Source organism: Hemicordylus capensis, chromosome 2 (genome assembly GCF_027244095.1).
Source record: "Hemicordylus capensis ecotype Gifberg chromosome 2, rHemCap1.1.pri, whole genome shotgun sequence".
NCBI classification, from domain to species: domain Eukaryota; kingdom Metazoa; phylum Chordata; class Lepidosauria; order Squamata; family Cordylidae; genus Hemicordylus; species Hemicordylus capensis.
In genome coordinates, this window is record NC_069658.1 from 355,846,824 (window position 1) to 355,991,002 (window position 144,179).

At 44.1% G+C, this 144,179-nt stretch overlaps 1 protein-coding gene and 1 long non-coding RNA gene across 5 annotated transcripts; one reads left to right on the forward strand and one right to left on the reverse strand.

Moving 5' to 3' along the window:
- Positions 1-33,762: 33,762 nt before the first annotated feature.
- Positions 33,763-119,635, reverse strand: FGF1 (fibroblast growth factor 1). 4 transcript variants are annotated; one of them, XM_053287945.1, is made up of 5 exons: positions 119,524-119,635; positions 108,035-108,422; positions 46,779-46,980; positions 36,603-36,706; positions 33,763-36,008 (listed from the first exon to the last, which is right to left on the reverse strand). In XM_053287945.1, exons 3-5 carry the CDS (start codon positions 46,945-46,947, stop codon positions 35,817-35,819), a joined length of 465 nt encoding a protein of 154 aa, XP_053143920.1. In that variant the 5' UTR covers positions 46,948-46,980; positions 108,035-108,422; positions 119,524-119,635; the 3' UTR covers positions 33,763-35,816. The 4 variants fall into 4 exon arrangements, with proteins under 4 accessions (XP_053143920.1, XP_053143916.1, XP_053143917.1 ...); XM_053287941.1 differs by having other exon boundaries at positions 33,763-36,011; XM_053287942.1 differs by lacking the exon at positions 119,524-119,635 and having other exon boundaries at positions 33,763-36,011; positions 108,035-108,427.
- Positions 70,590-88,530, forward strand: LOC128341614 (uncharacterized). The gene is made up of 3 exons (XR_008314493.1): positions 70,590-70,696; positions 70,795-70,888; positions 87,809-88,530. It is a non-coding gene; the product is annotated as an uncharacterized LOC128341614 (long non-coding RNA).
- Positions 119,636-144,179: the final 24,544 nt, after the last annotated feature.

Below are 144,179 nucleotides of genomic sequence, written 5' to 3' on the forward strand. Positions count from 1 at the left end.
TCTGTCCACTCCACCCAGTACACTTTAAAGAGGTACCTGTGAAATGGTTTCTGTGTACATGTAAACATGTAATTGGTGAGCATGATAGGTACGTGCTTGCAAATGTATGTCATATACAGGAACACACTCTAGGAAGCTGGCAATGGATGCAGAGTCTCAGTGTGTCTAAGTCTGCAGCTGCATTGTGTGGGCAGGGGAGGCATAGATGCAGCTGCAACAAGGAAGAGCTAAGGGGAACAGGTCCCACTCTCCACCTTTGGGCAGAAACTTGGAAGGTGCTGATGCTGCATTGCAATCTATAGCCTTTTCAGATGTCATGACATGTGGAGCAGAGCAATGGCACTTGGGCCCCATTGTCACAAGAATCTCATGACACTGCTCTGTCCTGATCACACCAGAAGTGTAGATGTCTGGGGTGGCAGTGCATTGGTGGCAAGGCGCAGCTAAGTGTCAGCCTGCTGCTTTGCCCTTTCACAGATGCACAGATCAGGAAAGGAGGGACCAGAGCACAGGAGAGACCAGGAGGCAGCCCAGGGGCATAGCTCTCATTGAATGAGGGGGACAAGTGACCCTCTCTGGTCCCCTGAGGGAGGAGGCCCACTGGCTGGGTGACAGCTTGCTCTCCACTCTTCCCCTCCAATCCTCCTCAACTCATGGGCATGCTTTGGCTCTTGATTAGAGGACCCAACTCAACTTCAAAAATGACGAGACCTCTCCAGGAGGTACATATGTAGGTGATATATATATATATATATATATATATATATATATATATATATCTATCTATCTCTGAGCTAGGGGCATGTGTGTGTGTGTGTGTGAGAGAGAGAGAGAGAGAGAGAGAGAGCATCTCTCTGTGTGTGTGTGGGGGTACTGTGTGACATTTGCATAGGAGTGAGAGAAAGGGAGTACTGAGAATGTTTTGATTTTAACCATGTCCTTACATCACTACTGCAGCAGACATGAGGGGCACGGGGGAAAGGTTTGTGTATGGAGTGTGTGTGTTGGGGCAGGGCCTATCCTCAAATTTGTCCAAGGCTCTACTCCAACCTTGCTATTCCCCTGAGCCAGCTACTACCAGCAAAGCTTCTCCCTGAATGTAGAATCAACTGGTGGGCAAGCTGCCCACTTCTGCATATGGCAGCCATCTCCTGTGGCACAAAATACCACATGGAAAAATGGTACTTGCAAACAACAACAACAACCGCCAAGTACTTCCGGTAAGACCCAATCTACCTACTTTCCTTTCATTATAATCTTAATTGATAATTACCATACTCACAAGTTAGCCCACTCCAGCCTTAAACATTCACACATCCGCCATCCTGAATTGGGGTGGATGATATAATCAAAAACTATGCCATTGACTCTATGTATTCCTACACTAGTAGCAAATTTTGTTCAAATCAGTAAGGCTGTTTACAAGTTAGCCCACTTGTACCTCAAACTTTTACATATCCGCCATCTTGAATTTATTTATTTATTTATTTATTTTTACATTTATATACCGCCTTTCGTTAAAAGACAACCCCAAGGCGGTTTACAAAAGTTAAAACATACAATAAAAAGGCAATTAAAACATCAAGCAAAAAAGCAGTGGCAAACATCAAGCAAAAATTGCGGTGGATGACATCATTACAAACTATGCCCTTGAGCCATCCCTATGTGTCACTCACTACACCTGTCACAAATTTGAGTTAAACTGCCTAGAGACTAGTGGGCACTGGTGGTATACAAATATGCCAATGATGATGATGATGATGTTGATGATGATGATGAAAAAGACCAAAATAATCCCAGTGGTAATTGGCACCCTAGGTGCAATTCCAAAAGACCTTGAAGAGCACCTCAGCACCATAGGGGCCACAGAAATCACCATCAGCCAATTATAAAAAGCAGCTTTACTGGGAACAGCCTATATTCTGTGACGATATCTATAATAACAACAACAAGATTGATAACAAAATTCAGCCATCCCAGGTCCTTGGGAGGGACTCGATATCTGGATAAAACAAACCAGTCAATAACACCTGTCTAAACAAGAAATAATTAATGATGATGATGTGCTATTACAAGTCTAGTCCAACTAGAAGAGGTTATTTAAAAAGAATGTACCGAATTTGGAAAGAGAAGCATCCAGATACAGAAATAACAGAACAAAGGCTAGCAGATCAGAAAAGATTCATAATAAGAAATAAAGTATTCACAGAAGTTGAGCTGGAAGAACTGCAAAGAGCAACACAGGCTTAAGATATGGAAGAAGAATTACCACCAACTGACGAAGTTGCTCAGGCGCAGGTGGAGAAGGTGTTGGAAACAGAGGATGCCATTGTTGCTGAACTGTTTAAAAATCAAAACCAGGCAACCTCCCTTTTGCCTTCACCTCAAAAACCCAAATGCCGTTTAACAGAAAAGCAACAAGAACCAAAGCAAAAAATAACTGAGCACATGAACCAAACAACCACTAGGGTTAGACTTCCAGCTCTAAAAACAGTTGCCAAAAAACAACTTGCTCAGTCATTAAAAGACATCAATGCTGCACTTGCAGAAATAACAACCAATAATTTGCAAGAAACAAACCAACTAATGTATAGTGCAGCAACAATAACAACACAAGAGCTCAGATATAAGATCAGAGGACCTGTCAAAAAAGAAAGTAGTACATCACCTAAATGGAAGATTAGATTAGAAAATAAAATCTCCAGGCTTAGATCAGATGTGAGTAAATTGAAAGATATGAAAGACAAGAAGCTGAAGAATGAAAACACCAAACAGTATCTGATCCAAAAATACTACCTAGATTCAAGGAAAACTAGAGAAGTCCTGGAAATAATAAAGCAGCAAATAACAGCAGTGTCAAAGAAGATTAGCAGATATGAAGCCAGAACTACACAACACAGGCAGAATCTCCAATTCCAGTCGAATCAGAGACATTTCTACCAAAGCATAGAAGGAGAAACTGCAAGAAACCTAGAAACAGCAAATAAAGAAGAAACAGTGAAATTCTGGGGGAAATTATGGGACAATCCAATAGATTATAATAAAAAAGCAGGCTGGATGAAAGAGGTCAAAAAATGTAACCAGCAAATGCAAGATCTAATAATAACACCAGAATTAATAAGTGAAAGAGCAAAGAAAATTAAAAATTGGACTGCACCAGACAACGACAAACTGCATGGCTTTTGGCTCAAACACCAAACAAGCCTTCATAAACAACTATCAAAACAGTTCAATCGCATTTTGCAAGGAGGTGATATTGAACAATGGCTAACAACTGGTAAAACTCATAAACAACTATCAAAACAGTTCAATCACATTTTGCAAGGAGGTGATATTGAACAATGGCTAACAACTGGGAAAACTCATCTCATAATGAAAGACTCAGCAAAAGGTGCAATTCCAAGTAATTATAGACCGATAACCTGCCTGCCAACCATGTTCAAATTATTAACTGGAATAATAGCAAATGAAGTAATGCAACACTTATTAACTAACAAACAGCTTCCAGTTGAACAGAAAGGAAATTCCCCGAACACCAGAGGCACAAAAAACCAGCTGCTGATTGACAAAATGATTTTAGAAAATTTCAAGAGAAGAAAAACAAATCTAAGAGTTGCATTGATTGACTACGAGAAGGCCTTCGACTCATTGCTTCACACATGGATACTAAAATGTTTAGAAACAACTGGTGTCAGCAAAAACATTCAGATATTTATTTTAAAAAGCAGTGAGCATGTGGAGTACACAGTTAACAATCAATGGCGAGACACTTGGACAGGTTAGCATTAGAAGAGGCATTTTCCAAGGGGACTAAATATCCCCTCTGTTGTTTGTAATCACCATGACTCCACTTTCACAAATACTAAACAAAACAGGCCTCGGATACCAAACATCTAAAACCAAGTAAAATCAACCATCTGCTGTACATGGACGATCTGAAGCTGTATGGAAAGTCCCAGTCAGAAATCGAATCACTGCTAAACACTGTCCGTATATTCAGTAGCGATATAGCAATGGAGTTTGGACTAGACAAGTGTGCTGCATTAATAATGAACAGAGGGAAAATAAGAAAAACAGAAGGAATAGAACTGCCCAATGGAAGCAAGATCAAGAACCTGGAAGAGAAAGAACATTACAAATACTTGGGCATTCTCCAGTGAATACATCAGGAGAGTTAGAAAAATCCTCAAGTCCAAACTCAATGGCGGGAACACCATACAAGCCATAAACACCTGGGCTATACCTGTTATCAGATACACTGCAGGAATAATAGACTGGACCCAGGCAGAGCTAGAGACGCTGGATCGTAAGACCAGGAAAATCATGACCATCAATCATGCTCTGCACCCCCGCAGTGATGTCGATAGGCTATACCTCCCTCGCAGCTCAGGTGGAAGAGGAATGCTGCAAGTCCATCAAACAGTAGAGGAGGAGAAAAGAAAGAACAAGTCAAGAACCGAGCAGAAAAATGGAAAAATAAGCCCCTGCATGGTCAATATTTGCACAATATAAGTGGAAAATCAGACATCACCAAGACCCGGCAATGGCTTATTCGAATGGCAACTTGAAGAAAGAAACAGGGGGTTTAATACTGGCTGCACAAGAACAGGCACGAAGAACAAATGCAACAAGAGTAAAAGTCAAAAAATCAACAACAAACAGCAAGTGCCGCCTTTGTAAAGAAGCAGATGAAACAGTGGACCACCTAATCAGCAGTTGTAAAAAGATCGCACAGACTGACTACAAACAAAGGCATGACAAGGTAGCAGGGATGATACACTGGAACATCTGCCAAAAATACAAGCTACCTGTAGCCAAAAATTGGTGGGACCATAAAATTGAAAAAATTAAAAAATATTATGGGACTTCCGATTACAAACAGACAAACATCTGCCACACAATACACCAGGTATAACTGTAGTCGAGAAGAAAGAAAAACAAGTCAAAATAATCGACATAGCAATATCAGGGGATAGCAGAATAGAAGAAAAAGAAATAGAAAAAATCACAAAATACAAAGATCTACAAATTGAAATTGAAAGGTTGTGGCAGAAAAAGACCAAAATAATCCCAGTGGTAACTGGCGCCCTGGGTGCAGTCCCAAAAGACTTTGAAGAGCACCTCAACACCATAGGGGCCACAGAAATCACCATCAGCCAGTTACAAAAAGCAGCTTTACTGGGAACAGCCTATATTTTGCGACGATATCTATAATAACCAACAGTATTGATGATAAAATTCAGCCATCCCAGGTCCTTGGGAAGGACTCGATATCTGGATAAAACAAACCAGTCAATAACACCTGTCTGACTGTGTAAACAAGAAATAATAAATAAATAAATAAATAAATAAATAAATAAATAAATAAATAAATAAATAAATAAATAAGTTGGACAGTCCACAAGTTAGCCCACTTGCACCTCAAACATTTACACATCTACCATTTACACATCTTCGCATTGCAAAGTTATTTGAGCGGTGGAAACACATGCACACACGGACACACAGACACAAACAAGGGGTGAGAGAGAGAGAGAGAGAGAGAATGAGAATGCTGGGTGATCTCATGACCTTATTTTCCTTCAGGAATGTAAGCTAAAAATATAGGTTGAAAAGCCCTGATGCAGAGTGACCATGCATGGGGCTGGGGGAGGGGGTACCACTGATCCCTGATCTATGCATGTTCAAATGATCTTGTGACTGTTCCTATATGGATACAATTTGTATGTGTATAGGGTCTGTTAATAAAGGTGAATGGGTGTGATCTAGATTCCTTCCCTCCACCCTACCAGGACTATTCAATCTACACACCACGTAGTCTGAAAAGTTCTTACGTTGCAGTGCACTAAGGGATTTGGTGGTGGTGGTGGTGGTAATGAAGTCTTTGATAGTGACCAGTTAAGCATCCAGGAGGAATAGGGCAGTCAGCCAAACCTCTGGCTGCCAATGACTGAGCTCCTCAGATTGTAGAGAGGGGCAGGGTGTGCAGAAGTGCCTAGAACTGTGGGACAGAAGAAGTCAGCAAGGCTACCAAAGTGGGAGGTAAGAAAGCTACGATAGAGGAGAAATTGGTCAGGGAAATAAAGGGAAGAGAAGACAGTCGAAGTAGATATAGTTAGGCGTTGCCGAGGTGAGACAGGAAGTCCACAAATTGTTCTGCAGTAACCACCTTATCTTTGACTGGAGGTGTCTAATAAATGATACATAGTAATATACATGATACATAATAATGTACAAAATATTATCCCAGTGTAGAAAGCGTATGAAATATTAATGGATGTTAACAGGATCTCTATCAGTGTTACCATGCTGCATTATGAAATATACACTGCTAGGAGCACTATATCATCAAACACCACCAGCTTAATTTCCTCCCCAAAAAGCTGATCATATTTGCAGCACAGGAAGCTGTTCAGGAATTCGTGAACAAATCTGGCTGTAAATCTTTCTTTTTGGAGCAAGAGGTACAAGCTGGTGGTGGCCATACAGCTCCAGGCATTTTTGGATGACACTGCTGATCTGGCTCCATTTCACTTTGGCTTCAGGCCTAGGTTTGGCACAGATACTACCTTGCTTGCCTTGATGAATGGCCTACTCCTCGATCTCTCATCAGCTTTTAATGTCATTGCAGTCTCTTTCTGGACTATCTGTCTGGAATGGGAATTGGCGCTTGCTCCATGGCTCCATTCTTATGTAGCAGGTTGGATCCAGAAGGTCATTGCTCTGCACCTTCATATTAGAGCTATAGGGTTCTGCAGCACTCTGCCTTGCCCCCTCTCTATAGGAAGCTGCTACACGAAGTCATCTGTGGATTTAGAAATAGGTATCATTGGTATGCTTATAAGATCCTCTTCAGTTTCTCAGGTGAGGTAGTGGCAGTGCTGGATAGGTATCTGACACTGATAGCAAACAGGATAAAATGTTAAAGGCTCAATCCAGTCAACATGGAGGTTCTGTTGGTAAGTGGTTCATTTGCAGGGGCAGATTCAGTAGGGGGTACCAGGGTGCTCTGGCACCGCCTGTGAATTTGGCATGATCGACCCACACCCTCCCGCAGGCTGTGATCTAGCCACCCACTGAGGCTTTTTTGCTGGCCTGCTGTCAGGCACCAGGCAGCAGACTTTTCCTCCTCCAGAATCCTCCACTCATCACTCCAGTGAAATAGCTGTTAGCTTTGCCTCACTGCCCACCATGCCGTTGTCAGTCCCCTCTGCCAGTGTGCCATGATACACTGCTATGCCAACTGCTACCGAGTCCCAACTCAGGATGGGGGAGCCGGCATGCCTCGTGGCCACTGTCTGAGCAGAGAGAAAGAGACACAGCATGAAACTATGCCCTGAGCACAAGTCACTCACTGGCTTGCTGCAACTTGTGAGTTGGAGCCTAGGAGGTAGGATGGAGCATGGGGATGATTGGGGAGAGTGTGGTGCAGCATGCTGCATTCTAATTCCATCTATTTGGCCAACTTGCAGCATGTTGCACACATGCTTCCCACTGGTCTGAGGCTACCAGTTCCTGAGCTTTCACTGGCTTCTCACTCCTCCACCGCCAGCTACCAAGGTGGGGGAAAGAGTGGCAGCAGCAGTAAGTAGCAGCAGCAGAAGCGAAGGTGCACAGCTCAGGGGCCTCCTCCTCAGTGGTGTGACTCCAAACTCTTCATTCTCCTACTGAACGATGACACATTCTCCATCCTCCTCCTCATCTAGGGTGACTGGCTGTGTGTGTGTGTGGCGGGGGAAGGAATGAAAAGGTAAAGGGATAGGGGATTGGGGCATTTGGGTCATGCATTTATTGGTGGGGAGGCAAGCCAGCCAGACCAAAGGTGGTCCTACACAGCAGAATGAAAATTACAGCCAGTTCTAGGCACGAACCAAGCCACCAGTCAGTAATAATGAACCAGCTCATGGACCAGGAGGTTCAGTTCAAGTTCGATTCGAACTTGAACCAAACAACCCGGAGTGGTTCCATGCACACCCCTAGCTGTGAGACTGTTCATTTGGTGGTAAATTATTGTTTCATTTCTTGCACCAGTTCTTGCACCCTGGGTCTTATATACAATGGCTGTTTAAATTATTTTTGATTCTTAAATTAGCCTGAAACAAATCATCCGGCTTCTGGCATAACCAATTAGGGGTGTACACAAAACCAGGTTGCCCAGTTCGGTTCGAGTCTGACTGAACTAGAACTAGTCCGGGCATGTTTGGTTTTGTGCACCCCCAAGCATCCCCTGGTTTGATTTTTAGGTTTAAAAAAAAGAAGAAAGAAAATTAGAGTAATAAAATTCACCACCACCCACTCTGAGGGCTTCTCCATGGCTGTGGGGTGTGTGTGTCCAGAGTTTCCCCCTTCCCCCCACTGGCCCCCATTTAGCCTCCATTCAGTCACAAATAGTCCAGTCTGGGCTGTTTTCAGCCCATTCCGGGCCTCACCTTGATTTTGAACCATCAAACTGGCCATGTTCTATGTTGAATGGGTCGAATTCAAACCCATTTGCACATCCCTAAAACTAATCAATGTGAAATTAGCCCCTTTTCTGTAAGTGCTCATATATTCCCAATATGTTTTAGTGGTGCTAGCTGCACACGAGTCATGATGATGACAAATGCCCACCCTCAAGAACACTTCACCTTTCTTAAATTATATATTTTGAATTATGTATTTTTAATAGTTGCTTTATTGTTTATTGTTTAATTATTTTCCATCATTTTTCATGATTGTTTTGGTAAAGATTGATCATGACACACCAAATCATGGTTGGTTCTGGTTCACCAAAGTATTTGAGTTGCATAGGCCTGAGCTGGTCACTTCAAGAAAAACTACTTCTGTGGCTTGCATATGCCACATTCACACCACATACTCACTATATATAAAACTCTCTTGATTAAAAAAAATAAATCCAAGATTTGGATTAAATTAAACTGTAGTTTTAAAAGGAACTGAATTCAGCCTATGGCGTGAAGGAGAAAAAGACTGTGTGACGTAGGCAGCGCACGCGTACGGTGGTGACAGGCGCACGCACGCCGCCACGCATGCATGCATGCTGTTATTACGGAGACTAACAAGTGACGACGGGGGCAGGGGCGGCAGCGAGGAACGCTGCCGCCCCAAAAACTTCGCTTTAAACTACAGCGCCGGAGGGGGAAGAGCAGCGGGAGGGGTAAGTTCAACCCCCCCCGCCCTTAAAGGTAGACCCCCCCTCGGTGCCGGACCGCCGGACCGGTCCGGCTCTGAACCGGTTCGGAGGCCTCCAACATGGCCTCCAGACCGGTTCGTGCACACCCCTACATATTAGACCTTCCTGGAACTGATGATGATGACAAGAGTAATGCTGCAAATAACGGAAACTTCTGCGTGCTCCTTCACTTTCGGGTGGTTAGCAGTGAAAAAATTCTGAAGTACCATCTATATAATGTGCCAGGAAATACAACATTTGTCAGCAAAATGACACAAAATCAGAAGCACCTAAGTAATTTTGGAGCCTGAACCTAAAGGCCTTTGGAGCCTATCCACTGCCGGAGGCCCCCCTACTGCAAGTTAAGCATCATCTCTCTACGCACACACACCCCATGACAATTGCAGTATTTTTAACACATGGGTTCTTGCAGGCAGTGGAGGCCCTGGACTTTGGCCCCGAAGTCCAGGGGTAAGAGAGCCACTGCACAAAATGATCTTATTGGATTGTGTGGTGAAGTAATCTTGAAGAAGGCTGTCAGAAGAGTGACCTCTACATATTTTTCGATCCTGGCTGATGAAATGACTGATGTTAGCAAGGTGGAGTAGCTGAGTATTTGTGTAAACTATGTGGACATTAAAGCTGGAAAAGTTTGAGAAGATTTTTGTGTGCTTCATTCAAGTTAAACACCTTATTGGAGAAAGCCTTGCGGATGCGATAATCACATTTTTGGAAGAAAAAGTGTTGTCACTTGAAAACCTCCATGGACAGGGGTATGATGGTGGATCAAATATGGCAGGAGTGCTTAAAGGAGTCCAAGCGGTCATTAAAAAGCAGCAGCTGCTTGCTATTTACATACTGTACATTGTGCCTCTCACTGACTGAATCTTGCAATCTGTAAGGCTTGTTCAATACGAAACGTTCAAAATACTCTGACTGTAATCAAGGATATATTAAACTTTGTCTGAGAATAAAGTCAGAGGATGAAGGCAATGACAGAGCAAATTCTGCATTACTTTCCCGAAGTAAAAGGTCTTTGCCTGAAATAGCTTTGCGAGACCTGTTGGACTGAATGTCATTATCGGGCGTAGCAAGGTTGGAGTGGGCCCAGAGACAAGATTTTAAATGCCCTCCCCCCTCACTGAAGCTCAGCTCATGTAAATTGTGGACGATGCAAGTCATTCATTCAATGTAATAAATAAATAAATAAATAAATTCAATGGTACTAGAGAAAGACATGCTGTTCTGGTAGCTCCAGGTCTTAACACTCACATCAATTTCGGAGGATGAATACAACTGAAGGAAGCCCGGGCTGGTGCATGGCTGGTGGAGTCAGTCATATGACTTGCCTCTGGGGGGGTCCAAGGCAGTTGGCCCCCAGACAACTGTCTCCCTTTGCCCTATTATAGTTACGCCCCTGGTCCTGACTCAATTTTACAATTTGTGGCCATTTTTGAAGCAATGGTTGAATTCTTGGAATATTTTGAAGACACGCCATGGTCAAACTCTCTTCTCAGTTCCATAACAAAGTTCAAGTTCATTCCCTAACAACATTCAAGTTTATTGTCACTCTGAACACCATTTCTGCTGCATTTTCCTTGACAATATTCTTATCAAGGCAGCTTCAGAGTCCAACTATTGACTTGAGTTCCGGAGTTAAAATGGTGGAAAGTCCTGAAGCAACTGTAGAAATCACTATGAACTGAAGATACTTATCACAAAATTTTCCAGAGAGCCATAGAAATGGCCGAGAAATGCAACATTGACATCACAATGCCACATATCCCCAACAGGCAAATTCATTGCGCCAATGCTCCAGCACAAGATCCAGAAACATTATAAATGGAACACATTTTTGCCATCCCTGGACTACCTGTTATTGGAATTATCTTCTCAATTACCAAAAAATTGCATCAAGGATATTGCAAGCATCTTTTCTCTTCCAGTGAACCTATTCTACAAAGAGTTATGCATGGATGAGATCCTCCAAGCATTGGAGAAGTATGAAACTGATTTGCCGGGTACCCTATTAGAACTCAAAGGTGAAATTCTGCTATGTAGAGAACTTTAGAACAAGGCTGATAAGCAGAATGCTCCTTCGACTGCAATCAAAGCTTTTTTTGGATTGTCAAATAGTTTCTACCAAAATTTGAACTGATCTGTTTCAAAATCATTCTCTTCCCTAAAAATGAATAAATCTGTCTTAAGTTCAACAATGTTGGAGGAGTGCAGTAATGACCCAAGTTTGCTTTATATCCACTGTGAGATCATTGTAGAGCTGGAAGAAGTATTAAATGCATTTGCAATGAAGCACAAGAGAAAGTAGCTTTTAAAATCATTGCAATTATGCTTCTACAAATAAAAGAACCTCCTTTATGATAATCTTGTTTTCTACAGTCTTCTTTCTAATGAAAAATTTGCATATAAAATATATTAATTATATGATTTTTATATAAATATGTGTATGAAAATTAATTTTCATATATTGTTATATGTGAAGAAAAAATTATATCTTTTATTTTTTAAATTCCTGAAGCACCCCCTGTAATTTCCGGCTGAATCTGCCCCTGGAATTTTTGCCAGAGAGGTGTGGTTCAACCTGTTCTGTTTGAGGTTATACTACTCATTAAAAACCAGGCAACTTGGGAAGTATTAGATGATTCAGCCCCTGCTTTGATGTCTGTGGCAAAAAGCACCCTTTTCACCAGGTTAGGTTAATGTGCCAGTCTCCTAAATGGAGATAGCCTGTATACTGTTATCTCTGCTCTGATAATATCCAGATGATGAAACTTCTGCAATGCATTTTATGTGGGGCTGCCTTTGAAGACTATTTGGGAAATTTCATTTAGTTCAAAATACAACAGCCAGACTGCTGACAAACATAGACTGATTGGAACATTTTTTGCCAGTCTAACCCCCCCCCCCCCCCGCCACCGCCAAAAAACCCCCAGGTTCACTGTTTTTCTAACAACTCAAAATGCTGGTCTGAAGCTATAAAGTGATATGAGGCTTGGGAGCAGGGTATTCAAGGACTGCTTGCTCCTATACAAACCTGCCCATTAGTTGAGAGCATCTGTAGAGGCCTTTTCCAGGTAACCCCACCTGCAGAGGATAGGTGGCTGGCATCCAGGTATTGAGACTTTCCAGTAATTGAAAGATTTGGTACTGGGTGCTATCAGTACGCTGATGACACCCAAATCTATTTCTCCATGTCAACTTCATCAGGAGAAGGCATACCTTCCTTGAATGCCTGCCAGGAGGCAGTAATGGGATGGATGAGGGATAACAATCTCAGACTGAATCCAGAAAAGACGGAAGTACTTGTTGTGCGGGTCGTTACTCAGGAAATGATATTGATCTGCCTGTTCTAGATGGGGTCACATTTCCTCAGAAGGAACAGGTATGCAGTTTGGGAGTGCTTCTGGATTCACTCCTCTCCCTGGTTTCTCAGGTTGAGGCAGTGGCCAGAAGTGCTTTATATCAGCTTTGGTTGATATGCCAGCTGCGTCCGTTTCTTGAGATTCATGACCTCAAAACAGTAGTACATTTGCTGGTAACCTCCAGACTTGATTACTGCAATGCGCTGTATGTGGTGCTGCCTTTGTATGTAGTCCAGGAACTAAAATTAGTACAGAATGCGGCAGCCAGGTTAATCTCCGGGTCATCCAGGAGAGACCATATTACTCCTATATTACAGGAGTTACACTGGCTGCCAATAGGTTTCCGGGCAAAATACAAAGTTCTGGTTATCCTATATAATAAGATGCCAGGGTGTGCGCCCGTGTCTCTGCGCCCGTGTCTTCCTCGGCCGTTCTGGGCATGCGCGGAGCGCATGCCCAGAACGTCCAAGGAAGATACGGCCGCAGGCACCAGGTGGCCATGTTGGGTCCCGGTCCGGACCTCCATACTTGGAAGCGGCGGCGAAGCAGCAGCAGGAGGTTGCGGCGACTGGGGCCGATGCCGGCCGCAGCGGGGCGACAGGGCCCGATGGCAGCGGCGGCCGCAACGGGACGACGGGGAGGTGATGGCGGTGGTGAGTGGGGCCCATGGAGGCGGCGGCCGCGGTGGGGCGACAGTTGGTCGTTGCGGGGCCGACCCGGCAGCGGATGGGCAGTCCGCAGAGGGCCCCGATACCAGGGGCAGAAGGTGGGAATGGGGGGAGCGGTGGCCGTCTGGCAGCCGGCCGCAACAACGGATAAGTGGCGGCAGCAGCCACGGCAGGCCGCGTGGCGTGGCGGGCCCGCCGCGGCCGGCATCGGACCCAGTCGCCGCCTCCTGCTGCTGCTTCGCCACCGCCGCTTCCAAACTTAACTGTTTGCCGCCCGGGAGGAGGAGCGGTGGGCCGGTAAGAAGAAAATTTAAAAATGCCGGGGGGGGGGGGGAGGGCAGGAGTTATGGAGGAGGAGGAGTGTGGCCCCAAAGCTCTACTAGCGCCCGTTAATTTAACGGGCTTAAAGATACTAGTAACCTATAAAGCCCTCAACAGCTTAGGTCCACGGTATTTAAGAGTGCTTCTTCTTCTGCACGATCCCCATCTTCCACTGTGTTCGTCACGGGAGGCCCATCTGTGGCTACCTTCAAGTCGTTTGGTGGCCACTCAGGGACAGGCCTTCTCAGTTGTCGCTCCGAGACTTTGGAATGTGCCTCCAGCTGACATAAGACTCTCCCCATCTCTGGAGGTTTTTAAAAGATCTTTGAAGACTCATCTTTTTAACCAGGCCTTTTAGCTATTGTAATTTTAAATATTGTAAATTTTTCATTTTAAGCAGCTTTTAATTTATTTTAATATTTTATTTATTTGTATTGTTGTTTTATGATTGTGAACAGCCCTGAGACTTTGGTTTGGGGTGGTATATAAATGTATTAAATAGATAAATAAATAAATAATAAATAAATAATGGCACCCTGCTAACGGAATGCTCATCGCAGGGCTGTGTACACACACACACACACACACACCCTGAGTTTTAGGCACCAGGTGAAAATTTTATTACTTACGTATTTATTTATTTTTTATATACGACGTAAATCTCAGGGCAGTTTACAACTTAAACAAACAGCAGCTAAAACCTAAAAATCACATAAAGCAGGTTAAAATTACCATAAATAAAACTTTAAAACCCTAAAACATCCTAAACTAAAAGCCAGATGAAACAGGTATATCTTCAAAAGTTTTTTAAAAACAACCAGAAATGGGAAGATATTTACCCATGTCTTTAAGAATAGTAACCTCTGATGTTTTATTTTAGATGAATGTTTTTAATTGCTGCCTATTTTGCTATTTTAGTTTTATTTTTGAAACTGGTGTGATCAATTTTGATATGTTTTGTTATGTAATCTACCTTCACAATATTTGAGAGGTAGGATAGAAATGCTTCAAATTTTTAAAAAAATCAGTTGCTCATTAAGAATCTTGAAATTAGAGTATTAAGAGAGAGTCCCTGGAATATCTCTTAGTAATGAGATTTGAGACACACCTGTAGGCCAAACTCACTATTAGATTGATAGAAAAAGCTGAAGATGAATAATTTCTTCTCCCTGGAACTTCATTGATTTTCTTTTTTTAAAAATACACCATGCATCCATGTGATGTAACCCTTTCCTCTGCTTTGATCTGATAAGAGATAACTTTGGCTGCGCCACCTCTTCGTTTTTTATCCAGGGTCATTTTCACATAAAGCAAGGCATATTCTTTATGTGAAAAATGGTGGGGTCGAAACTCGGGAGATGAATTTGATCTGTCTGTTCTGGATGGAGTCACACTTCCCCGGAAGGAACATGTGTGCAGTCTGGGGGTGCTTCTGGATCTGAGCCTCTCCCTGGTGTCCCAGGTTGAGGCGGTGGCCAGAGGTGCCTTTTATCTGCTTCGGCTGATACGTCAGCTGCATCCGTTTCTTGAGATAAACGACCTCAGGACAGTGGTACATCTGCTGGTAACCTCCAGACTGGATTACTGTAATGCGTTCTATGTGGGGCAGCCTTTGTATGTAGACGGGAAACTACAGTTGGTTCAGAATGCGGCAGCCAGGTTGGTCTCTGGGTCATCTCAGAGAGACCATATTGCTCCTGTATTGAAAGAGCTACACTGGCTGCTGATAAGCTTCCAGGCAAAATACAAAGTGCTGGTTATAACCTATAAAGCCCTAAACGGCTTGGGCCCTGGGTGTTTAAGAGAACGTCTTCTTCGTCATGAACCCCACCGTTTATTGAGATCATCAGGAGAGGTCCGTCTGCAGTTGCCACCGGCTCGTCTGGTTGCTACTCGGGGACAGGCCTTCTCCGTTGCTGCCCTGATGCTTTGGAATACGCCCCCTGCTTAAATAAGAGCCTCCCCATCTCTGACAGTTTTTTAAAAAATCTTTAAAGACACATTTGTTCACCCAGGCTTTTAATTAAATACCGTTTTAATAGTTTCAACTTTGTTTTAAAATATTGTTTTAAGGTTTTAAAGTGTTGTAATGTTTTAACTTTCTGCTGTCATTTATTTTAACCAATGTTTTAATTTCTTGTAGTCATTTATCTGTTTTAACTAATGTTTTAACTTTTCTGTTTTTGTTGTAAACCACCCAGAGATGTAAGTTTTGGGCAGTATAAAAATATGTTAAATGAATGAATGAATAAATAGAATAAATAAATGAGGAAATCTGTAAAGGTTATTCAGGCGAGAGCTTGTGGGTTGCTTCTGTGCAGTTCACATACTTCTTTATGGATAACAGAACACTGCCTACTTTGGTGCAAGGAGGATCATGTTTCTGGGAATCTGCTCCATTCCAACATTTCTGGGTTTGTGTTCCAGAATGGAAGTAGTCCTATTTATGGAAGAGTGAGGGCCAATCCATGTGTTATTGCAGTGACATAGTTGCCACTCCCATTTGGCTCTATATCCTACCTCACTCCAGCAACATAAGAAACCATGTAAACAGGGTGAAATCACAGAGGAAGAAGAACCCCATCAGTACCAACCGCCTAGTCTGGTGTCTGACCGCGGCATGGTTCTTTCAGTGGCATCTCACTCCTCTCTTGTGGTTTCTGCATTATACTGGAGTGGTGTGGGATGAAGCCACAGGAAAGCAGCAACCACACCACTCCTGCAATGGAATAATCCCTCCAGAGGAAGCCCAGAAAGAAGTGGAGCAAGCAGTGCCAAGAACCACATGAACAAAATGTCTAGAAATATGGTGACTTCTTTGTATAGGATCCTCTGGCTCCCTCTTCACTGTGCAGGCCCACCCTGGACATATTGTTCCCTTGACTTTGGAAAACTTCTCCAAGGGGAAGGAAGTGACTCTCTTCTGAACAGTCTGAAAACCCATGTCCTAAACTGGTCGGAGGGTTTCCTGTTTCTCAGTCTTTTTGAAGTAGAGGAAGCAATTATATTATCTCGTAAGCAAAAAAACAAAAACCATTTAGCTTTATCTCCTCTAGTGCAACCTGTTAATCTAGCTTCTTGCAATCGGCCAGACTCCTGGAAGATGCTGCAGATGCCACATTGCCAGGTGTGTGACTGTGAGCCTTCCATTCCCAAGGTAAATGTGAATAAAGCATCATCACCCGAAAGAGGGTCATCACAGCTTCCTGCGTTGGCTAATTCCTGCGGAACTTTGAGCTAATCAGTTGCAAGATCACAGGCTGCTTCTCCTCTGTGATAGGAAGGAGCTGTGTCACTCCCATGCCCTTGTCAGACTGACACAGACCCATCAGGCTGCTGTGTTAAGGAGCATCCTGCTTGCATTCCTCTCAGTGTTCTCATTTCAGAGGAAGCAATTCCTCCCCCACCCCCTGCTTAATAGGCCCTTTCCTGCCCCTGATGGCACCCTCAGGCAGCAGCAACTTCCTAAATCACTTTGAATTGATTTCAAGCACTGGCACTGAGGGTCGGCTTCAGACTCCCCCCACCCCCGCCTTCCTCCAGTCCTGCTGAGCAGGAAGGCTTTAATAGGAAAATGTTGTTTGGCTGAAAGTTAGAAGGTCAAATAAATCCAATTCAGAGACAATAAGACCCTTTTCTATGTGAAACAAGCTACTTTTCTCCCCCCCCCCTTATTCCCACCTCCTTACAACGTTTACTTTTCTTTTTGTCACTGGGTGTATGGCAACGAGGGATTTGAGAGAGAGAGAGAGAGAGAGAGAGAGAGAGATTGATTCTTCTCTATTGCTATCTCTAAGCTCTGAGGATGTCTGTGTAGTGGGTGTGGGGGAGTGGGTCCTTCTTCATTGCCATCTTTAGTCCAGTCCTAAGGTGGTATAGTTCTGTGTCTATAGGGCCTCACTTAAGTTAAGAATCCAAGGGGAGAGGCAGTGAGAACATTTAAAAAGTTTCCCCAGATAAAGACATGTAGATATCTTCATCCAACTTACGTTGCCAACTTGCCAGTAATCCATTCCTCTCTTCAGGGGCATAGCTATAATTGAATCGGCCGGGGGGGGGGGGGCACTGTCCCTGGATCCATGAGGTGGAACTGCCTGGGAAACTGCATGCTTTTTGCTCTCCTCTCTTGCCTCCTGACTCAGTGGCAAGCTGCTGGCTCCTGAACAGACATGGAGAGTGTGTGATGTGATTTGCATGCAAGAGGGCATGCTGGGGATATTTTGTTTGTCACCAGGAGCCCTGCCAGACAGCAATTTCTCTTTGAAAGGGCAGGTGTGCATTCAGAGATCATCCAGATTTACGTCAAAGTCCCTGTGAGCTATCAGGAAGCACTCCATACACATTTGGGGTTTTCAATTGTTCATTGGAGCATAGCCCAATTTATGTCCTGGGTAAAAAATTCCACTTTTTGTGTCAGGTTTGGGGGGGTCAAACTTGAAATATCCAATATGCCCTGGAACTCACAGTATTTCATCCCTCATAGTCCTGCGGTAAATCCTGCTGTCTGGCTAAGGCCCATGTCCATATTGTTCTTCTGTATGGAAGCAAAGACATGGATGGGCAAAGGGAGGAAGAGAAGAAGAAGGCAGGAGTCCCAGGGCCCATCTTCATTTCTTGTCCTAGGATCCACTTCAATCTTTCGACACCCCTGCCTTGTGCAACATTATTTCTGCATTAAGATGATGAGATCTTAAGGACATAAGAACAGCCCTGCTGGATCAGGCCCAAGGCCCATCTAGTCCAGCATCCTGTTTTGCACAGTGGTCCACCAGATGGCAGATGCCACTTCTTCATGGGAAGGTGGACCATTTTATGTATCTGCTTGGGGTAGAGATTTAGGTAGGTAGCTTCTGACCTAAGCAGATGATCTTCATTTTGAACTTCCATACTCTTTACATCTCTCTAGTAAATAAAAGGGAGCACACTTATTGTTTGCTAGCACCTAGTGGACAGCATCATCTTTGCAGGAGTTACCCAAACCTGAGCTGAAAGGGCTGTGGCCAAATTGGCTCATATCTTCACATATGGTAGTCTTGTCTGAAACTGCAAAATTTCTGGGAAGATTTTGGCTTACATTAAACGGATTACTGGATATGCCATCCCTCTGGATCCAAAGATGATACTTCTTAATGACTTTGACTGAGAAGCTATCCCCACACTTAGTAGGGAATTAATAGCCAGTTATTGACTGTGGCTAGAGTCCAGATTGCAAAGGGCTAGAAACATATTATTATCCCTGAGATCAGAAAGCAGTATGAACCAATATGGGACATGCTCATTATGGATAGAATTTCATTTCAGCTTGAGCATGGAAAATCCGTGTTATAAAGAACTGTTCTTAGGGGAAATTGTTTTTTCATGCAGTTCACAAAATTCCCCTAAATCATTTTGTAGAAGACCAGCAAGGCTGAACATATTAAACACACTCACCATTTTGGAGCAGGTGACTGAAATAAAGTATACCACGTTTTCTAAAGTGTGTGTGTGTGTGTGTGTGTGTGTGTGTGTGTGTGTGTCTCCTTTTTACCCTTATTAAATTCTTTTGGCACTCATGTATCCTCCTAGTTTTCTCTGGTTATATTAATGTTGTTCTTACTATGTTCTCTAAATAGTAAAACATGAAAATTAAAGACTAATAGTAAATACTAATAGTAAAGACTAATAGTAAAAACTTTAAAAGCCATATAGTTCCAAGACTCCAGATCTCCTTTCAATGAAGATTTGAAAAACACACTCTCTGTCACTAGAGATAGATTCATCCCCTCCCTCCCTCCCTCCCTCCCTGTGTGTGTGTGTGTGTGTGTGTGTGTGTGACATCATATGTTTAGCTAGGGTAGTATTCAATCATAGGCTGGTTGTTATCAATGGGTTTGTAAGCTTGGTCTCTAATCATTGGGTAAGTTGATGTGATGTCACAGAAGCCTGGAAGCAAGTTGGGAAAACATGGATATGAAAGAGGGAAAGCTGAAAGGAGGCAGTAAACCTAAATGTCATGGATATGAGGGGGGGGAATGAGGGAATGGGAGCAGAGGAAGCACTGGGGGAAGTTGCAGGGGGTGGGGCTGAAGAAGAGAATGGAGGATGCTCGTGCTCAAGGGAACAATGGGTGGAAGAGGCAGAAGGAGGTAGAGACTGGACAGAAAGGGCTGATGGGCAGGACATACAGAAAAGTGCTCTGAAGTTACTGCAAACAAAGATTATGAGAGGAAACAAGGGGAATTGGAAGCACCATTAAATATTTTAGGCCACAGGAAATATACAGTGTCTTAAGAGAAAATTAATGCAATATTAAGACCTCTGTCACTTGGATTTTCTGCATGTATCTCCTAGCTTTTTCTGCATGTAGAATATGTTTAATTTTCTTTCCCCTTGATAGTTGTCAGTGAATATTTCCTATTTGTTCTAAAATTCTGTTCATTCTGACTGTAACCTTAAATGCTTAGAAAAGAACATAAAGGATCCTTGCTTCTTGCTTCAGGGAGACAGTAGCCTGGGAATGTAAAGAAGTCAGGTATGATGAAGAGAAATGGAGAACATCATCAGATTGTATTTATATTGTGCTTAACAGAAAATAGAAGCTGTAGAACTGGATGGGAAGCTCCGCATTGCCCATATCTTTGTAAACTGTAGAGGCTGATGACTATAGGAAGCCATAGATAGTCCTTCTCTAATCTCTTTTGGGACTGACCTATGTGTTACGCTTGCCACAGGAAGACTGCTTCAACAGACAGAGAATTCCTAGAACCCATATGTAAATCAGGCAGTAAGAGCCTTTCCTTTCCTGTAACGAGTGAACCGGAAGTGTACCCTGTCCTTACTGACAGACTAGGGATCAGCCACTCAGCACACGGTGGGTGGGACCTAGAGGGCCATGAGGCAGGAAGAGAAGCATGTTTTTGTTCAGAAGGAACTAGGTGGGAGGTGAGGGAAGCACAGGCAAAAAGGCTTAGTGAGGAGCAATGGAATTTTGTCCCCTCATGGTCAAAAGCTAGCCTGGAGATTTCTCTCAAGAAGAAGGAGATGGCTGGAGGCCAGGAGATGTGGCCATTAGGCCTGGCTGCAGGAACATCTCTTTGCAAATCTAGGGAAGCCAAGAGGGAAGGAAACTTGAATCTTCTACCATGGTTCTGGTGAGTTCAAGGCAAAGGAAGCCAGGGCTTTTGGCTTCAGGGAGAGTTTAGACTAGGTAACAGTTTGTTTGTCAGCTGTGGCATTAGAAACGTATCTTTCTTTTGTGTGCATTGTGCATCCCGGATATTGTTCTAAGTTTGTCTGTCAGTAATGCAACTAGGGGTTTGCAGAAGCCTCAGTAAACTCTCAAAGATGCTTTTTGTATTTTCTTACTTTTTATGTTCTTTGCAACTGGGTAACTATGACTTTAAAAGTGTACTGCCCCAATATCATCTGAGGGTGCTTTCTGAAGTATTCTTGCAACTACTGAGTGTTTCTTTTACCTGTAACTAAAAGCTGAGAGAGCCTCAGACTGAAGCAGTCTGTAGTATTTTGAATAAAGTTTTTCTCCTTTTGTTCTTTGTATTTTACCTGCCTCTGAGTGGATTTTTAGCTCAGGAAAAGCGGTTTTACTCTGGTGCAACACACATCTCAATTTGGATTGCTCAGCAACTCTACCAAAGCTTTCTCATCACGTGTAGGCTGCACATGGAAGGTTTTTTTGTACTTTTCCATTAGTAAAAGGAAGGAGAGTCTCCCTGGACATTCGCCCAAATCGGGGGGGGGGGAGGGCAAACTCTAATAATTAGGGTGTGGTGGCAGCGAATCAGCTACTGGGGGTACAGTCTAAGTTTAAAGAAACAGCCTTTGTGGGCAAAAGCAAAGGAGGGAATGGTTCAACATTTTCCTTCCCTTCACGTGGGCTTGCTTTGAGACAAAGGCTGGGTTAAATCCTTTACACTGTACAACTTGGTGAGCTGCTTTGCATGTAATGGCTGACAGACAGAGTAGCTGCCATGTGAGCATTGACTCCAGTAACAAATGTCATCAGTCTTCAGACTACATCTTGCATGGACAAGAATCAGAGCTCTCCTTCTTGATGTGTTATCACTACTATAGATCAGTGGAATAACACTCATCTACCTTTCCTCCTCTCAAAACCTTTCTTTTCTGGTACCTTAAAGCAAATTTTATCTTAATATTCTGGTCTATCTGCAGGAGTTTGCTCTTAAATTGCTTTTAAGGAATTAAACCCTGTCTGTCAGAGAACCTAGCAAAATTTTTTTTTTGACTAGAAGATCCCCACTAACAAAAGCTGGGGAACTTTCCACTTTATATACTTAACTTTCCATACTTTATTGGGGCAAAATGTGCACATCTAGAAATAAGCTAGTTCATATTCTACCAACAAAATATATAGTTTCACACATCATACACAAATAGAGGCCTTTAGAATTGCCAACTTTAAAAACCTCTGTCTTTAAGAGATGAAAGGGAGCCTCCGCCGCTTGGGTACTGACAGTTGCTCTTTCACTGCCTTCTGGCCTCTCCCCAGCTGTAACTGAGCCATGAGAGCTGGTCATTGGCCGGATTCAGACGTAACACGAAACCGGAGGTTGACGAACCTGCAGTTTTAGTTTTAAACTGTAAATCGTACCACAGATGTTCGTAAAACTGCAGCCTCCAACCTCGAGTTCCAGGAGAGGGGATCCCCTCCCTCCTGCTTGGCTGTTGAGACTGATCCCAGCAAGCTCCATGGACAGACTGTGGGCAAAGTGTCAGCACATCAGCAGAGCAGCTGCAATTGGCCACAGTCTTGAAGGAGGTGTGTCAAGTGTGATCATGCATTTGCGGAGCAGTCCACCTGCCCACGGTATGGAAAGGGCATTAAAATCCTTTTAAATGCCATGCCAGTGTTTCTTCAGACAGCAAAGGTACCGCTGCCCCCCCCCAAGAGGCATGCACCCAAATAGTTCTGTTTAAGCACAATCGGGGGGGGGCACTCTTTGAGGCACTATCTCCCTGTTACTCTGGAAAGTCAAGGGAACATGGAGACTTCCTAGGAGGGGATATGTAAATGAGGGAGGGCAAAGGGGGGAGGGGTCTGTCCCACCGTGACCTAAGATGCTGTTGTGAGGGATCACCCTGTCAAATAAATCCATGTGGGCCAAACTACACTCCTGCTCCACTGGCCCCTTGCAGCTGGTGGGCTAGCCCTCTCATGCGAGGTCCAGTCTACTGGGGAGGACCATGTAGCTGTGACCCCTAGGTCTCCCTTCAGACTGCACACCAATGTTCTCTCTAATTTTTTTTCATCTCTGTGTGGAATGAGTTATGTTATGAGAGGCAGTATCAAGGCAGTGTGTGTGCATGTGCATTCGGAATGGGGCCTTCGTGATTCAACCTGAGCGGGATCTAAAATTAACTGAGTGGATATCAAAAAACTTGTGAGCGCATGCACACACGCATGCCTTAGAGGGAACACTGCTGCACACTCACGAGTTGAGATAACCCACCAAAGGGGCCCCCACTTGTGTGTGGGCCCCAACTCACTATGGTAAAAAATGGAACAGGATTGCTGCAACCCATCCCTTCCCTGTGAAGCCTTACACACACCCAAAGGAGATTTTGATGCTCTATGTGTCAGAGCCTGGCCACATGCATTGCCGGGGAAACACTGGGAGTGTGGACAGATCTTTGAAACCCATTTAAAACTCCCAGGCTCAGTCCAGTGTTCAACCGTATGCAGCTCTGCCAGCGCAGGGAATCATGGGAGAGGGGAGCCCTGATTTCTAGTGATCCTGTGAGAGCAGGTGCACATGGGAGAGCAAGGGTGCACATGTCCACACTTTGACAGCTACTTGGCGACAGTTGCCAAGAGAGGGAGAGCAGTCACTGGGGTACCCGTCCCTGTGACTTTCCTGCCTAGAGCAACCCTCTCTATATCTATCGGTCTCAATATAGAGCCCCCATGGCCTGGCACTCTTGTGCGTGTGTGAGAGAGAGAGCAGTCCATGGGAGGAGGGGATGTTTTGCCATCAGGCATCATTAGAGATTTTGCTCAGCAATTTTCTCCCCTCCCCTTTGATGGTCCTTCTTATGGCCTGGCACTCTCTTGAGCCTGGGACGGCATGCTCCTTCTGTTCAGCTGCCACTTCTGAGCACTGCTGGAGCACTGCTGACCCTGGAGACCAGCTCTGCTCACGAGTATGCCTGGGGAGCACAAACCTCCATGGGGACAGGGCTGGGCCCCACTTCCCTGAACCTTTTGTGGGGAGGAAATAGAACTGGGCTGCCTTTTAAACCCAACCCCGGGACCACCACCACCACCCCTGCCCACCAAATTTTCTGCTGCCAGTGCTGTGATGGGGTGCCGTGCTTATGTTGCCATCTGGAGTATTTGTGCTTGCAGACATACATCATTGTTGCTTCCTTCTCGGGGAGCAAAGCACTTAGTGCCCGTCCTGTCATCCCGTCCCTTTTCCCTCCTGCTTGCCAGGAGGGGGGAGCAAGGGACAGAGTGGGAAGTAGAAATGCCCCCCCGGGTGACTGTGCCACCTGCTAGGCTGACAAGCCTGGAATGGGACGTGGCAGAGTCCCTGTTGCTAGGCCACTGCCTTGCTGGGTCAGAGAGAGGAGGGGCAGGACTGGTGCTCAGAGAAGCAGCCAGCATGATGCGCCACAGTCATGGAGCAGGCATGATCCCAGGCATGTCTGCGTCACCTCCTCTATGACTGTGGTTTGAAAATTGGCATGAAACCACTTTTATGGCAGCGTCCGGGTTTGGACATAGCCCTTTGGCAGCCAAACTGAAGGTCTCAACGGCAAACCTCTGTGTAAACCGGAGGTACAAATTGGAATTTGGCGAGGCAAACCACAGGTCGCTTTTGCCACAAAACACAGTTTCACGAATTCGGATGTACTGAAGTTCCATTTTCTGAAGGAAGTCTTCTTCCCTTTTATAGCTTCCCTGACTCTGCTTATTAGCCATGTCGGCATCCTCCTGAACTTGGTGGTACCTTTCCTCTTTCTTGGTATACATTCCAACTGAGCTTCCATTATTGTGGTTTTAAATAAGTGCCATGCTTTCTGGAGTGATTCGATCCTCCTGACATTCCCTTTCAGCTTCCTTTTTACTAGTCCCCTCCTTTTTGAGAAGTTTATTCTTCTGAAGTCCAACACACCTGTGTTCGACCTCCTTGACAATTCTCCACTTGCATATATGCTGAACTGGATTACACTGTGGTCACTGCTACCCAGTGGTTTTGCAACTCTGACATCTCACACCAGGTCTTGGGCACCACTCAGGATTAAGTCCAAGGTCACCATCCCTCTGGTTGGTTCCACAACTAACTATTCCAAGGCTCAGCCATTTAGCATGTCTAGAAATTTGGCCTCTCTTTCATTACCTGAATGTGAATTTACCCAGTCTGTGTGTGAGTAGTTGAAATCACTCATTATTCCTGCCCTGTCAACTCTAGGTCATTCTCAGCATTGTGATCCAGAGAGCAATAGCACGTCCCTTGTAACACATTTCCTTTCAATCCTCTTAATGTTACCCATAATGATTCTGTGGAGGACTCCGGTCCACCTAGGTTTTCTAGCTTATTGGAATCTATCCCTTTTGTGATATACAGTGCTACTGCTCCTACTGAGGGATGTCTCTATCACATCCACACACCTGTCCCTGAGCTTCTCCAGGTCAGCCACCTTGGCTTCGAGGGAACTGATTTGTTCCCTGAGAGCTCCCTCGGGTGCAGAGTCATACATGTAACACTCTGTGCAATGCACTGGGAAGCACCCCCTCCTCACCTGCTGACATTCTATATATAGGGCTTGTTCACTTGAAGTATGTACTGGATGCAGTTGTCAGCCAATTAAAGATTAAAGATTTTAAGCTTGTCCTCCAAGAAAGTTACAAAGGTCAGGTTGTACTCACCTTCTTCATGTGCTGGGGGTCTCCTCAGTGGTTAAGGGGTACCACTTTTGTGCCTTCCCATAGACTTCCATACTAAATCTCCCACTAAACTCCTGCAAAACTCCTTTGTTGTCTGTTTGCAAACTCCTGATAGCAAAGCTCCTCTGGCCTGAGCCTTGTATTCAAGATCAGCAGGCAAACTGACTCTCCCTAGGAATGTGACCCCTCCCACAAGCTGGAATGTTACTCACCTGGAATGAATTCCCCACTCAGGCTTCTCTGAAAAACACACAGACACTTCCAGCCAGGCATAAATCAAACCCTAGGAAATTACCAGCCCTAACAAATTTAGCTTCTCCTTTCCCTTTTGTTTTCTTGGTGATCTATCTACCTACCTACCTGCCTACCTACCTACCTATTTCCTTGCTCAATATCTTCTTTAGGAGAGAAGTACAGGCTTGTTGTCTCCTCTTGCTTCAAGATCACCAGGCAAACTCACAGGATGTATATATGTTCACATCATAGTGAACATTCTAGCTTTCTTATAGTAAAGTTATGAAGATCTATGTATTGGGATTCCACCAATGTAATGATAAAATGCAGAGCTTGCTAATGTTTACTACTTGGGATGGTGTGGGCCCAATTTCCCTAACAATAAAGATATATTCATTGTTCCTAATGCTGTAATGACAGCAACGAAGTAATTTTTAGAGCAAGGCTAACTTATTGTGCCAAATTGCCCAGAGAACTTTGTGAAAAATTCTGTAATGGTGAAAAAGGAAATCCCGGGATGCAACAAGAGCACAGGAATGGTTATTATGACAACTGCCAATACTAGAGGCAATAACACCAATGCAATATGACCTATGGACATTTTTAGTTCCTCAGCATGTTATGCTTATGAGTTGAGGTAATGAGATGTATAAGGTTTGCTAAGGTGAACATAGAACTATTCTGAAGTCTGAGGCATTTGGTTCATTCTAAAGCTGGTTTTGAGGAAAGAAACATGTTAACTGAGTCTAGTTAGCTTCCCATATTCCGGCTGGACCAACATCTGAATATAACGCAGTCTTTCCTCATGTGTAAATCCAACTAGAGATATTTGATCTGTATCAAATCCCAGCCACCCTCCTCTAAAGGGCATGCAAACCTATTTGAAAAAATTTGCATTTAGATTCTGGTCATTCTTCTTTGGCATTCCTTTCCCACAAATTGCTTTTGCAGCTTCATCATTCAGTTGTCCTGGGCTTTAGAGCTGCAATTTATACCTCTTAGCTTTACTTTACAGCACTAAGGGGCCCTCTCTACCCTGAGGCGATGGGAGGATGTGCTAACTTTTCTCTGTGTCAGGGTTATTACGCTCCGAACATCCTTGTTACTGCTGCTGAGCTCAGTTTTGTTCTTAGATGCCTGCAGAATGTGGATTTTCTCTGCTCCAACATCTTTTGCCTCTTCCCCCTACAAGAAAAGGGTAATTTATTTCTCTCTGCTCCACCCCAAAACATAAGAATACAGTATTCTCTCTGCACCTGACTTCATTTTTAAAGATCATTGGTTTTGATAATGTATCCCCCACCCCCATTTTTTAAAAGAAAGGTTTTGTCCTATTTCATCTCTTGATCCAAGTTGGAGAAGGAAGGGTAAATTCCTTACATTGTAAATGGCCACAATCCAACACAGAACTGAGATTCTGAAACCCATTGAATTTCGTGAGCTTAAGCATACTTAACTCAGTGTTGGATTGTGGCCTATAGCTCTAGCTGGCAATGCTGTTTTCTCCTGTTCATCCATCTGGAGCAATTACTGGGGATTATTTCTCAGGCAGAAGTGTTGACATTTTCTCCCAGTTGGGTGTCAAGTATACACGTGAGGTTAGTAATAGCTGGGCTTCAGATGTCTAATGAAAGGAATGCCCTGAGGTTAATGAGGTGCTGGGAAACAGCAGAACTAAATCCGATATTACAGTTTTCCAGCTTTCAGGTTTCGTTAGAAATCCCAGTCACCTGTGCACACAGACATTTCTATTTGCATCCCGTTGGCAGCTCAACCCTTTGGAAGGGAGGGAGCCTTTAATGACTTCTATCACCTCGTTGTGCCACATCCCAGATCTAGTCAGGTGTGCACCACCACTATAAATATCACCTTTCCCCAAAGACAATCTGTGGTTTTCAGAATGGATGCAATTTTTAAAGGAAATTGGAGGTGTCGCAAGTCTTCATTCTTTGCTTTTTTCCTGTTATAATGAAAGAGTTCCCACACTTTTCCTGCATGTGTGTTGGAAGGAACCCAGGGTCTGGCCTTTCCAAAATTTTCCGCCACCATATGCTCACACTTCTTTTAATCCTAGGCTTTCCAGGAGTTATCCACCGTAATTAAAACAGCAGAGTGCCGTGGCACCTTAAAAAAAAACATACCACCATATTGCAGCACAGGCTTTTATAGACTACAGCCCACTGCATCAGATGCATTAAGGGAAATCCTCAGCAGGCAGGTGTGTGTGTAGGGCCTAGTTTTATGACAAGCTTAAAAGCATACAAGATAAGCATGGTGATAATTCATAATAGCAGTAATTGCTGAAAATATCTCTGGTAGTACTAACTTCTAACATAACTTCTAATAGTACTAACATCAGAAGCCAGTAGGAGGACATTTTAGTCTTCCAGTGCACTCTGCTGCAGACCTGAAAGTGGTGATTCTTCAACAGAAAATTTTCAGTGGAAAACTAGAGTGGAAAACAGCAAAATTAAAGTGTGGAATGGTGTTTCTGGTCTGAATTAGTACCAGTCTTTTCTATCGCATTACAGAGTTAATTGACCTAATACTGCTGGAAGGATGGTGCTATCCTCTTAGCAACTACGCAGCACTCTGTCCCTAACATTGGCCAAGTAGATACTGATGGGAATCTCAGAACCAGGGCATGATGGAGATTGCCTGTTGTTTGTCTGTTGTTTTGTTTCCAGCCTTTTACCACTGAACATGGATATTTATTTATTTAATAAATTTGTATACCACCCACTACCAAAGTCTCTAGGCAGCATAAAACAAACCAAGGATTTAACAGTTAAAACATATATGTTCCTATCCTGCTATTTTTATTAATATTATTGTTATTTATTATTTCTTGTTTACACAGTCAGACAGGTGTTATTGACTGGTTTGTTTTCTCCAGACATCAAGTCCTTCCCAAGGACCTGGGATGGCTGAATTTTATCATCAATGTTGTTTCTGTTATTATAGATATCGTCGCAGAATGTAGGCTGTTCCCAGTAAAGATGCTTTTTGTAATTGGCTGATGGTGATTTCTGTGGCCCCTATGGTGTTGAGGTGCTCTTCAAGGTCTTTTGGAACTGCACCTAGGGCACCGGTTACCACTGGGATTATTTTGGTCTTTTTCTGCCACAGCCTTTCAATTTTGATTTGTAGATCTTTGTATTTTGTTATCTTCTCTATTTCTTTTTCTTCTATTCTGCTATCACCTGGTATTGCTATGTCGATTATTTTAACTTGTTTTCTTTCTTCTCAACTACAGTTATATCTGGTGTATTGTGTGGCAGATGTTTGTTTGTAGTCCGAAGTCCCATAATATTTTTACATCTTCATTTTCTACCACTTTTTCAATTTTATGGTCCCACCAATTTTTGGCTACAGGTAGCTTGTATTTTTTGCAGATGTTCCAGTATTATTATTATTATTATTATTATTATTATTATTATTATTATTATTATTATTATTAATATTTTTACACACAGTCTATCATCATCATCATCATCATCATCATCATCATCATTAGATATTTACACCCCACCCCTTCAGTGCACTTCTGCTTGGGCTGGCTTGCAACATTAATAAAACAGATAAAATAAAGGATAAAAAAATCAAGCAGGTTAAAATGTTAAATGACCAGGCTAAAAACACAATTAAAATAACAAGTTTTAAAACTGAAATTAAAAGTTATCAGTAAAAAGCTAAAAAGATAAACTCAAAGAAACCTACAAGATAAAAGCAGAGGATAAGATATTTAAAAGCCTCTCTAAAAAGATAAATCTTCAGTTGTTCCTTAAAGTCAATAAGGGAGGGAGCATGGCAAAGCTCTTCTGGGAGGGTGTTCCAAAGTTGAAGGGCCACAACCAAAAAGGACCTGTCTCTACTGCCTGACAGCTGGATTTCTGTTAGTGGTGAGACCATGAGCAAGGCCTGAGATATCGAGCAGATATCTGGCAGGTTCATATGGGTGAATGTGGTCCAATAGCTGCTCTGGTCCTAAGCCATGTAGCACTTTAAAGGTTAGGACCGGCACCTTGAATCTAGCCCAAAAGCTGACTGTAACCTGTGAAACTGCTGCATGTTGGGTATAACACTCATGAAGTTATTTGCACCCACAAACATCATAGCAGCAGCATTCTGGACCAACTGAAGCTTCCGAGCTGTCTTCAAGGGCAGCCCCACGTAGAGCATATTGCAGTAGTCCAAACTGGACATCACCAAAGCATGAGTGACTGAGGTCAGTTCCAACAATAAAGTATAGATTGTAGCCACTGATGACAGATCTGTCCTCCATGAATTTCTCGTACCCATTTGTCCAAGCTGAATATGTTAATATCTTGAATTTTGGGAGGACTAAAATTTATTGTTCTGGGTCTCCTCCAAGTTGATGATTATACGTATAATCCCAATCCTAGTCCTGAGCCAAAGGAACAAAACAGGCTGATGAGGTTTGAGGAAACCTCAATATCCTAGCATAAACGTGGCTATTATTCTAGTTATTTAGGATTATTATTGGCAAATTGGATTGATTAAATTAATAAATTTGTAGTGCTGGTTTTGGAACAAATGGTTTGAAGGTAACAGAGTGTCTCATATCCATGTTTGTTCTGGAACAAAGTGTGTCTTTGGAAACGCTCAATTCATGACAGGAACATTATTGGTACAAGGAAGTAACATCCATCTGTGGGGAAGTAGAAGAATGTTTCTTGGCTGAGTCAAAAATGAAGAGGTAGAAAAGGAAACAGATTGATATATAACTTCCATATCAAAAGCCTTGATTTAATGTATTCAGTAAGGATAGAATATGTAAGTGAAAGTTAAGTGGCATGCTTTGCTTCTGCTAAATTTTATTTGAAAGCGAAAACACATCGGGAAGGCCAGAAATAAGTACAGCAAGATATAGTTTGCCTCTTTTCACAACTAGCATGCCATACACATGGCTGATTGTAGTCCCTATGCTTATGAGCAGTAAAGATGGTAGACTGACGACTTGTGAAAATAGATTGTACCGAGATCAATGAAGAGATTATTAAAGATGCTTTTCATCTTTGAGCACAAAAGTAGACATCTGATTGTAATGTCCTGAGAAATGAAAGCCCAACAAATCAAAATTGTCCGGGTGCACCAGCAGTAATTGGAAGGCAGATTTGATATCACATTTTGCCATCAGGGCCCAGTGACCATGCTGGCGCACGATGCAGACTGCAGTGTCAAAAGAGGTGCATTTGACGCAACAGAGTTCACAGTCAATGAAATACTGAGCATTCTCTTGGGTGGGACAAATGATGAATCAAGCGATACTCTCTGTGTGCCTTTTTAGGGATAACTCTGAGAAGAGATATCCTAAGCTTGGGCAGATGGACATACAAATGCGTACCCGACACTCTACTGGCTCTAATTTCCTTATTCAACTTCTCCTGCACTACCAGCTCTATTTCTTCTACAGATTTTAAATTACGTGAAAGATGTGACAGCCAGGGCCCCATGTAAGGGATCTGAAAGCTATCTTTAATTCCTTCTAAAAGGTATGTCACACTGGATAGGTCAAGGCATAGTCTCAGAAATTTCTTTAGGGCTTGTCACCACACTGGTGTTGGAGCCCTTCTTAACAGCTCCCTTTCCTCCATTGGCTGCTGACCCTGACTTGGCCTGTAGGGGGAGTGGCAACTTATGAGCAACTCCACTTTTGAAGCAGTTAGCAGCAGGATGGTTGCGTCCACAGTGTGAGCACTCGAGCTTGTAGTTGAAGGGGGGGGGGACGCTTCCCATTTGCATTAAATTCCAGCAAGTCCCTTTGTCCCCATCCCTTGCAGGGGCATCCCATCCCTCCCAGCCTCGGCCCTCCAATATAAGTCCCTGGCTGTGCCTATGTATAGGATATGACCACTATCTGCCCGTTTACCCAAGGCAGCCCTATCTTGGGACATAACTTCCCACCACAGTTCCCATGGAAGGGCACGATCCACTGCACAGCACATCTGGAATTTGTCTTTGTAGGAGATCCAAGAGGAACCCGAGTGCGAGTTGTAAGACCTGTGAATAATGTCCAAAGTATTTTATCAAGGATGTAGCCCTCCAGGGCTGGGCCTGCAACATGACTGCCATGAAGACAGTTTAACCAGAAAGTCAATTGTCACAGTTCTTTTTGGCTTTTTAGGCCACTTAAATTGCCCCACCTCCTTGGACAGAGTAGTAAGAATGCCATCTTTTACTAAAAGCTTGGGCTTGGGACCCCTGGATAAAAGGAAAAACGAATCAAAGTATCTCCCTCTCCAGGTTTTCTCTTTTGTAGCTTGCTGGAGGTGGCATCTCAGGGTAGCAGATACCTCCATGTACAGATTTCACTGGGAAGACCAGCTGCCCCATAAAAAAGGACTGATTTGTGCCATTGTTCCCGAATTTGGACTCAAAACCAGGGTGCGGGTTTGTGGGTCAAGGTCCCAAACCCCACCCACTGCTCCAAGATTCCCTGGGAGGTTACCTGGCAAAGGAGTTGACTGGCTGGCTCCCTGGCTCTCTGGCCCTGAAGCATCTCATAAGCCACTCCTGCAGTGGCTTGCCTGGTTCCATCATGACTGGAAGTGCCTATAGGCTGCCGTGGATCTTCCAGTCTACCTAATGAAGGTGCGAGAGATCCTGCAGGTGATGCCAAGGCTGATTCAGGCATGCAACCAGCCACTCCCACGATGCTCAGGGATCCATTTGGCATCTCCTGCAGAAAGGCCTGCACAAAAGGGGTCCAGTATTGAGAAATCATGGTGGGCATTGCAGCTTCTAGCATCCCAAGCACAGACGTCGGCATCTAAAAGGAAAAATGAGGGAAAGCTGGATCCGGCAGTGCAACACCCCAATCCCCAGTTCCTCTGTAAGTCAGCCTGAATGAACCGCAGAAGATGCCAGGACCGATATGCAGACCCTGTGCTACCGCACAACTCTCATCATCCAGTTTTCATCCAAGAAGAAGGCCCAAGCACCTGAGAATGCCTGATACCAACAGGCATGGAAGGTGACGTGGGAAGGTACGGAGCTGTTCTATTTGTGTACCTCCCTTCCAAAGCACCACGGCGGGCACTGATCTCACCCAGTAGTGCTACAAGCTATCCTGACACAGGTGTCAACAGTGGCTCTCATGACCCACTGCTGGTGAAACCAGCCCATCGTGGGGCCCAACTGCTGCAGACCCACTCCCCTCCAAGGGAGCCCAACTGGATTGTTGTTCAAGCCGCTCCAATCTTACACAGGCATCCAAAAGCAGGGTCTGCAATTGAGGGTCAGGTCTGGGGAAGAGGGGGAGGCCATCAGAGATTTGCACCTCTTGGATGCTATCCTCAAAAGGCCCTTAGCCTAGACTGTGAACCAGCTAATGTACTCCATACTGTTTGGAGCACAGAATGCCTGTGGTGTGTGGTTTGGCCTCCAATACCTCTCCTTCCTTCCTCTCGCAAATTTGCATGAGATGAGAAGATTTCACATCAACGTTTCCCCCCCCCCCCATTGGCCCAGCGCAAATTACACCCTCATGCCACTTACTTCTCTTTAAGGCTGTTGCCCAGATATATCTGGTTTGTACTGAGCTGTTCAGCTGTTCAGCCCCAGTCATACTAGGAATCACATGGCCCATAGGTGGTGAAACAGCTGCTTATGTTAAAGGCTGGCAGGGGGAAACATATCAGACTGGAGCCACAAGCCAAGATGCCATGCTGTTCCTGGCAGTGTGCCACCTGCCTTTATGATGGCTGTATCTCATCACAAAGAGTGTTGGTACCTGTTACATGGCTTGTGAGTTTTGCCTCCTCCAGTCCTTCGGTATGCCTTGAGTTTGCTGAGGCTCAACTAGCCATGATTATATTGATAGGGGCGCCACATCAGTACAGTACAACCAAATTGTGGATCATATCCCAAAGTTCCACTGATTTAAACTTGACTTCAATATGTATACCTTCTCTCTGATTATGCCCATTGTATTTTTTGTATTTATTTTAGTTTCTCTCAGTTTCATTACCGTAATAATCTCAAGTCCTTCTGGGTTTCTTGTTTTTCCTGTTTAATTTTTTGTGGTGTGTAATACAAGACATTGACTGTCTATAGTTTACATTGTTGAACAGTTTATTTATTTATTACATTTCTATACCACCCCATCCAAAGGCTCTGGGCAGTGCACAACAAGTAAAATAAAAAAAATCATTTAAAACCAACAGATTAAAACAATATAAAAACAATTTTAAAACAGTTCAGAGCCATGTAAAACCAATTAAAAATACTTTAAAACAATTAATAAACCTTGGAAGGCCAGGCTAAACAAGTAAGTCTTTAGGGGTCTCTTGAAGGCCAACAATGAGTCCAAACTATGGATATCTGCCAGGAGTGCATTCCATAGGCCAGAAGCAGCTACAGAGAAGCCTGGTTCCAAGTTGCCATCAGACGTGCTGGTGGTAACTGGAGATGGATCCCTCTGGATGACCTCAATGTGTGATGGGGATCATACAAAGAAGGTGCTCTCTAAGGTAACTCAGACCTAAGCCATTTAGGGCTTTAAAGGTAATAACCAGCATCTTGTATTTTGCCCGGGAACATATTGGCAGCCAGTGCAACTGTTTAAGAACAGGCATGATATGGTCTCTCCAGGTTACCTCAGAGACCAGTTTGGCTGCTGTATTTTGAACTAACCAAAGTTTCTGAACTATGCATATAGGCAGCCCCACGTAGAGTGCATTGCAATAGTCAAACCTGGAGGTTGCCAGCTGATGCACCACTGTTTTGAGATCGTTTTCTTCAAGGAACAGACGCAGCTGTTGAATCAACCGAAGTTGATAGAAAGCACTCTTTGCCATAGCCTCCACCTGGGATACCAGAGTGAGGCCTGGATCCAAGCGCACTCTGGATCCAAGCGCACTGCGAACCTGTTCCTTCTGAGGGAGTGTAACCTCTTCCAGCACAGGAAGATCTAACTCATCCCTCAAATTCCTATCCTCCACAATCAGCACCTCCGTCTTGCTTGGATTCAGCTTCAATTTGTTATCCCTCATCCAGCCCTTTACTGCTCGTAGGCAGACATTTAGGGAATGGATGCCATTTCCTGATGATAATGATGATGATGATAAGGAGAAACAGATTTGGTTGTCATCAGCATACTGATAACACCCTGCACTAAATCTCCTGATGACCTACCTCACCGTCTACGTTTCAAGTAGATGTTAAAAAGCATTGGTGACAGAATGGAGCCCTGGGGGACTCCATAAAAGAGCTCCCATTTCAAGAAGCAACCGACACCAAGCTCCACCATCTGGAATCTGCCAAAGAGAAAAGAGCGAGACCACTGCAGAGCAGAGTATCCTTTCTCAAACTCCCTCAGGCGATCCAGAAGGATACCATGGTTGATGTTACCGAACACTGCTGAAAGATCCAAAAGAACCAACAGAGTCACACTCCCTCTGTCAGTTCCCTGGTAAAGGCCATCCATCAGGCCAACCAAGGCAGACTCAACCCCATAGCCTGCTCTAAAGCCAGTTTGACATGGGTCTAGATAATCAGTCTCCTCCCAAACTGCCTGGATCTGGTTATCCACCACTCTCTCAATCACCTTGCCCAATCATGGGAAATTGGAGACTGGCCTAAAACTATGCATTGCTTTTAACAGTTTAAAGTGTATACATCATTGCTTAATAAATAAATACACACTACATGTAACAAGTAATTTCAAGAACCAGAGCAATATTATTTGAAAAAGAAAGGATTAGTTCTCTTGGTCCTACATACACAAAGTTAATTTGTCTTAAATGATAAGGATAGCTTCATTATTGTTAATTATGCTTCCATGTGGTAGACAAGGACTATTAAAAGCCATCAATGTTAGATGAGGGTTTCCAAGTGGGGGGGGGCTTGTTATGTATATGGCTGTGGGAATTGAGTTTGTACCTATCTATGGTTATAGTAACTGATGTGGTTCATTTTGAAGGCAATATTACAGAATACTTGAATTTGCTAAATTAGTATTAGATGCATATGAATCACTTTGGATTTTCATCCCATGTACTTTGTCCCATGTCTTTTTCATGTTCCTCAATGTGAGAGAGTCAAAGGAGAGGGAGGAGAAGGGGTACTTAATTCTAAGGAGCATATTTTACAATGTGTGGGGATTTTGTCTAATCAGGTGACACAGGCAAGGGGAGAAAAAGTATTGCCTTTTGGCCATAATGAGTCCGTGATCCCAGTTTGCTTTTCCCATTCTTCTTTAAGCCAACAAACCAGTTCTTATCTGCATGCATCTTCGATGTGTAGGTATTGTAGTGGTTTTCTTCCATCCTTTCCAGGAATAAACACTCCTCCGTCGGCAACTGCTGGAAAAAAAAAAGTGTGGTGCATTCATAATGGGTATGTGCATGAGATGTTAGCACTGAAGGGCAGAGGTGAGAGACTGTCTTCTCTGTGGAAGAGCCCTGCTATTGTTGACACACATAATGGAGAAGTCCAGATAACTCTTTGCATCACACTTGGCCAAGGTGACCAAATTAGCCCTTGAACTCCGACCAGTTGCTGTCTTTCAGGGTTGTCGCTACCTTTCTCGATCAAGGCTGCCAACATATCTTCCTGATTCTCCAAGTGACTAGACAAACAGTTCATTCACTAACTCTGAGGCTTATTTATCCTAGGATTAAATTTGGCTCAGTGTCCTTAATGGCGTCACCCTCTGTGATTTGGCAGCTGAAAGGAGAGACACTGCTCCTTCCAAATATGAAATCCAATATCTGAAGTATTTTGGAACATTGTTTCAAATGATTTTATTTATTTTTCCAGAAATAAAGCTGGGCAAAGGGTGGCAATCCAGCTGCAAAAATAACAAACCACATATAATTGCAGCTCATGGGCCACGTTACTCTGTGCTACAAGAGTTCTGCAAACCTCAGATTCCACAGAAACCTCATACTTACCGAGCCATATAAGCGTCCATTGGTATCCATAGCCAAGTATTGTCCAGACTCGGTGCTCTTTATATAGACTTCACCCATATTTTCTGCAGTGAGCAGCAACTGGACTGCAATTGGGGGGGAAATAGCAGGGAGTTAAAGAATGTTCTGGAAGCACATGCTGCAGTTCTACTGCTGAAGCTAAGCAGGGTCTGGGCTGGTAAGCCGTCTGGAAAGGAGACTGCTAGAACACTGGGTGTCAGTTGCTCGGAGCCCCTTGGAAGAAAAGGGGAATCATCGTGTAATCAATAAAATAGCAACTAATAACAACCATCACAAAAGCTCCCTTAGGTACCCATGGAAGTTTCCCTCTTGCAAAAAATAACAGCTACTGAAGCCCCGATACAACAGCCTCTCATTTTTATTGTTGAATGTTGTTTTTTATTTGGTTGGATTCTTGTTATTGTATTATTTTAAATGGTTGTATGAAGGCCCTTTGGGGGAAGAAAAATGGATGTTTAGTGTTTTAAATAAAATGTTAGATAGATAGATAGATAGATAGATAGATAGATAGATAGATAGATAGATAGATAGATAGATAGATAGGTGCGGCCAAAAGCAGGGCCTGCAATGAAGTTCTGAGAACGCTGGCAGATTTGCTTGGGCAAATGTGGTCGGAGAGGTACCCCAGCCTCAACTCCTGTAGGGCTTTGAAGGTCAAAACCTAGCTTGGAAGCAAACTAGCAGTCACCACAGCTGATACCTCTCCCAGCAGATGCTTTCATATGTTGAACATCAAGGAGGACTGAACAGAACCCTGTGCCCCGCCCACCTTAGGCAAATGGCCAAGGGATAGACCAGGTGTTCCCCGGCACCACCTTCTGGGTAGGGCCCTTCAAATAGAACCAGAACCACCATTACATGGTGCCCATTTTGATGGTGTCCCAGCTCAGAGAGGCAACCCAGAAAGATACCATGGTTAATCTGCTGCAGCTTGAGGAAACCAAGTCCCAAGTCTCATTCCACAAAATCAGAGAAGGCAGTGCGGAAAGTGGGACTATACCAATATAAATAGCATCAGCAGAAGTCCAATATTATAAACTTAGTGGTTATTTCACTGCAGTAGGCCAATGTCCAGAGGGGTGGTGGCTTCCTGATCCACAGCTCAAACGTTTAACCACTAAGCTTCACCAGTTCCCTTTAAAGGCTATAGAAGGCATTACTTGAAATCTTGTCAAGAAAGAAAACATCGCCTCTAGATAGTCACTAGCCCTTCCCTGCCGAGGTAGTGAACAGGAAGCCAGTTAGTGGTGGGCTTTGTAATGTGGGGAGATGTCTGCCAGAAATTAGAGTGAGACAATGCATCCTTTCATTAGTGCCAACAGGCTGAACTGTTCTTACTGCTGACCTACCTGCAGGGTCTTTGAATAGGTCACTCTGAGAGTGATCTCGGGCGGGTGGGGAGGAAGGAATCTCTGAATTGCCTCCGGCTAACTGATCAGTCCCATGCACTTGTTGCACTGATTGCTGCTATCAGCATCAAACAGCTTTCTGAGATTTGAAGGACATGGCTAAACCCCTTTCTCTCTGATCACATTCACCTGGGCAAAAGGATTAGCTGTGGCAGACTTCACGGATGCTCAAACATTCCAAGGAGATCTACAGAAGGAAACCTATTTCTAGGAGCATCCTGGTCACAATTATGTCTAGCTTTTATTAAAAATATATATCCCCATGGGAATGGGGGCCATGGCTCCGTGGTAGAGCATTTGCTTGCATGCAGAAGGTTCCAGATACATCCCCTGGCAGCATCTCCAGGTAGGGCTGGGAAAGACTCTTGCCTGAAACCATGGAGGAGCTGCTGCCAGTCAGTGCAGACAATATTGAGCTACATTCCTGTGTAAGACACCAATGATTAATCAGTGCGGCCAGCAATAAATAAATCAAGGGTTTGCCAAGAGGCTGCACAGATATGCCCACCCAACCCTCCTTGTGCTAAATCCGAGGATAAAAAGATAGCTTTTCTTGCTTGCCTGTATTCAAAACTAGTTGAAATAGTGCAACAATTGAAACGGTACATTATATCAAGGTTCCGTCTTCCTTTGGAAGGCTCAGAGAGCAAGCATCACTGAGATTTTGTAAGAAGATTGTCAAGGTATTGTTTTAATGCAATGCAGTGCAATGCAATGGATGTATTCACTGATTCATTATTTAAAGCCAGACCATTGATTGAAATGGTTTCATCCACTGGCCTACTAAGCAGGGACGGTCCTTTGAAAAGGCAAGGGGAGGCAGTCGCCCCAGGCAGGGGATCATCCGAGCACCTCTTCAGGACCAATCCGACCCTTGCAAGCCTCTCCTCCCATTCTTTGCAAAGCTTGCAGGCATGAAGCGGCCCATACAGGCAGAGTGGGTGAGGAATAGAGAAGTGACAGGTGTAACTGGATCCCCATCTCCTCTCCTTGCCCCGATTCCTCATTCTGCCTTGCCTCCCCCCAACCCATGTCAACTGCAGGTGCATGGGCTGCTTGTCTGCCTAGTCCCCCAACCCTGCACATCTGGGGTCAACATAACAGCTGGGGAGATGAGGCAGAATGAGGCAGCAGGGCCAGGGAGAGGAAAGTGGGAATAAGCTGTACCTGTGGCTTGCACCTGTGACAGCAAATCCTGCTGCTTCACCTATATGGGCCACTACTGGCATGAGCAGAGAAGAGGAAGTTGATGGCAATTATCCATCCTTCCTGCACTGTTTGCAAAGGGCAGTTTTTAAAGGGGGTTGGACCCTGGCAGAGGGTGGGACAAGACAGGATTTGGCACCTTGCCTCAAGGGCTGCAATGCCTTGGGTCCTTTCCTTAGGCTACTAAGGAACTGCCAGAATAACTGTACTGGAGCAGAGCCTCTCAGATATTGTCATAGTAAGCGTCCCCAAATCAAGGGGAAATAATTTCTTCTAGCCTTCTTAAGTTTAGCAGATCCAAACCAATGAGAAAGTTCAGTTGGCAGTGGTGGTAGGACAAGGAGCAGGCAAACCAAGAAAAAGCGGAGGACCAGGCTGCTTTAAGGTCTTTAAAATCAAGATAAAGGAGTTCAAAAATGGGAGAGGCAAGGTCCTCAGTGACTTCCAGAATAGTCAATAAATCAAGCTGGGAAAGAGTACAGCCCATATATCCACTGGTGTTGTACTGATTTATGGAGCAGTGGTCTTCAATCTTTTCAGATGCAAGACCCACCTGTAATTCCAGCATGTAACATGCAACCCACTTTAATGTTTTAATTAGCCTACTTTCCAGTAGGTTTATGAGATCTCCCGGCATTTCGTTTGTCCATGTGTCCCCCCACCGCCATCAACTTTGCAATGCCTGGATCAATATGAACCAAATCGGGTACAGTTGTAGGGACACATAGGGACACCTCAACGGTGTAGTTTATGATGATATCCTCCACCCCAATGAGTAAACATTTGAGGTGCAAGTGGGCTAACTTGTGAACTGCCTAACCGATTTGAGCCAAATTTTCTACAGCTGTAGGGGCACATGGGAAAACCTCAGTGACATAGTTTGTGATGATATCATCTACTCCAATCCAGATGGCAGACACATGAACATTTGAAGTGCAAGTGGGCTAACATGTGGACTGTCTAACTGATTTGAACCAAATTAAGTACCGTTGTAGTGAGTGACACACAGGGACACCTCAATGGTGTAGTTTGTAATGATGCAATCCACCCCATCCAAGATGGCGGAGACATGAACATTTGAGGTGTGAGATCTAACTTGTGGACCTCGATTTGAACCAAATTTAGTTCAGTTGTAGAGTCAGTGAAAGGAAAGTAGGCCAATTAGTTTTTACTAGAAAAAACTTGTTCTCTCTCTCTCTCTCTCTCTCTCTCTCTCTCTCTCCCCTCCCCCTCCCTTCTCATTCTAGTTCCCTCCATTCTTTTTCTGAAATGTTCTGCCATATTTTCTCTTTCTTAAAGCAAACCATTGGGGGGTAGGGAGTTCCAATGATATGCCTGTGTAGGCTTCTTGGTCTTGATCTATCAGCTGAAGGCTAATGGGATAAAGGTTGGCGTGACATTCTGTCTCTTGGCACCAAAATACATGTGTGTAGACTGGAAATAGACTGAAAGAGCTCAGGAAGAAGTTTGTGCTTCCCATAGTAACAAGTTGTGCCTCACTAAAGAGGCTCAACTTGTGTTTTTGTGGACTGAGGTTCTAGTAAAATTGCATGATATCCTGCTTATCCCTGGGGGGAAACTGTATTGCTCCTGTGTGCATTCTTCAGTATAAATGGGCTCTGCTGAGGGCAACTCTATATCTGCTACTAGTCTGTACAAATGTCACTGCAAAGATGAGCTCAATGGGTTGTGGAAAGTAAGGACACCACCCAGGTTTACTTACGTAGTCAGCACCAAGACTTGTACTCTGTAACGAGGGTTATTCCACTGGCACATATCCGTTTAAGGAGTTTCCTCTGTAAATATTTTTTCATCAGGATGTCCAAGTTTAATAGCTCATTTACGCTAAGCTCATTTCTGGCACAGTGTAGCAAACATACTTCCTTTAGAAAGTAACTCTGGCTACATGCAACATGTTTCCAGAGAAAGTTAGTAGCCTCTAGTGAGAAAGCAATGCATGGTGGGAGATACACACACACACACACACACACACACACACACACACACACACACACACACACACACAGCTAGCTGGTTCTTTCATACCTTGTGGCTGTATCTGCTCTAACTGCTCACTGATGTTGACCTATTAAGGAAAGGAGTCTCTCACAGTTGGACATTGGGAAGGCCTGGAGAACCGTTTTGCTACCACAAGCTGTGGTGATGGCATTTAAAAGGGATTAGAAAAATTCCTGATGTTTCAGTCTATCAACAACTAGTAATGAAAGCTAAATGGAAACTCTGTGTACAAAAAAAGGATGCTCTTAAATGCTAGATGAGGGGTCGACAACTTGAGACTAGCTATTGTTTGTCTCCCATATAAAACCCCTGTCATCTTCAGCCACAATTTATTGGAGGGGACAAGCAATAGGGAAAGGTGTCACTACTTATGTCCTACCTATGAACCCCTCTAGGCAGAGGGTTGGCTGCTCTTGGAAACCAAATGTTGGATTAATTCAGGGCTGTACAACTTTGGCCCTCCAGCTATTATTGGACTGCTACTCAGGAATGCTGGGAGCTGTAGTTCAACCACAGCTTGAGGGCTGCAATGGAGAAACCCTGGGTTTGATAGGCCTTGATTTGACCCAGCAAAGCATTTATCATGGTCTCAAGGCAACTCTCAGGCAGAGGGCAGTGGCCTAAAGACTAATCCAGTCATTAAAATAGGTTTCTGAAGGAATGAAACTTTGACAATTTGGGACAGCTTCAGCAAAAACTGAAGGAGTCTAAGAAATGAAGGACCTGGGAGCTAGACGAATGGCATCCCATTCAGTGTGAAAATGAGCAAGGGAAACTTTCCGCAGCCAACTGTTTCCAGTAACAAAGGCATCCACTGTATCATTGCACTCGTATTCTGAGTTGAGATGCGGATATTTCACTTCTTCCCTTCTTATCCTTTAATTTCAATATGTTAAGTAACAATTACTTCAATTATTATAAGTATGGGTGGTAATGAATCAAACAGTACCAAATATTGCATTTTGGGTGTGAAAAGTTCTTGAAGAGTCCTGATTCTCTCATACATCTTTGTCAAGGTTCTGCAAATGAATATGTGGCTGTGAATTTTGCATTTTTCTCTAATTCACACACCTATTCTGTGGTGTGGCAGCTGCCAGAAGATGCAGCTGCATTTCCAGCTATCTGTGTGAAGCAGCTTCCTTGGGGAGCTTTCACCATGTCAGTGCAATCCCTCTTGCTTGTGGCTTGTATTGTCTTGATGAAAATTGCCAGAACCACATGGAAAACTGCTTCAGAAGAATGGTAGACCATCCAGGACTATCTCCACATCATTAGATGTTCAAGCAGCTAGAGTACCTGCATGCACAATCAGGGCTTCAGGTGGCTCACAAAAGACAGAGGCTGTTCTCATGCACAGCCTAGCCCAGGCTAGAGATGCCCAGCCCGGGTGAGGCTGCGCATGAGAACTGCTGGGATCGGGCCCAATCCCCTGGGGCAGTGCCGTCTAGCCCTGCGATTTTCCTTGCCTCCTAGCTGAGGTTAAGGGAGTGAGCATTCCCTAACCCCCAGCTACTTGTTCGTGTGTGAGCATGGGCTGCTTCCAGTTTGGAAGAGACAGGCGTTCTGGGAATCCTCCAATGCATCACGTGTGTCTCACGGTGCATTGTGGGATTCACGGAGGCCAGGACAACAGGTCCCGGCCTCAGATCAATCCGCCCTGCTCCACGCTACACGGAGCAGGGCTGATCGTGTGGGAGCACAGAGCACGCTCCCACCAAAAAACAACAATGATGATCTTGGCGGGGGGAGGGGAGGCAAGGTTTGGGAGGTCTTCCCCCCACCCTCATGAATGGCCTCACAGTTTGGCTCACTTCAGTCATGGATTTCAATATACAGTACACTCAGGGGAGCCCACAAACCATTAGGCCTATACAAAGGAGAAGAGCTGGTCTTGTGGCAGCAAGCATGACTTGTCCCCTTTGCTAAGCAGGGTCTACCCTGGTTGCATATGAACAGGAGACTTGATGTGAGAGCACTGTAAGATATTCCCCTCAGGGGATGGAGCTGCTTTGGGAAGAGCATCTAGGTTTCAAGTTCCCTCCCTGCTTTCTCCAAGATAGGGCTGAGAGAGATTCCTGCCTGCAACCTTGGAGAAGCCACTGCCAGTCTGTGAAGACAATACTGAGCTAGATAGACCAATGGTCTGACTTGGTATATGGCAGCTTCCTATGTTCCTATGTTCCTAAAGGTTCAGCTTCGAAGGGTCAAAGCTGAATCATGAACACATTGCTCCTGGGCTCCTACAGAGGCAACCACTCCCACGGTTTACCTCCATGTAGAATGGTTCTGTGCAAAGCTGTGGGGAGGGACATTAAAGGCAAGCAGAGCCATGGGAAGCCCCCCAGTGATATCTTGGAAGGCATATGGGAAGGGGCATGGGGAGTGCTAAGGAAACAGAGTCTTTCCCAGCACCTTCGTCATAGAGCTCTTGGAGGGGCGATGTGCACATGGTTCAGCTTTGACCCTTCAGAGCCAAAACTTTGCACAGGCCTGCACACCATTCAGTTAAAACACCAGCAAATCAAACAAGTGAGAACAAGAACAGCAGATTAGGACTAAGAGGCAATTAGGATCAAGAGGCCACAGTTTCTGAAAAACCCACTGGAATGCTACAGTCTTCACTGCTAGTTTGAAAACAAATATTTATCTATACTTAAATAAATGATAGCGATGTGGCCAGACAGACCTCTTTAGGGAGGTCTGAGCACCCTCCACTAAAAAGGCATGCCTTGTGCCCACCTGCTGTACTTGATGCAGCAAGGAGGAGACACAGGGAAGAGCCTCAGGAGTCGAACAGAGTTCTTGAGCAGGCTCATATGGGAGTTGAGTTGGTTGGACAGAGGCATATCATCACTTGCTTTGGAAAGTCTGCTACATTTCAAAAGCAGTTTGCCATGTGATATGGGATGGCTGCTTTTCGAGAAACATCCGTCAAAACCCCACTGGGCAAGCAGAACTAGATTTGCAGTTCTCTAGATCTCCACATATATATTACTACCCCACATACAGACGGGGTACGGGTCTCCTGGTGTGTCTTTGATAGCTAATATTTCTTCTCCTCATTCTGCATCTTGCCTTTTTCTTGCTTGTTCCTTGCAAACTGCAAGCACACTTGTGCCTTCTGCAGAATCGCAGCCTTGTTTGCTTTCCTACCTCCATTGCTTGAACAGGGTTTCAGAAAGGTGGCATGCCAGTTTACTCTAGTTAGAGACTTCCCGTCTGTCCTTTGCTATGTTTATTCAGGATGAGATCATCTTCATTCAGTCCACTCTTGAGTGTGTGCAAGTGTGAGTGTGTAAATGGCATTTATAATTAAAACTTTGCCATAAACTGACTTCAGAAACAAACCAGGAGCAAAGTTGGGTTAGGAGAGGGAAACCGCATATCCCTGTGGCTTTCCTTAAAAAAAGAAGTGCTTTTCTTAGAATTGGGAGAGTGTGTCTGACTCCATCTCTCAGCACACCCTGCAGCAGGGAGTCCAGCTGTATTCCGGTAAATGTTCAGCAGAGCAGTGCACACACAGAACAAGAAAAGGCCCCGACTGTGAAATCAGTGCATTGTGAGTGTGTGTGCCTGCCAGTGCAGAGCCCAACACCATGCGTGTGAGTAAGGTCAAGATCGTCGTAACAGTGAACCGTATTATTTGGTTTCATCTTCCGATATCAGCTTCCATCTCCCTAGCCACTACCCTTGGCAAGAGATTTTTCAAAATATCTCCCAAGTGTTCTGAGACCATCATACATTAGAACTTCCAGACACAGATTTCTTTGAATTCAAGTCCGCCTTTTTTTAATACTCTGGCATGTCTTCATCTGTTTAATGTCTGCATCCTTTTTTGTTTGAATTGGTGGTTCTCAAGGGAGAGTGGTAGAAAAGACAGAGGTCTCTTGTAACATTTGGCTAATGTCTGCTACAGGTTTGCACATACAAAAATGGCACAGAATCAATAGCATCAGCCCCAAACAGGCCATTCCCATTTGACAGGTAACGGAGGGACTGAGGTGCCCCTTTCCCTACAACCCTGCAACTGCCTTCAGAAATGGAAAGGAAGGCACTGCTTCCCGCCTGGTGGCAGCAGCTGGCAACAGCTAGACCATGCAGCACCAGATTTGTTTAAGTAGCCCATCGATAAAATAAGAAAAAAATTTGCAGGCATGGATGTGTGTTTTAAAAAAAGGTGTGTATGGATGTGTAGCACCACAGTGGCATTAATCAGAACAGCAGATTCAGAGGGAAGCACAGAAAGAAGTTGCTTCCCATGACAAGGAAGCATGATGAAACCCATTTTTATCCTTTGCTGAGGTGGACTAGCCAATGATGTGGACTAGCAGATGTAACTCTCTCTGATGTAGACTAGCAGATGTAATTTAACAAAATGCTAGGCTCATCTCCAGCAGCAAACAAGAAGAAGAAGGTAACTATGTTAAAATGGTGTGGTGAAGTCCACGGTGAAAAGGAAATGAGCCTTTGATTTTTCCTGACAGTAGCTTGGACATGACACAAAGATTTGAAAATTACTGCTCTAAGTGATTATGAATGAAGTCTATCAGAATGTCCTATATTGTCATAACAATAAATAATATCAACCAGTCAATACATAATGAATGAAAAGATGTGGATACTTTACAAAGCATAGCCCAAGAAACAAGCATAGTACAATGGTATCCCACAAGCATCAATAGAACAAACTTTTCTTATTCTAAGAGGGAAGGTATTGGCTAGAGGACATTTCCCAACTTTCTCACTTCCTCTCCCCATGCAGAGGAAAATGAGGCTTGGTACGCAGCAGAATTTGTCTGTCCTTTCTTGGCTGGCAAAGCAACTCCTATGGAGTGCCAGTTTCCCAAAGGAAAAAAATTACAGGTGGGAGATTATTATTTTATTATTTTTACTTTTATATCCCACTCTTCCTCCAAAGAGCCCAGAGCGGTGTACTACATACTGGAGTTTCTCTTTCACAACAACCCTGTGAAGTAGGTTAGGCTGAGAGAGAAGTGACTGGCCAGAGTCACCCAACTAGTTTCATGGCTGAATGGGGATTTGAACTCAGGTCTCCCTGGTCCTAGTCCAGCAGCTCTAGTCAAATAAATAAGTGGGTTTGTCCCCCAAACAGCAAAAAATGACAGGTGGGAGATATAAACTAAAAGTAGCTCTTGTCAAATAAATAAGTGGGTTTGTCCCCCAAACAGCGGTCTGGGGAAGCCTGGTGTTCTTTGGAACCCTGTCAGGGTTTCCTCAGTGAGAAGACTAGTAATAGCAAACATTCCTGAATGGAAACTTGTCCTCCACTACTAATCTTTGCCTGCAGTACAGAGCCATCACATGAGAGTACTGAGCATGTTCTAGTCAATACCAAATCCAAACATATCCCAGTGTCCTTTGCAGCACACAGAGCTTCCATAGCAAATGTTCATGGGTTCCCCAGCAGACAAGTCAGTGTGGAAGGTGCTCTGCAAAGACACAAGTTCTGAAAACGATTACTAAAAGGCAAGGAGAAGCTTACTGTGTCTGTCATTTCGGTCCATTGTGCCATCGACTTTGCCATCAGGACAGATCCGCAAGAAGTGGCCTCCATTGCTGCAATAAAGGAGCTTAGGCTTCTTGTAATTTCCCATCGGGAGGTTGAATTTTTCTGTCAGGGCTGCGAGTGATGTAATTTCGCCTTCTGCCATCTCTTGCCCTAGCTGGGTGTCCAGGCTTCAGTACTGAAAGATAAATTCAACAGGCTTGTTGCAATCATAGCAACTTAGTGTTCACTACAATAACTTCATATTCAAAGGAGGGAGAACAGTCTAGAATGAGCTGAATCCTGATTATTCAGGATTATTCGGCACTATCCCTCCGATTTGGTTCTCTCAGCATTTGAAAAAGCTGTTTTGTGAAGATCATGGCTTGCTATTAGTTGTCACTAGAGGGCAAATGTCTCTTCTAAAATGCAATTTCTTTGGGGAAATCTTTTTATTATATCTGCTCATAAAGTATGTTTTAAACATTTATACACCCACAGAGAAATAAGCAAGAGGGATGTTTCCCCCTGACATTTTGACAAGGTATTGCATAGCAACATCTTAGCCTTAAACCATAGCAATCGCAAATCATGGGAATGGTTAAGAAAGGCAGGATACTTTGTGGGTGTGATGTTGGGATTCTTTTTTACTCTCAGAGAGACAGACACACTCTGAATCATTTTAGCAGAACAGCCCTTTCAGACATTTGGAAATGATTTCGTTGATTCCACGAATCTGGAAAAAAAGAAGGTATGCTTTTTGTTTAATGATCTATAGTTCGTGAAATGAGCAGATGATGTACCTCAAGCCAAGGTCTGCTGAAAAAAACACACTGGGCACAAGAAAGTGATGTGACAACACTGTCATCAACAGTGTTCCCTCTAAGGTGTGCTTGTGTGTGCGTGCTCACACATTTTTTGATGTCCGCTTAGTAAATTCTAGATCCCGCTCAGGTTGAACCAGGAAGGCACCATTCTGAATACATGTGTGCACACACTGCCTTGATAGTGCTGCTCAGAACAAAATTCATTCCGCACACAGATGAAAAAAATTAGAGCAAACACTGGTCATCAACTGTGTTTGATACTTGTCACCCAGTTAATGAGAGAACCATTTAAACAGCTGAGTTGGATGCAGTTAGCCAGTGTGATACTCAAGATCATGGTTCAGTCAGTGGACAAACTGTTAGCTTCTTTCTCAGTAGGCCCAGTCCTAATTTTTGTCAGGCCTATGTGTTTAAGTCTTGCATTAAAGACAAATATCCAGATTGCAGGGCATGGCAGATCTCTGATTGCTCTGGTTTTTCTCTGCTCCTTACAGCGTCTCTTTCATTCCCCATAGTCTAATAAAGGTAAAGTGTGCCGTTGAGTTGGTGTCGACTCCTGGTGACCACAGAGCCCTGTGGTTGACTTTGGTAGAATACAGGAGGGGTTTATCATTGCCATCTCCCACACAGTATGAGATGAGGCCTTTCAGCACTTTCCTATATCATGGTGCCCAATATAGGTGTTTCCCATAGTCTGGAAAACATACCAACAGGGATTCTAACTGGCAACCTCTGGCTTGCTAGTCAAGTCATTTCCCCGCTGTGCTGTTAGGTGGCTTCCGTAGTCTAATACTGGGTTTTGAAAAGGCACACAAAGACCCATTAGTTACATTTGCTAAATACATTTGCTTACCTTTTCATCCAAGCTTTTTAATTTAATTGTGGTTTTAAATTGTTTTAAGGTTTTTACTTTTGTGTTTTAACTTGTTCTATTTTGTTGTAAGCCGCCCAGAGACAGAAGTTTGGGGTGGCATACACATTTTATAAACTAACTAACTAACTAAGGAGGTCTAGACCAGGATGCTTCCTTTATGTATTGGATGGTCTAATGATCCAAATGCTTCTCTGGATCATTTTAGCAGAACAAGCCCTATTGGACATTTGGAAATGATTTAGTTAATTCCATGTTACTACAGTTTACTCCTTTAAGATTCTACACTATTTTTAGAACTAATCTTGGCTTGCTAGCAGCCTTTGACTCCACAAGAGAAGTTGAATGAATACTATTTTCCGCCCCCATTGTCCTGCTGTGCTAGACATGAACGCTGTTCTCATACTTTTATGACCATGTCGTTGGTATTCCACACACAGCTCTACTCATGGCCCTGCTATTATACTTTTGGCAAAGGGACACTGGGTTTTACGGGAATGAAAGTGTGTGTGCGCGCGCGCAATTGAGAGAGAGAGAGAGAGAGAGAGAGAGAGAGAGAGAGAGAGAGAGAGAGAGAGGATGTAAACCAAAGACAACATAGAGGCCTTATTTTTCTGGTTAGACGCCTAACTTCTTAATGATTAAAAAACTTGGAGAGGACCATGAAACTTCATCCAAGGTGTTAAGTTAAGAGAAATGTCTCTCCAGCACGCCACAGTGCAGATTGAGTGGTCCAAAAGTGAAACACCCTGGAAGAAAGGGCATTGGTTCTTAAGCACCTTTGCTTGGACTGGGGCAGTAATGGGCAGGCATCTCCAAACAATTGGGGTTGCAGTCTATTTGCTAAACTTCCATTGGTTTTATTTTGACTGGTTTATATCAGTTTTCATTTTGACACCGCTCTGAGGTGTAAAGTAGACTTTCAGCACAATCCTATTTTACTCAGAAATCATTTGCATCGAGCTCAATGGGACTTACTCTCCGGTAGTTATGCACTGAATTGCAACCCTATTGGGATCCAGCACTCTGTGTGCACAGATGAATGTGGACTGTATTGTAATGGCACAGAAGGTCACAGTGGAATATTGGGCCTAGCTTGGCGGTGGGAGGAGACATCAAACAACATTATTAATGTTCTGAGGCTGCAAAATAGTACTGGATGATCCGGAACCTTTTCTTACATCTTTAAGCATTACTGCCAGATGCAGAAATGGAATGGGGAATGATGATGGAATCTGCCTCTGCCAGATTCCTCTCTGGAAATTGAGGTTCCGCTTTACCGGATATGTTTACCAGAGCTGAACTCAAAGTACTGGAATCCATGGTGCTTCCGGAGGTGTATTTCTGGAATTGTACTAGATGTTTTTAAAAAGTAAAATTAAAACTGTTTGTTTCCATGTTTCTTTTATTTTTTTATTTGTATATGGAACTGCAAAATTGTGTTTATTTTTCATATATCTTTAATTTTAGAAACTGTTCCTGTCTTATTTATTTATTTTTCCTGATCTTATTTAATTTACAAGACCTTCATTGGTCTTAATCTCCACACATACACACACACACACACACACAGGAGCACAAATGGTGTGGATTTTTGGAGTTTTAAAAAATTATTACGGTGTGAGCATGTGCATAATCTGTTCCTGACATTTAGAACATGCAATTCCCACCAGAATTCAAGCACAGCAGAATCCAGTGGCTAGCAGAATCTCAGAAGAGTCCAGTGGGAATCTGCTCATTCTTAATCTGAAGAAAAATCCAGAACTATCGACTACAACGATGATGACAGATATTTATATACTGCTTTTCAACCAAAGTTCTCAAAGCAGTTTACATAGAAAAATAAATGATACATAAATAAGATGGTGGTCCCCTGACCCCAAAGGGCTCGCAATCTTTAAAAAAAAAACCATGGCAGATACCAGCAACAGCCACTGGAGGGATGCTGTGCTGGGGTTGGATAGGATATCTGTGTGGAACAGAGTGTCTAGCACAGCAGAATAGGAAATATACAATAGAAGCCTGTGTTTCCCTTGCCTTTCTCCTATACTCCACTGTGCTTGGCACCACAGTGCCTCTTTTGAATATATATTGGTATAGGAAGCTCTCTTATACTGATTTAGACCATGGGCCTGCGTAACTGGTCTATACTGAATAGCACTTACATTTATATAGCACTTACATTTATATACCGCTCTATAGCTGGAAGCTCTCTAAGCGGTTTACAATGATTTAGCATATTGCCCCCCAACATTCTGGGTACTCATTTTACCGACCTCGGAAGGATGGAAGGCTGAGTCAACCTTGAGCCAACCTTGAGCCCCTGGTCAGGATCGAACTTGCAACCTTCTGGTTACAGGGCAGCAGTTTTACCACTGCGCCACCAGGGGCTCTGGCAGCGTCTTTCCAGGCTTTTCAGACAGAGAGCTTGCACAGCTCTACCTGGAGTGGCCAGCCACAGAACCCGGGGCCTTCTGTACGTGAAGCATGTACTCTACCATTGAGCTACAATCTCATGCTGATAAATAAAGCACATACTTGTATTCTGAATTAAATGGGAGACACATTTTTCTTACACCTGAAAAGCTTTGTTTTCCCCTTTGTGCTTCTGCATGAGTCATTGCTGAAGCATGACCCACTCAGTCCTGATGCAGAAATACAGCAAAACTACTACTCATTCCCAATGGAGGCTGACTGTACGGAGATAAAGACGGAGCAGCGAATCACAGAGATGCAGTGGGCAGCCTCCTCTGTGGGCAAGTGCATTGGTCCCACAGGAGAGTCAATTTTTAATTAATTTATTTTTCATAACAGCCTGATAATTATGAACCACCAGTGGGCAGGGCCTTGCTATTTTCAGCCTATTTTCCTTAAGGAAAATAAGCTTATGAGATCACCTGGCATTCTGTGTGTCTGTTTATGTGTGTTCACGTCAGTGTCCCCGATTCAAGATGGCAGATGTGGAAATGTTTGAAGCGCAAGGGGGCGAACTTGTGGACCATCTAACCAATTTAAACCAAATTTTGTACTGTTGTAGTGAGTGACACATAGGGACACCTCAGTGGTGTAGTTTGTGATGATGTCATCCACCCTGATTCAAGATGGTGGACGCATGAATGTTTGACGTTCAAGTGGGCTAACTTGTGAACCACCTTATGTATTTGAAGCAAATTTGGAACAGCTACATGGACATATAGGGACACCTCAATGGCATAGTTCAATGGCCCCATTCAAGATGGCTGATGCATGAACATTTGAAGCATAACTGGGCTAAATGATGAACCACCTAACTGATTTGAACCAAATTTGTTACAGCTGTAGTGACATATAGGGACGACTCAAGGGCATAGTTTATAATGATGTCATCTACCCTGATTCAAGATGGTGGACACATGAACATTTGAGGCACAAGCGGGCTAACTTGTGGACCACCTGTTACCAAAACAGCTTATCTTGGGGCTGCAAACAGCACCCCTCTATGAGATTTAGAGTTGCAGGCTTGCAACCTCCATCTTCGACACCTGAGCTCATGGGATTGTGAATTCTGCACATGCCCATATTTGGCAAACTATGCAATTTGGTCACTTGGCACAAGCAAACATGGGGCAGCATTGCCCAAGTTCGGAATAACAAACGACTGTAGGGAGACCTTCTCATGGCAGCCCATGCAAAAAGTGGGGAAGCGAGCAAGCAGACCTGGGTCAAAGAGACTTTCACAAGAGAAATAGATAGTTCCCTTTGCAATGGGATTAACCCCACTAATCACTCCTACAACTATCCAGATAAACATGGCAAACCCCCAGTTTCCTATCACAATGTTAATGAGCTGGCAAGGACCCAGAGATAGGATTGTTAACAGAAAAGAAAACCTATCTCTTTCCCAGGAAGAGACATCACGGTCTCAGATAAAGCTTTTGAGTTCACCCATTCAGTACCCTACACACAACTCTCAACCAGCCATTCCATCTTTTGTTTCTTAAAGATTGCACCCACTTGATTGGTTCATGCAAACATGAACTTCTTCATTGCATGCGAGTTTCAGCCCCTGCAGTCAAGGCACCTGACTTATGCATTGCCACATGGCATGATTTTGCCTCTTTGTACTCCTGACCTGAGCACATGGTCAGGAGAAGGGACAAACAAAAGGGAGGACAGAACAGCCCTGGACCTATCCTGGAACCAAACGCTATCTCAGTTCCCTTGCTTGCCAGTGCCAACTCTGCACCACTTGCTCTTTCTCTTTCCTGCCTTTCTAATTTGCCCCTGCAAGGAAGTCTACCTGTGCACTCCAACCTGCAAGTGCATCCAATGCACCAAGAGATTGGGACCAGTAATACTAGATGCCTATCCCTTCTAAATTTCCTGGCACCCTTCTCTCTCCTCTTTAAGTTTATATCTTGATCTTTTCTCAAATAAAGCCTTAAGATGATTTAATTGACAATTATGACCTTAAGATAAAATGCCTCTACAGGAGACTCTAGTTAATACTGTTGTTATATTGCCTCCTCACCTGGCCTAATCAATCTTTTTCTTTCCCTGTACCCCGATTATTCCTAAATAAATCTGAATGTACCATATTTCTGTCTCCTCATTTCCAAATCAAAACTTTGCACAAATTGATACTGTAATGAACTGTTTCATATAGTCATGCTGATTCCCTATGTTAGTTCAAAAGCCCGATTGGAGGGTTTAGCCAGCACCCTGGAACAGTTTCATTAACACACCTAACCAATCTGGACTAAATTTGGTGCAGTTGTAGTGAGTGACACAAAGGGAACCTCAATGGCATAGTTTGTGATGATGTCATCCACCCCAATTCAAGATGGCACAAGAGGCCTAACTTGTGAACCACCAAACCACCTGGGCAGGGCCTTGCTTTTTTTTAGTCTACTTTCTTTAAGGAAAGTAAGCTTATGCGATCACCTGGCTCTGTGTGTGTGTGTGTGTGTGTGTGTGTGTCTGCCCATATGTGTGTCCATGTCCGTGTGTGTGTCCCTATCAACTTTGCAATGCCTAGACCAATATGAACCAAATTGGGTTCAGTTGTTGGGACACATAGGGACACCTCAACGCCGTAGTTTGTGATGATGTCATCCACCTTGATTCAGGATGGTGGCTGCATAAACATTTGAAGCACAAGTGGGATAAATTGTGAACTACCTAACTGGTTTGGACCAAATTTAATCCAGTTGTAGAGATAGTGAAAGGAACGTAGGCAGATTAGTTCTTTCCAGAACTTCTTGTTAATGTTTGTAAAGTACCCAGTGTGTCTTATGCACTATATTAACAACAACAGCCAATCACATGTCTGGACTTTTAACTTTAGGCCTTTACTGTTCAGTTATTTAGAAGAAAGACCCATATCTTCACCGTTGTCTCCTTTTTTCTCAGGGCTGACTTTAGCCTGACACTCTTCTTTGCAAAAACAGAACTCTACACACACCCCTGTGGAGATATATAGATACAGATATAGATATATTAATTTTAATTTTAATTTTAAAAATCAAACATTTTAAAGTATTGTATTTTTAAAGGAGGAATACTTTTCTTCACTACAAATAAATGTACATTACACATTAGTCTGTGTCAAAGATGCTCGAACTTTTTTTTCAGCAGCCACTTGAACATTGCTTGGGGTCTTAGAAGACAACTTAAACTGTTTTTGTTCTACAAACCAATGGGCATAATTTATGTAAAATAAAAAATTTTAAAAATCAAGTGCAGGATATTCTCAACTGTTCTGCAACCTTTCCACAGACCATCTGGTTGGAGCTTCCACGTGAGTGGTGGCCCACGGGCCACAGTTTGGGAGCCTCTGATCCATACACATATTCATTATTTTGTACAATAAAGTGGTAGGCGTATTACTCCAGCAAAGAGGCACCAGCACACAAAGGGTGTCTGTCTTCCATGCCTTTCCTCCTTATTGCAACAGGGCACACAGGCCATATCGTCCTCCGCTTCTGTGTGGGGAGGTGGGTCCAAGCCAGGCCCTACTTACATCTCCTCCTCCTTGAGCTATGACTGGCCTCAAACCACACCAGTAGCTACCTCTTGCATGGTACTCATGAGTCTTGCAGAAGTCAATATAATGCTAACATAATTTATGTGAGAGCTAGGATATGCCATGCCTCAAGCAGCTCCAAAGTGTAGCACCCTGTTCATTCACACAGATAATACTGGTCCTGTCTCTGCTTCACTTTCCATGTCTTTTGGACCCTCCAGGTCCTTTCTTTTTTTGAGAAAATTCTACAGGACCTCTTTAAGAACTATTTTTAAATATTATTTACGTTAAATGTCCTGTATTCTCCCGCCACCCAATCAGCTTGTAAAAAATAGTACATTGATCTCTACCTCGCCTGTTAGAATAACCTTTAGGTAATTTACATTTGTACAATCTCTTTGTTTTATGTGGCAGATAATTTACCCAGCCAAATATGGAGCTGCCTCAGACACTCTTCCAGGATATTAACATTTAATACAAGGGGATCATAAAGCCAGATAGACCCTGTGTACTAATCCAAGAGAAAGCATTCTAATGTTGCAGCACGAAATGACATTCGATGGTATGAGACGTGCATTGTCAACGTAGTGAACCAGAAGAATAAGCTGCCAAACAGATCCTCTGGTCTGGACCTGGACCTGCTCTCCCTTGTGAAAGATTGCGTGCTTGAGCACTAGTAGGCAAGAGGGGCTATATGTTGAAAAACTGTGAACAATAAATATGTTAAGAAATGCAGATATTTGTGGACTTCCATATCTCCTGACAGTTGAGGCAGCCTCCTAGGTATGTTTGTATGTGAGATCCCCATCAACATTCATTAGTTTCAGGTGGTTAGGTAAGTTGGTAGGTAGGTAGGTAGGTAGGTAGGTAGAAGACACCTTACAAATGACAAATCAAACTAGAACCTGCTGTGAGAAAGCTGTAACAGGAACTTCTAACAGGTCTTTCTTTGGCTCGTGTGTGTGCGTGCAGTTTTCACAGTATTGTTTTCAACAATACAATAATCAAACATTATAGAAAAAAGAAGGGGAAACCAGCTCTTCCACTGTCTCTTTGTTTGCAGGGGAGCACAGGGGGCAAAGTGCCCTGGAGTTCCACAAGGCTGAGGGCCCCAAACCTATAGGTTCATGTTAGGGTGGGTGCCAGAGGGTTACCTTTCTGTGGCCCTATTTGTTTGGTTTAAAGGGGGAAAACACACACACACACACACACACACACACTCTTTGGACTGAAGCTTTGCCACTGCTAGGGGTTGGGTCTCTTTAACCCTTACAAACTGGCCAATTTCGCCAATGGAAATCACACCTCAGAGGTGCTGAGGTGCAATAGGTAAACAAGACAAGTACCATATGGATCACTGCCCATCCATCCCCTCATAGCTAATAGCAGCTTTGGAGGGCGTGATGTGAGTTCATGAAACAGCACATGAGGGTGGTTCACATGATGATTACTAGGGTAGGAGATGTTGCAAAATGTGAGCTGTCCACATGTTTTTCAGAACAAACAGCAGTGCAAGGTTTAAGACAACTTTACTTGTGAGACAAACACTTAGAGGTCAATATAGAACTTGCTGATTCACAGACAGGAACAGAAAGGAGAATAGAAACTCTTAGCTAGCCCAACCAGTACCGAGAAAGCTACAGTGCTCCCTCTGGCTTCATAGCAGATTACATGCAAACTATACAGAGTAAATTAGGCTGCAGCTGTTGCATATCCCAACACGCCTTCTCAACAGCTGAAGCATTAGTCCACTAAGTTCATTACCCTTGACAGCCTACAATGCCTCTCTCTGACCAAACACATTGTAAGAATGTCCACCATCATGTTCTCAGTTGGACAACACTGCAGGTCTATGAGTCCTTATTCCTGTAAGTCTTTCAGGTTGTGATAATATAGATTCACATCTATATGCTTGGTTCTAGGGTTAACTCTCTCGTTTGTGCAAGTGCAATACACCCTTGATTATCTTCCAAGATTTGTGTGGGTTCTCTTGGACATTGACCCAAGGCCGTCAATAGTTGTGTAGCCAGATTACTTCTTGACTAGCTTGTGCAGCTGTGATGTATTCCACTTCTGTAGAAGAAAGCGCTACTGAAGCTTGTTTTCTGCTCACCCAACTGATGACTCTGCCTCCAAGCAAAAACAGATAACCATTGGTAGACTTTCTATCAGAACTGTCTCCAGCCCAATCTGCATCCACATATCCCGTTAGGTTGCATTAAGAAGTTGTATTACAAAGTCAGGTCTGTCTGCATGTTTGAAACCAGGCGGCTGTTCCATGTAGATTTCCTCTTTAAGCTCACCATGCAAAATGGCTGTTTTTACATCTAGGTGTTTGACATACATTCCTCTGCCAGCTGCAACACCTAGTAATGTCCTAATTGTTGTGTGCTTAACAACTGGGGTGAGCATTTCATCATAATTCTCTCCAAATTTTTGAGTAGCCTTTTGCAATGAGCTGTGGTTTATACTGTGCAATTTTTCCTTCTTCATTATATTGAATCTTGAATGTCCACTTATAGCCTATAGACTTTCTATCTGGTGGTAATGGAGTAAGCATCCAGGTATTATTGCTGTGCAGGGACTTCACTTCCTCTTCTGCTGCCTTATCACATTTGCTGGCTTCCTCTTCTGGCATTTGCTGGATCTCTTCCCAGGATGATGGTTCAGGTACCCTATTGGTACCAGCTATATAAGACAGGCGGAGAGGTAGTTTACTTTTGTTTGTCCTGGATTATCCTAGCTCAACATCTGTTGATAGTGCTTGCCTCTGCACCTCAGCTGGTTGTATATTAACTTCAACCATTTGTTCAGAAAGTTCTTCTGTGTCTTTGGGTGGTAGTTCTCCTGATTCCTGTAAAGTCATGACATCATCAGCAAAGCTTTCCTCAAATGGTATGCTGTTCCTAATAGTCACTTTTTCTATGTTTGGGTCTAGAATTCTGTATCCTTTGGAGCATTTGCTGTAGCCAAGTAGAATTCCTTCTACTGCCCTGTTTTACAGCTTGGTACATTTGTCTTTTGGGATTTACTATGTATGCTTTGCACCCAAATAATTTAATGTGTCCCACACTGGGTTTTTCTCCATACCACAGTTCATATGGGGTTTTCTTCACTGTTGTGGAGACGGATCGGTTTTGCAAATATGTAGCTGTGATTGCTGCTTCTCCCCAGTATTTTTCAGACAGACCTGAATCTGTCAGCATGCATCAAATAATTTCTGTTAGGGTCCTATTTTTGTGTTCTGCCACTCTGTTCTGTTTGGACGTGTACCGGACCATTTTGTGATGCTCCATTCCATGAGCTCTTAAGAAGTCCTCAATTTTCTTTCTTGTGAACTCGCTTCCATTGTTGGTCCAAAGTACAAGTAGCTTGTGCTGAAATCTGTTACTGCCATGATTACATAGCCTTATAGCTTTTCCAACACTTCATCCTTGTGCTTTATGAGATAGGTGACAGTCTGTTTGAGAAGTCATCTATAAAGGTCACTATGTACAGGTGAAACTCGGAAAATTAGAATATCGTGCAAAAGTCCATTAATTTCAGTAATGCAAATTAAAAGGTGAAACTGATATGAGACAGACGCATTACATGCAAAGCGAGATAAGTCAAGCCTTAATTTGTTATAATTGTGATGATCATGGCGTACAGCTCATGAAAACCCCAAATCCACAATCTCAGAAAATTAGAATATTACATGGAACCAAGAAGACAAGGATTGAAAAATAGAACAATATCAGATCTCTGAAAAGTATACAGTGTACTGTGCTTGATTGGCCAGCAAACTCGCCTGACCTGACCCCATAGAGAATCTATGGGGCATTGCCAAGAGAAGGATGAGAGACAGGAGACCAAACAATGCAGAATTGCTGAAGGCCGCTAATGAAGCATCCTGGTCTTCCATAATACCTCATCAGTGCCACAGGCTGATAGCATCCATGCCACGCCACATTGAGGCAGTAATTGCTGCAAAAGGGGCCCAAACCAAGTACTGAATACATATGCATGCTTATACTTTTCAGAGGTCCGATATTGTTCTATTCTTCAATCCTTGTCTTCTTGGTTCCATGTAATATTCTAATTTTCTGAGATTGTGGATTTGGGGTTTTCATGAGCTGTACGCCATGATCATCACAATTATAACAAATTAAGGCTTGACTTATCTCGCTTTGCATGTAATGCGTCTGTCTCATATCAGTTTCACCTTTTAATTTGCATTACTGAAATTAATGGACTTTTGCACGATATTCTAATTTTCCGAGTTTCACCTGTATTTGTTGCCTTCAGGTGTTGGTACTTGCATCGGCCCACATACATCACTGTGAATAAGATCAAGTGATTTTGAAGCTCTGGTTTGGCTTGCTTTGGGAAGTATTGCTCTTGTAGCCTTAGCTCTGATACAGCAGTCATACTTCATAGTCACTGGACAAGTTGACATCACAAGGTCTTTTGTCAGGTGCTGTTTCACCAGTTCTAATACACTTTCAGGGTGACTATGGCCAAGATGCCAATGCCATAGGTGAATGCAGTTGTCATATAGCTTATGTGTTGTGAGCTTCACCTGCTCCATTGCTGTGCTTAAGTGATACAGGTGTTCATCTACAATTGCTCTGGCCAGGGTTTTTTGTCTCCTTTTGGATTGTGTACTCATTGCCCTGGAACATAATGGTGAATCCCCTGGTTGCCATCTGCTTAACCGATAAAAGACCACCTTCCAAATCAGAAACATATAGCACATCTTTTACTGGTATAGTGAGGAGGTCCCCATCTGTCTTGGTGCAGTTTGGAAATCCTTGCCCAATTACCTCTGCTTCCATCTGCAAGATAAATCTTTTCATTATTGTTTTGATTGTTTTAATGTTGTTTCATTTTAAAAATTTTAAATCATTGTGTTTTAAATTTCTTGTTTTGTTTTTAACTAATGTTTTACCTTTGTTTTTATCTTCTTGTAAACTGCCCAGAGATGTAAGTTTTGGGTGGTATAAAAATATGTTAAATAAATAAATAATAAATAAAATATTGCTTAAGTCCAATTCTGTGAAAAAGCTTCCTCTGCTGGCCATGTGACTAGTTGCACCAGAGTCAACACGCCAGCCCTGGGATGAGTTACACTGTGATGTTCTGAGGCATCTGCTCCATTGTTCTGTGGCACTCGTTGTAGCCTTTGCCTTTGGCTTAGGTGCTTGTGGAGACACTCTTTGTAGTTTCTCTTGTTCTGCCTTCCATATGGAGCAGTCTTTCTTTAAAATGTCTCTCTTTCTTGCACTGTAAACATGCTCTTGTTTCCTTCTTATGCACCTTGTCACCTGCATTTTTCAGTGCAGCTTCTCCATTCTGACTGATACTGTCCTCCATGACTTCCTTTCTGCGCTGGAATTCATCCAGAAGTCTGCCTCTCACAAATTCCAGTGTCAGGTCTTCCTCAGGCCTTGTCTCAAGGGCATTAATGAGGGCACCATAGGAATCAGGTAGTCTACAAAGTAATAGGGCTGCTTTGTGACTGTCTTTTATTTCTCCCCCTATTCCATGCAATTGTGCTACCACTTCCAACATGGCATTTATGTGGTCTTGCATTTCTGTTCCTTCCCCAAGTCTCAGTTTGTACAGTTTCCTCATAAGGAATAGTCCACTGTTCAAGCCAGTTCTTTCAAGCTACTTTCTTAATGCATTCCACATGCCCTTTGCTGTATCTTCATTCCTTAGGCGAATCAATTGGTTATCTTCCACTAGTAGACTCATGGTTGCCCATGCCGGTCTGTCTTCTCTATCCCATTCTTGGGGATTTGCTGCTGGTCTGTCTGTGTTAGTAACCTCCCACAAGTCATCCTTAGTTAGAAGCATTTCTGCTTTAAATTTCCATAGCTGATAATTGCTGTTATTCAGCTTTCCCACAGAGAGCTTAAATTCAGAGCTGCAAGCCATTTTTCTTCTGAAAAAACGCTAGCTTTGCTTACTCGCATTCAGCAGGCTTCCTCCCAGAGGGTCTCCTTGTGGCTTCTGCTCTTTCCAGGCTGCTTCAAGGTCATTTGCCCTTCAAGGTTGCTCTGGGCTGCTCTGAAGAAGTCTGGGCACCCTAACCTGTTGCAGAATGTGAGACTCAGTTGCTGCTTAGCACATGATCACAGAAGGAGCCTCTGACCACCTTTTCCCCTTGCAGGAAGCATCAGCTACTCTAGTAATCATTGCATGAACCACCTTAACGTGTAAGAATTAAATCCCATTCCCCCAGCACCATGGTATCTTCTCAACTGAGAGGCAAGGGGTGGGGGTGTGCTGCCCAGGGGTGTAGCAAGGTTGGAGGGGGCCCAGAGACAAGATTTCAAAATGGGCCCCTCGCTGATATACACACACAAACACACTTCACAATATATAGTGCACTCACACTCACATCCCCATTATGAATACGGTGAATATCCAGTTCACATTGAATCTAGTTTTTTTTACTCTTTGCTCTTGCCGTTCTCCAAGAGACTCAACATAATTCATAGGGGGTGCAACATGGGCGGGTGGGGAGTCACGTGATGTGCCTCTGGGGGGCCCCTCGAGGCAGTGGGGCCCCAAGACGACTGCCTCCCCTTGCCTAATGGTAGTTACGCCCCTGGTGCTGCTGCTGCTTTTAACCAAATAAAAAGGCACCAGGAGGAGCAGGGCATCTTATAGTGAAAGCCGATGCATGCCTACTCAGAAGAGAGTCCTACTGTGTTCACTGTAGATGCCCTTCCCTGCTTGGCACCATAAGGAACTGTGGATGGGCCAGCCCTGTTTGAGTGTATGAGGCTTCCACCTTCTCCCCCAGGACTCTGGAGGTTAAATTTCTGAGTGGGTAGTGGATGCCCTTGTGAGAAGACTCATTCTCCACACTGTTCCATTTATACCTCTTCTCATGGACTTCAGGGAATAACATTAATTTGGGTATGAAATTAAGTCTAATTTCATGGGTATAAAATTGGAAGGGTTTTCACGTGATGAGTAGCCCCAAAACTCCAGGATTAAACAAATGACCTTTCATTCCATTTCATGTTCATTTTGGAAAGATTATTTAAAATACTTGGCCTCCTCTTGCCAAGAGGTATTAGATTCATAGTCAAACTAAATCTTGATGACTCCTTGGCTCATGTAGAATTAGGGCCATTATCTTATACCTAGCAGTAACAAGCTGGCTTAAAGTAGGAAGTGGACCGGAAGTGGGCAGAAGCCTAGCTGCCAACATGTCATACGAGGCTCCATTGTGGTGTGGGAGTATGGTGTGTGGTGTTGTGCTATGTTCTCACAGGCAGAGAAGCAGGGGTGTAGCTAGAATTGAGCGGATGGGTTCAAAGAACCCAGGGGGCAGCTCTTGAGGAGGCCCCAAGCTCCATCCCTCATTTTCTTCATTATCTCCCTCACTCTGAGGGGCCACTGGGGAGAGGAGTGAACACAGGCCCCTTCTCCCCTAGATTTTCAGCATGAACATGGAAGACAAAAACGGAAGATGTTCACCCCCTCTTCATGGCATACTGTGCTCTTGTGCTGAATCAGGACCTCTGAAGCGGTTTGTGGGCTTTAAAGAGACACTTCCAGCACACTTCCTGTTTTAGGCCTTTAAATTTTTGTGCCTACTAGGTTTCTCTTATGATGTGTTCAGAGAACTCTTGGGAGTGGTGAGGGCAACAAGGGAACCTAAACATGTCCAAAAAGGAAATGAGATCTTTGCCTATACTGTAATGCTTTTGCCATTGATCAGTAAAATTAAGCTGGCTTACTGAATATGAATTCGAATGTAAATTCGACTTCACATTATTTACTACTGGTTTGTTAGTTTTGGCACGTTCCTTGAATACAACTACAAACTGGCTTGCAAGAGTGACACCTGGTGGTTAAATTTTGTATAGTTGCCCTTTCCTTCCTGGAGAGTAAGTAAATAAGGAAACCTCCTTAACTGAGCTCAATGGAGATGGAGAATTAAAACTGAAATCCCAGATCTCAAAGCTGATCTATAAAAGCCGGTTCAAGAACAAGCTGAGCCTGAACAAAAGGTAACTTGCAGCCTCCTGTCCCTCCATTGGGACAAATGGAGACTACAGGACTACAGCGACATGAATTTCTGTTACAGTTCAGCTGTTTGCTGGTCCAAAATATTTTGCTGCCTGAATCGAAGTACCAAATCAATCCCTCCCTCCCTCCCTCTCTCTCTCTCTCTCTCTCTCTCTCACACACACACACTTCCCTGTTTTCTACACTATTGAAATACATTGCAATGTTGTATTTTCCATCATGCAGGCTTTCTCTACAGGTTCTTTAATACTTTCAGTCTGCTCCAATGTATGTTTATTCAGAAGCAGGTTCTCACTGAGCTTCCTGTGGCTAACTCGCCAACATTTACATCTCTACCATTATGGTGCCTTCTTTCTCTTTCTGGAATTCTTTAAAATAGATTGTGAAAGAAAAATGCCCACTGACTTCAAAAGGCTATAAGGGCTTGATCAGCATGTGCAACTATTGCATGATATTTATAAGTGTTCAGTGTCCACAAGCTGCATAATGTAATCACAAAGATATCACTAAGCCCAGAGCTAAAGGGAAAGAGACCAGGGTAAATAATATATTCAGTAATCCAAAACCCTTTGATTTGAGATGAGCATTAATGTGCTTTACATTTTCACTCATGTGCTAAAAATAATGGAAATTGCAATATAATGTGACCATCTTCAGCTTTGGTGGGGGAGGGTGGGGAGAAAGAAAGCAATGTAGCATTCAGTGCAAGCAATTTGTCTTAATGCAGCACTGCTAGCAGTATTTCATATTGCAAAATTACATGGAAAATTTTCCTGTCTCTTTACTTTTATCCTGTACTATTGTGAAAAGTTGAAGGAAAGAGAAGAGGATGACCAGCAGCAAGGTGGATGGATTTGATTACAACAGCAATGAATGCACCACTGAGAGACCTTAAAGGCCAAGCTGAAGACAGATCATCCTGGAGAGAATCTATCTGTGTGGTCACTAAGCATAGGCACTGACTTGACAGCACTTAATCAATCAATCAAAATTTTGCCTAATGGTTAAAACAACAAACTTGTATCTAAAAACGAATCTGTACTGGCCATAGAAACCATACATAAAACTGTTTATTTTATTTGTATCCATTCTGACTGTTTACATCCAGAAAGCTTTAATGCTGCAATCAGGACTTTCTTTCTATGTGGCCTGTCTGCATTTTTAAACAAATGCCACATTAACTGCCTAAGCAAATCTTATTGGCCCATGTGGAAGGCTTTATTGCTAATTCCCAATGTAAACCAGATGTGTGGGGCCTATTGTGTAGGAGTAATAAACTGGACACCACAGCCTCCAGACTGAGTCATGACTAAGTCCCATGGAAATCAATGAGGCAAGTTAATGTAAGTATTCAGTGAGATTAGCCATGACTAACTTAGTCTGGGTGCTGCTCAGTGTAAGTCTGGGAAGGATCTGATGTAAAGACTGGGAAGGATCTGATGACCACCTAATGCAATCCTCTGGAATGTGGAGTAAAACAAGCTCCCCAATCTTATTATTTAGTTGCATACAACACAAGGGCATGGCCTGTAAAACCATCCAGATTATAGTGTGCCCTCAGCAGAGCAAGAGGGGCAACAGAGCAACATGGCAGAGGTGTTAGTAGTTCAAAAAGAAGCGAGGAATGCTTCTGCTAAATCTAACCATTTGCAACCAAAATAGGTAGCACTAGAGTAGCCCAGTCACATTCAAATTCATACTTGCTGCATTTACATGTAATGCGGAACCGCGGATCCAATTTTCCGAATTTGGACATTCAGGAGAGTAGTCTCTCTGCAATCAGCAAGGCTGCAAAGAGGTGGGTGAGCTGGCTTTGCAGGCTTTGCAGAAGGACAGTCTGCACAGCCAATCATGCCAGAGTTGAGGGAAGAGCTTCCTTCCTCAACTCTGGTTCCAGGGCAAGCAGCCTGTTGTTCCGAATTTGGACATTCCACAGGCTGCCTGGAACCTCAATTTCTGGCGGAAAAATTCACTACAGCCTGAGGGTTCAGACTGGAGTTCCAATCCTAAACCCTTGGTTTCGTCACCACACCTGACTGCAGTTCTCTGCATTCGGACGTAATGTCTTCAGAACCACAGGCCTATTCAACTGCGCTTCTGTGTTACTTGCAAATGCAGTCACTGAGGACCATTACAAATGACCTGATCAAGTATGTTTGCATCTGGAGCTAGACTTTGCCCATTTTCAGAACTTTCCTGGATTCCTGATGAATTAACAGACAGTAATGGCGCAGCAGGGAAGTAACTTGCCTAGGGAGCAAGAGGTTGCTGGTTCGAATCCCTGCTGGTATGTTTCCCAAACACCTAAACTGGGCAGCAGCGATATAGGAAGATGCTGAAAGGCATCATCTCATACTGCGCAGGAGATAGCAATGGTAAACCCCTCCCGTATTCTACCTAAGAAAACCAGGAGTCGACAACAACTTGATGGCACAACTTTACCTTTAAAGTTTTAATATGAATGAGGCTTCACCTCCATTACACTTGCAGATTAAATCATGCCCTCCAAGCAAATCTTTCCTTGGTGACTGGTACCTTAAGAGAATACAAGGGAAGCAGGAGTTAATTCCTTTAATCTGGGACCAGCTATGCATGCGTCTCTTTCTCTGTTCCATACAAAGGAGAAGCAAAGTTGTATCTTTCAGCTATAGACTAATTATGCTGGCTGCATTTGCTCATAACACGCAACTCCAGGTCCTATGGATCCGCAGTTCTGCACCCTCCTCACCCACTCCCCTGCCCATATTTGGAAGTAATTGAGAGAGCCTTCTCTGCAATAATTGAGATTGCAGAGAGGAGGGGGAATGTGGTTCCACATTCAGATGTACCAACCTCGGATTGTGGTGACACAACTCCCAACAACCCAAGGGTTCAGACTGGGGTTCCAAATCTGAACTCCTGATTTCATCAACCTCCAATTGCCCGCATTCGCACATAACACTTGTGGAACTGCTGGCCTCTTCAACTGCGGTTTTGCATTACATGTGGATGTGGGCACTGTGTGGCTCATCACTGAGAGCTAGTTGCTGTATTGAGCTGTGTGGAGGAAGAGGAGGGAGCCCAGGGCATGCAAGACCCTAACCTTCCAGCCTAACACCCTGCTGTGTTGGTAGCAGGAAAAATGGAGGGAGCACACTGGCCTAGAAAACACAACTGCTCTTTGTTGACATACTTAGGCTCCACTCAACAGCTCCAGCTCCCAAAGAACTACAGGAGCTTCAGAGGAACAAAAAGCACAACTAAACACCAAAATGCCCCTTGTCATATAACACACCCACACACACACACCCGAACACTCTCCCCAAGAAATGGTTTTCGCTGCCACCATCAGCCTTGACTTGTCCAGGAATCCTGTAAAATAATGACCTGGCCCCCTCAGAGCTCATGAGGAAGGTCCAGGATGGGGATACAGGGATTTCCCCCTTTTTAACCCAAGGAAGGGATGAAACTCAAAATAGCCGGAGAGGCTTTCCATAGAAGAATGAACTAGCAGGGGCATAGGTAAGGCAGGACAGGGAGTACTTCCCAGCACAGGTCAGTGTTGTGGTAAAACAGGGGAAGGTTTATTTTATTAAGTAAAAATCAAAGGAACTGTTTATAGGCAATTAAATATGAAAAGCAAATACTCCAAAAAGCAAAAGGAGGTGCCTGTATCCTTGGCTTTGCTGTTAAGCCAGGAGGCTGAATAATCTTAGTTACCAAAGAAGGAGATTAGATTTTAAATGCGGGCTGCATGAGTCCAGCTGTCCTCTGCTCCTGGCCAGAACAAAGAACTCTACACACTCTCTAGAGTAGTGGTTCTCAATGTGTGGGTCCCCAGATGTTGCTGAACTACAACTCCCAGCATCCCTAACCAAAGGCCAATGGGGCTAGGGATGCTGGGAGTTGTAGTTCAGCAACATCTGGGGACCCACACGTTGAGAACCACTGCTAGAGCATGCTGGCTGGACTCAGGGCAAGAGTCCATCACAGAACCCCTCCACTCCAGAACAATGAACAGTGTTCTCTCTCTCTCTCTCTCTCTCTCTCTCTCTCTCTCTCCCCCCTACATTTATAAATGAGCCTCAAAAGGAAAAGTTGTGTTCTTGTCTGACACTGGGAAACTGGAGAGCTAGGTGTTAATTAAAATTTACCTTCCATCTCTGCAGAGCTCCCAGATTAGTGGTGGGGTGATTGCTCTGAGGATTGGATTCAAAGTCTAAGCCAGTGCCCTGATGGCTTGCAGATAGACCTGAACGATAGAAGTAACGCTTGCCTGATGACTGGCCCATTGCCACCCATTTGGTTGTTGCCATCAGGCAGGAAAGCATACAGAGCATCACATGACAGAAAGTTGGCAGGCATGTACGTGATGGGAAAACCTGCCTGCAATGAAGTTTCAGAACCAAATGAGCATTCCAGTATTTGGGTTGAAGGAGTAGCCTTTCCATCACAAGCTGCCTGTTATTTTTTCCCCCTTTTCAAAAATGAAAAGCAGAATAAAAATATAGTAAATCAATCAATCATGCTGCTATGAACTCCTTGGAATCAAGCCACATAATCTGCTCCACAATAATGAAAGACATCTGCTTACCTGGTCACAATCTGATGTCACTGAAAGGCCCCCAACAGATGTATTGTCTGCTGGAGTTGAACATTTTCCAGTCAAGTATCTTCCTGTCTCCCACCAACCTGCTGAACTAGCAGCCAGAAGAATCCATTGATTCATTAAGAAATCAAAGGAAAAACATCAAACCTGTATATGCCTTTGCTTCAGGGCCCTGTCAGCATGCATGCATGGTGGGGTATAATCTTATAACTGCCTAACAGATTGCTTCTACGTGGACAAGTGAAAAAAGATGGTTAGAAGAAAAAAAAGCCAATTGGTCTTTTTCGGTAGTTGCGCCTGGTGAGTAACTTAACATGGGATATGATAATTGGGACTGGCCAATCATTCTGGTGGAGAAAAGTTTACATTATCTGTAGCCTCCAAAAGAAAAATAAATTATGGCTTTTTGAGCTGGGGCAAAAGAATGTTGGCTTCCTGCCCCTGCTTTCTGAGTAATCATGTGTCCAACTAAGCCACATCAAATGATGTTATCATCTCTTGAGCCTCTAGTTTAAAATGGAAAGTGTCATTAGTCATTACAGTCAATTGAAAACATCAAACATGCGGGCAGAGACCTACCACAACAAAATGAATCATCCTGGTCTGATGCACACACACTAGCCTCTGCACCTGAGAACATGAAAAAGGTGCAACTTGTGCTGTTAAGGATCACAGTTAACTCCATCAGAAGAAATGCCACCCTCCTCTTTAACACCAAATAAAAGCCAGTGTGTGTGATGGCTAGAGTGTGACACTTAACACCAGGAAGACCCTGGTTCAAATCCCTGCTCATCCATTCCTGGTCATCCAAATCCCAGCTCTGTCATCCCACACACGCCAAACATTTATTTTCAAGGCCATTTTATGTTGTGAGCTCCATTTGGAGTCAGCATAGATCAAAGAGCAAGATATAAATTAAGTAAATAGCATTATTGGTTATTATAATGTAAGGTTGCACTTGAGCTGGGGGCTTGTATGTAGAATTGGCAAGCACAGTTCTGTACTGTTGTGATGGAGAGCCTCATCCCTGACTGAAACACACATAATTACATCTGTACTTACATCTTTTGTGCACATCACTCACTTGAGCTCCATGCCATTTGCCCCCTCCATTTCTCTGCAATGTGTTTCCCTTGCCTCTCCTAGAATCAGTGCAGTTTAGAGTTGGAAAGGACCTTGGAGGCCTTCTAGTCCAACCACTGCTGCTCAGTGCAGAACCTGCTAGAGCAAGATTCCCTCTCCCTTCCCTGTGGCAGGGATAAAACAGGCAAGTTTTAAAATGTGGCAGCTTCTTCCTTTGAACATCATTGCAAATGTTCACATCATTACAATATCCTGCTTATCCATTAAGTACTGTGAACTCAAGTGACAGGACCATTAGGTAAGGAGGGTGTGAAATGGATTATTACAGAGGATAAGGAGATTGCAGAGAAGCTGACTGAATGCTTTGCAACTGTCTTCACAGCAGAGGATACTGCCCATATACCCTCTCCAGAACCGAGCTTCTCAGGTTTAGAGGCTGAAGAACTGGGCCAATTTGAGGTGATGAGGGAAAATGTTCTAAACTGTCTTGAAAAACTAAAAATTAATTAATTGCCAAGGCTGGATGGCATCCACCCAAGAGTTCTGAAGGAACTCAAATGTGAAATTGCTGATCTTCTAGAAAAAAAAAAGTAACTTGTCCCTACAATTAGGCTCTGTACCAGAGGACTGAAAAGTAGCCAATGTGACTCCAATTTTCAAAAAGGAATCCAGAGGGGATCCGGGAAATTACAGGCTGGTTAGCTTAACTTCGATGCTGGGTAAATTGATGGAAAGCATACTTAAGCACAAAATTGTTAAACATATAGAAGAATAGGCCCTGCTGAAGGAGAACAAGCACAGCTTCTGCAAAGGCAAGTCTTGCCTCACTGACCTTTTGGAGTTCTTTGAGAGAGTCAACAGACATATGGATAAAGGTGATCCAGTTGAGATAGTATACTTGGACTTCCAAAAGGTTTTGGCCAAAGTTCCCCACCAAAGGCTCTTGAGTAAACTTAGCAATCATGGGATAAGGGGACAGGTTCATGTGTGGATTGGAAACTAGTTGAAGAAACAGGAAACAGAGGGTAGGAATAAATGGACAGTATTTTCACAATGGAGGGAAGTAAGAAGTGGAGTCCCCCACTGATCTGTACTGGGACCAGTGCTCTTTAATTATTTCATGACTGATCTAGGAGTTGGGGGTAAGTAGCCAAGTGGTCAAATCTGCAGATGACACTAAACAATTTAGGGTAGTGAAATCCACAGCAGATGAGCTCCAAAAAGATCTCTCCAAACTGGGGGAGTAGGTGACAAAATGGCAAATGTGGTTCAATGTAAGTGTAAAGTGATGCATATTGGAGCAAAAAAACCCCCCACCAAAACACCCAACTTCACATATACGCTGATGGGATCTGAGCTGACCAGGGAAAAGATTTTGTGGTCGTAGTGGACAGCGCATTGAAAGTGTTGATTCAGTGTGCAGCAAAGGTGTTTTTTTTTTTAAATTTAAAGAAAGGCAAATTTCATGCTAGGGTTTATTAGGAAGGGGATTGAAAATAAAAATGGTAATATTAGAATGCCCTTATACAAAATTATGGTGCGGTCACATTTGGAGTACAGCATACAATTCTGGTCACTGTATCTTAAAGAAGGATATTGTAGAACTGGAAAAGGTGCAAAAGAGGGCAACCAAGATGATCAAGGGCCTGGAGCACCTTCCTTATGAGGCAAGGCTACAGTATCTGGGGCTCTTTAGTTTGGAAAAAAGGTGACTAAAATTTGATCGAGGTGTATAGAATTATGCATGTAGTAGGAACAGTGGACACAGATAAATTTTTCTCCCTTTCTCATAACACTAGAACCAGGGGTCATCCCATGAAACTGAAGGTCAGAATGTAGGGCTGACAAGAAGTATATTTTCACACAGTGCATAATTAATCTATTGAATTCTTTGTCATGGGATGTGGTGATGAGCACTAGTTTGGATGGATCTATCTATCTAATCTATCTATCTATCTCCCGCTCTTCCTCCAAGGAGGCCAGAGCAGTGTACATGGTTATGCTTCTCCTCACAACAACCCTGTGAGGTAGATTAGGCTGAGAGAGAAGTGACTGGCCCAGAATCACCCAGTGAGTGTCATGGCAGTTTTAGTCCAACACTCTAACTACTACACCGCACTGGCTTAAAAGGTTCTTAGACAAATTCATGTAGGCCAGATCTATCAATGGCTACTGCTCTGGTGGCCGCCTCCAGCTTCAGAGGCACGATGCCGCTCAATACCAGCTGCAGGGAAGCAACAGCAAGAGAGAGGGCATGCACATACCTCTTGCATGAGGGCTCCTTAGAGGCATCTGGTGGGCCACTGCGTGAAATAGGATGCTGGCCACTTGGGTGAGGTAAGGCATTCAGAAATCTCTGCCTGGATGCACCTTTGGTTAATACATCTCATTTCATTCTGCAGAGTTCAGGTTGTATTGCTGTGTTAAGGATGAACTGAGCTTTGGATTTCCTAATTATACAAGATCAAGATGTATCCAGCATTATACTATTTATTATTTGGTCTTCTTGTGAGTACAATTCAACTGCTACTCCAACTTGAGTATTCTTTGTATTAATAACTAATGGCAATGTTTTGATAATATACTTTGATTCTTGTCTTCTTTAGCTGAAGAAATACAATGATGCAGCTAACATGACAGAAGCATTGTCAACGCGATTTGAAAAGAGTCCAGATTTATTTAATTACTGAGAAAAGATTGGTGAGTTGATATTTTTGAATGGAAAGCATGATAGGAATACAAAACCTTTTACTCTATATGGACTGACTTGTGAGGTTAAATGGGCCCTTCTCCGCCCCCACTTTCGTTTTTTGTGTGACACGGCTAAATGTCAGACCACAAAAATAATACAGCTCAGGTTTGTTTGGTGTCTTCCTGCAGGTGTGGCTTCCTTAGCAGAACAATCCTGTCCTGAATCACCTCCTACAGAAGTACTTAGCCATTTCCTCCTTCTCCATATTGCCAGAAAAATAGATACAAAAACAACAAATCACCCCTTGACCATGGCAGCGCATTTAATACGTTTATTTCACTATGCCATTTATAGCCACAATGCTATTCCTTCCCCTCTGTCTCATTTCTTGTGTATTTGGGCCTGAAAATATAAGTGCCCAGTTGTTTGTGGTCAGTCGACAGGGCACCTTCAGTTAGGCCCTGTCCAATGACACCATTAGCTGAATCGACATAATACGTTCCATCCCAAGGGTTTTCCTGATGTGCATGCACAGACTCCAACCCAAGATCATTTGTGGAGTTAAAACTCTTCCAATGTCCAAATTAAGACAAAGGAAAACAATCCAGTTTCCCACAATGGAACTCCACCTTGAGGCATGTCAGACCTCAGACCAGTGGATTCTATCTGGCCAGTTTCTCTGGCTCCGTTAGTAGCCCTGTGAACTGAGCAAAGAGACACCTTTCAAAGTGGCGACTCTCTTATATTTAGCAGGGGGAGAGCAACTGGCCCTATCCAACCCCAGCACAACATCCCTCCAGTGGCTATTGCTAGTATCAGCCTTATGTTTCTTTTTAGACTGTGAGCCCTTTGGGAACAGGGAGCCATTTTATTTGTGTATTATTTATTTTTCTATTTAAACCACTTTGAGAAATTTGGTCGAAGAGTAGTATATAAATATTCGTAGCAGTAGCAGTAATAGTAGTATGTTCTGAGGCTATTCTCACAACCAGAAGGAACTGGGCTACAGGAGCCTAGCCCAATTCCTCCTGGTCATGTGCTGCCATGGGAGCCACACATCTCCCAGCAGCAAACCTCACAAAATACCCCTCCCCTTAAACAAAGTTAGCGGAGTGAGTGCTCCACATACCCTGTCTAGTTGATCGTGTGTCACCGCGGCATGGCTCCATGGCACGGCAACACATGAGTAGAACCCCGACCAGGAAGCTACAACAAGCCTCCCAGCCTTGTGGGTCTCCTTGGGATGTGTGGGACTTCCTGGGGCCAGGTGGCCTCCGATCCCCACCACCCCACTGGCTCCATGACAGAGCCAGTCATCGTGTGGGTGGCCGATTCGGACACTTAGGGATGGCTCTCTGCTTGTGTGCAGGGAGAGTGGGTGCAGCCCGCTCTCCTCATAGAGCCTGGTTTAGATTCTATCTGAGAACCATCTCAGTCTGAGAAACATGGACAACTTTGTATGTAGCTACCTTTATGAACTGGTTTAGATCTGGGAGGGATAATGTAGGGTCAATTCTTCTTTTCTTGTATCATTTATGGCTGGGGGAGATGGGGGATTCTGTGCTATATTCTGTGCTATGCTATGGTTCATTTTTGGGTTTTTTTGCTATCTCACCCAAATATGCACAACTTCTCAAAGTGGCTGCTGTAATTCACTCTCCCTGGTGCTGCCCATGAATATGATTTGGAAGAGTTCTCAGGTTCAAAATGCTGCTGGTAGCCTAATAGGTGTGGGAAGCTGGAAGCATATTCAACTGGATTTGTGGCAGTTGCCAGGGATGGAGCCACCATTGGGCGAACGGGTTCAAAGAAGTCAGACCACGCCCAATCAGGGGCCACAAGCGCGGCCCCAGACACACACCCCTGCATCTGACGTCAGATGGGGGAAAAAATTATTTTGGTCCCAAACAGGGTCGTGCGGCCTGTTTGGAGCCGAAATTGGCCCACACTGTGTTGGCAGCGTGGCCAGAGCGACTCTCCCTGCCTTAAAGGCAGGGAGAGCTGCTCCTGGTCCCGCTGCCAATGCAGCAGGGCCAATCGATCTCCCTCCCAAACGGGGCCACATTGGCAGCATGGCTGGAACGGCTCTCCCTGCCTTTAAGGCAGGGAGAGTCATTCCTGCCCACGCTGCTCAAAGCCGCGCAGGCCAATCTCCTTTCCCAGCGGGGCTGCATGGCCCCAATTGGAAGGGAGACCACGCCCCGCATCCTGACCTCAGATGCGGGGGCATGGCTAGCCGGGCTCATCTGACATCAGACGCGGGGGCCGGGGCCAGGGGGCCGTGGTGGCGGCTGCTCACAGGCCACTGCCAGCCTGGCTCCGCTCCTGGCAGTGGCCTCGGCTGCCGGTGAGCTTCTCCAAGTGCTGAAGAACTCTTCTGGCCTGGGACCTGCGCATTTCAGAATGTCTTTCTTCCTGTATGAATTCCCTTGTTCATTACAGTCTGCTGAACAGTCAAAGTTCCCAAAATGAAAACAAGTAGATCAACTGGTAATAAAACATGGTCTTTTCTTCAATAGACTGTATACTATGGAATTTCTTCTTAGATCACGTGAATCAATGTATCTCTCTTTTAGTTTTCTAGAAGCAATGTTGGTCTGCCTGTTTTTTTACTGGACATTGTCTCAGTTGAGTTCTTTATGGTTGGATTTTCTTGTCACTGCCAGCTGTTCAATCTGGATGCTGATTTCATTGACTGTGTTGTTCCACACACTGTGTGTATGCACATTTGTGCACGAATGCACATACCATATTAGTGTGCCCTCACTCCAGAAGCGCTAGTTAGATCAGAAACACGTTGCTGACTGTCAAGCGATGTGTTTCCAATGTAAGTAGTGCTTCCAGAGTGAAGCACAGGGAACTATAGGAACATAGGAAGCTGCCATATACTGAGTCAGACCATTGGTCTATCTAGCTCAGTATTGTCTTCCCAGACTGGCAGCAGCTTCTCCAAGGTTGCAGGCAGGAATCTCTCTCAGCCCTATCTTGGAGAAGCCAGGGAGGGAACTTGAAACCTTCTGCTCTTCCCAGAGCGGCTCCATCCCCTGAGGGGAATATCTTGCAGTGCTCACACATCAAGTCTCCCATTCATATGCAACCAGGGTGGACCCTGCTTAGCTATGAGGACATGTCATGCTTGCTACCACAAGACCAGCTCTCCTCTCCCAAACCATCTTGTTTGTTTGTTTTTTCCCTATGTAATCCACTTTGAAAACTTTGGTTAAAAAGTGGTATATAAAAATATGTTGTAGTAGTAGTAGTATAGTAGTGTGGGTTGCTTTATTCAAAGTATTTGAGCTCTTGCACAAATGATCAAACCCAACTGGGCTTCACTGTGATTCTGCAACAGCTTGGGTGGATTGCCACTGCCCACGTTATTCTGTGCTGGATGTTGGCCATTGGTTTTTTTACATCTGTAAGCTGCCTTTCAGCAGTGAGACAGGCATTTTTAAAGTTCAGACTCCTTATACATAAAACACTGAATGTAAGGAATAATGATTGTAACCCTCTCTGTGAATCGCAAGGGGTGTGTGTGAGGGGGGGAGGGAAAGAGAGAGGGAGGGAGGGAGGAGTGGGGGTTAAACATGTAACAACCTACTCCTCCACCTGCAATCTGGAATGCTATGGTTCAGGAATAGCTTTGCTATCTTCTGTTTGTGTAGAATGACCAGATTTGAACATAGCCTGTACTCAGCAGCCTGTCATATCCAAAGTTATACAGTTGTGGTGTCTGTGCAAGCTAACACTGCTCAATGCAGCATAAACAGGGCAGAGTTGAACAACTGTATCCTACTTTGACTTGGGAAAGAATAATCGCCAATTAATTAATTAGAATTGAAAAGAATGTTCCAGACAATTATTCTATCCATTCTATTAAACACATTACTTCCTTCTAAATACAAAGATAAACCCCACTATTATTATTATTATTATTACATTTATATCCCACTCTTCCTCCAAGGAGCCCAGAGCAGTGTACTACATACTTGAGTTTCCCTTTCACAACAACCCTGTGAAGTAGGTTAGGCTGAGAGAGAAGTGACTGGCCCAGAGTCACCCAGCTAGTTTTATGGTGGAATGGGGATTTGAACTCGGGTCTTCCCGGTCCTAGTCCAGCACTCTAACCACTACACCACACTGGCTTCCATCTGGCATGAGAGTGTGTCAGTAGCATGGATGTTGTGTGTCAGTAGCTGTGGATATTGTGGGAACCCTTAAAAGAGGCAAATATGTCATGGCTGGCTCTACCATGAAATGGGACAAAGTAGGCCACTTCAGCTATCAGATTGTGCACCAATCTCTCAGGGACAGCAGAGAACCCAGTTGCAGGGGAGTAACAGCAGGAGAGAGGGCATGCACATACCTCTTGCCTGTAGGCTTCCAGTGGCATCTGGGGGGGCCACTGTGTGAAACAGGATGCTGGACTAGATGGGCCTCCTTGGGCCTCATCCAGCAGGGCTGTTCTTATGTTCTTAACCCTGTACCCACACTCACGCCAACCATACATGGAAGGGATGAGGAATGGCATAGCAGGGAGAGATGTGAAAGAATTGGTAAGGTTGTTCTCATACGCAGTCTAGCCCGGCTAGGGAAGCCCAGCCTGGGCTAGGCTGCGTGTGAGAACCACCAGGATTGGGCCTGATTCTGGTGGGGCAGCGCTGCATAGCCTGGCTTTTTAGCCTGGCTGTTAGCCAAGGTTAAGGGAGCAAGCGCTCCCTTCCCCCAGGCTATCTGCTTGTGTGCAAGCACACACAGAGAGGCACCTAGATTGCCTGAATCTAGGAATGATCCCCCAATGCATTGTGGGATTCCTGGAGGCCGGGAATGCATCGTCCCAGCCTCCAGAGCTGCACGCTGCCCCACACAGAACTGCTCATATGGGAGCGCAGTCCACTCTCTCAAAGCAAAAACCTGCTCATCTGGGGGGAAGGTGAGTAAAACAAGCCTCCTCCTCCATGCACCTGCTACCCCACCCTCCCACCTGTGTGAATGACATCCGTGTGATTTTAATAGGGGGTAAAGTGAAAGAGAAAAGAGAAGGCACAGGTGCCCTTTGGTGCTCCACTTCCGACAGCTAAATTAGTAGCAATACTATACTATTAATAAAAGTATGAAGAGTGAAAGAAAACTGTATTCATCTCAATTTTCTGTTTCTGGCCCTATCCACCCGCAGCGCAATACCTTCAATGACTGTTGCTGGTGTTGATCTTATGTTTCTTTGAGATTGTGAGCCCTTTGGGGATAGGGGTCCATCTTATTTATTTATTATTTCTCTGTGTAAACCGCCCTGAGCCATTTTTGGAAGGGTGGTATAGAAATAGGATTAATTAATTAATTAATTAATTAATTAATTTATCTATCTACACAGTCAGACAGGTGTTATTGACTGGTTTGTTTTATCCAGACATCGAGTCCTTCCCAAGGACCTGGGATGGCTGAATTTTATTGTCAATGTTGTTGCTGTTGTTATAGGTATCGTCGCAGAATATAGGCTGTTCCCAGAAAACTTGCTTTTTGTAATTGGCTGATGGTGATTTCTGTGGCCCCTATGGTGTTGAGGTGCTCTTCAAGGTCTTTTGGAACTGCACCCAGGGCGCCAATTACCACTGGGATTATTTTGGTCTTTTTCTGCCACAGCCTTTCAATTTCAATTTGTAGATCTTTGTATTTGGTGATTTTTTTCTATTTCTTTTTCTTCTATTCTGCTATCCCCTGGTATTGCTATGTCGATTATTTTGACTTGTTTTTCTTTCTTCTCGACTACAGTTATATCTGGTGTATTGTGTGGCAGATGTTTGTCTGTTTGTAGTCGGAAGTCCCATAATATTTTTACATCTTCATTTTCTTCAACTTTTTCAATTTTATGGTCCCACCAATTTTTGGCTACAGTTAGCTTGTATTTTTTGCAGATGTTCCAGTGTATCATCCCTGCTACTTTGTCATGCCTTTGTTTGTAGTCAGTCTGTGCGATCTTTTTACAACAGCTGATTAGATGGTCCACGGTTTCATCTGCTTCTTTACAAAGGCAGCACTTGCTGTTTGTGGTTGATTTTTCGACTTTTGCTCTTATTGCATTTGTTCTTAGTGCCTGTTCTTGTGCAGCCAGTATTAAACCTTCTGTTTCTTTCTTCAAGTTGCCATTCTTAAGCCATTGCTAGGTCTTTGTGATGTCTGATTTTCCACTTATATTGTGCAAATATTGACCATGCAGGGGCTTATTTTTCCATTTTTCTGCTCGGTTCTTGACTTGTTTTTTCTTGTAGGCCTGCTTTCTTTCATTGGTGTTGAATAGTTTCACATTATTGACCATTTGAAGTGCATCTTCTTCACTGTCCTTGATATATTCTTCAAGGCCTCTTTTCTCCTCCTCTACTGTTTGATGGACTTGCAGCATTCCTCTTCCACCTGAGCTGCGAGGGAGGTATAGCCTATCTACATCACTGTGGGGGTGCAGAGCATGATTGATGGTCATGATTTTCCTGGTCTTACAATCTAGCGTCTCTAGCTCTGTCTTGGTCCAGTCTATTATTCCTGCAGTGTATCTGATAACAGGTATAGCCCAGGTGTTTATGGCTTGTATGGTCTTCCCGCCATTGAGTTTGGACTTGAGGATTTTTCTAACTCTCCTGATGTATTCACTTCCAATTTTTCTTTTAACTTCAGTTTGTGCAATCTTATCAGCCTGGAGAATGCCCAGGTATTTGTAATGTTCTTTCTCTTCCAGGTTCTTGATCTTGCTTCCATTGGGCAGTTCTATTCCTTCTGTTTTTGTTATTTCCCTCTGTTCATTATTAATGCAGCACACTTGTCTAGTCCAAACTCCATTGTTATATTGCTACTGAATATACGGACAGTGTTTAGCAGTGATTCGATTTCTGACTGGGACTTTCCATACAACTTCAGATCATCCATGTACAGGAGATGGTTGATTTTACTTGATGTTTTAGATGTTTGGTATCCGAGGCCTGTTTTGTTTAGTATTTGTGAAAGTGGGGTCATGGCGATTACAAACAACAGAGGGGATAGTGAGTCCCCTTGGAAAATACCTCTCCTAATGCTAACCTGTCCAAGTGTTTCGCCATTGATTGTTAACTGTGTACTCCACATGCTCATTGCTTTTTAAAATAAATATCTGAATGTTTTTGCTGACACCAGTTGTTTCTAAACATTTTAGTATCCATGTGTGAGACAATGAGTCGAAGGCTTTCTTGTAGTCAATCCATGCAACACTTAGATTGGTTTTTCTTCTCTTGCAGTTTTCTAAAATCATTTTGTCAATCAGCAGCTGGTCTTTTGTGCCTCTTGTGTTCGGGCAATTTCCTTTCTTTTCAACTGGAAGCTGCTTATTAGTTAATAAGTGTTACATTACTTCATCTGCTATTATTCCAGTTAATAATTTGAACATGGTTGGCAGTTATTAACTGGAATAATAGCAGATGAAGTAATGCAACACTTATTAACTAATAAGCAGCTTCCAGTTGAACAGAAAGGAAATTGGAAATTATTATTATTATTATTATTCTCTGCAGCTCTTCACTCCCTGCTCTTACCTATGTATTTGTAAGAAACAACCTAGTTCCTTATTAATAACCCTGTGCTCAACAATACAGAACAAAAGCTTCATTCCCACTATACATTTCCCCCCACTTCACAAAAGGGGTCCAGCTACACATTTGAATAAACCTTTGCTCCAGTGCTGGGGGAGCCCTGAGCATAATGTTGTGCTTTGCAACATTTTCACTACAGAGTGCGCATCCAGCTGTTAGATTGGAATGCTGGCAGCAAAGGGTTCACATAAAGTCTGACTTTGTACTGAATTTCTCTAAGAGTCCAATGCTGCCCTGCCCTTCTGACTGAAAAAGCAATTGAGGCTTTGGTACATTTAAAGGGGGGAAATGGAGCTATCACACCTGCACTTTTTTCTCCCCTCTTCTCATTTCGAAAGCCAAGTCTCTCTTATTGTTTTTAACATTAATTAATTTAATGTGAATTCAAAGAGCAGGCTGACAAAGGATCTTCTCTGCAAGATGAACCGGTGGGAAAATCTGTGTGCATGAACACAGAGGGGTTTTCTAGTCATCTCCCAGGCCACAGTCCATATCAAAAAGGCTTATCATCACAAGCCTAGTTTTTAAGGTAGGGATGTTTGTAAAAATTGCTCCTGAACCTATTCCAAAAACATCCTGTGGCCTGCTTTATGCATGTTGGTTCTTTCTAGTTTTCTTATAGTAAGCGACCCGGGTTTTTCTTTTCGAGAAGCGGGAGCGACCCCTTCCCTAATCTGCTTCACTAAACAAAAACCACTACATAAAAGCAAAGGAGTAAATGAAGGGTTTTCAGACCAGCAACACTGGACAAAATTATAAGTTTGAGTTGCCAGTACTTTTAGCCTAGACCTTCCACACAAAAATTGTCTGGGTGCCTTTTATAATTGAACCTTGTGAATAGATGCACCTTTTCCTTTGTGAAAGAGACTCTTCCGGGAATAGAAAGCTCCTCTCATGATTATATGCAGTGTTCTAATCCTCCATATGCGCGTTATACTTAGAAACAAATACAAGGCCAAAATGGCAAGCACAGAACAGAACTCAGTCTTGAGGATGGCTGGGCAAAGTATCAGGGCAAACAATATGTTGCCTCTAATACTTTTGCCCTTAATATCAAGATTGCCCCTAATATCAAGATAACTTGATATTAGGGCCATTTTAAACTGATTAAATAGCAGTTGGAGTAGGGCCACAAAGATTAGGACCATGAGATGAGTGGGCTTTAAATCCCCCCCACCCCCACCATGGTCTCAATCTGGATTGGGCCCCTGTATGTTTCAATATACTTTAAATAATGAAAGAGAAGAAGAAAAGAGGCCATTTTTGCAGACTGTTCCAAGGAGAGAACTGCAATTTTGGTCACTCAACAATATTTGAGGAATGAATTCTAATTAGTGTCTAATCAACCAGTACTTTTGTGTTTTGATTACATCTGGTATAATAAAAGCTCTGTGGCATTTGACCTGTGATGACTCATTCACCCATGCTGGTCATCATTTTATGTTGCACTCATCAAGCAATAAACAAACGTGTCTGCATGAGCCCTTTTCTTCATCAAAGCAACAGGGAGAGCAGAATATGATGATTACTTTGACAGAGCTTGCTTGCTTGGAATCACTGCCCATGGACCAGAAATGGGTTGTGATACACTAACATAAAGAGATGAACAAAATTCTGCAGTGATATAAGGCACACACGTCAGTTGAAAAAGAATAGGTGGGAAAGAATTCTGTGTCTCCTGACATAAAGATACATGGGTTGACAATGGAGAGCAGGTGATAGCTCTCCAGCAGAGGGTGCTCAAGGTTAAATTTGGAAGCCATTAAATCTTTAGAAAGAAAAAAAGTCTTTCTCTCTTTTGGAATAAAAGTTCATGGATGTTGCTGTTTTTAATAACATCCCATCCAAATTTTCACCTTATTGTGCTAAATATTTTGATAGGCACTATGGGAAGGAAGCATGAGGAAAGGACCATGCCATTTGCTAGTAAATGTTTTTTATGGGCTTTTATTGATAAAAGTGGCACATTTTAACTGTAATGGAGAAAGGTATTTTACGGAGTCACTGGATGATGATGATTATTATTATTATTATTACATTTATGTCCCGGTTCCTAAATCCTAAATAACATCCTAAATAACTTGTTCTATTCATTTGCTCTGTTAATTTCAGTGGACTTCTTGTCGAATTAGGATGTTGGCCACTTTCTTTTAAGGCCTACTGTTAACACAGTGGGGCCATTCACACGACCTACCGGGCAGGTGGGCAGGGGGAAGGCTTCGCAAAACTTGCCTCTCCCCTAGACAAGCATTCTGGGAATAATGGGAGCTCACTCCACACTCCCTACACAATACCCACTGCTCCGTGCAGCGTGGAGCAGGGCAGATCACTCTGAGGCCGGGACTAAGTCTCTTGGCCTCCAGGTATCCCACAGTGCACCACACACTGAGTGCAGGGCACTGGGGGGTTCCCTCCAGGTGACAAGGCACTCTAGGAGCACATCTCTGTGTCATCCTGGCAGCTGGGTGAGCCGGGCTTTGGCCCTGGGTTTGGCGCTGCAGAACTGCTGGGAGGATCCGCATGGATCTGGCGGTTTTCATGGGCAGCCGCCAAGCCCAAGCTTGGCTGCCTAAGCCTGGGTTAGGCTGCACGTTAGAACAGTCTCAGTAGCTCCTTCAAATACCTTTTTTCCATTGCAGTATCTGAGTCTTTCTAAGGATACATTTCCATTCCAAAGATTTTGTCAGTTTGATATTAAAGTAAAGTAAAGTGTGCCGTTGAGTTGGTGTCGACTCCTGGCGACCACAGAGCCCTGTGGTTGTCTTTGGTAGAATACAGGAGGGGTTTACCAGTGCCTCCTCCCATGCAGTATGAGATGATGCCTTTCAGCATCTTCTTATATCACTTCTTCCCAATATAGTACCAGCAGGGATGCGACCCGGCAACCTTCTGCTTGTTAGTCAAGCATTTCCCCACTGCACCACTTAAGGTGACTCTGTTTGATATTACAAAGACGTTATATCATTGTTGCTTTTTAATGTTCGAGGTGAGGTGATTGCATTCCTCAGCTTACTGCTTATCCTGCCTACAATGTAAGCCTTTGAAGAAGATAATTCAAATTCATTTTATTGTATTTATTTACCTATTCATACTCTGCCTTTCAGTCCAGCAAAGCTGCATAAAACCATATAGAAATACAAAGACAGAGCCTGATTTGCCTAAGGCTGAGCAAATGTCTTCTAGGTCTATCATTATTTATTTATTTATTTATTTATTTATTTATTTAACACTTTATACAGTTGAACAACTGTATCCTACTTTGACTTGGGAAAGAATAATCGCCAATTAATTAATTAGAATTGAAAAGAATGTTCCAGACAATTATTCTATCCATTCTATTAAACACATTACTTCCTTCTAAATACAAAGATAAACCCCACTATTATTATTATTATTATTACATTTATATCCCACTCTTCCTCCAAGGAGCCCAGAGCAGTGTACTACATACTTGAGTTTCCCTTTCACAACAACCCTGTGAAGTAGGTTAGGCTGAGAGAGAAGTGACTGGCCCAGAGTCACCCAGCTAGTATCCTGGCTGAATGGGGATTTGAACTCGGGTCTCCCTGGTCCTAGTCCAGCACTCTAAGCACTACACCATGCTGGCTGCAGTGAGCAAAGATGGATGCATAAATATATAACATCAAATACATTTTTCTTCTTAAACCTGATTGTGCAGCAGCCAGAGCTACTGAATATTAACCATTTCAATTTTCCTGGAACTCCAGGAACCAGGAGCTTGCCCCTGCAACTTGTCCCGACACCGGAAGGAGCCGGAAGGACACTATAGTTCTCATCAGCGTTCTGTGAGCTGTATTTTAATCTTTTAAAGACTATTTGTGGTTTTAATCTTCCTTAATAGTATTGCTACAAACATTAGCAATTGGGGTTGCTGAGGAGGCTGGACTTTGAAGAAGGCTGAAATATCAAGGCTGAGATACGGAGTTTGAAGCTGGCCGGCTGGCAGATAGCCTGCTGCCGAGGGGGCCGTGCTCGATGAGGTGGATGGTGGATGGCTGAATAAAGATTTGGGACTGTTTAAAAAGTTTGACCGTGATAGCATATGACCAACAGAGGAAATAGCTAAACAGCAAGTATGAAGCGAGCACAAACAATGAGAAAGAAGTGTGCTAAAAGGAAGACAGCTGGTAACAAGGAACGCTCTACATTTAACAAGAAACAGCTGCACGATTCTCTAGCTGAAATCAAACTAGTTACAGCGTATACACAAACAAAACTAGATTCCTTTCTTAGGAAGCAGACACCAGTATGTGTGTCAAATGAGATAAATGAGATCTATTCAGGAAATAGAAATGGAAATAGATTTGAGGATTCCTTGAATTTGTCTATCTCTGGGATCTCAACTTCTTCATCACTTACGCCCCCTTCATTGGCAAATCCGCTGGTTGGGAATGGTACCAGTGAAGTGGATACAATGTTAAAGAACTTGGCAGCAGCCGATTCAGCCTCCGATCCCAATCTAAAATCCTTTATTTTAATGATTGAAACCCTGGTGTGCCTATTTCAGAGATTTTCTACAGTAATTGTGAAACTGGATAAGATTAATGAACAAGTAAATCAATTGAACAACACTACAAGGCAAATTAAAACTATTGCTACTGCTGAAGTATGTTCTCAAACAGTACTCACTGGTGCAGATATTACTTGCTGCTCCCCAATAGCTCATGATTTGTTTGCTAAACCTGGTGCAGGGTATATATTCCAACCCTGTCAGAGTGAACTCATTATCATTCTGGATGGACATAATGCTTATCGCTGGGACAAGTTATATAGTATTAAAAAATCCTTGGCGCAGCTGCTGGGTTTTGAGGAGGAATCTGTGGACTTTAAGAAATTTGAGAGGCAACATACAAGGAACCCCCATGTGTTGAAGTTATTACTATATTTCAAAAATGATCTAATTCCTGCAACCTTGGCAAGGATGAGGAAATTCTTGAAGGTTTAGAAAATACCCTTTTAGGGAAGATTCTCCATTTATTCAACTGTGACTTCCTTGGATAAATATTTTGCTCAGGTTAAACAGCATAGGACAGGGAAATCTACCCTAAAATCTGCAGATAAGCAATCCCAAGCCTGCCCATCCTCTACATCTATAGCAACAGAGACGAGAGGAGATCTTGAGCATCTAACAGGCCCTTGGGATGTTTCCCAACTGATCACGCTATCCCTAATAGAATGCTCATCTGGAGACAGCAGGAACATTAATAACTCTACTGTCCACTGCCCCAAATGTACTTATGTACCTACCAGACCTAAAGATGCAATCTGTCCTACAAATTATGAAACAGAGAATGGGCTGAGCTCCCCTTTAAGAGAGGGAAGCACACAACTTATTCCTTACTCAGAACAACACAGTAGAACTCAATCCCATCCTCATTCTGAAGTCGCCAACCCAAGGAATGATCCATTACAACCTGGTGATTATTTAACAACCGCACATAGGAAAGTACAACCCCTTGTGGCGGAGGATAAATTGAACATAACCCCTTTGGCCACTAAACGAGCACCCATTAAAACACTGGATCCTGGTAAGCCTATTCCAGTGATACCACTATCATATGACCCACATTTGGATGAGTTTTATGCACTGATCTCCTCCAATAACTCAACCCAAATAGAAGCGTTGAGTGCAACTAACAGAAATTTAATTGGACAGTCTAGTAGCTCCTTGGATAATGCTTCTATGGAATTACTATCTCCGCTTATAGAGCATTCATTTCAGTTCAATCCTGTTCTATTCCAATCTCCATCTAAACTGGGTTTGAGGGACTGGTTTGTTGAAGGAGAAGAAACGAGATACTGCCGGGGATACAGCCAGGCAAAACTGACATACTATTCCACACCTGGCTTGTCAATCCGCTTCAATAATCGTCTGGAATATTCATGGTTGGGCCTCTAAACTTTTAGATTGTGACCTCCTGAACTTTCTCTCTACGTTTGATATCATAATCTTACAGGAGACATGGTGGTTAGGTGAAATAAAGTTCAAAAACTATATTTCCTACACGAGGCCAGCCCTGGCTAGTAAGAAGGCAGGTAGACCATTGGGAGGCCTCGGTATATTTATTACCTCACGCTTTAACGCACAAGTGGTGAAGGTATCTTGTCCTGGGGAGTGTGCTTTGGCTGTACTGGTCTCCGACCATAAAACCAGCTTTCTGTGTGTAAACATATATGTCCCAACGCAGAGTTGCATCTCACAGACGGAGGCGCTTTGGGGAGAAATTGAACAATACATCTTTAAGCTTATAGATGAATACCCTGGAGTAGCTGGAGATTGCAATAGCTGGAGATTGCAATGCGCGACTGGGTCACAATGATGTTTCACTTTATGGAAGTTTTTCTTTGTGGCCCCCACTGGATGAGTTAGAACTTGGTTTATCTAACCGTATTTCTCTAGACACAACGTGCAATTTTGCGGGGCTATGTTTAGCCCAAATGGCTAACAAACTGGACCTATTAATTCTGAATGGCACTGCATCTGGGGATTGCCCAGGAAAATATACCTTCCAACGGGGCACTAATCGATCTACTATTGACTATGTATTAGTTTCTAGAGACGTATTTGAAGCAATAGTTAGATTTAGTATCAAAGCTAGACCAGAAAGTGATCATTACCCTTTAGTACTAATTTACACTTTCATGAAGCAAGACACGAGTTCTAAAGTTATGGCTTTTACACAACAGGCTATTGATGGGACTCCCAGAATCAAATGGAATTCCTGAATTAATCAAGTTTTCTCCAAATGGTTTAACTCGAAAAATGGAGAATTACTTAAGGAAGGGCTTTTGGATGCATTAACCAAAAGAGACCAAAATGCCCATATTCTTGAGAAGTACGAGGTTCTCACAAGATCAATTAAATCTCTACTAATTCAAGACCATCATGCCAAACCTAAAAAGAAAACTGGCCACTCCAAAAAGTGGTTTGACCAAGAATGCATAAGGACAAAAAAGCACCTTGTCATGCTCTCGAAATATGCTATTCTTTACCTGTCTACAAACATACATTCAGAACTGTCTAAAAAGAGAAAGGAGTATAAAGCTCTCCTTAGAACCAAGAAAATGTTTGCTACTCAAAATGAATGGCTATCCCTGATAGAAGCAGCTAGGAAAAATGACTCAATAAATTTTTGGAGGCTGATTTCATTATCCCAAAACAAGGTATACTCTGAACAGGTCTGTCCAATTGCCCCTGAATTATGGGAATCACACTTTCGGGAACTTTATAGCAACCACACATTCAAACCCCAGATTGATCTACATATAGATACTTTACCTTCCAGGCCTACGGTCTCAACCTATGAGGTGGAACAACTAATTATGCAGCTGAAGGGTGGAAAAGCACCCGGGAACGATTGCATCCCTCCAGAACTATTAAAGACTCATATAGACTGGTGGGCCCCAGCATTGGCTCTCTTGTTCACCTATATAGATCAAACTGCACAACTCCCTCAGGAGTGGGGCTCAGCCATGGTGGTCCCGATCTATAAAAAGAGGCAATAGGGAGGATCCCTTTAACTACAGGCCAATTAGCCTTTTGAGTATAATAGGTAAATTGTACGCCAAACATCTGTGTGTAAACTTTGCTCTTGGATGGAGCAGGAGCATATAATCCACGATGAGCAAGCAGGTTTTAGACCTAATAGATCGGTTATGGACCATTGCTTAATTCTACAACAACTTGTGGACAAACAAGTTAGGGTCCATAAAAGACCCCTGTTTGCTGCTTTTGTGGACCTTAAAATGGCCTTTGACTCAATTTCAAGGAGTTTACTATGGACCAAATTGACCAGTACATCTATAGATCAAAGGCTTCTATTATTGCTCATTAAGCTCCATGAGAACTCCTCTTTAAGAGTACGTTTAGACACTGCTGGCAACTTCACCAATCCAATTCCAGTTGAGAAAGGTGTGCGGCAATTGTATGTGTTGGCCCCTTATTTATTTAATCTTTATATCAACAACCTGATTAAACGGCTGCAAAATGTTGATATCCACGCACCTAAATTAGCCAACAAATAGATCCTGATCCTGATGTACGCGGATGACGCAGTCATTTTATCTCAAACCAAGGTCGGGCTCAAAAGAGCTTTAGATGTTCTATCATCATATTGCCAAGAGGAACACTTGAAGATCAATCATAACAAATCTAAAATTATGTGCTTTAAAAATAAACCAAGGAAATTTACATGGACCATGGATGGACATAAATTAGAACAGGTCAATCAAATAAAATATCTTGGGGTGGTTTTTCAACAAAACGCTGGGAAAATGTCACACATGAGAATCATAGCTGACTCAGCAAAATGCAGTGTGGTGGCAATTAACAGATTTTTCAGAATGCAGGGAGCAGGTTTCATTCCTGCGGCTTTAAAACTGTATTCAGCAAAGGTTATCCCTCAGCTCTTATACAGGATCCAACTGGGACCTTATGCGAACTTTGACATGCTAGAAAGAATTCAATCCGGTTTTTTGAGAGCTATTTTTGGGACTACAAGATGCATCTCAAATGTAACACTGCGCGTGGAGGCCGGCCTCATAAAGATCGGATCTCGTGCCTGGCTTTTAATCATTTATTTTTGGTTGAGAGTCCACCTATGTCCGGTGGGCCTAATTGCTCAGTTTTTATCGTTAATTCCACAACCGCAGTGGTGCACTGTAGTTAGTAAAAAGCTTGCTGCTCTAGGAATAGACCCTGAACAATTGCTGGAGTTAGACTTGGCAAATGCTAAAAAAATAGTAAAACAGTGTTTGACAGATATTGAATTGCAAAATAACTGGGCCTCTTTAACAGAATTCTATAAAGGAGTAAGAACTAGATGGGATCTTTCACCAGCAAACTATTTATCCCATATTACACTCAGCAAATTCCAGTGGGCATTTTCAAGGGCAAGAACAAATTCCTTTCCCTCTGCATTATTAGCCGGGAGATACAATGGTGTTCCCCTGGAAGAACGGTACTGTAGATGTGGCAGTGGGGAAATAGAATCCATTGAGCATATTCTATTATCCTGTAAAATTCATAGGCAATTGAGGGAGCACTTAATTTTACCTCTGGTCTGTAAACAGCCGGATCAATCTGCTGAACAACTTGTTAAATTTCTACTCTCTGATGAGGATGTTTTAAATTTTAACTCTGTAGCCAGATTTTGTTACATTGCTCTTAAGATGTATAATGAGAACCTATAGAGTTTCTTATAAATTTGTTTTGCCTTTTGCATGTATGGATTGTTTGGTCTAGGACCGTAAATAAAACTTGACTTGACTTAATTGCTTTATTTCTTGATGTTTATGCAGGACTGACAGCACACACGAGTGGCCAGGCAGCCTATAGTGGCACAGCTGCTTTCAAGAGGGTTGAGAATATCCACGGTAAACAAGAAGCTAGAATGAATTTTGTCTTCCATCACACCCAAACTGGCCTTAAAAAAGCTGTATGCAGAAAGGAAGCAAATCTAACTCCCACTCCCTTCTCTCATCTAACATCCACTCCCTTCTCTCTAATCCCTTATATGCAGGTTATACTTAGAAACAAATACAAGGCCAAAATGGCAGGCACAGAACAGAACTCAGTCTTGAGGATGGCTGGGCAAAGAATTAGGGGCAAACAATATGTGACTTTAAACTTGATATTAGGGCCATTTGGATTAGGCCCAAATCCAAAATCTGTGGTTGGGACAGGTAATGTCGATGCACGTCCCAACTTTATCAGAGAGATTTTTATTAGGAGCATGGGAGAGATCCTTCTCATGTGCAGCCTCCATGTTACAGACTGGTCTCCTTTGTGAGAACCATCTAGCCCCCTCTATGCCCTGCCTCCATAATTGTCATCATCATCATCTAAAGATGTATCTGTTTAAAGCTGCTTTTAATCCCTCTTAATTTTCCCTTCATCCTTTATGTGCAATTTGTTATGTGAGAATGGCTCCTCTGAAAATCATTGTATGACCTTTACTTGGTATCTTTTAGCTATTGTGTTGCATTGTTTTTAAGTGATTGGGGTTTTTTTGCTGAATGGTTTAAGTCACCTTGAGCTTGTTGAAAAAGCGACATATAAATATTTTAAACAAATAATGACTACATAAAGAAACAGAAAACATACATAAATGTGCTTTTTTACTTGCATTATTTATTCTGGTTGCAAATACCGATTATGGGGGTGGCGATGGAGCTGGCAGTGCACAGAGAGCATGGTTAATTCTGACTACAGAGAATGTTGACTTGACCCAAGTGCCAGGAAGGGATAGAAGGAAGGATTTTGATAATGTTCCACCCAGATGTTTGAGATTCCAGAACCAGATTCCATTCTGAGCAGCAATCACATAAAACATGCCCAACCCTGATCACACTGATATCAGAATCAATATTATCTTTAATCACTATACTCTGCTACCAGAATTCAGTGGTGGATTAACGGAGAGGCAGAGTAGGCATTTGCCTACGGTGGCAAAATCTGAGGAGCAGCAAATTTTGCCCCTCAGATTTTGCCACCCCTCTCTGTGGGCAGCAGCGGCTGCAGCAAGGGTGGAGTGGGAGAGGAGAAAGTCCCCCCCTTTTACCTTATTAAAAAAAAGCCAAACTTTTTTTGTTTAAGGTAAAAGGGTGGCAAAAGCCTTTTTGCCTATGGGTGGCAAAAAGCTTAATCCGCCCCTGCCAGAATTCCCTTGACAATTGTATGTAGATTCACAGCTAGACAGATCAAACAGAGTAATTGAATAATAATGATCAAAATGAGAAAACAGTTGGTAGAACAGGGCCATCAGCATATCAGGCAAGAGCTGCCCCCCCAAGCTAGAAATTTAAAAGCATATCTCGTTGTCTTACAAGCTGTTGTTCCCACGCACCTTCTCCAAGGCTGTAGGAGGAGCTGAGACCTATTACTTATCAGCAACCATGTGCAGGATACACTGATCCAGGAAACTAAAGAAGTGTAACAGAGGGAGTCACCCTGAATTAGCTGATTTATGCACTGCAATCTGAGGTCTCTGAACACCTGGCCAGTCGGATGTCTCCATGGAAGCATTTCTACTTATAGTCTTTAAGATGCATAAGAGCCCAGTGTTGTCCTATAGATTGAATTTCTTTACAGAGAAGTTTCTATGTATATGTAGTTTGGCCCCAAGATCAATATTTCTATTTAGGAATAATTATAATGTGGTTAGCTGCCAAGGAAATATATAAGTAAAGTGGAGTTAGGTAGTATTTGGTAAGGTAATCTTACCACATGGGAACTTTTAAAATTATTTATAATCTTTATTAAAAGTATGATGCACCATACTTGTAGGAGGCATTCAGAACATTAGCCAAAGTTCAGGAATTTAACATCATCATCCAATGCAGACTGGCCAACATCCAGACTAATGAAGTGTGTGTGCAGTGATGCTGAGCACACACTATGGCGGGGGTATGTGTGCAATTTTCATCAGTCTCCACTCCACCTTGAAGCAAACTGTGACTCAAAAAAATATGCCCCTGAAGATTATGCAGCCCTCAGGACATATTTCTGGGATTCACAGTTGACTCCAGAGGGAAGGGAAAATAAGACGAAAATGGCTTCTTCCCTGTAGCACACAGAAAGCATTAATTTCATGCATGCTTTGTTAGTATGGATGTCAACCGCCACAAAATAAATAAATAAATAAATAAATAAATAAATAAATAAATTTTTTAAACCACACACACACCTTATACTGCTAATAAATTACATTCAGAATTTCTTGTCTTACATTATCGTGCAGATTTTGTCTATTGCAATATTCCATAAAGGATTCAGTGTTCCCTCTAACAGGGATTTCCAGATGTTGTTGACTACAACTCCCATAATCCCCAAGCGAAAGCCATTGCAGCTGGGGATTCTGAGAGCTGTAGTCAACAACATCTGGGAATCCCTGTTAGAGGGAAGACTGAAAGGATTGCCAACATTCCATCAGATTGCTCCTTATGTTTACTCTTTCCCATAATGTCTTCTTATCTGTAATTTTTTAGATTAAAACTCTATATCAACAGCTCTTCTCCACTGATCTATTGATGGAAGGTGGACCTGCTTCCTATTTTTGGCAATTAGAACCCACAGAGTCTCCAGCATATTCCCCACAATTCTCTGATAGTTTGGATTAACCGTATCCAATTTCCCAAGCAGTACTATTGGGTCCATTGGTAAATCACATTCCAGTATTTGTTTTATGAAACTTAATAGAACATTCCATCACTGTCATATTTAAGAATCTACTCAGACCACCAAATGCATTTTAACATTTTCACTACGTTTAAGAACATAAGAAAAGCTGCACTGGATCCATCATGCTCAGCATCCTAAATCCAACAGTGGCCTACCAGATGCCCCCAGGAAGGCCACAAGCAGGAAAAGCAGGCAATAACTTTCTACCACTGTTTCTCCCCACCCCAACAACTGGAATTTAGATGCATACTGCCTCTTAGAGGTATGCTTAGAGGTAGCATATAGTTTCCATCACTATTATCTATTGACCAACTCGGCTGCCATGAATTTGTCTGATCCACTTTTGAAGTCACTTGAGGGCCAAATTACATTTTTTTAAAAAATTGGGCAGTAGCAGTAGCAGCAGCAGTAGTAGTGGCTGGATCAGGCCCCCTTGCATATCAAGTCCAGGGTGGGGAGTGTCAGGGAGCAGGCAGCTCATGTGCAGCAAGCAGCTGCCCTTGGTCACACCCATGTGACATGTGAGATTCCCCCAATGGAGCCAGTCACACCACTAGGGAGGTGCCAAATGAGCCCATGGGGATCTCCATCACCAAAGCAGTGGATCCACTTCTGTGGGTTTCTCAGAGACTGGCGATATCCTGAGAGGGGGAACTCTTACAAGACTGTGCTCACTGACAAGCTCTATTTAAAGATGAGGAGGAGTTGTAGTTCAACAGCTAGAGAGCAAAGGTTGCCGACCCCTGTGTTATGGTAGGGAGAAAAATCTCTCTCTGCTCAATTGGTTCTTGTCGGAACTGGAAAACATTGCACTGTAGTGTGTTTCCTTAGTGTAATGTCTACTATTCTTCCCCTCCCATTTGCCACAAACATACTGTTCATGCTAGATAAGAAAATGCAGTTATTGCATAATCTCTTGCATTACATTCACCAGATGTACAACTGTGGATATTTCAACTCTAATCAAGTATTCCTTCTTTTCAAATTGTACTGATGCAGCTTTATGGAGTTCTGTAGGTGTTGGGTGTCAGGCATGTAAGACCAAGGACTCTGGCAACTGGAACTAGATTCCTTTCTCCCAGCTCCCCTGTTGCAGTTTGCCAAAAATGAGGGCTGCTGTCTGCTGACCTGGCTCCCAGCTATGCTTAGGTGCCATCAATAAGTACCAGACTGGAAGGTCGTTCCACAGCTCACCTGGGACCAATAAGGTTCTACCTGGCTCTATAAAGCCTCAGACTTAGGCCAAGTCCCTCAGCCTTAGCAACTTTGTTGCTTGCATCAAAATCAAGCTGCTTGTAGACTGCTCCTCCCTGGGGAGATCTTGCTTCACCTCAGGACTGCCTCTCCTGAAAAGCAGTTCCTGTCTTTGATGTTATCCTGCCCATTCAAGACGACCACTTATGTGAACAATGGCTGACATGATGTGCAGTTCCAGTGGAGATAGTATGACTAGACCCGGAAGCAGCAGAGTTTTTATAGAGCAACTGGTGGTAGCACTACCAATGTTACCATATTTATCCCCATTGCAGTAAATGGGGCAAACTGTGGTAATGCTGCTAGTGCTTGGTGGAGAAAAATGCAGGATATGTGAAAGTTTTACAATAGATAGAACAGGGAAATTTGCTTATGAGACTACTATTACAAAGCTAGCATAATTCTACAACAGAAGCGCCACAAGTCATACCATCTCCATTGGAACAGTGTGCATCATGTTGACCACTGAAATTAGCAAGTAAGCCAATTAAAATAACATCTCTGCAACACTTCTCAGAGATAACTTACACATTTATCTATCTATCTATCTATCTATCTATTTATTTATTTATTTTTACTTTTACATTTATATCCCACTTTTTCCTCTGAGGAGCTCAGAGCAGTGTACATAGTTATGTTTATTCTCACAACAACCCTGAGAGGCAGGTTAGGCTGAGAGATACATGACTGGCCCAGAGTCACCCCCAGTGAGTTTCATGGTTGAATGGGGATTCAAACTTGGGTCTCCCTGGTCCTAGTCCAACACTCTAACCACTACGCTATGCTGGCTCTTATCTTTATACAGGAGGCTTTCCAGACATGGCTTTGAATTCAAATCCACTCCAGATTAGAGTGTGCCAGTCCACATCTTAGGGGTTTTTTTACCTTGAGGGCCCTCCCCTTATCAGGGACAAGTACAAATCCGACTCTGCTTTCCCTCGAATTAATGTTAAGAATTACTGCACATTCTTGCTTGGCCCAAATTATGTCCGGGGTAAAAAAATCCTCTATTTGCAGCAGCTTTTTTTTATTTTTTTATTTTTTTAAGTCGAGCTTTCTGGTATTCCCCGCTGCTTGTATGGAGTGACCATTGGCAGTAATTCAGCTTTTTTCAAAACACAATGAAGAGGAGTTTGACAGCTGTGTTGTCTGCAATGAGTGATTTGCAATTGCGAGTGCTGCGGGCAGGGGATGCTGAGGGCGGGGGACACAGAGTTCAGTTCGGGTGCCAGCTATCATTACTTCCCATCTCCCAAGCACCAAGCAAAGCACCATCTGAATCTAACTGAAAGCCAAACAAGGGGGCTGGAAAGGGGGGAAACAGCCTCCCTCCCTCCTCAGAGGATCCGCTGCCGCCATGGAGCAAGAAGAAGAGTAGAGGAGCATGCAAGATGCTGGTTCTGCATCACTAGGCAGTGTGTGATCACGGAGTGGGGAGGTGGGTTGAATTGGAAACACCAGGGGAAACACAAGTTTTCTGCAAAAGATTCAGTGGGGAAGCAGCTGCTTCTTCCCACTAAAGTCTCTGAGCTCTATATAACAGGGTTAGGGTTAGGGTTGTCCAGCCAGGATGCACACCTATGCCCGCTTCTCAGCTCACAAGCAGAAAGTTCCTTCATGAAGCAGCTCCTTCTCTCCTCCTCCTCCTCCTCTCCCCAGCCTCATTCTGCTCTCCTTGCAGTAGCACAGGTAGAGAGAGGCGGAAAGAGAGAAAGCTTCAGTGAATTTCAGCAGCCCCTTCTCTCCACGACAAGCCAGCTGGGATGACTGCTTCTTAACCCTCCGTTTCCTCCGCACGCTCTCCCTCTTGCTCCCTCTGTCAAACTAACAACAACAAGGTATCTTGCCTGTGATTGGTTGGGGGGGGGGACCCCAAAGCCAGCTGTAGAAACTCAGAGAGGTAATTGCAGAGAGGAGCTCACCCTATGTGGGCTGTCCCATTTAATCCTCGAAGTAAACATCTTGCAAATCTGCTGCAATTTGCTTTTCAGATACCCCGAGGCATAAAGCCATGGGTGAAAAACCTCCTGGGGTGTTCCCTGTAAGAGTATGCTCCTATCTTTTCAAAGCAGCATGAGAATTGACCCACATGCAGCCATCTGATCCAGTAGTACTGCAGAGAACAGAATGAAACTAACTAAATTTGCACTTCTGATGGAATAAGACCTACTATACTATACTATACTATACTATACTATACTATACTATACTATACTATACTATACTATACTATACTATACTATACTATACTATACCACACCATGAGATCTTTATTACCACAGAGAGTCAGGCCTCAGAGTAGATATACTGAACCTCATTTATTTATGTCTCTTTAAGAAATTATTACATCTGGTATGGCTGGATCTCCTAAAACTCTTTCCATCATCCATAAAATCCCACAATGTTTAGCACTCCAGAGGGAAGCCAGAGCCAGGAGAAAACAGCTTTCTCCCAATATGCTTCTTTCCCACCCAATGGAAATAACACTGCAATACCAGCTGCTGAAACACATATGTTCCCTGTGAATTTGTTTTTCATCATACATGACAAATTCTTGTCAATGATTTGTTTTACATATTGTAAAATAAAAAACAGCAACAATGAGCCTGTTCACAAGAGCAGCCCTACCTGGGCAGGGCTGCTCATGTGAAGCACCAGGGTCAGGGCCAGTCATGGCGTTGCCTCACCGGATAGCCTGAGATTTCCTCCTGGGCAAGTGTGCCCTTCTACCTAGGTACCCAGTCGTGAGTCTGACACAGAGACAGGGACTTAAATGCCTGGCTTGTGGGGAAATCCCCTAATGTACCACCCTCGTTGCATGGATGCATTGGGGGATGTGGGAGGTTGCAGCCTGCTTTCCTCCCGCTCCAGCGCCACTCTCATGTGGGCGCGCAGCACTGGCAAGCCCCAAAGCAGCTTGAATCATGTGAGGGACGGCAGGATGGTGAGGTGGCTCCTGCCTTCCCACCAATCCTCCCTTGGCCAGGTAAGCATAGATCATGTGAACAACCCTATTAATGAGATCTTTTGTAATACAAGCTCTGTTCAAAATTCAGGGCATTCCTGCACAGCTATTTTGCTCTCTAGGAACACAGGGAGCTGCCTTCTACTGAGTGAGACCCTTGGTTCATCTAGTTCAGTATTGTCTACACTGACTGGAAGCAGCTTCTCCAAGATTGCAGGCAGGAGTCTCCCCAGCCCTGCCTGGAAATGCCAGCGATTGAACCTGGGACCTTCTGCATGCAAAGCAGATGCTCTACCACTGAGCTATAGCCCTCGGTACAGCACCTAACATCTCAAGTTCAACCAATCTCTTGGGTGAGATTGAGATGTTAGAGAGCTGCTACCAGTCAGAGTAATCCTGGACTAGATGGACCAAGAGTCAGACTGAGTCTAAGGCAGCTTCATGTGTGTGCACGCTGTACAGTGGTTTCAGACTGACTCAAGTACAGAGACCAATGAAATAAAGAGTTCCTAATTAGTTCAGGAATGTTCCCCTCCCTAGCTCTGATCTCCAAAAACTTTGCTTTTGCAAGAGTGCCATCCCTTGGCCTACGGAAACTGCTTGGGCTGTTGATGATGGAAGCACAACAGTATTGATTCAGTTCTTGACATGCCCTTGAAAGATGAATCTTTAACAATGATGATGTAATGTACTACTTGAAGTTTGATCTGCTTTTATGTTTTTAGTGAAGGAAATAACATTTTCTTTCTTTTTACTCTGAGTGCACCTGACAACACTCTGTTTTTGAATTCATTTCAAGAGAGCGACTCAGTATGTTGCATTCTTTATTTTCATTTTTTAAAACCTAACATAATTATATGGGGCACACTTGAAAAGAGGATGAACATCATACCAAACAGAATGGGAGGCATCCAGGGAGAATTTTCAGAGTTATCTTTTAGGTTTAAAGCTTCAAATGGGAGCTTCTTCGTTGCAAATTCATAATCCAATGGACATGATATCTTTGGAGAAGTTCATTTACACTTGAACCAGTGAGGTGCAAAATGTATACAGTTCAGTGCACTTCTGAAAAGTTTCTCAAATATTCTTTTTTTCTTAAACTGCTTTCCTGGCGACTGAGACCCCTAAGTGGTGTAAATAGATGTGGCGCCATTTACAGTTCTGGATAGAGAATGTAAATAGAACTGGAACATACTCTCAGACAAGATCCCCGCTATTTTCCAGCCAGGCGATAGAAACAGCCCAAGAACAGCTTCTTTTCTCTTTTGCCCTTCCCTTTCTATTTGCAAAACAGGACTCACAAGGCAGGAGTTTCACTGAAATGAACAAAACGGTTTCAGATGGGGAGTATAGTGCACTCTCTTTGCATTATGTGTATTTCGATGACAGCATGAGCCAGGAAAAATGGTTTATCATGGTTAGCAACAACTAGGGCTTGGTTCCTACATGCACAGTCACCACTTGACAGGTGATCAATTGATCCTTGGGCATGGGAAGTAGTAGCTTTCACAGCTATAATCCCACAGGTAAGAGAACTTTCTTAGCTCCTCACATCACTTAGGAACCCAGTGAAATCAATGAACCAAGATGGCAAACAAAATGGTGAGGGTTTGGAAACCAAGTCCTATGAGAAGCAGTTGACGGAGCTGGATATGCTTAGCCTGGAAAAGAGAAGCCAAAGGGGAGAGAGGATGGCCATCTTCCAGTACCTAAAGGGCTGCCATGCAGAAGGAGTTCTCTGTTGCTCATGAGGGAGGGAGCCACAGGGGTTGAAGTAGAACCAGTGGGCTGATATTACAAGGCAGACATTAGGAAGACTTTCCTAAGTGGAAGACCCATTCAACAGAGAAACAGTCTGTCTCATGCAGTGTGGGCTCCACTCCACTGGAGATTGTCAAAAAGAGGCTGAACAGTCATCAGCCTATATAGAGCAGGGGGTTACACTGGAGAACCTCCAAGGTCCCTTCCAACTCTGACATTCTGTGATTCTGTGAAATCTATTTACATTTTCATCCACTTCTCATCACATGCCCAACAAGCAAGCACTGTACATGCATGGATCAACCAGCTTCAGGGCTTCAGTTTATACTAACCAACCCTTAGGGTCACTTAGAAGTCTGATATAGGGGTGTGCATGGACAGTTCATCCCGAACAACCAGTTTGAATGTTCAATCACAGACGGAACCAGGGGCAGTTCGGTCCATGACCAAACCGATCTGTGCTCAGTGTGGGCGAACCAGTTCGGGACAGTAAAGGGCATTCCTGAAGTGGTGGGAGTGAGAGAGGGGGAAAGTTGCTTGCCACTGCTCATCCTCCCAGCACAGCAATCGCGCTTCCGCTTCCTTTAGTGAGCTGCTGCTGAGCTGCTGGCTTGGTAAAGGAGGGGGGAGTTTGCTTGCTGCGCCGGGAGGGTGAGTGGTGCCGAGCAGCCGGGGTAAGTTAGTATCTTTTGTCCCCACTTGCCGCTGCCTCGGGAATGCACCTTTACTTGTAAAGGGGAATCCTCACCAGATGCCCCTTTAAAAGTATATCCGCTGCACAGGTGTGGCCCGGTTAGGTGGTCAAACCATATTGGACCCGGTTCAGCCGGACCGAATCAAATGGAATCAGCCAAACCAGTTCCGTGCACACCCCTAGTCTGAGATTCATTAGAGGAATATCCCTTCTGTGTGGGAAAACAGCATGTGCACTGCCATGTGTGATGAGTACATGACATTCTGGGAAAGTTATTTCTCTCAGGAAATCCGTATGCGACACTCTCCGTCTGCTGAGCAAAATGAGCTTGCATCAACATGTCCAACAACATCTGGGGATGACAGGTTGGAAACTCCTTGGATATGGGATTGTGTGCTACCTTCCTGCAGCTCCTCCCTGCTTGTGTACAAATTACACACACACACACACACACACCCCTTGCAATCCTTAACTATGGTTAAGGCTTATATTAGCATCAGTCTTTGTCCTGGTTAATTACAATCAGGAGTAACTAACCAGCTTCAAAGTCTGTTTTCAAATCCTTTTTAACATCAAATTTGACTGCCTTCAGTCATGGTTAAGGTTCATGTCACTATAACTCCCTTAGGACACACATGTTTTCTCAGGCTTTTAATTAAAATTAATTTTAAACTGTTTTTAACCTGAGAAATTATTTTAATTGTTTCAATCTGTGAATTGTTTTTAATTGTTTTTAATCTGTGAAGGTGTTTTTAATTGTTTTGTTTTTATTTTTATAATGTAATTTGGATTGTGTACACTGCCTAGAGATGTATATATCAGGTAGTATATAAACATCATACATACATACATACATACATACAATAAACTCTCAGTCTTGGTTAAGGTAAACAAGGGATGGGAGAATTCATGTGCAAAAGGGAAGAAGAGCTATGGAGAAGTAGGATTCACAGCTGCTCGATTAACCATATCCAATGGGTGCTAATGGCTCCATATCAGGAGAGGTATCGAATGGAGTGCCAGAGAGCTCTGTCCTGGGCCCTGTGCTAGAAATGACTTGGTTGAGGTAGTAGAGGGGACGCTTATCAAGTTTGCAGATGACACAAAGGTCTGGAGTAGGGAGGGGGAGAGCTAACTCCTTAGAAGACAAAATAAAGATTCAATCCAATCTGGGGAAACTTGAATATTGGGCCCAAACCAACAAGATGAATTTCAAGAGAGAAAAATATAAAGTCCTGCACTGGGGTACGAAAAATAGGTCTGTGGGTGGGAGAGAGACTTGGCTTGGCATGTGAAAAGGATCTAGGTGTCTTAGTGGACCACCACAAGTTGGACATGAGCCAGCGGTGTGGTACAGCTGCGGAAAAAGCTAAGGCAATCTTGGGCTGCCTTAACAGATGCATAGTGTACAGTCACGAGATGTAATTGCTCCCCTCTGTTCTGCACTGGTCAGACATCATTTGAAATACAGACAAGTTCCACAGTGTAATGTGGGTGGTTTTGAACCTCCTGCACTGCTGTGGGCTCCTAATGAAGTGCTGGTGGTCTTCTGCAAGAACACAAATATTTAAATAAGTGCATTTCCAAAGTGCAAGCATGTTGCTATTTGCACTCTTGTGCAAGACCACCAGTGCTTCATTTGGAGCCTGCAGCAGTTCGGGCTTCTGAGAACAGCTGCAGAACACGTTGGCTACTATGTCCAGTTCTGGACACTGCATTTTAAGAAAGACATTGATAACATGGCATGAGTTCAGAAGAGACAACACAGTTGGAGAGGGGTCCGGAAGCCAAGTCCTATGAGGAATGGTTAAAGGTACGCTTAGCCTAGAAAAGAGGAGACTAAATGGAGGTACAATAGCCATCTTCAAATATCTGAAGGGCTGTCCCATAGAAGAAGGAGCAGACTGGTCTGTTGCTCCTGAGGGCAGAATTAGAACCAACAGGTTGCAATTACAAGGTAGCAGATTTAGGCTAGACATGAAGAAAAACTTCCTCACTGTAAAAACTATTTAACAGTGGAAAAATCTGATATGTGAAGTGGCTCTCTTTCAGGCACAGAGGGAGCCAAGCAGCATCCCGGGTTCTGCTGCCGCTTTGGCCCCCCCGCCCCACCCCCTACGTCTGTCGTATGGCGCATTTGAGAGCGAAATCGGCCAGCGCTGCATTTGTGCTTTTAAAGGAGCTGGCCAATTTCACTTGCAAACACAGCGCTGGCCAATTTTGCTTGTAACCGAGGCCGCATGGTCCTGTATGGGAGTGAAATCACGCCCCCACATCTGATGTCAGACACTGGGGGCCACGAGGTATGGCCCCTGGTTGGTGGTGGCCCAGGTTCACCCAATGGTGGCCCCGCCCCTGCTCCCTCTCCCTCCCCCTCTCTCTCTCTCTTCACAAGACAGAGGCTGGCCAGCCAGCTGTCAGAGATACAGCAGCAGCATCTGCATTCTGAAGGGTTTGCACTACAAGACCTCTAAGATCCTTCCCAATGCTAATATTCTGGATTTCGTTCAAAGGAGCTTTCCCTGACCTTCATGATGCAACATAGGAGAGATGATGGTCTCTTAAATATGTCAGGTTAAAGGCATTAAGGCAAATCTGCTCAACTTAGGCCCACCAGCTGCTTTTTGGACTACAGCTCCCATAATCCCTAGCCTTAGTGTCCAATAGCCAGGGATTATAGGAGTTGTAGGCTAGCATCGCAAGAGGGCCAAAGTTGAGCAGCCCTGCATTAAAGACTTTATGGTTCAAATTAATTAAAGCTTTGAATTGCACAGAGAAGACAATAAGGAACCACTGTGGATGCTGAAGCACTGACACACAATGCTTTCAATGGCTCACTCCTGTGAGGAGGTGGGCTGATGCATTCTGTGTTGGCAGAAGATTCAACAGTCATTTGGAGTCGGCAGAAGATTCAACAGGCAACTCCGTCCAGCATCTGCATGTAGGCAAAGCACTATAAACTGAAGCATGTTGGACCAAATTCAGGCTCCCAAATACAAGTCATTTGGAGGAAGTACTTGGGATTATTAAGTAGTACAATAATGACTAATACCTGTACTTTCAACATCACTAATTCCAGCCCTTGCAGGGAGATCAAATAAAACAATAGATGCAGCTGTAATGAATGGATTTTTACTATGTAAACTAAAAATAAAATTATCATAAGAAGTCAGGGACTGAACAGTTATTTTCTCAATTCTTTAAATTACACATATTCATTTACAGAGGCCATGTTCATCCCAAAATTCACAAAATAAGTTTAAGAAAATCTAACAAGATTAGTAAACCAGACAAAGCTTACAGCAAACAGGATTTCAACGTGGGAATTGTCTGTCATTTTAAACTGAAGAGTTGTGAGTCAGCCTTTAAATTTTACATTCAAATGTCTTACTAAATATTGTTTCCACTGTGACATTAGCTAAGAATCTATGCAAAACAAACACGTAGGTGAGTGCCTCACACATCCAAAAAAGCCTTGCCCTATAGATCAGTGTTCTTCACTGAGAGGCCCAGGGGCCATTAGTGGCCCCCATCAACCCTAATTGCTAGTTCCCTGACTAATTATGGTTTCCTGACTAATTGCTTATTGGGCCTGTGTGAAGCTTCAGCCAGAGCCGAATCCTCTGTACAGTCCCCGCTGGCACCTTGCCATGCAGCACTGCAATTTGTCCAGCGCTGGGGGAGGGAGGCTCCTTTAAGAGAAAGAGTCCCCTCTTGAACCCCTACACCATCTTGGAAGGTGTGCACAGAGTGCTGGGAAGTGTAGCCCTTCTCGGTGCTTTCCTCCTGCAGCTCGTAAGAAAGGGCTTCGTTTCTCTTAAAGGGTCCTCCCAGCACTGAGAAAAGCACAGTACTATGCAGATGTCAGCCAGTGGGAAATGGCTTCCACATTGCAGGGTGTTTCTTTGCCAAAGTAGCCCCTGCTTGAAAAATAGTGAAGATCACTGCTATAGATAATTCCTTCATATTATTAAGGCCAATGGCAAACTCCAATCTGTATTGATTTTTGGACTTAAAAAAAAAAAATTAAAGGGCTAATCAAACTTCCACCCATTGAACAGGCGGACTAGACAGACCTTCCAAGCTCACTGATATTTTAGTTGAGAACACTGTTTAGAAATTCTCCATAAGAATTCAGGAAAGCATAATGAGCAATATCTATAAAATGAGGAATTGGACTTCCTCAGGACTAAACGTCTACACAGCATACACTGAAGTTTAAACATGGATTCCATTTTGCAGTACCAAGACATTTAATTCTCTATTTTTCCTTTAACAAAACCAGCCTGGATTATTATTATTATTTTAAGTGAAAAGATGTCATAGGAGGCTATTACTGGGAATGAAGGTATGGCAGGCTGCTTAACTGTTCCCCTTCCTGGTATTTTTTGGCTTCATATTCCTCCTCCTCCTCCTCCCCCTCACAGCTGCTGCTGTTGTACACATGAGGGAAAGAAACATACCTCAGCAGAGCCACCAGTGTTCCAAAGTGTCCTTGGAACACGGGCTGCCTTGCTCCCCTCCCTCTCCCTTGAATGGCTGGGCACGTCTGCTGCCGCTGCCACGCCCATCAGCTGCTGCTTGCCACCTCGGTTGGGAATGGAGGGTGCATGCACAGTGGGCGCGGTTGGAAATGAAGAGCACAGTGCAGGCAGCAGGCCTGGTGATGGCGGCATTACCTCAATGGTGGGTACAGAAAAGGGAGACCATGTGCCACTGCCGGAAGGGCTGCGTGCCATGGGGTGTGTGTGTGTGTGTGTGTGTGTGTGTGTGTGCGCGCAAACGCAGCCCCCCTCTGCCCTAGCTGCACCACTGATACATACCTTCCTTTCAGGTAAAAGAGGACCTGGAGGAGCGGGTGATTTTGAGCAGGAAAATGGCTACATGGAAAAGCATTAAGCAGTATCTTCAACCTCGATTCCTTTCCTCCTTATTGCATGCACATTTGCTTCTTATTTTAGCGAAAGTGCCAAAAGATGGTTGCACATTGCCATGCGCAGTGTCTGATGCAGCCATCAATAATACCCCATTTCAGCCACAGAAGATCATCCCTTAGTTTTTTTTGTGTGTGTTTTTTAACTGAACTATTTGGCAGCTCCCAAAATATTGATTTTCCAGGAAAGAACCACCTTATAGTGTTACCTAATGAAACACTTTACTGGAATCACACTGTGGTCCCCATGGAGGCATTTGTCAGGATGAGGCTAGCAGTGTGCTTTTTGCACAGAGATGGAAACAGGGCTTGGCTTGAGCTGAACTGATACAGCAGACCACGCATATTACTTCAGCCTGCAGTTTTACCCCAGGGACTTCAAACAAAGATACGGACTGAGTCAGATGGTGGGGAGATAAATACACCCTGCTTTGCGCTGACAAATACCTTTAGTGACAATGGATGTAATCCTTTAAATAGTGCTTTCCAAAGCACAATCTATTTATTCTGTCAAAACTTTTATTCCATCTGTAATTCCTGAGCTAATGCTGCTTTGGGGATGAGCTCACTCCCTCATTGTATTACACATCTGGACCCCACTGAAATGAATAGATGCATCTGTTGATGCAGAGGAGCATCCCATGTGGGGCGACGGGAACCACTGGAGATGCACTGGAGCTAAGGTCACGTACCTCTGCTGAGGAAAACCACTTATTCCTTGCAGTTGAATAGATGTTAGTCATTTAAAAAACCTGTTTAATGTTCAATGTCCATACAACTGATTCCCCGGTTATGTCCAAAATTGACCACTTTCCTGAATTAGGATTTTGGGTTCTATGAGTTAGGATTGTGGGTTCTTTGGGGTAATAATTGTGACAAGGAAGTTTCTGTGAGGCTTAAGAAAAGCCCCCCCCCCGGTTAGGGAGTGGACAACATTTCCTACATGTTGGCATTTTATAGAATACAACAGTGGCTATTCCTGGTGGGAAATCTGAATTAAACAAATACATTGGTCCCTTGCCAACTGCGGGTTTGCCAACTGTGGATTTGAGTATCTGCCACTGGCAAACTTTCACCCCCCTTGCCAACCGTGACTTGAATTGGTGTCATAAAAAAAAATTTTTTTTGCCTTTTTTAGGCTGATTTCCAGGGTTATGGGGTCAACCCGATGGATAGGGGATCATTTACAGGGGTTGGGGAGATTTGGGGGGGTTGGGGTGATTTGGGGGTTTCAGGACCAATTCGGGGGGGATTGGGGGCATTTTTGGGGTCATAGGGTTATTTCTGGGGGTCAGGGGATCTGTTCCTGGGGTCAGGGGACCTTTTCCAGGGTCATGAGAGATTTTTTAACCTTTTTGTGTGTGTTTTGGGCACTTCAGCACTCTCAATTCACCTAATCCCCGATTTACAATGTAATCCTATACCCAACCAACCGTGGATTTGCCAAACATGAGGATTTCCAGGAACGGAACCCTCACAGTGGGCGCGGGACCACTGCAGAACTAATAGCTGGTGGAACAGGGGCTAGAACAAACAGTGGCTGATGAAATTCAGATTGACAAATGCTTGCACAAATGTGTTGCACTAGTGCAAAGGAGTTGTGCTAAGTCTGGAGTTGGCATTGAGCTGCAAGATGTGCAACCTGTGGCATGTCACATGTGTTTTGTGTAGGACTTTTGCACAAGAGCACAATTTCAAACATCCACATGACTTTGCACAGCAGCTATATGAACTGCTTGCACGAGCGCAACTTTACTCATGCACAAGTCCTTCATTGGTATGGATGTCAGCCAGTGAACAATGAGTGCGGCTGGGGGTTGAGCTGAGCAGGCCTCCCCCCCCATAGTGGCGGCAGGTGGAGTGGCCGCTGGGCTTTTCCATCCAGCCCAGCAGCCCTTGAGAACTGTGTGGCACTCCAGCATGCTTGCACAGTTGGAAGAGATCGTCGCAAGCCTCCACCCACCACCGCCATCATGGGGGGAGTCCTGCTCAGCTCACACACCCCACCTGCACACATGGCAGCTAAAATTATGGAAAAGATTCATAATCTTTTACGGGACAGTGGTGGCAGGCTTCTGGAGAGCCCCCCAATTTCTTTTTTTAATCTTTGGGGGGGGGGCTCGCAGTGGGGGGTGGGTTTCCGCAGAGGAGACAGTCCAGGCACCAAAATTACCTAGGTGCGCCACTGGGTCCAACTACTTCCATAGCAAGTTTCCTACTTCTGATGTATTTAAAGACGTTTTTGTTATTCCCCGTGATGCTTTTTGCATCCCTTATTGTCTCCTTTCATTTATTTTGCCAGAGTTTGTATTCCTTTCTGTTCTGTTCATATGGGCAATCCTTTCAATTTCTGAAGGAAGTCTTCTTCCCCTTTATAGCTTCCTTGACTTTACTTGTTAGCCATGTTGGCATCCTTCTGGACTTTGATGCCTCCCTTTCCTCCTCTTTGGTATACATTCTAACTGGGCTTCTAATATTGTGGTTTTAAATAAACTCCATGCATTTTCAAGTGAAGCGATTCTTCTGATTTTCCCTTTCAATTCCCCCCCCCCCAAACTACTCATTTTAGAGAAGTTCCCTCTTCTAAAGTCCAAGTGTCTGTGTGAGACTTCCTTGGCAATTCTCTCCTCACATATATGCTAAATTTGATCACATTATGGTCACCTATGTGGTCGCTAAGAGTCGACACCAACTTTACAGCACTTAATCAATCATAGTCACTGTTCCCTAATGGTTCAACAACACTAACATCTTGCACCAGGTCCTGTGCACCACTCAGGATTAAGTCCAAGGTCACCTTCTCTCTGGTTGGTTCCATGACCAGTCGTTCTAGGGCACAGTCATTCAGTATATCTAGAAATTTGGCCTCTTTGTCATTACTTGAAAGTGAATTAACTCAGTCTATGTGTAGGTAATTAAGGTCACCCATTATTACAGCTCTGTCTCTCTTAGACGCCTCCCTAATTTCCTTCTGCCTCCCAGTGACTGTCAACATCCAATGGAGCCAGCTTGGTGTAGTGGCTAGAGTGCTGGACTAGGACCAGGAAGACCCAAGTTCAAATCCCCATGCAGCCATGAAACTAGCTGGGTGACTCTGGGCCAATCACTTAAGTATGTAGTACACTGCTCTGGGTTCCTTGGAGGAGGACCAGGATATAAAATGTTTTTAAAAATGATATTGAGGGTGAAAGCATGTTCCTAGTACCACATTTCTCTTCATGCCTTGTATTGTCACTCACAGAGCTTCTGTGGAAACTCATTGCCAAAGACTGTCATTCTTATTCCCCATACTTATTATTCCTGCTGATTTTGAGCAATGCCTGTTCCACAAGGAAATCTGAGTACTTACTTAATTTTAAAAATTAACTCAAAACAGATTAAAGTTCGACTGATTAAATGTGCTTGTGTATAAACACATTCACACACACAAATTTAGCATGTATGGAGATCCTGTAAGGTAAATATGCTTATTTGTCTTGGAAGATTAAATATTATTTCCTCTACTTATACCAATGAGGTTCTCCACTGTACAGAACAGTTCAAATGGACTGTTGGCTAAAGACAAATCTCAAACCAGGAATACCTTTTAATTATCCCATCCTCATATCTTTACATTTCTAGTGACTACATATGGCATGACTACCCATATCTAGATGATTCCAGTATGCCTAATCCTTCCGCAATAGATTTTAAGGCTTATGTAAAGCACAGGATGATTTCATGATGTGACAGGCGACACAGGCTAATAGAACACGTTTAACCAGAATAGTTGAGCAAACTGGTGGTAAATATTCATTATGAACGATGGACAACTGCTCAGTGTACCATAGTGTAATGCAATGAAAATGAGAATGAACCATCCCAGGGGCGTAGCAAGGTTGGAGTGGGCCCAGAGACAAGATTTAAAAATGCCCCCCTCTCACTGAAGCTCAGCTCATGAAGTAAAGAAATCTTAAATGAGGCTGAATAGTGGTAACAAAAAGCATAGTAAAATTTATACACACACACACACACATGCCTATGTGCCACAATAGAACATCACCCTAAATTATTTTTTTATAAATTGTGGATGATGCAAGTCATTTAATGGTACTAGAGAAAGACACAAAGGTGTTCTGGTAGCTCCAGGTCTTAACACTCACATCAATTTCGGAGGATGAATACAACTGAAGGAAGCCCGGGCAGGTGTGTGGCTGGGGGAGTCAGTCATGTGACTTTTCTCTGGGGGGCCCCCAAGGCAGTGTGCCTCCAGACAACAGTCTCCCCTTGAGCTATTATAGTTACACCCCTGAACCATCCCCATAGTGCTCTGTATCTACTGCCTAGCCAAAGGTGAGTGATGTTTCCCCTGGCCATCATCCTCATTACCCTGAGGAGGCTGGTAGGGAAGGTACTTTTCTCACCATAGAGCTGGAGCAGATCTATTATTTTCCTTTCGTGACTAAAACTGTGGGCAAACCTTCTACCACATCACAATTAAAACCTGGTAGGCTCACTGGTGGTCATATAGCATTGTTTTGGAAGCTAGGCACACTAGTTCAGTGGCCACCAGTTGGCCAACTCTGTTACAATGCTGTTATGCAGAGAAAACACACCAAAAAGGGAAGCATCTACCATATCAGCAAGAAAAAGAGACCATGTCTCAAGATGCTTATACATATTTGAGGATGTTTTATTGGCCAGTGCATTTTGGCCAAGAACGCCTTTTTCAAGGGCAACTAGATTACTTAAAAACCTTGTAAGAAGGAGAGGAGAGAGATGTTGGTTGAAAGAATTCAGGTTGATGTATACAGACTGAGAATCACTGTATTTGCTTTGCTTGATTATTTTATTTTATTTTTAATTTCCCCCCTGTTTTCTTATGTCTCTTGTTTTTATTTCTGATAAAACAATACATTTTTTAAAAAAGAAATAAAAATCTTGTAAGACCTTATAAGGAATCTCCAATAAAAATGCCTTTCACTAGCTTGAGTCCAACTGACTTAGTCTCTTTCTGTTGGCACTTATGCAGAGCACACAAATAGCATAAGTGCGCTTTTTACTGACATGGATGAAAATGCCATTTGCTCACATAATTCAGATATGACAGTGTGCCACAAGCAGGAAGGGTGGGGTGCATGATACACCATCCTTGTAGTCTGCTTGGCTGCTTCAAGCCAACAGGCTATTCCCTAGGCTGCAAAGGCACATCACAGTATCACAAAACTTGTTACTGCTATTTTATGTCATAATTACACCCCTGGCATTGAAACAAACTGAATACATCCTGTTCCTAGGGAAACATTCTTTGAGCTATACCACTAATTGACCCATATCTGATTGTGGAAATCTCCAGTACCACAGTGGAAGGTATGTGTGGGGTGTGGGGTGGGCCCCTTCCTTCCTGACATCAGGGCTCTCCCTCCTTCCATGACACCTATGCCCATGCCCTCCGAATTAGAAAAATTGCAGCATTCCAGCCATATACAAATCTAGGATTTGTGGTACATGTTCTGCTTGTACAAAAATATGAGGACAAAGAAACTTCCTTTAACTAAACACCTAAGTCCTAGCCTTGATATTAACAGCTGCAGAATGTTGTTCTTGGCACTTTTCAGAGATCTGCCTTCAAGAGTCAGAGCTTCCACAAGACCCAGAGTACCTCCTGCAATTTCAGGTTTTCCTCATTCATCCCTCTCTCACTTGATCCCTTGGCCCGGAGCCTTCTCCAGGCTTCATAACTGATCGTATTACCTTACCTGCTTCAGCTGAGAGCGTCAAAGCTTTGGCTGAGAAGGAAAATTATTGTCTGTTGTTGCAATCTGAGCAGCCGGAGGGAGCTGAGCCAGCAGGACTGCAGGAGCTTCTTTTCCCACTTGATTCCTGTACAGTTTTGTTCAGATGCTGCCTGGAATTTCCCCTCCACACTGTGGCCTTTTTCTCTTCCTTTTTGCTACTGCAGAGCACCGAGGTGACAGGTCATAACATGCATATCAGGTTGTTGGAAGACTTCCAAAAACGTGTCCAGAAAGGGTGCTCCCAGTGAAGCAAAACTCTCTGGAAAATTGGTTGTGTTGTACTGGTGATATGACTCCTTGCTGCTGCCTCACAGAGACCTTGTTTTATGGAGAGGTGGAAGAGAAAGCCCTGAAATCCAAAAACCACAAGTTGACACAGTTCGCCTGGGTAGGGGTGGGGGAGGGCAAAGAAACCTGAGACAATCATCTGACAGACAGCAAGACCAGTAAATAAGAACAACAGGCTGAACTGATCTGCCTGCACAGTCATTGGCACGCAGTAGGCACTGCAGCAGAACAGCTCTTAAGTAAATCATCTTCTAATGGTTTTTCTCTAGACAGATGATTAAACTAGATGGACCACTCAGCTAAGCCAGAGAGATCTGTATTTATTTTGATGCCCCTATTGCCAGGAAAAGGGTGGACTGGGCAAAAGAGGGATCATAAAAACCCACAAATGGAAAGAGATATTTCTTTCCTTTTCATTTTTTGTTCATGTCAAGAGGGCAAAATGAGACATGATGGTGGCCAACCCATCTCTTCAAAAGCCAGGCAGCCCAGTATTTACATTTTGCCTTTGCAGAGGGGCCTTAGCTCCATGGTAGAGCACCAGGGTTTGCATGCAGAGCAGACAGCCCCAGTTTCAATCCCTGGCATCTCTAGGTAGGACTGGGAAAGACTCCTCTCTGATACCCTGGGAAGCTGCTGCTGGTCAGAGTTGACAATACTGAGCTCGATGGACTAATGGGTTAGACAAATCCAGGTCTATCAATGGCCACTAGCCTTGATGTCTATAGGCTACCTCCATGCTGAAAGGCAGGATGCCTCTGAATACCAGTTGCAGGGGAGCAATGGCAGGAAAGCTGCATGCCTTCATCTCCTGGTCGAGGCTTCCCAGAGGCACCTGGTGGGTTGTTGTGGGAAATAGGATGCTGACTAAATGGGCCTTGGGCCAGATTTAGCAGGCCTCTTCTCTAGTTCTTATGCAATGGTCTGACTTAGTATAAGCAGGAGTGTTCTTTGTCTGATACGGAAAGGAAAAGAGGTTTGTAGGTGAAGGGTGCTGCTGAAGTCTCTACTACGATGCCACGATGCCTACTACGATGCTTTTCCTGAACAACCTTTCCTCCACCCCAGAGTGTGATATAGACAGGTAGCCCAGCTGAGACAGAAGTGATATTAGTGGACTGAGATCTAACACTCATCTCCTGTGCACAACCTCTGTGGTTTAAATAGAACCCTCTCCTGCTTTATAAAGCACAGGTTCACATTCTAAGAGGCTGATATACAGTCATCACATCTGGGTTGGTCCAAAAGATATTGAATTCTAAATGGTCAGTTGCCTCAATTACAGTAACACTACATCTAACTTTTTCAAATCCAGCTTAATATTAACCTCCACGTACAAACATATTCGAGTGGGTTTCACTTAGATAATCTTGCAAGCACTGAGCAGCTTGGGAACAAGGTACTTTAAGGACTGCCTTCTCCAGGACAGACCTGCATGGCTATCAAGGTCCTTCTCAGATGCCCTTCTTTGGACCCCCCTCAGAAGTGAGGCGGTAGCGGCTGGTGACTAGGCGGAAGACCTAGTTGTGGTGCCCTGCCTTTGGGATAAGTAATCTAAAAGAGTCATCACCACACAAAAGGAATGGGCACAGTGCCTCTGATGGACCCCTGGGATCCACAGTGGGCCCACCAGAGACCTTGGCAGCTATCCATGCCATTTCCTAGGACCTGCCCTGTATGCTATCTTATTTATTTAAGTTATGTTTATCGTGCTCCTCAGATAAACTCTCAGAGCAGCTAAATAAGCTAAAAAAACCAAAAGAGCAAAAGACAACACAGGACAAAGAACATTAAACAGCAGCAGCAAAGATAAGACAAGTCAGAGCAAATACTGGTATAAGAACTCAGCATCTCAATGGCTTGGGCAAATTAAAAGGTCTTCACCTTGTGCCAAAAGGACATCAGCTCAAGGAGGCCCAGTCTCTTGGGTGGAAGCATCCCAAAGTCGGGACACCACAACTAGGTCTTCTACCTAGACACCAGCTGCCTCACTTCTGGTGGGGGGGGGGGTCCAAAGAAGGGCTTCTGAGAAGGACCTTAACAGCCATGCAGGTCTGTCCTTAAAGCACCTTGTTCCCAAACTGTTTAGTGCTCGTAAGATAAAAGCTAGCACCTTGTATTGAGCCCAGAAACAGGGAGCCAGTACAGGGAGCCAGTACAGCTGCTTCCATACTGTCGAGATGTGATCCATACTCTATCCCCAATCAGTAACCTAGCTGCTGTATTTCGTGACAACTTTGCTTTCTGGATCACCTTCACCACCTCCTCCTCCTCCTCTTTCTATAGATCTTGTTGGTTTTCAAAATGCAAAGATACAAAAGTAAAGAAAAAAAAATAAGAGTAGTATAAAATCAAAAGAATAGGATGCATCTCCAAACTTACAATATCCACAAATAAGAAGAGTTTTACATACTTATTTTGCAAACTTATTATCCACGAATAGAGTACAATCTTATCATCAGAGTTATCTGATCTGACCAAATGTCCTTTCTAAGTAAAGTCCAAAGGAAAAGGTAATGGAAAAGTGGCAACCCTGTCAATTAAATCAAATCTAACCTGAATTTCACTGGCTTATATATCGTTCAGGTGTCCAGCATATTATCTACCAAAAGGTACTGAATGATTGCTTCAAGGCAAACTGAGAAAGAAAGAAAAAAAGATGAAGGAAAACACTGGAGTAAAACAATCCATAATTATCTGGATCACCTTCAAAGACAGCCTCGCCTACAATGCAATGCAATAGCTCAGGGGTTCCCAACATGGGGGCCCCAGATGTTGTTGGACTATAACTCCCATCATCCTCAGCCTTTGGACTTTGTGGCCCATGTGTCCCGACAACTGTACCTGATTTGGTTCATACTGGTCCAGGCATTGCGAATTTGATGGGGGATACAAACACATGGACACATTGACACACACGAAATGCCAGGTGATCTCATAAGCTTACTGGAACGTAGGCTAAAAATCAGCTCAGCTGTAGAATGGGGGAATAACTCAATAGTAGAACATCTGCTTTGCATGCAAAAGTTCCCAGTTGCAATCCCTGGTATCTTTAGGTAAGGCTGCAAGAGACTCCTCCTCCCTGAGACCTTGGACAAGCCACAGCCAGTCAGTGTAATACTGTGCTCGATGGACCAGTGGTCTGACTCAGTATAAGGCAGCTTCCTATGTTCCTGTGTAACTCATTATCTTTGGAAGCAAAGCTGGAATGGGAGGTTCTTTAGCCATCTGATCATGAGAATATGTCCGCTGTGATCTGAGCAAAGGGAAAATTAACATTCCCTCCAAATGAATCTTCCCACCACCAAATGAAGTAGCAGTTCCAAGAAGATTCCACTGACATTGTGTCCAGGAGCCTCTTGTTGCCTTGGCTTCCTTTCAGCTCTGCAGTTCATGACCCCATTCCACATGTTTATCAATGACATGCCAGAGCAACATAACCATTGCAGGTTAGTAAAGGAAACAGATGGGACTGCAGCCTAGGTCTGGAAATAGTTATCCATTTTTACTGGTTCCTAAATTGCCTGACGACAATAAGATTCTGGGCTTTGAAACCTGTCCTTAAAGGCAGCATTTTCAATTTACACACCGCTGTAGATATTTCTGCAAGTATATATTATACAGAACTACCTTTTCCTGCCTTTCTGAAGCACAGCCCCCACTAAGGGTCAAATGTCATGGTAAATCTGTCATTAAGAGACAGGCTTCAAAGAAAGGTGTGCTTTTGTGGGGGGGGGGGGTCCAAAAATGAAGCTATGTAACTGCTCACCAGGACAGAGGCAGCAGCTAACAGCACTTCAGGAGCAGATAATATACTGATCACAATTACAAAAAACCTATTAAGATCAGAAATAAATTGGACAAAGCTCAAAAAGAGAGAGACTTCTGTCCCCAGTGGGCCTCCTCACTATTACTGCATGCATTAAAAAGACGAATGGAGACTGCCTACGCATTCCATCCTTTCTACTCCCCTTTGGTATCCTCTGGGTCAGTAGTTTGCTAACCTCCATCCTCATTTCTCAGTGTATAAATCCTCCCTTCTTGGAGCCAGAGGTCTGCTTCACACATAGCACAGAGGTCTGCGTCACACATAACACTTCACACATAACACTTTCAGAGAACTGCTCTATAAGCTAGTCCCAAGATGAAAATTATAAGGATTTGTATCAGTTGTATCTTTTTATGGGTGGATGCAGCTATACTGAGTATCTGGGAGTGGTTTGGTATGTTCCTGTCTGATTCACAAGCAGGTACAGTATGAATATTTTCTTCCCACATTACAAGGCATTTGTAAGCACTTCTGTAAACAAAACAATGTGAGGTGACACCATGGTGGACAGAGAAGCATTAGGTAAGATCCATGGCTAGATCAACCAATGGGGAAAGGAGTCTGAAAAGGGATGGGAGTTTCCAAAGAAGGAGCCACAAAAAATGCATTTGTAAACACTTCCATGAGAAATAAAATAAAAAATAAAATAAAATAAAAAACAATTCCATGAGACATAAAAATGAGAAACATAAAAAAGTCAATGTGGGTACACAAGAGATTCAGTGATGAGCTGAATATAATTTTTTAAAATAAATTATTTATATAAGAAATTGATAAGAAATGAAACCGCTGGGAGAGATCATCAGGAGGTTTGGTGAAGGGTGTTATCAATATGCTGGTGACACCCAGATCTACTTCTCCATGTCAATCTCATCAGGAAATGGCATATCTTCCCTAAATGCCTGCCTAGAGGCAGTAATTGGCTGGATGAGGGATAAAGAACTGAGATTGAATCCAAATAAGATGGAGGTACTGACTGTTGGGAGTTGGGACCCAAGAGATGGTTTAGATTTGCCTGTTCTAGAAGGGGTTACACTCCTCCTGAAAGATCAGTGTCGTGAACTGATAGCCCGGCTATCCCTGCAGGATTTACAACCCCCGGAGAGAGTAAACAAAAAGCAGCAACAAAACTGGATGTAGGAAAATAAAAGGTTTGCAAAGAAAACAGTAAATGAATTAAGTCCCCTGAACTGAAACTAGGTACCCCCCTCTAACAATAACTGAGTAATAAGTGGAAGAAAAGGCAAAACAAGGAATGAAACAAGCGAAGGGCACAGAACAAGGAATTAAGGGAACAATACCGGGAAGTACAGACAAGACAAACTGGAACACGGAAAAGATATAATTCCAAGAGCACAGTATCTGCTGCCAGAGAAGTTGCAAACAGCAACTCAGCCATGAGAGACTGTTGAATATATAAGGCTCAACAGAACCAGGAACCAATCAGGCTTCCCTGAGTCAGCAGTTTGGCTTTCTTCCCTGTTATCTCCTGCACCTGCGTGAGCCCCTCTGAGCCTGCCTCTTGATACTTCGTCTCACTATAGGTGGAATCCCAGGCTCTTCCACATCAGAATTCAATCTGGCAGCTGTTGAGAATCCTCAAGTCGCAAGTCTGGTTTCTCTGCCAAATCTTGCTGCTGTGGCTCACTAGCAGGCGAGTCTTCCTGCTCTGAGTCTTCTGATTCTGAAGTCTGAGCCATGACAATCAGGCACGTAAGTTGGGAGTGCTCCTGGACCTAAAGCTCTCCCTGGTTTCGCAGGTTGGGGCAGTGGCCAGGAGCACTTTTTATCAGCTTCGGCTGATATGTCAGCTACATCCACTTCTAGAGGTGAATTACCTTCAAACAGTAGTACATATGCTGGTGACCCCCAGGCTTGACTACTGTAATGAACTCTACATGTGGCTGCCTTTGTACATAGTCCAGAAATTACAATTGGTAGAGAATGCAGCAGCCAGATTGGTCTCTGGAACAACATGAGGCGACCATAAAGCTCCTAATGGCTTGGGTCCAGGCTATTTAAGAGAGCGCCTCCTTTGTCATGAACTCTGCTGCCTGTTACAATATTCTGGAGAGGTCTGGTTATGGTTTTCACCAGCTCGTTTGGTGGCGACCCAAGACCAGGCTTTCTCTGTGACTACCCAAGGGCTTTGGAATATGCTCCCTGCTGAAATAATAGTATCTCCTTCTGTTTGTTTTGAGGAAGACCCTCAAACTCTACTGTTCTCACAAGTTTTTAATTAGATAATTAATAATCTATCTATCTATCTATCTATCTATCTATCTATCTATCTATCTATCTATCACACTAAGGACATATGTGGCAAGCCCCTCCCACACAGTGCTTTACCAATCAGAGGTAACAGAACAGAAGCACTGTGTTGACTGGACAGTGGGGATTCCATATGCAGATTGGGAAGAGGAGCAGGTAGGGGTGAGTGAGTGGGGAGGGGGAAAGTGAGTGGAGAAGCAGTGGGGAGGGGGTGAGTGAGAGAATGGGAGGGTGGCGAGGGTGCAAGCAAGTGAGTGAGGGCTGGGAGGGGGCGAGTGAGAAAGCGAGTTGCAGGGAGGGGGCAAGTGAGTGGCTGCGAGGAGGTGAGTGAGAGAGCAAGTGTGACAAGAGTTGATGTTCTAAACTGTCCAGAAGGAATTGAAGACTAGCAAATAGCTAGGGCCAGACAGCATCCATCTAAGAGACCTTAAAGAACTCAAGTGTGAAATTTCCGACCTCCTTGCTAAAATATATAACTTATCCCTACAATCAGGCTCTGTACCAGATGACTGGAAAGTAGCAAATGTAACACTGATTTTCAAAAAGGGATCCAGGGGCAATCTGGGAAATTATAGGCCAGTTAGCTATATGTTTGTCTGTTCCAGGCAAACTGATGGAAAGCATAATCAAGGATAAAACAGTAAAGCACTTAGAAGAACGTGCCCTGCTGGGGGAGAACCAGCATGGCTTCTGCAAAGGTAAATCTTGCCTCACAAAACCTTTGGAGTTCTTTGAGAGTGTCAACAAGTGTGTGCATGAAGGTGATCCAGTTGACATAGTATACCTGGGCTTCCAAAAAGCTTTCGACAAAGTTCCTCATCAAAGACTCCTGAGGAAACTTAGCAGTCATGGGATAAGGGGACAAGTACATGTGTGGATTGCCAACTGGTTGGACGGGAAACAGAGGGTAGGTATAAACAGAGAGTTTTCACAATGGAGGGAAGTAAGAAGTGGGGTCCTCCAGGGATCAGTACTCAGAATGGTGCTTTTTAATTTATTCATAAATGATCTAGAAGTTGGGGTAAGCAGCTAGGTGGCCAAATTTGCAAATGATAACAAACTATTTAGGGTAGTGAAATCCAAAACAGATTGTGAGGAGCTCCAAATGGATATCTCCAAACTGGGTGAGTGGGTGACAAAATGGCAAATGCAGTTCAGTGTTGGCAAGTGTAACGTAATGCATATTAGGACAAAAAACCCAACTTCAAGTATAGGCTGATGAGATCTGAACTGTCAGAGACTGACAAGGATTGGGATCTTGGGGTAGTGGTGGACAGCTCATTAAAAATGTCGACTCAGTTTGCGGCAGCTGTGAAAAAAGCCTATTCCATGCTAGGGATCATTAGGAAGGGGACTGAAAATAAAACTACTAATATTATAATGTCCTTATACAAAACTATGGTATGGCCACACTTGGAGTTCTGCATACAGTTCTGGTCACCACATCTAAAGAAGGACATTGTAGAACTGGAGAAGGTGCAGAAGAGGGCAACCAAGATAATCAGGGGCCTAGATCACCTTCCTTATAGGCAAGACTACAACAACTGGGGCTATTTAGTTTAGAAAAAAGAAGACTGTGGGGAGACATGATAGAAGTCTATAAAATCATGCATGGAGAGGAGAAAGTGGACAGAGAGAAATTCTTCTCCCTCTCACATAACACTAGAACCAGGGGTCATCCAATGAAATTGATTGCCAGGAAATTTGGACCAGCAAATGGAGGTACTTTTTCACACAATGCATAATCAACTGGTGGAATTCTCTGCCACAAGATGAGGTGACAGCCAACAACCTGGATGGCTTTAAGAGAGGTTTGGATAACTTCATGGAGGAGAGGTCTATCAATGGCTACTAGTTGGAGGCTATAGGCCACCTCCAGCCTCAGAGGCAGGATGCCTCTGAATACCAGTTGCAGGGGAGTAACAGCAGGAGAGAGGGCATGCCCTCAACTCCTGCCTGCAGGCCCCCAGTGGCTTCTGGTGAGCCACTGTGTGAAATAGATAGATAGATAGATATAGATAGATAGATAGATAGATAGATAGGAAAGAAATGGGAGGAAGGGTGGGTTACTAAGGATGAGTACAGCAAATTTGTAGAGACAGTGGCTGTCTCATCTTATCAAGGGATATGCCTTATCAAGGGATAAACGGAAGATGGAGCTGCTTAACTCCTATCTTGCTTCCATCTTCTACAAAAGGAGGACCATGTGCAACCTTACATGAAACATGAAAGGTGAGAGTCAGGACTGCCATTCAAGAGTGACAAGGAGTTCATCAGGAACCACTTTTACTTAAAATGAATTGAGGCCTTCAGGGCCAGTTGAACTGCATCCTAGAATATTGCTAGAACTGGCTGATGTATTCTCAGAACACCTGTACACTGTGTTTGGGAAATCCTGGACAACAGATAAGATGAGATGGCACAAGACTAGGGAAAGGCTAATGTTGACTCAGTCTTCAAAAAGGTTAGAAAGTAGGATCTGGGAAACTACACACCAGACAGTCTGACCTAGATTCCAGGGAAGATTCTAGAACTTCAAAGGAGTCCATCTGTAAATTTCTTGGCTCACATACCATGCGGTGTTCCATAGGCGTATTGTGCATTGCAGGCACTGCTGCTTCTTCCAAATGCAAGTTGCGCTACAGCACACTTGTATAAATGATGAAATTGCATGAGGGTGTTACATGACCACATAGCCATTATTTCCAATGGCTGTGAGATTGCGCAAGTCCCTTGTGCAATCTTGGAATTTGCACAAGTGTGCTCTAGCACAACTTGCATTTAGATGGCTCAGCACCACCCACAGTGCACAAAATACCTGCAGAATGCTGTACAGTATGTGACACCTTTTTCAGTAGCCATGTAATCATGCAACTCCCTTGCACAAGTTCAGCATTTGCACAAGTGCTCTAAGTGCAGCTTGCATTTGGAAAACACAGCAGCACCCACAGTGTATGAAATGCCCATGGAATGGTTCATGTATCTGAACCCTCGATAACAATACAGTGATTAGTCAAAGTCAGGATAGTTTTGTCAATAATACATCTTACCAGACTAACCTTGTCTCTTTTTTGGATTAGATTACTAGCTTAGTGAATTGTGGGAATGTTACAGATGTAATTTATCTTGATTTCACAAATCGGATGAAGTTCCCCATGATATTGTGGTTAGCAAACTGGTCAAATATGGGTGGAATAGTAAAAACACCAGGTTGGAAAGCAAAGAATGCTCATCAATGGCTCCTCATCATCAGACCAGATGAAGGTTTTGAATGGGTTGCCACGCAGTTCTAGCAACCGGCAGCCCAAGCATTCACACAACCAGGGAGTGGCATACTATAGGCCCAGGCAGGTTCTATTAATGTACAAAACCCTGGCTACCCCAGTGAAGAGAGCCAGGATTGGGATTGATCCTGGTGCTCCACATGAGCAGCCCTACCTGGGTAGGGCTGTTTAAGCCCAGTAGGACTGCTTGTGTGAACAACCTTGTTGTTTTACTTTATTCTGGACTAGTCGGACCTCATCTGGAGTACTGGATGTCACTCTTAAAGAAGGACACAGACAGATTGAAGGAGGACAACAAAGACAGTCAGCAAGCCCTATGAGAAAGGTTTAGCCTGGAGTACATTTAGTATGAAGCCACCTAATGGTGCAGCGGGGAATTGCTTGACTAACAAGCAGAAGGTTGCCGGTTCAAATCCCAGCTGGTACTATATTGGGCAGCAGAGATATAGGAAGATGCTGAAAGGCATCATCTCATACTGCACGGGAGGAGGCAATGGTAAACCCCTCCTGTATTCTACCAAAAGAAAACTACAGGGCTCTGTGGGCACCAGGAGTCGAAATTGACTTGATGGCACACTTTACCTTTACATTTAATATGGCTATATTTAGCCTGGAAAGAGAAGACAGAGGGACATGATTGCACTCTTAAATACCTGAAGAGCTGTTGTATAGAAATGGACAAAGATTTGTTCTCTGTTGCCACAGAGGGAAGGATTAGATCTTATGGACTTAAGTGGCTGGAAGGTGGATTTTGGTTTAACATAAAGAGAAACTTCTTAATGGGAAGAGTAGTTTGACCAGAGGCTGGTCAGCCATTTGTTGGGGATCCTCTAGCTCCGAATGTCCCATTGAGCAGGGTATTGTAGTAGTTGGCCTACAGGACCTCTCCATCTCTATGATCCTATAATTCCTGTATGGTCCTCCTCTAAATACGTTTTATTTTTAATTTGGAAATGTGTCTTTGATAATGAAAATTACCTCAGAGAGAACCATGTTTTTACATAGAATCCTGTTCTTTGCTTTCTCTCTCCTCCAACTAAATCCCCATTCTAAACCAATCAGGAAGGAAATCAGGGCATTACTCTGTAAAGCATCCTCCATCATCCAAAGGGAACCATTTAGCTCCATGTTCTCATTGCTCAGACAGTATAATTAAGTCAAATTCCATCTGGTATCAAATAATCCAATATGAAACACTGATATTGCTTTATAAAGGTCATTTTTTTCTGCTACGGAGAAAGAGGAGGAAGTCTGCTTCAAAGTTTGACGCACAACTCTGAGAGAGAAAACTGAATTATTCCTTCTGCCAAACACACCCAAGATGAAGTTGTACTATTACTGGGTTCCTAATAACCACAAACTTATTGTAGATCACTTGGAATGGAAATGGAGAGAACAAATTGAAAAGCCACTGTGAGCTTTCCCCTTGACTGTGAAATGTCAAGAAGAAAAATCAGAAGGATGCCCCAATGTTTGAAAGACCACAGTGGACACAAGTAGGCAGGAAATGTACCTCACTGTGCTGGATTCTGGGGAAGTTTTGGGCTGTTCTAAAAAGGTGGGCTCACTTCATACTTGTAATTAGGCCTTCCTTGTCTCGTGGGGAATTGATTTGCTGGGAGAAAGTTTAATTCATCTCTTTACCCTAGTGTTGTGGGGGAGAGGGAGGCGCTGAATTGCAGCACACAGAAACAAGACTGTTAAAAGAGTGTTGATGAAAACAGCACCATCCCATGCAATTTCATGTAGATGACCTAGTCAGATGCAATATCACTTACCACACTGAAGGTTTGGCAGATGAGTTAAGAAGCTTGACGGGAATGGGTCCTTCTGAAAGCACAAGTTCCACTGCACTGGCATCCACGCTGAACAAACCAAGGAAATAAGAACAATCAGTGGCTTTTCTATTTTTAACCCCTGCTTTCATGTGACCTTGTTTTTGGACTTGGAGAAAAGATATTTTAGGGCTGGCCTGAAGCCCAGGTGAAAGGACAAGAATTTCATCAAGCCTTCCTTCCTTATGCGCATATAGAATTTTTAGAAGTGCTAAAGGCCTGTCTGTGGATGTGGGGCTAAAACTCAAATATGTTTTCTTGCAAGGTGTGGTGCAGAATTCTCTTTATTCTTCCCAGGGATATGAAAATGTTTTCCCCCTCTGCATAGTTCTACTGGTGGAACAGAAAGTTCATTTCAAGTTGAACTGCAGTTCTCACAACATAGGATGTGTGTGTGTGCACACAAACCAACCCTTTCTAGCAGTAGGAGGGATAAACCAGCCTTCCTGGGACTCCTAGAACATTCTGCTGCATACGCTCCCTCTAATAAAATGGAATAAGAGGCACTAAGAGATGCTCCCTTCTTCCTTCATAGGTTCCACGACTGAGAGCCCTGGCTAAACAAAGAGACTTCTGTGCTAAGTCCTGGTTGTAGATACTCAGCTGGAGCTGCCTGCTTGCAGGAAAACCTCTTCGGGTGGACAGCCTGAAAACAGGGACTGCTGTTCCCCAGTGGTTTTTCTAATAAAACTTTCCTCATCTCATCAGAGTGCTAGATTGATGAAGTCCTTGTTTCATTTTTTAATATACTGAAAACTGATAGGGTTCGATACATTTTCAGCACACTTTCAGTGGTTTCCTGTTTTGCTCCTTTCTCTTTTCTTTATTTTTCTTTTTGAATTATGTAGGATGCCGTATCACATCAGTTCTTTAGCCTATTCAAGCCAGTGTACGAAAAACTAAAGGCACTCTATATGGGGGATACAAGGTCTTGCAAGGTCATGAGAAACTACAAGGAGTCAAAAGCTTGTCCAATGCTGGCACCTACAGTCTGATGGCTAGCATGACTTAATTCCCTGGTTCTTTTTTGGCTTTTCAGACACTCTGTCAGGGACAGAAGACAGTGTCTGTATGCATTATGCCATTCCTATCCCACTGCCTCAAAACCTCGGCCAACTGATATTTTCAGAAATAGTTCTCTCTAATTTTTATGTCTATAAGGCAACTGGTCTAGAGCAGGAAAAACATTTTTTAAAAATCTAATAGGGAGTCTCTCCACCAGGCTTATTCTTCCACTCAGCCCAGAATGAATGAACTGGGTTCAGGCATAACCCTGGTTTATGCTAGCCATAGTTCAGAACCTACACCATGGGTGGAACTTCTAAACATATATCAGGCAGACCATGGCTTAGAGGTGCTTGTCTGCTTTTGTCTCTCACCTGCTCAGGACCCAGCTTCATACGTTTTTCCCATTGGTGCAGCAGCCTCTTGAGGTGGAGCAACTCCTGTTTCCATGGTGCAGCCACCTTTTCAGCAATGTCCCAAATGGTGGTTTGTTTGTTTGTTTAGTTTGATTTCTATAGTGCCCTTCCAAAAGTGGCCCAGGGCAGTTTACATTAAAATAAAAGCAACTAAATAAATTAACAGTTAAATTGAGTGAGACATGAGTTTGGGGAGGTATAGAAAGATGTTAAAATAAATAAACAATAAAATAAAATTTGAAGCTGTAAAAACAACATAAGACCATTATTTATATACCATCTGCCCTCCCTGGTTGCCATCTGCCTCCCCCCAGGACTGCTTGCGGAGAGGCTTTGCAGGACTGGGGCTGTAAGGGTGCCTGGGCAGTTTTTCCTGGTTCCACCTGCTGAGCTTATTGCTCAGCCTATATAGGAAGGCGGCGGGGTCACCACCAAAGGGGCAACACCAAAGGGGGTTGCCCCTTTGGGGGAGCCACTTCAGGGGAGAAATGAGGGTGAGGGCTGGACACTTTGTCCAACCATTTGTATAGAGGGAGGCATTCAATAGTGGGGCTTCTGTTCAATCGGTTTTAAGTTGTGCTGAGGTTGGGTTGAAGTTGTAATGTGTGCGGGTTTGTCTGGAGATGGGGATCCAGGGAGTGCCTTCGTTGAAGGTGGGGCAGCTATTCCAGTGGTGTTGGGGAATAGAAGAAGAAACATTGGCAAGTCAACAGGCTGTTCCAGGGGAAGGGTGGTCAGAAATCTAGTAGCTGTCCCCCTTTCCGGCTGTCCTGCCAGCTCTTTGACCTCGGGGAGCACTGCCAACATCCCAGATAACCTTACCTTGCTACTCTGCAATGCCAGGTGAGTCCAGAATAAATCAGAACTCATCCATGATTTGATCATGGATGAAGGGGCCGACCTGATGTGTATTACTGAGACTTGGTTGGGGGAGGCTAGTGGTCCAGTCTGGTCCCAGCTTCTCCCGCCAGGATATTCTGTAGAGGAGCAGGTGAGGGGACGTGGGCGGGGAGGTGGAGTGGCTGTGGTCTATAAGGATAACATCTCCCTTACCAGGGTCCTTGTTAGGATATCGGACCATATCGAATGTGTGTACTTGAGTTTGGGGACCAGGGATAGATTGGGACTTCTGTTAGTTTACCGATCGCCCCGCTGCCCAACGGAATCCCTTACTGAGCTCACGGACTTGGTCGCGGAACTTGCGTTGGAGTCTCCCAGACTTTTAGTGCTGGGGGACTTCAATGTTCATTTTGGGACCAATTTGTCTGGGGCAGCTCAGGAGTTCATAGCGACCATGACAACTATGGGCCTATCCCAAGCAGTCTCTGGATCGACGCATATTGCAGGTCACACGCTTGATTTGGTCTTTTATTCTGATCAGGGTGGTGTTCCGTGGGTGGGGACTCCTACGATTTCCCCGTTGTCATGGACGGACCACCATCTGGTTAAGGTTGGACTTACAACCGCTTTCCACTTTCGCAGGGGCGAGGGGCCTATTAGAATGGTCCGCCCGAAGAGGTTACTGGATCCGGTAGGATTCCAAGAAGCCTTGGAGGGATTTAATGTTGGCTCTGTTGGTGATCCTGTTGATGCCCTGGTTGAGAACTGGAACAACTTGCTCACCAGGGCAGTAGACACGATTGCTCCTAAGTGTCCCCTCCGACCTGCTTCAAAATTGGTCCCTTGGTATACAGAAGATCTACGGTGGCTGAAGGGGGAAGGTAGGTGACTGGAGCACAAGTGGAGAAAAACTCAACTCGAATCCGACAGATTACGACACGGAGCACATTTAAAGATCTATGCTCAGGCGATACGTGCGGCAAAGAAGCGGTTCTTTTCTGCCCGTATTGCCTCTGCGAGTTCACGTCTGGCAGAGTTGTTCAGGGTTGTGAGGGGACTAGTATCTGCTCCCTCTCCCTTGAACCAGAATTTGGAGGCATCAGTTACCCACTGTGGTGTGTTTAATGAATTTTTTGCAGACAAAATCTCTTGGATTCAGGCCAACCTAGATGGAGACTCCACAATTAATTTGATGTCTGAACTGGAGGTGTCTGACAACTCCTCTTATATGATTCGATTAGATCAATTTCAGTTTGTGACTCCTGATGATGTGGACAAGTTGCTTGGAGCAGTGAGGCCTACCACTTGTCCTCTTGACCCTTGTCCAACATGGCTTGTTCTATCTAGCAGGGAGGCTGTTGTAGGTGGCCTGGTAGAAATCATAAATGCTTCTCTGAGGGAGGGCAGGATGCCTCCTTGTCTTAAGGAGATAATTATTAAACCTCTTCTAAAGAAGCCTGCGTTAGATCCCTCAGAGTTGAGCAATTATAGGCCAGTTTCCAATCTCCCATGGCTGGGCAAGGTAATTGAGAGGGTGGTGGCCTCTCAGCTCCAGGCGGTCTTGGAGGAAACTGATTATCTAGACCCATTTCAAACTGGTTTTCGGGCGGGCTATGGGGTAGAGTGCCTTGGTCAGCCTGATGGATGATCTCTAATTGGCAATGGACAGAGGAAGTGTGGCTCTGTTGGTCCTCTTGGATCTCTCGGCGGCTTTTGATACTATCGACCATAGTATCCTTCTGGAGCATCTGAGGGGGTTGGGGGTGGGAGGCACTGTTTTACAGTGGTTCCGCTTCCAGCTCTCGGGCAGATTCCAGATGGTGTCGATTGGAGATAGTTGCTCTTCAAAATCTGAGCTTAAGTATGGTGTTCCTCAAGGCTCCATACTCTCTCCAATGCTTTTTAACATCTACATGAAACCGCTGGGAGAGATCATCAGGGGATTTGGAGCTGGGTGTTACCAGTATGCTGATGACACCCAGATCTACTTCTCCATGTCAACTTCTTCAGGAGATGGCATATCCTCCCTAAATGCCTGCCTGGAAGCAGTAATGGGCTGGATGAGGGAGAATAAACTGAAGCTGAATCCAGATAAGACGGAGGTACTTAATGTGCGGGGTCGGAACTCTAGAGACGATTTTGATCTGCCTGTTCTAGACGGGGTCACACTTCCCCAAAAGGAACAGGTTCACAGTCTGGGAGTACTTCTGGATCAACGTCTCTCCTTGGTTTCTCAGGTTGGGGTGGTGGCAAGTGGTGCTTTCTATCAGCTCCGGCTGATACGCCAGCTGCGCCCGTTTCTTGAGATCAATGACCTCAAAACAGTGGTACATTTGTTGGTAACCTCCAGACTGGACTTCTGTAATGCGCTCTATGTGGGGCTGCCTTTGTACGTAGTCCGGAAACTTCAGTTGGTTCAGAATGTGGCAGCCAGGTTGGTCTCTGGGTCATCTTGGAGAGACCACATTACTCCCTTGTTGATGGAGTTACACTGGCTGCCAATAGGTTTCCGGGCAAAATACAAAGTGCTAGGCATAACTTATAAAGCCCTAAACGGCTTAGGCCCTGGGTGTTTAAGAGAGCGTCTTCTTCGCTATAAGCCCCACCGGCCGCTGAGGTCACTTGAGGAGGTCCATCTCCAGTTGCCACCAACTCGTTTGGTGGCTACACAGAGATGGGCCTTCTCAGCTGCTGCACCGAGATTGTGGAATGCGCTCCCTGCTGAGATACGATCCTCCCCATCTCTGGCAATTTTCAGAAAACACCTGAAAACACATCTCTTCAACCAGGCTTTCTCAGCTTTTTAAAACTTGTTTTTAAATTGTTTTGATTATTTAATTGTTGTTTTATGATGTTTTTAATTGTTAATCATTGTTTTATGTTTTATAATTTTTGTTTAATTGTTAATTGATTTTAATGGTGTTTTAATGTAAACCGCCCTGAGCCTTTTGGAAGGGCGGTATAAAAGTTCTAATAAATAAATAAACAAACCATTAAAACATTTAAAACAGTTTTTAAAACCCTGGAAAACTAGGCCAAACATTTACAGTTTAAAAAACAGTTTAAAAATCCTAGAAGGCCAAGCCAAACAGATGGGTTTTAAGGGTTTGTCCATGATCTGTGAATTCAGACATAATGGGCAGGGGCGGAGCCAGCTGAATGGTGGTCTGTGTTTGGCCCTGCCCGGTGGTCCTGCCAGTGACGCCCCATGCACATGATGTCATGCACACAGGGGTGTGGCTCTGGAGAGTCCCAAGCAAGCTCTCCCCATCTCATTTCAGGCAGCATTTGCTGCCTGGCACCACTTTTCCCCCTTCCTCTCCCTCCAGCAAGGGAGAAGAAGGAAAATAAATGCTGCCAGGCAGCAAACGCTGCCTGAAATGAGATAGAGAGAGCTTGCTTGGGCTATCCCAAGGCTGCTCCACACCCCCATGCACACAAAGGGTGTGTGGCCTGGGCTTGGGATAGCCCGAGCAAGCTCTCCCCATCTCATTTCAGGCAGTGTTTGCTGCCTGACAGCATTTATTTCCCTCCCTCTCCCTTGTTGGAAGGAGAGGAAGGGAAATAAATGCTGTCAGGCAGCAAACGCTGCCTGGAAATTAGAGGGGGAGGACTGGGGTGGGCATTCAGGCAATTGGGCCATGCCCCCTTTGTGTGTGACATCACATGCAATACAGGCTCCAGCGGCCCTTTTTATTGGTGGCCCAGTTTCTTTGAACCCATTCACTCAGTGATGACTCTGTTCGTGATAATGGGCAACTACAGTTAGCAGCTACTATAGTTTGCAACCAGTTTCAAAATGTGCTTTCAGATCCTGGTTTGTTGACTCCAAATGAATCACAGTTTGTGGGAAGGCTCAACTTTAGGCCTAATGGGAAGCCAACCACTATCCTGCAGAGGACTACAACTGCCTGTACTTCTGTATCTGCACACCTGTTTCTCTCTCTGAACTTTTCACACAAACCCTCTCTTCACCACCACCTCCTATAATGGCTTGGGCCCAGGGTATTTATGAGACTGAGATTGGGCTCAGGGTACTTTCTTCATTATGAACCCCACTATCCATTAATGCTGTAAGCCTGTCAGGCTCGTGTCAAGTTATATGACACCTAGGAGGCTGCCAGCACTGACATTTAGCTTATCAGCCAGTGAAGCAGAGAGTAGACAGAGAGACAAAGTAGGTGATCAAGCAGTTCAAGCAATCCCACAGCAGAGCCAGTCCCAGTCATAACGATATCTAAGCTGGTTGACCAAGTCCAAATTGAGTTCCAAAAGCAGAGTACAAACGGTCCGGGGTCAGTGCATGAGCGAAGCAAGCAGGAAAACAGCTGGGTAGTACAACAAACATGACATTGCTTCCAGCACTGTGACTGTGGTGTGGAGGTCTAAAATAAGTGGAAACCATGTGCTTTCAATCATTGGTCTCTGACTCAGCAGTTCTCTTTGTTAGCTAAGTAGTTCTGCACATGCATCTCCTAATCTCCTCCTGTCTCTTCGGCTGGCGCCTCTCTACAGGTGAGATTGGCTGCATCTCCTCCACAGGAGCTGTCATACTAGGCTCTGTCTCTTCCTCAACGTCCCATGAATCAGCCCCGCATGCCTCAGCAACTTCTTGCCTTTGAAGCTGCTGCACTTCCTCCTCCACTGTCGCACTGCCTGTCTCCTCCTCATCTTCGGAGTCCAATAGCATGCCCATGACAATTAAGATGGCAAAGGAGTTTTGTCTGAGGATGCTACCAGTCTGCCTAGTGGCAAATCAGAGGCGAGCTCCAGGGCTATGGAACACACTTCCTGTTGAAATTAGAACGGTTCCATCCTTGATGACTTTTAGGAAATAATTAAAGATGCACCTGTTCAGCCAGGCTTTTAGTTGAATTTTACTGATACGTTGTTTTAAATTAAATTCTGTATTTATTTTGATGTTTGTTTTAAATTTTTGACTATTTTTATTTGTCTGTTAGCCTCCTTGAGACTTTTGTAGTAATTGATATTTAATACAAATGTATTAAATAAATTAATTAATGGGTAATAATAATAAAAAATAAAATCTTGCTGCCACATACAGCGCATAGAGATGAGAAACCAGCCTTTAAGGAAGGCTCTTGACCGTCAAGGTCAGTGCCGGGACTTCCAGTGCATATGGACATCCCAATTACTGGGGCTTCTCCAATATGACTACCAGCTATAATTTAAGTTATGGATGTGCAGATTGATTTGGGTACAAATTGATTTGTACCAGAATCTAGCTGATTCGGGTGATTCGGAGACAAAACAAATCACCCCTGTGGTCCATTGGCTAGATTTGGGTACAAATCAAATCGCGCCTGATTAGATTAGAATCAATTCAAGATTCAGATCCCTCCTATTAATTCCTACAGATTCCCAGCTTTCATTATTTTTTTAAAAAAAGCTAAGCTCTAGCCTTTAGAGAAGTGGAGTTATGGAGCAAAATATGTGGTCACTATTTTTCAAGTGTTTGGATTCTTTGGTGTATAGGGTTAGAGTTAAGAGGGTGCCAGCCAGAGGGTGCCGGCCACCCCCATGGGTTTCTAACCCATGGGGTACAGGGTTCTGTTGTTTCTGAGGTGTTCTTCTGAGTGTGGGTTCTCTGGTAGCAAATGAGATTTTCAATACAAACCATGAATCCACTCTCATTTGCTATCAGAGAATCCACACTCAGAACACCTCAGAAACAACAGAACCCTGTACCCCATGGGTTAGCAACCCATGGGGGTGGCTGGCACCCTCTGTTCACTACACCACCACTCACTCTGGGCCACTCCAGAGGCCCCCAAGTGCAGTTATGGGGCTGCTGAAACCTACATGATTCCCTATGGAGAAAAACCTTAAAGATGCGTAAACTTCAACAAATCACCAAAAATCAGCCCTCTGCCCAAATCCTTTGAAAAAATTCTGGTAGCTTCCTTGCCCCGCCTTGGGCACTACCACCAACCCCACACCACTCTAGGCCACCCCTTTCCCCCCAACATGAAGCGATACACCTCCATTATATCTTATGGGGGGAAACCTTAAAGACGCGTAAACTTCAACAATTCACGAAAAATCAGCCCTTTCCCTAATCCCTCTGAAATTTGGCTGGTAGCCTCCACCCATTAGGCACTGCCACCCCAGCCCACTATTCTGCCCCTTATCCCACTTTATGCCCCAAATCTGCCCTACATACACTAAAACTCCAAACATTCACCAAAAATCAGCCCTTTGCCAAATTCCTCTGCAATTTGGGTGGTAGCCTCCACCCATTAGTCACTACCACCCCACCCCACTCTTTTGGTCCTGGGACCCATATTTTGATCTGCATAAATTCAGATTCGGATTAATTTGGATCTAAATCTAATCTGGGGTGATTCGGATGGGTCAGATTCGGACCCCAAAACAAATCAGGGGTGTTTTGATTTGGATCCAAATCAAAACACCAAAAATCCAAATTGCACACCCCTAACTTAAGTATCGAATTCCACACCGCTGCAGGGGTGGTGGACCTATTAGGATGGTCGGTCCGAAAGGGCTGCTGGACCCAGTGGGATTTCAAAAGGCCTTGGAAGATTTTGATGTTGGTGCAGCTGGTGATTCTGTCGATACCCTGGTGGGAACCTGGAACAGGGAACTCATCAGGGCAGTAGACATGATTCCTCCTAAGCATCCCTTCTGACCTGTTGCAAAAATGGCCCCTTGGTATACTGAGGTGTTGTGCGGGCTGAAGCAGTTGGGTAGGCGACTAGAGCGCAAGTGGAGGTGAACCCGCTTCGAATCTGACAGGATACAGCATGTCGTCCATTTGAAGAGTTATGTGGTCGCGGTGCGTGCAGCAAAAAAGAGCTTTTGGTCTGCGCGCATTGCGGCTGCAGGTTTGCGCTCAGCAGAGCTATCCCGGGTTGTGAGGAGTTTGATTTGTGCGCCTTCTACTTCAAATCAGTCCCTGGGGTCATTTTGCTGTGATGCCTTTAATTGCATTTTTGCAAACAAGATCTCCTGTATTCGGGCCGACTTGGACTCCACTGTTTTTGCAGGGTCTATGGAGGAGGTGTCCAACAATCCCTCTTGCAGTATTAGATTGGATCAGTTTCAATCTGTGACTCCTGAGGATGTGGACAAGCTGCTTGGGGCGGTGAGGCCTACCACCTGTTCTCTGGATCCTTGCCCAACTTGGCTGCTTCTATCTAGCAAGGAGATTGTTGGAGATGGCCTAGTTAATATCATAAACGCATCACTGAGGGAGGGTAGGATGCCCCCTTGTTTGAAGGAGGGATTGATTAGACCACTCCTAAAGCAGCATTCTCTGGATCCCTTAGTGATGGACAGTTACAGGCCAATCTCCAATCTCCCTTGGTTCGGCAAGGTGATTGAGAGGGTGGTGGCTGACCAGCTCCAGGCAGTCTTGGAGGAAACTGATTATCTAGATCCATTTCAAACTGGCTTTAGGGCTGGCTATGGGGTTGAGACAGCCTTGGTCGGCCTGATGGATGACCTTTACCGGAGAATCGACAGAGGGAGTGTGACTCTGCTGGTTCTTCTGGAACTCTCGGCGGCGTTCGATACCATCGACCATGGTATCCTTCTGGATTGCCTGGGGGAGATGGGGATAGGGGGCACTGCTTTGCAGTGGTTCCTCTCCTATCTCTCAGGTAGATTCCAGATGGTGGAGCTTGGTGACAGTTGCTCCTCAAAACGGGAGCTGTTATATGGAGTCCCCTAGGGCTCCATTCTGTAACCAATGCTTTTTAATATCTACATGAAACCGCTGGGTGAGGTCATAAGGAGATTTGGTGCTGGGTGTTATCAGTATGCGGATGACACCCAAATCTACTTCTCCTTTTCATCTCCAGGAAATGGCACTCATTCTCTAAATGCCTGCCTACAGGCAGTAATGGGCTGGATGAGGGAGAACAAATTGAAGCTGAATCCAAGCAAGATGGAGGTGCTCATTGTGGGGGCTCAGAATCTGAGGGATGAGTTAGATCTCCCTGTGCTGGATGGGGTTTCACTCCCCCAGAAGGAGCAGGTGCACAGCTTGGGAGTACTCCTGGACCCAGGCCTCACCTTGGTATCTCAGGTGGAGGCCATGGCCAGGAGTGCTTTCTATCAGCTTTGGTTGATTCGACAGCTGCTTCCTTTCCTTGGAGAGGATGACCTCAAAACAGTGGTGCATCAGCTGGTAACCTCCCGACTTGACTACTGCAATGCGCTCTACGTGGGGCTGCCTTTGTACATAGTCCGGAAACTTCAGTTAGTTCAGAATGCAGCATATAGATTGGTCTTTGGGGCAACCCGGGGAGACCATATTATGCCTGTTTTGAAACAGCTACACTGGCTGCCGATATGTTTCTGGGCAAAATACAAAGTGCTTGTTATTACCTTTAAAGCCCTGAATGGCTTAGGTCCGAGTTATCTAAGAGAGCGCCTTCTTTTACATGATCCCCACCGCACGTTAAGGTCATCTGAGGAGGTCCGTCTGCAGTTGCCACCGGTTCGTCTGGTGGTGACTCAGAGGCGGGCCTTCTCTGTAGCTGCTCCTGGGCTGTGGAATGCACTCCCGGCAGAAATTCGTAATCTCAGATCATTTCTGTCCTTCAAGAGAGTCCTTAAAACCTACTTATTTTGCCTGGCCTTCCAGAGTTTTAAATGATTAACTGTTTTAAACTGTTTTAAAACGGTTGCCCTGATTTTCAGGGCTTTTAGCTGTTTTATTATTTTTATTGTGTTTTAATAATTTGATTTTAATTTTTAATTTGTTTTAATTGTTTTTATCATGTTGTGAACCTCCCTGAGCCGTTTTGGAAGGGCGGTATATAAATCAAATCAAATCAAATCAAATAAATAAATAAATAAATAAGTAGTTTAGATCCAAGCTGTTTGAGGCTTCGCAGTGTTTAGGAAAGCATAACAGCATAACCTAGGGCAAAATGAGTGATCTTTAAAAAGGAAAAAAAAGTGTAAACCAGAAAAGAACATAAGGTCAGGCTTAATATCCAGAGGGAGGACAGGATGCCTCCTTGTATTAAGAGGGCTATTATTAGGTCTTATTTGAATAAACCTACATTGGATTCCTGAGAGTTCGCTAATTAGACCTGTTTCTAATCTTCTGTGGTTGGGCAAGGTGATTGAGCAGGTGGTGGCCTCTCAGCTCCAGACAAATTGGGGTGATGCAGATTATCTAGATCCATTTCATATGGGCTATGGGGTTGAGACTGCCTTGGTTGGCCTATGGATGATCTCCAATTGACTATCAACAGAGGGAGTGTGATTCTGCTGATCAGCAAGGTTGGAGTGGGCCCAGAGACAAGATTTTAAAATGCACCCCCCTCACTGAAGTTCAGCTCATGAAGTAAAGAAATCTTAAATGAGGCTGAATAATGGTAACAAAAAGCATAGTGTATACACACATACTGCATACACACATACATACACACGCATGCGCACACACACACACACATCCTATGTGCCACAATAGAACATCATCCTAAATCATTTTTTTAAAGGTTTTGTAAATTGTGTATGATGCAAGTCATTTAATGGCACTAGAGAAAGATATGCTGTTCTGGTAGCTCCAGGTCTTAACACTCACATCAATTTCGGTGGATGAATACAACTGAAGGAAGCCCTGGTGGGTGCATGGCTGGGTGAGTCAGTCATGTGACTTGCCTCTGGGGGCCCCCCAAAGGCAGTGGGCCCCCAGACAACTGTCTCCCCTTGCCCTATTATAGTTACGCCCCTGCTACTGATCCTTTTGCATCTCTTGGAGGCTTTCAATACTATCGACCATGGTATCCTGCTGAGCCTCTTGAAGGAGGTGGGATTGGGTGGCACTGTTCTACAATGGTTCCGTTCCTACCTCTCTGGCAGATTCCAGATGGTATTGCTTGGAGACTGCTGTTCTGCAAGGTAAGAACTAAGTAAGAACTAAAGTGTGGTTCCACAAGGCTCCATACTCTCTCGAATGCTCTTTAACATTTTCATGAAACCAACAGGAGGTTTGGTGTTATCAATATGCTGATGACACCCAGATTTACTTCTCCATCTACTTCTCTAATTCTTATCAAGAAATGGTGTATCTTCCTTAAAAGCCTGCATGGAGGCGGTAATGGGCTGGATGAGGGATAACAAGATGATGTTGAATTCAAATAAGACATAACTACTGACTGTGATAATGATCACAGAGCTATCTTTTATTGGCTTCTCACATGCAAGTCCAATGGCTGTACTTTGCTCAAGAAAACTACTAAAATACACAAACTAAATATGTGTTAAGTTTTTCTCTCTACCTGAACACAGGTAGCTTTATGTTCTTACTATCTTTTTGTTTCTGACACCTTCCAGTATTCTGTTGAATCTGCCTTCCCCAACCTTTGTCCTGTATCTTGATCCCAGATGTATGTGGACAGATTCTCCAGTATTGACTTTGGTGTCTGAGTGACTGAGTGACTTCCCCTCTGTTGGGGATGAGGCGGACAGTTCATGGGATGAGAAGATGTGATCAGTTCAGGGTAAGATGGCCCTACAACCCAGAGCACAAGTCTCCCCGTGCTAATGGCGCGCGCGCACACACACACACACACACCAAGAGAACTGGAGCCAGCACCCACAACCATAGTCTGAGGACACAGGCCTGCCTTCATTTTTTATTTTTATTTTACTTACAGGAGGCCTTTGAGGGCCTGTGAGCCCAAGAAGAGGTTCCCTAGCACTTAGAAAACTGGTCATGGCCCCTTTAGACCACAGAGCCTTCCCCTGAGAAGGGGGCTGAACCAATCCACTCTACCTGGACAACAGCTATAAAAACCAACAGTCAACTTTAAGCACCCACCAGATCAACATCAATTACATACTACTGTTATCTCTCTGGTTTTTCTGCTTGGAACTATCAAAAGGTGTGTGTCCCTGCAGAATCCCTACCTTAGTGGAGGCCCTGCAACAGGATAATTGGCCTGACCTTGTGGATGATGAATAGCCTTTGTTACCTGACACTCTGTTTTCACAGGGCTACTGTTACATGATCCATAAACTCCTGTGCCCAGTTCTGTTGGATATTTGCTACATCCAGTGACGGAATTGTGGCAAGAACATGACTCTGTGACTGATACAATTTCTGCAATAAAGTTTGCAGAAATTTTGTTCTACCCCAGATTAGAATATAATCTTTGTGATGCTTTTCCTTCCCAAGGGTGGATGAATTAATGATGAAACTTTTGAGGGTGGGTGGGTGGGTGGGTCTGCTTTTTAAAAGTTCTTCACTGTGAATTATAATATAACAAACAATGCTAAATATCTGGAATAATTTATTCTCGAACTTAAAGGACAGAAATAGTGTAAGAATCTGCCATTTGTATAAAACTGACAGTCCAAGACCCAAAATAGTATTATTTTGGTATAATAGTATTACCATATAGAATTCCTCACCGCAAGATGTGATGACAGCCACTGTCTTTTGACAAAGGATGAAGTCAGTTCAGGGAGGATATGTTCTCTTCTTTTTGCTAGCCAAATGAAGCCCCTATGACTTGAGGTAGTAGTAAAGTACCAGACACTGTGCATAGAAAAAGAGGAGATGGCCATCACTATCAAGTCATGCCTGTGAGCTTCCAGAAGAATGTGCAAGCCACTGTTGGGATTGGATGGACAGACCTTAGTCCTCCTTAGTTGGAGCATTGCTTACAATACTCACATGAACCACAAGGAGGAGCTCAGACCACATCTGCATCCTTTGTGCCAAATGGGCGTGCTCCAGAAACAACTGGATGGGATTTATCCTCCTTTAAGTAAAAAATTGATAATGATACGTTCCTTCTTGAATTCACACTAGTGAAAGAACTCTGTCTTCTTAAAAGATTGACTTTCACCAGACACTCAGTAACACAGGTGTTACTGATTAGAATTAGAACTCTTGGAAAGAGCACAATGCCACACTGATGAGGATCTATCTAGAAGCCGGCTAACAAATGCCTAGAGGGGTACCTGTCTAGTAAACCTTTCAGGCAGGAGCCATCCGCGTATTACAAGCATGTATAGTGCCTAATATCAGATCCTATTACGGCATTAGAGCAAATACATGCTATGTGCTTTTATTAGCCCTGTAACTCCTTCCATGTGGAAGCCAGATGTGCTGGGCTGGCTCTGTTTTACAAGAGCTGCGCCACCAGCCTGGGGGGCAGAGTGGCTGCCATCCATTCCCTTCCATCAGTGACAGGTGCTGCAGCTGAGGCCAGGAATTATTTTTAAGCAGGTGATATCTTCCCCATAAAAGTGACCCCTCTCCTGTGACAATACAAAAATATACACTGTCAGCATCATGCCAAAATGTTTTGTGTGTGCCAAGTAAAGCAGTTATTTCAATGGAAGAAATCTAAGTAGGCATTTAGCTCTCCTGTTAAAATTGACGGACCTACATAAAATAAAAAGCCACAACAAGGCAAGCTATAAAATGGGAGGAAATGAGTATTTAAGGGCATTATCAACCCTAACCCTTCTCCACAAAAGGCACTGGTATTGTGAGGGTGTCTTCCCTCCCTCTCGCCCCCTTTCAGCTGCACAGATGGGCATGTACAGTTTCCAAGAGACTGGCCATTACTGAGAATGCAAGTGAATGTGTGCTTCCTGTCTGGCTATTCAAGGCCCCACTTCTGCCCAGGGGCCCAGCTTCAACTTGCTGCTATTCGCTGGAATCCTAGATGACAAGGTCCCTCTACAGCAGGGCTTCCCCACCTGATAGTACACCAAATGTTGCTGAACTACACCTCCCATCACCCCCAGCTACAATTTATTGTGGCTGGGAGTGATGGGAGTTGCAGTTCAGCAATGTCTGGAGTACCACAGGTTGGGAACCCAAGCCATTGCTCTAGTCCAGGCCTACTCAACTTAGGGCCCCCGGCAGTTTGTGGACTACAGTTCCCATAATCCTTAGCTACAGTGGCCAATAGCCAGGGATTAGCTCCTGCTAACTGGGCAGAGAGGCACCTTTTACCGTGGTGATTCTCTTTATTTAGTAGGGGGAGAGTAACTGGCCCTATCCACCCCCAGCACAGTACTTCCAGTGACTGTTGCTGGTGTGTGTCTTATGTTTCTTTTTAGAATGTGAGCCCTTTGGGGACAGGGAGCCATCTTATTTGTTTATTATCTCTCTTTGTAAACCGCCCTGAGCCATTTTTGGAAGGGCGGTATAGAAATCGAATTAATAATAATAATAATAATAATAATGATGATAATAGGAGTCGTAGGTCAACATCTGCAGGAGGGCCAAAGTTGAGCAGCCCTGCTCTAGTCTTTAGCATAGATATAGTAAAAGGGGAACAGAGCTCCAGTACCACAGGAGGTGCCCTCCCAATCTGCCCAACAGATAGCAGACCCTAACCGGTCTGTGGCTAGGCTCTGTGCATTCTCCTTTGCCTGAAACAGCTGTGATATGTGGTACCTACCACAAAGAGGAGATACAATCTATTCCTCATCTCAGATCTTTTAAAGTGCTATTTCTAGGTTTCTTGGCACCAAAGTTATTACTTTATTAAAGGCATCCATTTTTCTCTCTGGACCCTGCTTATTCTGGACAAATGCCTCAGAGTAGGCTGCATCCATTCTCCCTACTCTGGTGTGTGGCATGGTGGGAAACAGTTACATTTGTGCATATTTACTTCTGTGTTTAAGAGAGAGAGAGAAATATCCAGAATGAAGAGAAAGCCTGTGTGTATATTAATGTGGGGATAATACACTGGGCCATAGAAAGACAGCAAGGATCAAACAGAAATATGAAGAACTGAAGAAAAAGGGGTTGGTACACATGTGCCATAGAGATTCACTGTCACTGTTTCATCCCATCTTTTGAAATGTCATTCCACATCAGGAGCCAACAGAGAAGAGAACATCTTCCAAGGTAAGCATTACTAAAAAAGTTCTTAAACTTGATGTTTTTGCATGAGGCTGCTGGGATATTTTCCTCATTTCTTCAGTACAATCTCTTGAAAACCAGGGCCTCTGTGCTTTGTGGTTTTGCTACATCTTTTGTTCCCTGGGCCTCATTCACTTGCTGGCATTGAAACTGATCTTTTGGGTCCCCTTTTCTTGTTTGTATGCCAGAGTATGATTGCAGACAAGTCAGGCATCCAGGGCAATGTTTGTTAACATTGTCATTTTAATGCCTTCTCGTGTGATTGGAGTTGCTGAGCATTTCCCCGAGAGAAAAGCAAAAATCACAGCCATCCATGTTCAGTTGCTCCAGTCAATACCTCATTGCCTAGGATCTTAAAGAATTCCTTATTTTGTCTCCCCTCAGTCCAATGATTAGCACAAATGGTATCAGACAGGCCTGTTCACACAATGCCCTGCATGCTTACATCTCATTCCCCTAGAACAGAGGAGCTAGGAGCCTGGACAAAGAAAACTCTGTTTCTCTCTCTCTCCTTTTCCACTGCCATCCAGGCATTCAACCCAGAAAATTGTAGCTGGCTTTTGTCTATGGCATTTCTTTTTAAAGTGCCTTTGCAGAGTTCTTCAAGCCTCTTGTCTGGGTCAGCAGAATTTCATTAGCTGCGCAATATTGCATCTCTGTGTCCAGAGCTCCGTTGACGTATGGTTTCTGTTAACTGTGGGTGTTCGCTTTTATTGAAGGTCAAATCATGGCCATGGTTGAGAAGAAAGGGCACTCTGGTGGTGCCCAGGAGGGGCTGTGATGGCCTCTGGCCAGGAAATTAGGAGTTGTGCTTAATTTGCTTGGAATGGAAGATGCCTTCAGCATTTGGGCCTTGATTCAGTGTGGTCTTTGCACCAGAAGCTATCAGAAAAACAAACAGAGATCAAACGAAGCAGGTAGCAGCACATCTTGAAAATAGTTTCAGTGTACACAAAGTGTACAAGCTACTGTGAATTATTCCTTTCTTGGGCTAGAGCAGGGCTGCCCAGCTTCATTCCTCCTGCAGAAGTTGGCCTACAACTCCCATAATCCCTGGCTATTGGCCACTGTGCCTGGGGATTATGGGAGTTATAGTTCAAAAACAACTGGGGGGGGGGCAAAATTGAGCAGGCCTGGTCTAGAGCAAGACAATGTACCTGTAGCTCTGTGAGTCACATTTTACATGTGGAACACGCATAGTCACTCACTGCTGAGAACCTGAAGGCAATCTTTATGCCTGGGAGGGAAAAAGAGAGACTCAGCCAGGGCACACCATGAATTCAAATGAAAGGAAACAAAGCACATTTCCAAGGCTTCACTAACAAATAGAACAAAGGAGATTGTTCTCCAAACTCTAACATCATAGCTGGCACGCTTCTCAAAATGACAATGGAATTCATATTGCAAGTACCAACATGCCTGTTTCCAAGCACTTCACTGCATTTATCCTCAGAAAAGTTAAGAGCTAAATGAAAGCAGAAAACAGCACCTTAGATGAAGCTGATTTTGAGATGACTGTGAACTCTGCCAAGCCCAGATTTTAAATACTGATTTGGGAAGTCCTCCACCCTTGCCTCTTTGAGCTTGATGCTCTGCCAGACCATCTCATGCCCAGCCCCCCAAAGAAGCTGGGAGCTGCCATTTTAGAACCTGGGAGTCATTAAGACTTTGGAGCAGTTATGTTGTCAGTGCTAAGAGACTTAAGTTTTGGGTGGTATAAAACATGTTAATTAAATTAAATTAAATTAAATTAAATTAAATTAAATGTCCTGGGGCTCTGCCCTTGGTACAGTTATGCTGTCATTGCCAGGGTCCAAACACCTCTGTCCCTATTGCTATGTCCATGGCAGGAAAGGGACCACTGCACTGTTGTTCACCCCCACCACCCATTTAATTTTACTTATAGGAGATGGGGGGTAGCTGTGAAAACAGTGGGGTCGCATTCTCTGCAGAGAAATGCTGATGGGCGAGAGAGGTACCCATGCTGCTGCGAGGTGGCTGCTCTGTACTTACTAAGCATTGTGGTTGGGGATCATGGGAGTAGCATTGTAACTGATTGTGCAATGTGAGCCACTATTCCCAGTGACGGAAACCACAGCCAGGACACATGCTGGACACTACCATGAATGCAAGGTGCATCTGTTGACACTGGCAACCCTGCACAGCAGAAGCATCCAGGGCTTTAGTCTTTGCTGCTACCTTAATCACAGAGATGCCTCCCCCTCCACACACACACAGACATTGAGCAATAAGAACACAAGAACAGCTCTGCTGGATCAGACCCAAGGCCCATCTAGTCCAGCATCCTTTTTCATGCAGTGGCCCACCAGTTGCCCCTGGGGAGCCCACAGGCAAGAGGTATGTGCATGCCCTCCCTCTTGTTGTTGCTCCCCTATAAGTGGTATTGAGAGGCATTGTGCCTGTGAGGCTGGAGGTGGCCCACAGCCATCAGACTAGTAGCCATTGATAAACCCATCCCATGAATTTGTCTAAGCCTCTTTTAAAGCCACTCAAGCTAGTGGCCATCACCACATCCCATGGCAGAGAATTCCATAGATGAATTGTGTGCTGTGTGAAAAAGCACGTTCATTTGTCAGTCCTAAGTTTCCTGACGTTCAGTTTCATAGAGTGACCCCTGGCTCTAGTCTTGAGAGAGAGGGACAGAGATTGATCTCTGTACACCCTCTACACTCCATGCATAATTTTATATACCTCGATCATGTCTCCCCTTAGTCAACTCTTTTCCAAACTAAGGAGCCCCAGCTGCTGTAGCCTTTCCTCATAAGGAAGCTGCTCCATGCTCCTGATCTTGGTTGCCCTCTTCTGCACCTTTTCCAGTTCTACAATGTCCTTCTTAAGATACAGGAACCAGAACTGTACATAGTACTCCAGATGTGGCCATATCATAGATTTGTATAAGGGTGTTATAATACTAGCATTCCCCCCCCCTTCAATTCCCTTCCTGATGATCCCTAGCATGGAATTTTTTTTTTACTGCTGCTGTGCACTAAGTCGACACTTTCAATGAGCTTTCCACAATGACCCCAAGATCTTTCTCCTAGTTAGTCACTGGCAGCTCAGATCCCATCAGTGTATATGTGAAGTTGGGATTTTATGCCCCAGTGGAACTCAGTTTACACTTGTTTACATTAAACTGAATTTGCCATTTTGTCACCCATTCCCCCAGTTTGGAGAGATCTTTTTGGAGCTCCTCACAATCTGTTGTGGATTTCACTACCCTAAATAGTTTAGTGTCACCTGAAAATCTAACCACTTGACTGCTTACCTCAAGTTCTAGATCATTTATGAACAGGTTAAAGAGCACTGGTCCCAGTACAGACCCCTGGAGGACACCACTTCTTTCTTACTTCCATTTAGAGAACCCCGTTTGCTGTTCTTCAACCAGTTACCTATCCACACAAAAACCTGTCTCCTTATTCCATGACTGCCAAGTTTACTCAGGGGTCTTTGGTTAGGAACTTTGTCAAAAGCTTTTTTGAAGTCCAAGTATATTATGTCAACTGGATTATCTTTATCCACATACTGTTGACACTCTCAAATAACTCCAAAAGGTTAGTAAGGCAAGACTTGCCCTTGCAGAAGCCATGCTTCTTCTTCTTAAGCAGCGCATGTTCTTCTATATTTTTATCTATCTATCTATCTATTTATTAGATTTATATACCGCCCTTCCAAAATGGCTCAGGGCAGTTCACAACATGATAAAAACAATTAAAACAAATTAACAATTAAAATCAAACTATTAAAACACAATAAAACCCATAAAACAGCTAAAAGCCCTGAAAATCAGGGCAACCGTTTAAAACAGATTAATAAATAATAATAATAATAATAATTCAATTTCTATACCGTCCTTCCAAAAATGGCTCAGGGCGGTTTACAAAGAGAGATAACAAACAAATAAGATGGCTCCCTGTCCCCAAAGGGCTCACATTCTAAAAAGAAACATAAGACACACACCAGCAACAGTCACTGGAAGTACGGTGCTTGGGGTGGATAGGGCCAGTTATTCTCCCCCTGCTAAATAAAGAGAATCCCCACGGTAAAAGGTGCCTCTTTGCAAAGTTAGCAGGGGTAAAGCAATTAATTAAAGCAATTAATCATTTAAAACTCTGGAAGGCCAGGCCAAATAAGTAGGTTTTAAGGGCTCTCTTGAAGGACAGAAATGATCTGAAATTATAGATTTCTGCCGGGAGTGCATTCCACAGCCCAGGAGCAGCTACAGAGAAGGCCCGCCTCTGAGTCACCACCAGACGAACCGGTGGCAACTGGAGACGGACCTCCTCAGATGACCTTAACGTGCGGTGGGGTTCATGTAAAAGAAGGCGGTCTCTTAGATAACTCGGACCCAAGCCGTTCAGGGCTTTAAAGGTAATAAAAAGCACTTTGTATTTTGCCCAGAAACATATCGGCAGCCAGTATAGCTGTTTCAAAACAGGCATCATATGGTCTCTCCGGGTTGCCCCAGAGACCAATATATATGCTGAATTCTGAACTAACTGAAGTTTCTGGACTATGTACAAAGGCAGCCCCACGTAGAGCGCATTGCAGTAGTCAAGTCGGGAGGTTACCAGCTGATGCACCACTGTTTTGAGGCCATCCTCTCCGAGGAATGGAAGTAGCTGTCGAATCAACCGAAGCTGATAGAAAGCACTCCTGGCCATGGCCTCCACCTGAGATACCAGGGTGAGGCCTGGGTCCAGGAGTACTCCCAAGCTGCGCACCTGCTCCTTCTGGGGGAGTGTAACCCCATCCAGCACAGGGAGATCTAACTCATCCCTCAGATTCTGAGCCCCCACAATGAGCACCTCCATCTTGCTTGGATTCAGCTTCAATTTGTTCTCCTTCATCCAGCCAATTACGGCCTGTGGCAGGCATTTAGAGAATGAGTGCCATTTCCTGAAGATGAAAAGGAGAAGTAGATTTGGGTGTCTTCAGCATACTAATAACACCCTGCACCAAACCTCCTGATGAACTCACCCAGCGGTTTCATGTAGATGTTAAAAAGCATTGGTGGCAGAATGGAGCCCTGGGGGGACTCCATATAACAGCTCCCGTTTTGAGCAGCAACTGTCACCAAGCTCCACCATCTGGAATCTACCTGAGAGATAGGAGAGGAACCACTGCAAAGCAGTGCCCCCTATCCCCATCTCCCCCAGGCAATCCAGAAGGATACCATGGTATCAAACGCTGCCGAGAGATCCAGAAGAACCAGCAGAGTCACACTCCCTCTGTCGATTCCCCGGTAAAGGTCATCCATCAGGCCGACCAAGGCTGTCTCAACCCCATAGTCAGCCCTAAAGCCAGTTTGAAATGGATCTAGATAATCAGTTTCCTCCAAGACTGCCTGGAGCTGGTCAGCCACCACCCTCTCAATCACCTTGCCCAAACAAGGGAGATTGGAGATTGGCCTGTAACTGTCCATCACTAAGGGATCCAGAGAATGCTGCTTTAGGAGTGGTCTAATCAATCCCTCCTTCAAACAAGGGGGCATCCTACCCTCCCTCAGTGATGCGTTTATGATATTAACTAGGCCATCTCCAACAATCTCCTTGCTAGATAGAAGCAGCCAAGTCGGGCAAGGATCCAGAGAACAGGTGGTAGGCCTCACCGCCCCAAGCAGCTTGTCCACATCCTCAGGAGTCACAGATTGAAACTGATCCAATCTAATACTGCAAGAGGGATTGCTGGACACCTCCTCCATAGACCCTGCAAAAACAGTGGAGTCCAAGTCGGCCCGAATACAGGAGATCTTGTTTGCAAAAATCCAATTAAAGGCATCACAGCAGAATGACCCCAGGGACTGATTTGAAGTAGAAGGTGCACAAATCAAACTCCTCACAACCCGGGATAGCTCTGCTGAGCGCAAACCTGCAGCCGCAATGCGCGCAGACCAAAAGCTCTTTTTTGCCGCATGCACCACAACCACATAACTCTTCAAATGGGTGACATGCTGTATCCTGTCAGATTCGAACCAAGTTCTCCTCCACTTGTGCTCTAGTCGCCTACCCAACTGCTTCAGCCCCCGCAACACCTCAGTATACCAAGGGGCCATTTTTGCAGCAGGTCAGAAGGGACGCTTAGGAGGAATCATGTCTACTGCCCTGATGAGTTCCCTGTTCCAGGTTCCCACCAGGGCATCGACAGAATCACCGGCCACACCAACGTCAAAATCTTCCAAGGCCTTTTGAAATCCCACTGGGTCCAGCAGCCTTTTCGGACGGACCATCCTAATAGGTCCACCACCCCTGCAGGGGCGGATTGCGGCTGTGAGACCAACCTTAGCCAGGTAGTGGTCCGTCCATGACAATGGGGAAACCACTGGATCCCCCACCCACGGAACACCCCGCTGATCCGAACAAAAGACCAAATCATGTGTTTGGCCGGCAACGTGAGTTGGTTCAGAAACTAATTGGGATAGGCCCATAGTTGTCATGGCCGCTATGAACTCCAGAGCTGCACCAGACAAGCCAGTCCCAAAGTGGATTTTGAAGTCCCCCAGCACTAAAAGTCTAGGAGACTCCAAATCAACTCCGCGACCAGCTCCGTCAGCTCAGTTAGGGAGTCAGTTGGGCAGCGGGGTGGACGGTACACCAACAGAATCCCCAATCTATCCCTAGTTCCCGTCCGCAAAAATACACACTCGGTATAAGTCAGCTGTATCACAGGGGCCCTGGTAAGGGAAATGGTATTCTTATGGACCACAGCCACTCCACCCCCACCCCCCACCCACATCCTCTAGCCTGCTCCACGACAGAATAACCTGGTGGGAGAAGCTGAACCCACACAGGACTACTCGCCTCCCCCAACCAGGTCTCACTTATACATGCCAGGTCAGCTCCCTCATCCACGATCAAATCGTGGACAATTTCAGTCTTATTCTGAACTGACCTGGCATTACAGAGGAGCAAGGCCAGACTCTGCGGGTTGTTGGGGCTGCTCCCCGAGGCCTGAGAGTTGACAGCACAGTTGGAAGTGGAAACAGTCACTAAGTTACTAATTTCCCTTCCCCTGTAACGGCCAGCTGCTCTGCCAATGCCAATTCTTCTATTCCCCACCACAATAGTAATAGCTGTCCCAGAAATGCTGGGCACACTCCCAGCACCATCCCCCTCAAGAGAGCCCAAACACATATTTGATAAAGGCCTGGCACAACCCAAACCCCCAGCCCTCAGTCCCAACCTCAAAGGCCGAGCCCCAAATGCCAGCCCCCTTTGGCTGCCGGCTTTGGCGGCCACCTACAGGCGGCCCGATGGCTACGCCTTTGGCGAACTTCCCTGCTTTTAAGCCAACAAGCCCTGAGAGCCACACCTCTCATGTGTAGCTCCCAGAACAGGCTCCAGGTGGATCTCCTCAACAGCCTGGGGGCTGGCAACCCGCCAGCTAGAACTTGGCAGCAGACAAACAGGCTGCTCCCCGTCTGGGCTGGAAGCTCCACAGGAGGCAGAGGGACCAGTTGGTAAGTCCCTGCAGACAGAATGGCCTTGCAGCTCCTTGTCATGTTGTACAATATGTTACCCAGCCCTGAAGTTAAGCTAACTGGCCTCTAATTTCCCAGATCCCCCCTGGATCCCTTTTTGAAAATCAAAGTTACATTGGCTACTTTCCAGTCCTCTGGTACAGATTGTAGGGACAAGTTACATATTTTTGCTAGGAGATCAGCCATTTCATATTTGAGTTCCTTCACAACTCTTGGGTGGATGCCATCTGCCCTGGCGATTTGTTAATTTTTAGTTTTTAAGACAGTTCATTCATTCATTCAATACATTTCTATACTGCCAAAATGCAAGTTCTCTGGGCGGTTTACAAAACAATAAAAACAGCCAATAAAATATTAAAACATTTCAATGATTAAAATTAAAAAGTTAAAACTATTAAAACACTATTAAAACATAATTAAAACAGTATCTAATTAAAAGCCTAGGTTTTGACTGCATCTTGACTGCCCTTTTAAAAGTTGTAAGAGATGGGGAGGCTATTATTTTAGCAGGAAGTGTGTTCCAAAGCCTCGGGGCAGCAATGGAGAAGGCCTGTCCCTGAGTAGCCACCAGGCGAGCCGGTGGCAACTGCAGACGAACCTCTGTTTAGAACACCTTACCTTGTCACCTCAAATTGATCCCGTTCTTCAGCCTCTAAACTAAGAAGCTCAGTTAGGAGAGGGCAGTATCCTCTGCTGTGAAGACAGATGCAAAGAACTCATACAGCTTTTCTGCAATCTCCTTATCCTCCTTAATAATCTCTTTCACACCCTCATTATCTAAGGGGCCAACCACCTCCCTGGCAGGTTTTCTACTTCTGGTATTTTTAAAGAAGTTTTTGTTATTCCCCTTGATACTTCTATCTGCTCCTCAGACTCTCTTTTTGCATCCCTTATTGTCTTCTTGCAATTCTTTTGCCAGAATTTATGTTAATTTCTGTCCTCTTCA

Bases quoted from the DNA above. Each gene is read 5' to 3' on its own strand.
- FGF1 (XM_053287941.1), bottom strand. From the start codon at position 46,947: ATGGCAGAAGGCGAAATTACATCACTCGCAGCCCTGACAGAAAAATTC. The intron at 36,707-46,778 runs GTAAGCTTCTCC...CCCCAATTGCAG, and splicing joins GGACCGAAATGACAGACACA to TCCAGTTGCTGCTCACTGCA. The intron at 36,012-36,602 runs GTAAGTATGAGG...TTTTTTTTCCAG, and splicing joins ATGGACGCTTATATGGCTCG to CAGTTGCCGACGGAGGAGTG.